The 111,670-nt window shown below is 38.9% G+C and overlaps 5 protein-coding genes across 6 annotated transcripts; 2 read left to right on the forward strand and 3 right to left on the reverse strand.

Moving 5' to 3' along the window:
• The first annotated feature begins 311 nt into the window (after window positions 1–311).
• Window positions 312–6,707, forward strand: fam78aa (family with sequence similarity 78 member Aa). The gene is made up of 2 exons (XM_007243881.4): window positions 312–1,502; window positions 3,710–6,707. Exons 1-2 carry the CDS (start codon window positions 1,243–1,245, stop codon window positions 4,236–4,238), a joined length of 789 nt encoding a protein of 262 aa, XP_007243943.2. The 5' UTR covers window positions 312–1,242; the 3' UTR covers window positions 4,239–6,707.
• Window positions 6,708–10,134: 3,427 nt separating this feature from the next.
• On the forward strand, window positions 10,135–27,821 carry LOC111191723 (xenotropic and polytropic retrovirus receptor 1 homolog). Its single transcript, XM_022667402.2, has 14 exons — window positions 10,135–10,218; window positions 15,373–15,445; window positions 15,560–15,765; window positions 15,869–16,021; window positions 16,109–16,189; window positions 17,579–17,660; window positions 17,764–17,951; window positions 18,078–18,257; window positions 20,191–20,359; window positions 21,934–22,125; window positions 23,892–24,052; window positions 25,119–25,255; window positions 25,494–25,667; window positions 27,755–27,821. The coding sequence occupies exons 1-14, from the start codon at window positions 10,135–10,137 to the stop codon at window positions 27,819–27,821; spliced, it is 1,947 nt and encodes a 648-aa protein (XP_022523123.2).
• Window positions 27,822–29,249: 1,428 nt separating this feature from the next.
• Window positions 29,250–33,525, reverse strand: LOC103022752 (nucleus accumbens-associated protein 2). Of its 2 annotated transcripts, none has more exons than XM_007243883.4 (6): window positions 33,177–33,525; window positions 31,889–32,721; window positions 31,586–31,762; window positions 31,349–31,454; window positions 31,003–31,100; window positions 29,250–30,691 (listed from the first exon to the last, which is right to left on the reverse strand). In XM_007243883.4, the coding sequence occupies exons 2-6, from the start codon at window positions 32,664–32,666 to the stop codon at window positions 30,147–30,149; spliced, it is 1,704 nt and encodes a 567-aa protein (XP_007243945.1). In that variant the 5' UTR covers window positions 32,667–32,721; window positions 33,177–33,525; the 3' UTR covers window positions 29,250–30,146. The 2 variants fall into 2 exon arrangements, with proteins under 2 accessions (XP_007243945.1, XP_007243944.1); XM_007243882.4 differs by having other exon boundaries at window positions 31,865–32,721; window positions 33,177–33,522.
• Window positions 33,526–37,985: 4,460 nt separating this feature from the next.
• qsox2 (quiescin Q6 sulfhydryl oxidase 2) lies at window positions 37,986–64,634 on the reverse strand. The gene is made up of 12 exons (XM_007243884.4): window positions 64,280–64,634; window positions 56,531–56,631; window positions 54,839–54,887; window positions 54,606–54,711; window positions 54,294–54,384; window positions 52,029–52,174; window positions 50,315–50,458; window positions 48,587–48,716; window positions 48,367–48,489; window positions 47,210–47,360; window positions 45,557–45,745; window positions 37,986–43,993 (listed from the first exon to the last, which is right to left on the reverse strand). The coding sequence occupies exons 1-12, from the start codon at window positions 64,560–64,562 to the stop codon at window positions 43,497–43,499; spliced, it is 2,010 nt and encodes a 669-aa protein (XP_007243946.3). The 5' UTR covers window positions 64,563–64,634; the 3' UTR covers window positions 37,986–43,496.
• A 1,989-nt stretch (window positions 64,635–66,623) lies between these two features.
• LOC103022542 (uncharacterized) lies at window positions 66,624–79,684 on the reverse strand. Its single transcript, XM_007243971.4, has 8 exons — window positions 79,334–79,684; window positions 78,673–78,956; window positions 74,253–76,081; window positions 72,899–73,078; window positions 72,542–72,787; window positions 68,306–68,446; window positions 67,019–67,144; window positions 66,624–66,906 (listed from the first exon to the last, which is right to left on the reverse strand). Exons 1-8 carry the CDS (start codon window positions 79,354–79,356, stop codon window positions 66,754–66,756), a joined length of 2,982 nt encoding a protein of 993 aa, XP_007244033.3. The 5' UTR covers window positions 79,357–79,684; the 3' UTR covers window positions 66,624–66,753.
• Between the last annotated feature and the right edge of the window lie 31,986 nt (window positions 79,685–111,670).

Here is a 111,670-nt window from a genome sequence, read left to right on the forward strand (position 1 = left end):
GCATTCCCTCACAAAGTTATTGCATTCCTTTTAAAAGGTAAAATATCCTCCCAGAAGTTTTGCATTCCCTCTAAAAAACTGTACTCCCTCAAAAAAGTGCATTTCTTACAAAAATAGCATCGCAAAGCTTTGCATTTCCTCTTACAAAAAACTGTCATTTTTTGACACTTTCTCATAGGTTTTGCATACAATATTTTCACCACCATACAAGCTTTGCACCTCCTGCAAAACTACGTTACCCAGAATGCCGCGCGGCGCGAGGAGGGGAAGGCTAATTGTAAGCGGCTTGGAGAGAGAAAATAAAACCCAGCAGCTGAAGTATTGCATTACACGCCTATAACAGGAGCCGCGAGCCCGAGCGGCGCGAGCTGCCCCGGATTTACCCTCTCAGACATGAAGAGAAAGAAGCAGAAAAGAGCGGGTTATTATTCACCCGCAGCCTTCTCTAATACCTGAGGAGAGAGCGCGGAGAGTGAGCTCGAGCGCACAGTGAGGGGCATGCAGGTGGGCTTCGGTCTGCAGGGGGTCTGCTCTCTGTTATAATGAGTATTTATGAAGCTGAGGAGCTGGAGAACTCAATTCATTGGTCCTTCGTGTTGAGTGGAGAATAGTCTTACTACACTGCCTGTGCTTCTGAGGTTATTAGTGGAACTGGACGTTTGTTATGCCTTACTACTGGAGTTACTGGAGTTACAGGTGTTACTGGGACATTTGCATATGTGATATATATTTTATTTGTAATTTATTAGAAGCTCAGATGAACTGACACTGTGTTTTTTACCATTGCTGTCTTATAATCACCAGAATTTATGATTATTTCTTTAAAAACACAAATTAAGTGCTGTTAAGTCATTGCACTTGTTTTCTATTGTATCTTTAGACTGGTTTTACAGGTCTTAGGGAAGGAAGGTCACTGGAGCTTGTTCTTGCTAGTGTAAATAGAGTAAAGGAGCACGTGTTGACCAGCTATGGAGTCCCAAACACAGCAAGTATGTCATTGTAGCTAACTTTAAATGCCACAATAATTTTTATAGCCATAATAATAAACTGAATTCTAAATTCTGAATCAAAGCCTTATCTTGGCAGCCCACGTTAAAACCCATTGATCTAAACATCTCACTTATTTGTTGAAGACTGGTGAAAAGAAGAAGTATTCTTCTGAACCAAAGATTTGTCTTATTACAAGGCTCTTCTGATCCTATGCATGCCACCCCATTGTAAGACTGATGGGTGCCCATCACCATGGGGTGCATCCAGAGTGTCCGACCCAAGCCCAATTTCCACGAAAACCTTACAGTCCTAGAACTGAACACCTCAATCGACTCCAACCCCACTGTCATCGACGAGTCGTCCAACGTGGTACTGCGATACCGCACTCCCTACTTCAGAGCTACCGCACAGGTGCAGGTGCCACCGGTGGTCCGCAAGGAGATCTGGACCGTGGGATGGATACAGGCTTGCAACCAGATGGATTTCTTCAATTACTATGGAGAGGAAGGAATGTAAGTATAAAAACCCTAACCCTCCTCTTTTACTGTATGCTATATGCTGTAGTAACACCTCTATTACTGTAGGCTTTATTGTAACACCTCTATAACTGTAGGCTTTATTGTAACACCTTTATTACTGCATATAATAACACTTATATTATTAAATACCATAACATCTCAATTACTGTAACACCTCTATAACTGTAGGTTTTATTGTAACACCTTTATTACTGCATATAATAACACTTATATTATTAAATACCATAACATCTCAATTACTGTAACACCTCTATAACTGTAGGTTTTATTGTAACTCCTCTATTATTGTAGGCTTTATTGTAACACCTTTTTTACTGCATATAATAACACCTCTATTATTTAATAGCATAACAGCTCAATTCCTGTAACACCTCTATAACTGTAGGTTTTATTGTAACACCTTTATCACTGCATATAATAACACTTATATTATTAAATACCATAACATCTCAATTACTGTAACACCTCTATAACTGTAGGATTTATTGTAACACCTCTATAACTGTAGACTTTATTGTAACACCTCTCTTATTGTCAGCTTTATTGTAACACTTCTTTTACTGTCGGCTTTATTTTAACACCTCTATTACTGTCGGCTTTATTGTAACACCTTTATACTGCATATAATACCCCTCTATTATTTAATACCATAACATCTCAATTCCTGTAACACCTCTATAACTGTAGGTTTTATTGTAACACCTCTGTTACTGCATATAATAACATCTCTATAACTGTAGGCTTTATTGTAACACAGTTACAAATAAGGTATTACAGAAAACTGAGGGATTAGAGAATACTGTAATACCTCAGTTATTCAGTACCATAACACCTCTTTTACTGAACAATGTGACACTTATATCACACACTACTGTAACACCTCTGTTACTGTAGGCTACAGTGGGTTTTCGTGCATGGTATAGTTTTCGTGCAGTGGGCTTTCGTGCAGGGTATAGCTTCAAGGGGCTTTCACAGGACTGGTTACTCAGGATGTTAGTGATGTTTATGCTCCAATTTCCTGGGATTGTTGCCTTAATGGCAGAGAAGTCGAGCACACCCCAAGTAGGACAAAAAAGTATGTCTTTTCTAGACATCAGAGCTGAGGGAAATATCCCTGTTTTTGTTTCAGCCGAATGTGTTCATTCATCTTTTCCTTGATGAGCAGATTGGCTTTCACAATAGATAACCTTTGTCCAAGTTGTAGGGTAGCTTGCATTGTATTTTTTTTACAAAAAAAGATATAAACCATAATCAAACATAGGACAGATAAAACTCAGTGTTTCTACACCCATAATCCATTTCTTCAGTTACACTAATCATATAGGAGCATTCCTAGTAGGTCTGTCACAATACCAATTTTTTGTGGTTAATATATTGTCCAAGAAATTATTGCGATAAACGATATTATTGTCATTCTAAGACATTATAAATGCCAAAATGTAATTATAGCACCTTCATTGAGGCCATTTTATTGTACGATAAGTTGATAATGTGATTGTCTTGTGTGGAGGAAATTGGAGTTGCAATGAAAATTACACGAGTCGATTAGGGGTGTCATGTCATGGTCTCGAGCATCGATGTCAAAAAGAGGATCGATTATCCCTCCCGCAAATGGCGCAGCGCTCTACGCAAATGGCGCAGCACACTGTAGCTCAAAGAGCAGCCCTTTCTCCAGAGAATGTGGACATTCTCATCTCCTTAAAGCAGCAGTGCTGCTGCAGTTTTTAAACACTGTGTTTACTCACTCTAATCTGATTGTCTGATCCATTCATACCAGCACAGCACACACTGCTAACTGCAGTGTTAAAAAAAAGAATGAAACACCCACCACCCAAATGACAGCTACCTACTCTCTGATAGTCCTGTGGGGTCCTGACCATTGAAGAACAGGCTGAAAGTACAAGTACAAAGAGTTCTATATTCGTAGTGAAGCTGAAAAAATGCATGCATAATAGCTGTAGAAACAAGGAGGTGGTCATAATGTAATGCCTGATCTGTGTATGTTTGACACAAGCCACTTCATATGACTTACTACAAGTAGCATTTATAGAGCTTGGGAAGCTATTCAGCAAAACGAATGTTCAGAACAATCCATGGAGGAAGTGCGTCCTTTAAGAAGAATGTTCCAGATTGTTTCCTTCTTGACGTTCCACTTACCTAAGTAAACTTTGCCTCTGCAGATCGAGCTGGGAGCTGCCTGAGCTGCGAGACGGACACATCCAAGCCATCAGCGACTCAGACGGTGTGAACTACCCGTGGTACGGCTGCACCACTGAGATGTACACCATCGTGGGGCCCACCAAGAGGAGCACCACCCTCACCGTCAGCATGAACGACAACTTCAGCCCCAGCGTGACCTGGAGCGTCCCCACTGGAACCACCAGCAGCCCACCGCTCCTCAGCTCCATCCAGAGGGACCAGCGCTTCACCACCTGGCTGGTGGCTATGAACGAGGCCACGGCCGAGATGGTGCTGCTCAGGACTGTCCGCTGGAGGATGCAGCTGGCTATCGAGGTGGACCCGGAGAAGCCCCTCGGCCAGAGAGCCCGTCTGCTGGAGCCTCTGCTTCAAGAGCAGCCAGAGATCTTGGCTAAGAACGAGCCCATTCCACCCAATGCCTTGGTCAAGCCTAACGCCAACGATGCTCAAGTGCTAATTTGGAGGCCTAGAAAGGGGGAGCCTATTGTGGTCATCCCCGCCAAGTACTGACCTACAAGGTTGTGGAAGGTTGTGTACAAAGAAGACAATGCACTGATTGAGGTAGAACATGAGGTATAAGGTTTAGAGCTAGAGATATACTTGCTGTTTGGCTGTACGTTCACGTAGACCATGTTGATGCTGCTGAGAACCTGCACCTTGCATATGTGTTGCATTCATTTTTAAAGGGTGCGCACAACCGACGCACCAAACGATGCACAAACAATACGTCAATAAGGCATCCGTATATGTGTTCACAAACTGTTACATTCTTGCAGCAAATATATCTTTATAGCTTTAGAATGTACTGTAGCATTTTAGAATTGAGCAAATCCTTTGATTTACACTGTAGCTCTTTGGATCGGATTCACAGACAGGGATTAAGCCTAGAAAAAGACTGTGCTTTCCTTTTAATCCTTTTTAATCGAAAATCTCCATTCATAATGCAGCATAGTCCAAGACTTAAAACTAGGCTTAATCCCTGTCTGTAAAACTGACTCTTTTTTTGTAACACTTTTTTTATTAAAAACAAGTTACAGGGTTTAGACAAATTCAAGTAAAAATGGAAAAAGCTATTCTAGCTATACTTTAACATCAAAGAAAGCACCAGTGACAAAACTGGTGAACATCTTAACAGATTTGTGTTGATTATTGGGGAAAAATAGTGCAACAATTTCTTTCTTTCTGAGTTAGTAGATGGCGCTAATTCCTCTCATCCCCATTGTGACACTGGTCAGTACAGGCGTCTGTTGGCTGATGTATCAGAGCTGGGGATTCGGCACTTTCCTCTAAATGTGTTGGCCACCCAGTGATGCTGCTGCATTGGTTGCAGTTGAAAAACATTTCTTTGTGGAAAACATAAAGAGCCCTATCGCACACGCTGCCCAAAATGTGTTGCGATGCTCGTTGCTATCTTACACCCCCTCAAAAGTCTATTTTTACGCCTTGCACCCATGCTGTTAAAATAGTGTCTGAGTTTAGGAATAAATCTACACTGATGGGTGTGGTGGTCTGGAAGTGATGTGTGTTAAGGTACATTTCTGGAAAATACAGGAGCGCCGCTGACTGATTAAAACCCTGTACTCAACTATGCAATGATACATACTCACATACAGTCCGTTTTGAGTGGTTATAATGGACAATGTATCCCATACTGCAATGCAAAACGGAACGGTAGCAATGGGAGTGGCTTATATCTCAACACAAACTGTAAAACAAGGTGCTAACCCTCATTTCTGGCTACTAATCTATTTTCTTTGAACAGGATTGTACGTAAATCTGATTTTAGCATTCTAGCCCAATTTAAAAGTGTTACACAACAGTGTTTAAAACCTGAACACTTGAATTTAAAGTGTGAAAGTAAGCAAGGAAACAGTATTATTAAGGATAATCTTCTTTATTCAGTCATCTTTTATTTATCTATTTATTTATTTCACAATAATGCTACGTTTTGTTTTCAAGTTGGATGTCTTTAGAGTTTATCACAACTGGCTTGATAATCATTTGATAATATCAGTGTTTTATGGTGAATTCAACCAAAATATGCTAATAGCAGTAAGTTTTTAACATTCAGTTTGCCAGGTTAGCATTGCTAGGAATACCGATTGATATCAATACATTATATGGTATTTTTCGCATTTGAACACCAATGAAAACATGTCCACAGGTAGAAGTTAGACAGTACTCTGTGTACGACTGATTTACTGAGACACAAACTGATAGAAACTGTATAAAACTGATGCTTTTACTACTGTTGATGTGCGGAGCAGCCATCTTTGATTGTGAACTCTGGGTTGATGAGGTTCTTCTGACTTTCTGAGCAGGAAATTCAACTTGTGCGGTGTTTCAGTTAAAATTTCCTTCTTGAAATCTTGATGGAACACAGCATTAATACGTGAAAAAGTGGCCTTAGATATACCTCACTGTGCACCGTTTTGCCTTAAGAATGTTTTTTGGATGCATGCGGTTTTGTGCATGCAGTACTAGACTCTTTTTAAGACTGTGTGTTAAGTTTACACTGGAGTGAGAAAAAGTGTGAAGTTAAAAAGAAGAGTTTTATTAATGTTTTGGTAGTTGGGAGTGGCCTAATTTTAAAGCTCAGAAAGTGAGGCCTTTTTATTGTATTTATTTATATGTATGTGGTGATATGAAGTATCTCTGTTTTGATGAGCATCTCATCTAAGAACATGCACAGGTTTGTACTGCATTACTCTGTTCACACCTGCTCACTTTATAGGTTTTGAGTATCAGGTTTATATCTGAATGAGGATAAACCACATACAAATACACACAAGTGTAAACACACCCAAGACCGTTTTAGACACAGATACAAATCTAATCACTCAAACAAATCTTTTTAGAAGGTGATCTGAGACTCTGTTCACACATTCCCACTTTAGTGGGTTTTCAATATTAGGATTATATCTGAATGAGGATATACCATATACAAATACACCCAAGTGTAAACACACCCAAGACACTTTTAGACACAGATGCAAATCTAAATTACTAAAACAAATCTGATGTGATCTAAGACTAGGTAAGAGTCTAAGATAATCTTTCATCTGAGACTAAGATCTAGATAAGGTAAAACCACGTAAATATATGTGTGTAAATGTAACGAAAATACATTTAAATCAGATACAAATCTGAATACTCAAACAGATTACTAAGTGACTACAGATGCACTAAAATTATTTGTCAGAAAATGAAAAAAAGTGAAGCTTTTACTGTAAGTCTAAGTGAATAAGTAAAAAGACTGGATAATTTATAATAAACCATGAGTTTTTTTTATTACACAATTGAATCACAACCCCCTTGGAGTGCTAAAAATGTTCAGTGTTAAATAATAAATATTTTATAAATTCTAATTTTCTAAATGTTTTAACTTTGAAAAGCAAGGTGCCAAAGCATTTGAGGCTGTTTTATTTATGCAATGTTGAAAAGTTGTCCAAATTAAAGAAAAAAAAAGACTGTTTTAAATTTGCTGTATGCAATGAAGACAAACTTAATGCCGAAATAATTAAAAACATGCAGAATTGTTTCTTTTATCAGTTAAATGTTTAATTAAATAAATGTTTGTTTGGTTTCGGTGCATCATGTGACCAGATATAAAATAATTGAAGTCTGTGTAATTTTTTATTTCTGATTAGATTCACAAGATTTGCAAGAACATATTTCAGGCACTTCACCAATCTTTATTTTTATTGTGTGGATCAGAGTTGTCATATGAGATGATGATGCCAATAAAAAAAGAATTAAACATTTTAAATGTGTTTTTTTTACTCTGTTTATTGGAAATTCTTATAATACCTTTTGTGTAAATCTGTCTGTGACTTAAAAGTTACACAAGATAAAAGCCTGTAGAGCATAAAGTTGCAAAAAGATGCATCTGAACATTATAAAATAATGTGACCTTGGTTTGTGGCTTATATACTGTATGTGGTTTTAAGCCATTTATTCAATACTTGTTTGGCACAAAATTGTATGTCAGTGTTTGCTGTTTTTCACTTCATATGAGATGAATTATTTATCTTTCAGCAGAGAAATGAAGCCTAGACAAAATTTCGTGATGAATGGACCAATAGAAATGTGCCATAATTCCTTGGATCAAAATCTATTCACTGTACTGTATATTGACTTACATTGAAACAAAAAAAGTTTTAGTTTTCTTTAATGTCATTTTCATTCATTGATATTTAACATTTACATTATGTGAAGGAATTAAACCATGTATTGAAAGTTCTCCTCGTGCACTTTTAGAAAGTCTAGCCCAAACATCTTCTAATCTTCTACATAAAGGGAAATCATCTTCAAAGTCCCTGTCCTGTGGAAGATCATGATTACTCCTGTGCTGGTGAATCTGCACTCATCATGATGGTCGCAGGGTGAGCATCATCTCAACGGGGACTGAGTGACCTGATTCCAAAATACTCACGGCTGCCCCATTTTTTGCTCTCAAGAATTTGTTCACATCAGGTTTGTATCTGCAGTGGTCATGTCCTCTGTTTTTTCATTGGTCCACAAGATCGTAGGACAACCAGGTCATCATATGAGAGGGAATGTTGAGAAGGTCTTTCTGTGTTTTTAAGCCCTATCTGGATAGTATTCGTTTTTTAGGGGGTCTTGGGGTTATTTTCTCTGCAATGGGGGGTCCTCTATGATTTATGACCATGTATGTGTTTTTATCAGACGTCCTCTGAGAAAATGACAGGCTGAATTACCTACTGTTTTTCGCTGAACTCTTTTCATGGTCCTCCAGAAATTTTATTCCCGTCCAGATGCACATCTCTTGAGTTTCGTCACCTCACGTTTAATAAAACAGCCATTTTTCCATTGACACGGCCTTTGGGTGCGCGTTTCCACAGAGATTCATGTTAAAAACACAACAGTGAGTGGAAATGGAGGAGCTACTGAACACAATGTCATGTGACCAAGAAAGCCTTAAAAAAACTCACTGGTCATCCTGTTTTTTTCAATTGCAGTCCGGATACTAGACTTTTATCACTGAGTAGAAGTGTGAAATATTTTTTTACCGACGTCCTCCTGAGAAACTAATCCCATCCAGATAGGGCTTTAGCCTTGCTGCCAGAACCAGTGTTTTAAAATGTCCCCTTTTCCACTGCAGGTTCTGAATGGTTCTGAATTAACTTTTCCATTGGGACACAGAATGGCATGAAATGCTTATCAAACCATTTATTTAACCATTATAGATTCATAGATGTAATGTATAGCTGCGAAGAATTAAAGCAGTATTATACAACAATTAGCTTTTTTTCAGATGGTATAGTTCGCTTTTTTAGCAACCACTAATGGAGACATGCATTTCTGGACAAGCTGAAAGATACAGAAGTGGCATTTGACTAAAATGAATCAAGTGGATTGAACCGGTAGGTTAATACTACAGGATTTTACACAAATTCTTACATAAAATGCATTGTTACACGTGAGCTTTGAGGGGTGAGATTAGCAGTGCTAGCTGTTTGGGCGCAAAAAGAGAGTTAGAGGTGCTCTCTGTAGCAAGGAATTTTCTGTATTTAGCTAGGCCAATGGTCCCAACCATCCATTTGCTACTACTACTAAGTGCTACTACACAGGGACGGTGAGGATTTGCACACGCATTTTATACATGTGAAATCAGCCACCACCTCTTTTCAAACTGCTGCTGATATCACAGACCAATTGTGCTCTCTCAGGGCTCCAGCAGCTGATGACAAGCTGCATGATCGGGATTTGAACCAATGCTCTTCAGATCATGGTGCAGCGCTTTAGACCGCTGGACCACTCGGTGCCCCTAGCATTTTTTTAATCTCTGTCCAGAAAACGAACACTATTGGGCGATTGAACACAGTCATCATCGATGTTAAGATCCGCTGGTTGGGTGGCTGGGTCTTGCTAAGCCATGGTAGGCTGGTAGCGATGCCCAGCAACTGTCGATTTTGACAATCTACGACTATCTAGGCTTAAACCAACACTATATGATTTCTTGCATCAGTTTTGTTGCAGACTCTGTTTACTGAATACTCAATTTAATTTAAAGCTTTACCTTTATTTTTAAAGTAAAAATTGACGTAGTTCTGCTTTGAATGTTTTCCCTAGAACCATATGTTCAAACCGAGAACCAGAAACCATAGAGGAACCATGGAGGAACCAATAGTGTTGCTATTTGGTTAGTGTTAGTTGAGTAAGGTTGTTTAAATGAAGAGACGACTGGATGAATTATAGATGAGAGTAGTAATTCTTTGTGCTCTCGCTCTGTAACAGCCTCTATTGGGTCTTTTGTACCTACCTACCTCCTTCTCTCTCTCTCTCTCTCTCTCTCTCTCTCTTTCTCTCTCTCTCTCTTTCTCTCCCTCTCTCTTTGCTGTTGAGAGTCAGACTAACTTTGTTGCTCTGGCTGTTTGCTAAAATGTCAGTAACTCATATAAGCTTCTCTGAGCATCTGACGGTGCAGATGATTCCAGAGTGGAGGAAGCAGTACGTTTCTTATGAGGTAGGCTGTAATTTATTATTTCATTTATCATTTTATTATATTTCATATTGTGTGTGTTTGTGTTTACATTCATGAATTAAATTTATTTAAATTTTATTTAAATTTATTTAACCCTTTCAGACCCTGCATCCATTACAATGGGCATCATGTATTTTCTTTATTTTTAAATGTTTTATTGGACTTGTTAACCAATTAGTAACAGTAACTTGGCTCCACCCACTGCACTGGAAAAACAGTAGTACTAGAACCATTGAGGCAAAGTAAAAGCACATTTTAGTAATATATTTACTGTAATATAGAATGCTCTTCATCATGTTTTCAGGTTTTCAATGCAATGGAAATAAAAATAAACTATTAAATTTTTGTAGTTAATTGGATTTACTTGCTAAATAGATTTTGCATTAGAATATTAGAGTTTTATTTTCTGTGCATTGCAGACAGAAACCAGCATTTTTTCCATCACTGGAAATAATTCAGGTCTGAAACGGTTAAGAAGCATGTTTTTGAACGAAAATGTTTTTGAATGTATGTTTTCTTTATAAGTATAAGCATATGGTACATTCGTTCTAATAACCTGTTTATTTCAGGCCTTAAATACCATGCTTAGCAAGGGAGACACATGGGACGTCTTATACAAACACTGTAAGTGATATTAATGAATGCATCATTGTTTTACACTATTTGATAAAATGTACTGCATGGAAAATTATACTTGCATTATGCACCAAATGTTTAAAACATAAACCATAATACATATTTAAATGGATCTAATAATGCAACTAGATATGCATTTTCTGAAGGAAATACCAGTGCTTTCTAAGCAAAACAATAGTGAAATAATAAAGAAACAATAGTTTTCTTACACAATTGCTGGATATGTAGAAAAGGATGCTTTTGCAGATAGATACAGTAGATACCAGATCAGGTAGGCCAGGTGGTTGCTAAGGTGTATAAAGTATTTAGAATCAGAGTGGTTGCTAAGGTAGAGATAGAGTGGTTGCTGTAGTATGGTTGTGATGGTATTCCAGGTGGCTCCTAAGGCGTTGCTAGTCGATTGCTAGGTAGTTGCAGTAGTATCTTAGATGATTGCTGTTGTTAAGTGGTTGCTATAACATAGGTTGGTTTTCTGTGTGGTTGCTATGGTGTTGCTAAGTAGTTATCCTATGGTATCCTACATATGATATCTCATGTGGTTGGTAAGATAAGTTGTTAAGTGGTTACAAGGTAGTATTCTAGGTGGTTGCTAAGGTGTTGCAAAAGGTTGCAATGGTATCCCATGTAATGGGTAAAATGGACTTGCTAAAGTGTTGCTAAGTAGTTACTAGGCAGTTGCTATGACATCTTAAATAAATGAGGTAGATAGATGCCATGCTACTTACAAGACCCACTCAAAAATATAATATACATTAAAGTTTTTTTTTTATTATTGATCCTGGAAGTATAATAATAATAAAAAAGAAGCAAAGGGATTAAGGCTAATGTATAAATTATAATAATGTAATGTAATAATGTATAATATTGAGCTGATGTTAAGCTCACTGCACCGTGTTTTGAAGTTGGAGGCTAAACCCCTCTCCTCTCAGGATCCACTAACAGCGCCCGTCACAGCACAATTTACGCTCCTTTAATAGACAATGCAATAATCTCATAAATTATTCTCAGTGTAACACAACACCTCCCACAACTTATCATTGCAGCACATATTCTCACAATACCACGGCTAATACAGCAGCAGTTAATCATTAATGAGATAAAGTGCGCCCCTATTACAGAGAGAATGGAACAGATCATATGGTTATGGGTTATATGTGAATAATTCTAATTATTTAAAGGCTAATTATTGTTATTGCCTTTACTGCATGAATTATTAAATGTAGAGTTATGTGTAAAATCTTGGCCACCCTTTCACGATTGTGAAAAGTGTTGAGACACTTGTGCAACTCGTTTTTTCGAAATCAAGAAAAAGACTTTCTACTAGATTTTGGAGCATTGCTGTGAGGATTTGATTGCAATCAACACAGATGGTAAGGTGCCAAGGATGAGGATGCTTGATGATCACCATTCTACCTCATCCCCAACTCCCCAACTCATCCCAAAAGTTGCTGAGTATAATATAGGAATCCCCCCGAGCCTAATGTATCAACACACTGGTTGCTGAGAAAAATGTGGAAATTGGCCTGAGCTTTATTTGTCAACACCCCCACTGCTAAGTATAATATGTGATTTGGCTTGAGCCACATGTGCCAACATCCTGGTTTCTGGGAAAAAAAAATAGGAATTGGCCTGAGCTGCATGTGCCAACACCCTGGTTATGGATTATAAAATTTAATTGACCTGAGCTACATGTGCCAACGCCCTGGTTACCGAGTATAATATTAAATCAACCTGACATAGATGTGCCAACACCCCCATTGCTAAGTATAATATAGGATTTGGCTTGAGCCTCATGTGCCAACATTCTGGTTTCTGGGAAAAAAATTGGGAATTGGCCTGAGCTGCATGTGCCAACACCCTGGTTACCGAGCATAATATTTAATTAACCTGAGCTACATGTGCCAACACCCCGGTTACCGAGTATAATATTGAATTGACCTGAGCTGCATGTGCCAACACCCCGGTTACTGAGTATAATATTGAATCAACCTAAGCTGCATGTGCCAATTCCCCGGTTACCAAGTATAATATTGAATTGACTTGATCTGCATGTACCAACGCCCCGGTTACCAAGTATAATATTGAATTGACTTGATCTGCATGTACCAACGCCCCGGTTACCAAGTATAATATTGAATTGACTTGATCTGCATGTACCAACGCCCCGGTTACAGAGTATAATATTGAATCGACTTGAGCTGCATGTGCCAACACCCCGGTTACCGAGTATAATATAGAATCAACCTGAGCTGCATGTGCCAACACCCCAGTTATTGAGTATAACATAGAATCGACCTGAGCTGCATGTGCCAACACCCCTGCTGGTAAATAAGTATAAAGTGGGAATTGGCTTGAGCCACCCTGGTTGCTAAGTATAAACCACATTTGGCCCATTATGCATGACTGATGCTGAGTTTCTTTGCATATTATAGTCTTAACTTACTGTAAAAATTGACAAAGGCGTATGGAGCCCATACCATAGTATCCATTACTGTGTTTAAGACAGTGATTTATGAGCCATCAGAGATCTCACACATTCAGACTATTTGAAGTAATTCTCGGCCGTGCCCTTTGTTCACAGGCGTCTGGCTGGGTTCCTTGAGTCTATTAATTGTATTGTTCACTGAAGATGGAACACTACTGATTTGTCTCAAGGGATCATTGTTCTCAAAGAGAGCTACAGCATATACAGTATATACAGTTTAAGGCAGGGCATTCTTACTCTCATGGTAAGATTATTTTTTTTCGCAGAATTGTAGAATTAATAAAATTTTGATTTAAATATTGATTTTATGCAGCACTTAAAGTGGTACTGGTACATACTGGCAGAGACATTTTATCAATTGGAGACCAGCTACTGGTTGAAATATGAATATTAAATTTCTTAAAAGGTTCAGTTCCAATCAGCTTTTTGGTTTTACTGCAAGCACAGCTTAAGTAGGGAAAGCCCTTATTGATTATTATACATTTTATGTTTCTACGCATCACACTATTTAAGAAATCAACTTTCCCATACATTTATAATATGGTTCAAACTGGCTTTAATCAGCCTGTACTTGTTCTGCACTGTCACTGTGCTAATGTTCAGCCTTCCTTTCTCTCTGTTCCTCTTATTACAGCTGTATGACTCTCCATAACCTCTCACTCTGTCTATACAAAAATGTTATATGATTGTAACAACAATAAGTAATTGTATTTTAATGACATGGTAACATAATAATGACACTGTAATAATAATGTAGTGATACAGTAATAAAATGATATTAACACCATTGTAATAACAATTTATTAACAGTAATAATGCAAGAAATATTGCATTGTAATAAGATAATAGTAATAACACAATAGTAACACCTTTGTAATGACACACAATAATGTTATAACACTGTGATATCACCATTGTAATAACATAGTAATTGCATAATATAACAACATTAACGACATTAACAGCAACATTAACATGGCAACACTTTTTTAATAACATAGTAATAACACAATAGTAATATCATCAGCATATCTATTGGATTCTTCTGCTTCTTGTTCTATCAGTTTGACCCTCCTCATTTTATTTTTTATATATTAAATTTCTGTATTAAATTTATTTCTGTTAGTTAGCTTATGAATAAAATTATCATTCGAAACATATATATGAGCCATTCCACTGAATGGGTGCCATTTCTGTCCCCAGGAAATTACATGTATAAATGTGCTCACAAAATAACTTTAAAATACATTTTATTATTATCATAATCCAATCATAAATTCATACTATTTAAGTTAAAATACACATTTTAGTTGTGTCCCTGAGTTTCACTCAGTCATGTTACCATAAAACATTACTCCATCTGAAACATCTGGAACATTCATACAAGCCACATCTACAACAGGAAGTGACATCAGCTGGTTCTTCTGAAGATCATGGGAAGACCAAAATTAAGTTTCCTCATTTGTTTTTCTGTATATTTGATCTTATTGTAACTCTAACTGAGGAGGACAATCTCAATGTTCATTTACCTTAATTAGTTCTTAGATCTTATTTGTTTATTTTTAAAATACAACTTTTGGGAAAATCACTAGAATGTTCTCAGTGTCCTCGTGCTATTAGCATAGCCACCATTTAGCTAATTTTTATGTTTTTGCTAATTCTATGCTAAAAAAAAATGCATTCCTGTTATGTTACTTAAACATAAAAAAGTAACAGGAGTGAGTTCTAGTAACAGTAATGAGTCCCATTAAAATGAGTGATTTTTTTTTTGTCATAAATATTCATTATTTGGACATGCAGTCAACCAGTTCTTTAAAATAAAGACTTTTTTGAGAGAAAATCAAAGTAATTAGTAGAGTTGCTTTAATGCTTTCTAAATAATTTTTAATTATCTAAATATTTTTTCAATGAATTGATTGGGAAGTGTTACAACAAGTTAATGGCACCTGTTTATATATAAATATTCGAATATTAATATAAATTAAATATTTGCAGACAGCAATCTTCAAAAGCAGGTAAAGCCAAAGTGGGAGGAGTTCTTTAAGACGTGTGATAAAGAGCTGATGAAAGTGAACAGCTTTTATTCAGGTAAACTGCTTCTACAGCTTAAATATTGGATTTTTTATAATTATTGGTATTGTAATTTTGTCATCAAACTCTAATGCAGTTTTTCTGTTTGTTCTGTTTCTAAATTTTACTCAGAAAAGTTAACAGAGGCGAATCGGAGGCTGGTCTTGTTTGGTATCATTGCTCTGGACAGTTCTGCTCAAGAGATGGGAGGAGATAATTATGCCAACCTTCACTTACATGCCTACAAACCAACACTCAGGAAAAAGTCTGAACTTCATAAGCTGAAAACAGCTGCTGGAGATGTCTATCTCAGTCTGGTCTTTCTTCAGAGCTATCAGGTGGACATCTCTAACGTCTAGAGTCTGATTAGAATCTGATAACAGGATGTTTTGCACATTGAAGTACAGGTATGTTAAATAATCATTATTTTTCTGACTACAGGAAATTAACTACAAAGCTCTTCATAAGATCATGAAGAAGTATGATGCAAAATTTGAATGTGAACATGGATTACAGTGGAAAACTGAAAGGCTGGACGCTTCTGTTTTACACACTGAGAGGAACCACTGTGGACAAATGATGTTTAGACTGGAGGTGAGAAGGTTACTGCCAGGCAAATTGATATTTTAATTGAAACCTTTACCTTTGAAATCGCATTGTTTTATGAATTGAACTCCATAGACGTTCATGCTTCAGCTTGAGGGAGGCAATAAACAGAAATCCATGAGAAGACTTAAAGTTCCACCAAGAGTAAAGGAGCAGGTAAGAACTAGAAGAAAAAGATACTTTGATCTTAATTGTGAATCTTCTTTTCCAGTGTGTCTTCACCTAATAATCAGGGAAACCAGGTTATGCTGTTAGCTGTTTAAGGTCTTAAGAGTTTATTTAAGGTGTCGGAAAAACGCAAAATAAACCGGAGATCCGATTCAAACCTACAGTTATTCACACGAGATAGCTAACGCTAACTAGCTCTGTAAACAGAGTAAACAGAGCTGTTAGGTCCTCCTTAGCTATAGCTCCTAATGCTGAAGCCTGGGTTCAGCGCCACCTATGGGCGGTCCTGAGCCAAGGTGGGCAAGGCCATGAAGTCACTGGTGGACATAGACCCTAACGTCTCTCTGATCAACTTGTATTTCTGAGGATTTTATTTTACTAGCTACTGCAGACAAGGGAGGCTGAAGAACAGTGTTATATGCATCATGCATATACAACTCAGAGACACCTATATTATTTCACAAATAACGAGAAAAAGATGATTTTTGAGGAATAAGAGCTTTAATTACCACTGTACGCTAGTTACAACGACTGTAGAAAAACATGGACAGCAAAATGTGTCTCTGGGTGGGATGATGTGTAGCTCCACCCATCCTCATATGATTAAATGACAGAAAAACCCATTTTCTATCTCTTTTTGTCCTCTAAATTGTCTTTCCATCTCTATTATTCCAAACTTTTCAACAGTTCTACACTGTAAGCCCAGATAAGTTGAATTTATTTTTAAAAAATTAGGAAACTGGTTGCCTTAAAAAAGTTAAGTAATGGAGAGTGAAAACTTAAGTTAGCTTAATTTAGAAAATCAAGTTATTACAACTAAAGGGGAATTTGATTTAATTATAAGGTAGCCCAGAGGGAATCACAACACACTGATGGTGAGGGTTAGTCAGAAACTGTTGGACACACACTATGCAAATAGATTGTGACAGAAGCCAATGGAAAAAGAAGCTGCTAATGGCAACAGACTAAACTCTTTATTATTATTATTAAGTTGGTTCAATTCAAAGATCTCAGTTTGAATGTTTATGTGCCCACAAATGTTCAACTAACTCAAAATAGTTGAGTATTGTTTAGACATTTTCAATTTTATGTAAAAGAGACTTCAGAAATCATTTGAGTTTAAACAATGTATGGGTTTACAGTGTAGTACTATTCACTGTTCTAGTACTTGCTTCTGTATTGTAAGCTCAATGAAAGCAGTCTGAGACACTCTCCATTTCTCCAATAGGATGGGGAAAAAAGGGGAACCAAAGTTTCCATGTTTTCTACAGTGATTTAGAATTGAAAAAATATTTGTCTAATGTTAAACATCTAATAGACTTCTAATAGAGTGAAACCTCCAGGGCTTTAAGATCTATTTTTTTTATTCCCGCAAAGACAGCCTGGCAGTGGATAACCTTTCGGATCGGAGTCACCTCTGGCCTTGTGATAGCTCTGCTTGCTTTAATTGTATTTAAAGGTACAGTACGTTTTAGTCATGCTACATTACATTGCTGGAGAATTTTTTTTTTAATTTGTAAATCTTGGAAATTCTAATTCTAATGCTTCTCTATGTGTGTAAGTGAGGTCTGAATCCCAAATGGAGCCACTGGTGCCGCTCCTCCAGCTGTACAGAGGAAGCTTTCTATTGGTGGAGTTCCTGTATCTGCTGGGATTAAGCATATGGTTCTGGAGAAGATCTGGCATCAATCACGTTCTTATATTCGAGCTGGATCCCCGACGTCACTTATCACATCAACATGTTTTAGAGGTGATGTGCTCAGGACTGCTGTATGTCCATCACATGTATCATCACATCAGCGTTTTTTTCTGTAGTGGTGAGGATACATGGTGATCCAGTAATGCTGATGTGATTGCTTTGTGTTTGTGATTGTAGGTGGCAGGCTTTCTGGCAGTGTGTTGGTGTGCCAGCATGCTGGCATGTCTACATCCTTCACTGCTGTCAGTTCCTCAGCAGCTCCACCCCCTGTTCTTGCACAGTCTGCTGCTGCTCCTGCTGTTAAACCCCACCCCAACCTGCCACTCTCGCTCTTGTCGCTGGCTCCTGGCTGTGATGGTGAGATGTGATGTTGTAGATATCGTGCTCGGGCTTTGTGATTACAGCAAAAGTGTTGAATTGACAAAAAATATATTTATACCCCATGAACTTTTCAACATTTCGTCACCTTACAACCACAAACTTAAATGTATTTTACATTTTTAGATTTTTAGATTTTAAGTGATAGGCAAACACAAAGTATTGCATAAGAGTGAAGTAGAATGAAAATGATGCTTTTCAAACCTTTTAACAAATAAAAAATAAAATAAAAAAGGGTGAAGTACAAAAGTATTTACTCTAAAACCCCCCTAAATAAAATCCAGTGCAATCAACTGCCTTCAGAAGTCACATAATTATAAACACCTGTTCTGTGAAGGCCTCAGTAGTTTGTTAGAGAACACTAGTGAACAAACAGCATCATTAAGACCAAGGAACTCAGAGATAAAGTTGTGGAGAAGAAGTTTAAAACATGGCGAGGTTATAAAAACATATCCCAAGCTTTAAGCTTCCCAAATAGCAGTGTTTAATCCATCATCCAAAAATAGAAAAAGTATTCTACAACTGCAAACCTACCAAGTCATGGCCGTTCACCAAAACAGACAGATCAAGCAAGGAGAGCACTGGTCAAAGAAGCAGCCAAGAGACCCATGGTCACTCTGGGGGAGCTGCAGAAATCCGCAACTCAGGTGGAAGAATCTGTCGACAGGACTATCAAACACAATCATAAGTCATGTGCTCCATAAGTGGAGTTTTATTACGTAAATTTGGGAGTTTGATCCACGCCTTTACTCCTCCCACTCTCCAACCTATATAACCGTCACTTCCTCTCTACCTGCATGTCGAACAACCTCGCACCCACGTCCTCCCCATCTTCCTCCTTCATTTATTTTCTTCCTTTCTCTTCCTGTTTCTCTTTGTGTGTGTGGGGGGGCTTCAGCTTCACGCTTTTCCAGCATAGCTGCCCAGAACTCCTGCCCAACCATTTGAGTTCACCCCCCCTCCCTTTTTTCTTCTCTTTCAGTCAAGGGCATGGGAAAATACTAGCAAAATATGGCCTTTATGGAAGAGTGTCAATAAGAAATCCATTGGTAAAAGAAACATATGAATTTCGGTTTGCAGTATCTGTGGTCAGATCAAAAGACCAATGTTGAACTTTCTGTCCTAAATGAAAAGTGCTATATGGGGAGGAACAGTAACACCGCTCATCACCCTGAACACACCATCCCCACAGTGAAACATGGTGGTGGTAGCATCAGCTACATGGGACAAACTGTTAGCTGATAGCACCCTGTCTTACAGGAACACTCATGGTTCCTTAGAGTAGTGCTATCGGGCGGCATTTACTTCCCGCTAGCACTGTGGTTAGCGGCTAATGCTAATGCTGCTGCACCCAGCCTTAGTGCTGGAGAAACTTCACTGAAAACTCTGAAAGCCCTTATACAAAATATTGGAAATCTAAGCTTACTGTAAATAAATGGAAGCGCTTTTTTCACCCAAATAAACAGTTTTCAGGAGGGAAATCTGAGCAGATTAACATACAGCACTCGTTTGACTTTGAAAGAAAAAATATATTTTTAAGAATTACAGTTATGTTTACTTAGGTGCTTTTCCTCCAGCTTCCCTATTAGAAGGGAAACATAGAGATACCCTTGCTCACTTCAATGTAGGCATCCTTACTTGTGTTGCTTAATGCGCCTTATAATAAAACAGACCAGAAAATCGATGTTTACTTATAGCGTGCCTTAAAATCTGGTGGGGGTAATTAATATTTTTAATCTTTCACTATTTCATATTTATTAACATTGTGTATAAAGGTTAAGCTATTATATGTTGGTTCATTGGTTGATCTGGAAACCAAATGAAATGTCTGCAATTAGAATGAAAATGTAATTCTATGTATAATGTTAACAGTATGTTCTTATAAAACAGTGCTACTCCTGTTCATCCACAGTGGAAAGTCCTGACAGCACCTTTCCGGCCTGTTGGGTTTGCAGAGTGCTGGTTAGCTGACCAGCTCAACAGTCTGAGCCCTCTTCTCCTGAGCCTGTGGGATATGCTCTGCTTCTACACCTCTCAAATAAATTGGCAAGATCTGCAGGCTGGTTACTTTCTCTACAGAGGTACGAGAAACCTCAGAACACCCAGTGTAACCGTACAGATATCTGTACCTTCTACAGCGACATATTTCTTGATTTTATCATATATATTTTTAATAAAAGTGTGCTGTGTTCTGCGTAAATATTGTTTAATTTTTTTAAACATACTTCTAGGATATTTAGTCTGTTTAGAAACTAATCTGTGAAGTAAATAGCCTGTTATATCACTCTGAAAAAAATAAGACACCACTTAAAATTGATGAGTTTCTTTGATTTTACCAAATTCGAAAACCTCTGGAATAAAATCAAGAGGAAGATGGATGATCACAAGCCATCAAAGCAAGCTGAACTGATACTCTTTGCACCAGAAGTGGCATAAAGTTATCCAAAAGCAGTGTGTAAGACTGGTGGAGGAGAACATGCCAAGATGCATGAAAACTGTGATTAAAAACCAGGGTTTTGATTTCTGAACTCTTAAAACTTTATTAATATGAACTTGTTTTCTTTGCATTATTTGAGGTCTGAAAGCTCTGCATCTTTTTTGTTAATTCAGCTTCATTTTCTGCAAATAAAAGACAACATCAGAGGAACAGCAGAAGATCTAAAGAAGTGATTGGAACACTATTTGACATGTCTTGGACACTGTACTCTTTGATCTTTAGGAAAAAGTGCTTTTTTTAGTGCTTTAACGTCAATCATTCAGACTCTTTAGAATCTCAAACTCTTTGTTGAACCTGGAAAAAGTGTTTTTTTCATCAGTAATTTTATTGGTGAAATTGTCCACCAGTGTGATTTCAAACTTCTACGTTCCCATTTAAAACAAAGTTAAATCCAAGATGGCAGCATTCAAGATGGCTTCAACATTATTTACATGGTTTAACAGGCTTCTTCCTTCAGTCACAACTGTTAAAAATTGACTTGCCATCTGCCAAATTGTAAAATCAGCTTAATGTTTTGGTTCACTGGAGCATAAAACCACACAAATGCTACAAGTTGGCTGCAAGACTTTAATTTGAAGACAATTTAATGTAGCATAAAGAAGAATAATATGGATGCAGAGTGGTCCAGCAGTCTAAAGCGCTGTCACTATGAGCGGGAGGTCGCAGGTTTGAACACCAGCTCAATAAGCTGCCGGCGCTCAGAGGGAACACAATTGGCCCTGCTCCCTCGGAATGGGTAGATGGAGCTCTTTCCCCACATCACTAAAAGGTGATGTCCACAGCACAGGGCATCTGTGAGCTGATGCATTGGAACCAAGTGGCTGCACTTTCCTCTGAGTGCGCTGTGATGCTATTTAGCAATGCTGCATCAGCAGCAGTTAGAAAAGAGGCGGAGTCTGACTTCACATGTATCGGAGTAAGCATGTGTTAGTCTTCACCCTCCTGGTGTGTTGAGGCATTACTAGTGATAGTGGGAGTCTTAATTAGTGGGTTGGGTAATTGGCCGAGTAAATTGGGAGAAAATGGGGAAAAAAACTTACTGCTAGCTGAAGTTCTAGGTCTAGTACAACATTTAAAGCAATTTTCAATCAATTTGAATTTACTATTTTTTTATCAATTTGAAATTACTGTTTTTTCTCTGTCTGTGTGTTTTTTTAGAGAACCTGGACTGGGAGAGACAGAGTAAAGTAGTTACATGTCTGATTCAGTGTTTTCCTCCATGGCTGAGGTTCACTCAGTGTCTGCGGCAGTACTGGGACAGCAATAACACCCTGCACCTCCTAAATGCTGGAAAATACTCCACTGTTTTACTCATGGTCACTTTCGCAAGCCTCTACAACGCAGCCAGAGGTAGTATGAGCTCACCTGCAATGCAGAATATTTCTGTGCATGCAACACATCTCTGAAAAACAACAGACAAAACTAAAACTTAGTTTTAAGCTTTAGTTTTAAGCTTTTTTTTAAAAGGTAGACTACTAAACTCCTTTCTTGTTCTGTAGTCCTTGTTATGCCTATATGTTTCATGCTGTATCTACACTTTACTGTATCTACATTTACAAAGACAACCATTGATTTTCTGTTAAAAGTTTCTCTAGACTAAAACAGCACAATTTGGTCCAGATAAAACAGACTCTGGTTCATTTGTACCCTTAGTGCGGTTCGATTGAGCAGGTATGAAAACAGTAATTTAAAACAAGGAGACTGAGGGCAGATAGAGGAGATAATTTTTATTTGGTCCCAAACAACTCTGGAGTGGTTTGCTTGTGGTGAAAACGTGATCCAATCTGGATCCAACCAAGCTATCATATACACCCCTGTTATTTATTTAAGATAAACTGCTAATAAGGTGCAGTTTAATCTGATGCATTAGCCAGATAAAGCTAATTACCAGAGCTATGAACAAACACAGTATGTGCACAGTATGTGCTGTATTCAAGAACACTTGCTGCCACAGTAAAATTCGCTGGCGGTTCTATCATGCTGTGTGATCTGGGAATCTTGTTAAACTTGAGGATTAATCGCATAGATTTCAATCAATATCAGCAGATTCTGGAGAACAATGTTGAAGAATCAGTGAGAAAGTTGAAGTTGCACCAGGTTGACTCTAAACTCAAAATTTACTAAAGCATTCATGCAGAGGAACAAGTACAGCGTTCTGGAATCATCATCTCAGTCCCCAGACCTGAATATTATTGTAAATCTGTTGTGAGATTTAAAGCGGGCTGTTCATGAAGCAACTTAGAGCTTCTTAAAGGTGTAAAAATAGTCATTTCTTTGCATCGGTAGTGCAATGCCCTAGTCGCTAGCATTGTAAATCTGTTGGGAGCATCAACTAAAAGTGCTGCTAAAAGGGCTATTTATCAAAAGTTCCTACTCGTTATCATGCTTCACTTCAACCCAAGTCAATTTCACACTGGATTTCTTCTTTAAAGGATATGCTGCAACTTCTTGGTATTAAAAACCAAAAGTAAAAATGTTGAAGAATCAGTGAGAAAGTTGAAGTTGTGTCTGGACTGGATACTTCAACAAGACAACGACCCTAAACTCTGCTCAAAATCTACTAAAGTATTCCTGCAGAGGAACAAGTACAACGTTCTGAAATGATCATCTCAGACCCCAGACTTATATTATTGAAAATCTGTGGTGTGATTTAAAGTGGGCTGTTCATGATCAGAAACCTGAATCAAACCTGACTGAACTGGAGGTGTTTTGAATGTTTTGTAAAGAAGAATGGTCCAAAATACCTTAAACCAGATGCCAGACTCTCATTGGAAACTACAGGAAGAGTTTAGAGGCTGTTGTTTCTGCAAAAGGAGGATCTACTAAATATGCCAAATTTTGTTTAACTCCTATAAACTTCATTTCACATCTCAAATATCACTGTGTTCATCAGCTATATGATATATTTAACTGAAATTGCTGATCCGGACAATCAATGATTTATAAAGAAAAATCATGAAAATGATCAGGGATGCCCAAACTTTCAGACCACTGTAGCTATGGAAGTTAAATTTTATGTTGTCTAGTTTAAAAGGAACTCAGTAAAACACATTATCAGCATATATAAACTGGGAAAGCACTGAGTATGATATCTGTGTACCTGTTTACCTGTTTAGCGAGAGCTGCTCAGGCTGTGGAGCTGAGTGTGTATCTGTACCTGTGGGCCATGGCTACCTGTATGAGTGTGTTGGTGACGGTCAGCTGGGATCTGAGGATGGACTGGGGACTGCTGCAGGGGAACGGCCTCCTTAAAGAGGAGCTGTTATTCTCAAGAGAGGTAAAGTAAAGTATTCTCAGAGTCTGTGTTACATTACATTACATTACATTACATTACATTACATTACATTTGGCAGACGCTTTTGTCCAAAGCGACTTACAATATTGAAGTGCAAATAATAGAAGAGGTTAAGTACAAAAATAATAGAAGTTAAAAATAAAGCATCTATAGATGCTTGTTGTATAGCATAGCAGCATGTGTCTGTATAGCAATTCAAAATCAAAGTTGTCAGCACAATAGCATCACACAAAATCCACAAGAAAATTGGAACATTTCAATTGGTCCATCCATTGTTAAAATTGAAAACATTTAAAATTGCCAGATTTTGTACACTGTCAGCATTTTCAAAGTTACTTGGCAACAATTGTTTGACATTGATTTTCAATAAATGTTAAGGATTTATAATGTCATATATTTTTTTACCTTGTGCAAAAAGGGTACAGTTACTGACGCAACTTAACCAATGTGTTACAATTCCACTTTATGTCTAGTAACTTTCCTCGACCCTCAATCCACAGAGTTGTATGAGGAATACCAGAAACACGCTGTAGAAGGCATTACCTCCCACAGTGGACAGTGCAGTGGGTGGAAATGATTGTGACTGGCTAGTAAAGGAGTGGCATAAAGTTATCCAAAAGCAGTGTGTAAGACTGGTGGAGTAGAACATGCCAAGATGCATGAAAACTGTGATTAAAAACAAGGTTTATGCCACAAAATATTGATTTCTGAACTCTTAAAACTTCATGAATATGAACTTGTTTTTTTTTGCATTATTTGAGGTCTGAAAGCTGAATCTTTTTTACTCTTTCAGCCATTTCTCATTTTCTGCAAATAAGTGCTCTAAATGAGAATATTTTTATTTGGAATTTGGGAGAAATGTTGTCCGTAGTTTACAGAATAAAACAACAATGTTCATTTGACATTAGAAACTGGAAAGTGGTCTCTTATTTTTTTCCAGAGCTGTGTGTATATATATGTATTCTAGTCCCTTTGTTTTTTATTCCTCATTTACTTTATGACCCTTTGCAGATTTGTTTCGCCCTAAACGCTGGAGTCTCTCTTTCAGGTGTATTACTATGCAGCCATGTTAGCAGATGTGCTACTGCGGATCTCTTGGGCTATAAATATCCTCCTGGCTCAGATGAAGGATTCAGCTGCTGCTGCTTCTGCTAGTGCTGTACTGGCTCCACTGGAGGTCCTCAGGTTAGATTCCTTTCTAAAGTGAAAAAAGTGCCAGGCGGCTGAGAACACATCGATTTTTAATAGAGACGCTCAGAACAAATCTGACAGCGCTCAGGGTTGGCCAGCGGAAGATTTTTAAAACTAGTATTGTGAGGATGAACACTTTTCTTGCACAGTTTACCTTCAATGCAGTGACCATGATGGATGTAGAGATGTTTTTAAGTTGTTTTTAAGATTTAAGTTTTACTCCATTCTGCAGGCGTTCTCTCTGGAACCTCTTTCGGTTAGAGAACGAGCAGCTGAAAAACTGCGAGCGGTGTCGAGCTGTTCGGGATTTTGATTTTCCTGTCAACCTGCCAGAGCAGTTCCTCCAGGAGAAGCTGATGGACCAGGATGAGAAGCAAAATGATCATCATGCTACCAGCACTTTAAAGCATAAATTAAAATGTCTACCTTTTAGATATTTAAGGTGATTTGTTCTTGTGTTCATGTGCATACTTTCATCATTAATAAAACAGTCGCAAAAATAGATGCAACGCTAATCAGAAGGAAGATACAGGGGTTGGACAATGAAACTGAAACACCTGGTTTTAGAGCACAATAATTTATTGTGGTGACGGACAGTTCTGGTGGAAACAGGAGAGTTGAGGCGCACATTGAATTCTGTCGTGATTTGATCAGCCGTGGTTTTATGTTATTTGGATACAATCCGGATTAGCACCCGAACATCCCTTTCAGACAGCTTCCTCTTACAGCGTCCACAGTTAATCCTGTTTGATGTGGTTCGTTCTTCTTGGTGTTATGCTGACATTACCCTGGATACCGTGGCTTTTTATACATCACAAAGACTCGCTGTCTTGGTCACAGATGCTCCAGCAAGACGTGCACCAACAATTTGTCCTCTTTTGAACTCTGGTATGTCACCCATAATATTGTGTGCATTGCAATATTTTGAGCAAAACTTTGCTCCTACCCTGCTAATTGAACCTTCACACTCTGCTCTTACTGGTGCAATGTGCAATGAAGATTGGCCACCAGGCTGCTCCAATTTAGCCATGAAACCTCCCACACTAAAATGACAGGTGTTTCAGTTTCATTGTCCAACCCCTGTAAAGGTTATCAGGAAAATAAATAATTTAAAAAAGTTCCTGCAGGTTTTGCTGTAGGTTTGGAGGGTCTAGCAATCGCAGAGTATCTACTGTCTAATCTAATGTCTTCAAAAGGCATGTCAACATGTTACAGGACCTCATGAATGTAACATTGGGCTGTTAGAGTGCCTTTAATTAGTAATTGGTCCTGAACACAGTGCCTCCACACATGGATTCATTGGTGATATCCTCAAGGGCAAAAGCAGGACTCAACATTAATATGGATGAGGCACTCTATTACAGTCTGGAATGATCACCCACCAAGTTTCATTCCTGTTGGTTAATTTCTTCTGGGTGCAGCTATTTTGTTTGACTATAAGTATTGTATGTGCAGTGGCGTGAAAAGGTATTTTGGCCCCTACAGATTTATTTTGTTTTTGCTTTTTTGTTATACTGATATTTTTCAGATGATCAAACTAACTTTAAAATAAGACAAAGATAACCTAAGTAATTAAAAACCTAAGTAAATAAAAAAGTAATTGTATTTATTAAAGGGAAAAAAACCTTCAAACCAATCTAACCCTGTGTGAAAAAAGTATTTGCTTCCTAAAACTAATAACCTAATAACTTGGTTGTGCCAATCTTGGCGGAAACACCTGCAATCAAGCTTTACTGATAACTGGCAGTGAGTCTTTCACATCTCTGTGGAGTAATTTTGGCCCATTCTTCTTTACAGAAATATCTTAATTTAGCCACATTAAAGGGGTTTCCAGAATGAACTGTCTGTTTAAGATCATCTAAAGCATCTCAATCAGACTTTGACTAGGCCACTCCAAATCCTTCATTGTGTTTTGTTTTTTTAAGCCGTTCAGAGGTGGACTTTGTGTTCATGTGCTTTGGATCATTGTCCTGCTGCAGAACCCAAGTTCGCCTGAGCTTGAGGTCACAACTGGATCTTTATTTTATCAGATTGAGGCATTAAATGTTGATTTTTTAGATCTTTTAGCTGCTTCATGTTGTCAGACAGGTTCAATTTAAGAGATTTCTTGATTGTACAGGTTATTGATTCTGGTAATAATCAGATCTGGTTGTGGTTAATAGTGAAATTGAATGCTTTCCAAAAAGTGTGATTGATCCCAGTTAATTTCTGGGTAGCAAACACTTTTTCACAAAGGGCGAGATTGGTTTGGATAGTTTTTCATTTAATAAATAAAATTATTATTTGAAAAAAGTGATTTTTATATCTACTCAAGTTATATTAATCTGATATTAAAGTTTGTTTGATGAAATGTAAAAGCAAAAGAAATCTGTAAGGAGCTAAATACTTTTTCACACCACTGTAAGTTGAGATAACTGCAAAAACAGCAAACAATTATTTGTGAACTATAGAATAGATAGACAATAGTCAATAATTATGTTTCTGGTTTTGCAGAACAAGAGTTCATCAGACAAACTTACCCACTGGAAGCTCAGAGATGGAGCCAGGCATGAGTCCATGAAGACGGCAACGTGGAGAGATGCATGTTGTTAAAGATGATATAAAATTTCGTTAGGTAGCCTATTTAATAATAAGCAGCCAAAACAAGAGGAAATGGAATAGAATGCTAATAAAAGTCTGACAATCTTATGATTAATGAATAAATACTTTTTGATTTTGCTGAGTTTAATCATTACCGGACCTTCACAAGGATTAGTTTTTCTTTTTGACAATACCTTGTTTCAGAAATAGATATTGCAATAATTGTTATTATTGGCATTAAAAACATTGTCTTAGAGATAGTTCCGATAGATTTGTGAATGCAGCTGAGCTCTCCTCACTAAGCAAACTCAATGGTTGCTATACAGATAACATTTTATAATAAGGGTCACAAATAACAGTACTTATAACAGTAATAAACATTGCTAAGTAGTTAGGTAATATTTCAACTAATTATTAATTGACAAATTAAGACACGATAAAACATTACTAAATTGTAATGGTGACTAATGTAATTTTAATTAGTTAATTAAATGTTTAACTAGTGTCAATTTAAATGTGTCGTCATAAGTACTGTTAACTAATGCACCTTTATTGTATTGAAGGCGTAACCAACATATACTACTGATAATGTCAAAATGTTTAGAACACCCATATTGTCCAGTAGTTGCAGTGCTGTGTGGCCAAGAAAAACTGCTTTTTTATTTTCTAATCTTAGCAATGACTTTATTACTGTTTATCACTTCACCTGTCAGACCTCTAATTCTTCTCTTCAGAGTCTTTTGAAGGTGTAGGAAACAAAACTCTCTGCCCTGCAGGAACATACCAGTATTAGAAGTTATCCTGACGCAAAAGTTTTGTCATCCGGCGTCATGACCAACATTCAACTTAAAATAAGTAATCTATTGACGTGGTGGTTAGCTGGGTGCTCTCGGGCTTTATCTGTAATTTCTCTAAAGAAATTAGAATGATATTTTTAATAGATACAGAGTTCTCTGTGTCTTTTTCTAGGTACTATGATGAAAGTGTAAATGCTGCAGTAGAGAGTGCAGTAATATAATCTAGCACTGCTTTACTACAGACAAAGGATTTGGAAATTGCCATATTTTAAAATCCATTTCCAAAGCTCAGATTATTTTCATTGCTACTTACCAGCTGTAAGCTGTTAACCAATGAATTGTTTGCTAAAAATCATTCCCTCTTTTTTTTAACATATGAGGTTTTTTTTTTAACAGCACTAAAATTACTTTTGCTCAGTTTTTAGTTTTATTTAAGGTCCTGGCAAATTTTGTACACTTTATTTTGTACCATTTCCCATTATTAACTGGACCTATAGATGCTTAAATGGCAAAAAAAACATATGATATATCCATAATAAGTAAGATAGCTCAGATCATTCCTGTGTAATTACTGTAACAACTTCAATCATACAAAGAGCAAGACCAGCATGTCCCTCAAAATAAGTCTGTCCTTTATTTCATTTCTAAAACCATCAGTGTTTCAATGTTTCCAGACCAGCTGATATGCAAAAATCAGGCAAGCATGTACTATACAGCAGCTTGAGCCCGAGCGAATAGAGAGGAGAAAAAAAAAAGAGCATGGGAGGAGAAAGTGAGAGTCCAGCATTTCTCTCTCCAGAGGACTGTTTTGTTCTCTGTTCTGCTTCCTACTCTGTGTTCACGTCAGCAGTCCCATAGTCAGCTCTTTTTCACTAAAGCAGCCCTCTGCTCTCCTCCTGTTATAGTCCAAACCCAGCATTTGGAGCTCTGATATTTTTGAAGCATGTATATTGTGTTAATGAACAGGAGCATTGGCATTGTCCTTTGCTTTTTGTTTCTTTCCTTTTCCATGCAGTGGTCCATGAACCATTTGTATGTGTGTGTATGTGTGTGTGTGTGTTTGTATGTTTGTGTATATGTTTGTGTGTGTGTGGAATTGTGTGGAAGAAGATTAGTCAGTAAAATGCTGAGCATCCACATCCATAACAACCCAGCCTGTAGGATGTTAGCATGTGTGAGTGTGTGTAGGTGTGTGTGTGTGTGTGTGTTTATAGTATATGTGTGTTTGTTTGTTTGTGTATATGGGTAATAGAAAGATTGATTGAGTATTACTTATGATAAAATGACTTTTCTGGCTTTATCTCTTAACAGCTCTATGCAGATTGGTGTATTTGGCGTTGATATTTAAAGTTCTTTTGATATATCCAGGGAAAGTATCGCATGTCCATATTTTTCCCCCATCGTGCAGCGTTTGGCATGGTATTGATATTTAAGTGGCATAATCCATGTAATTAGTGGTGGTAGTCCAGTTTGTAGACCAGATTAGAGTGGCTTAAAGAAACTGGGACTCACTGGTCATCTACCAGGGGTCTTTCTCCGCTGTGTTCTTCTGGCTGGCTTTTAGGACTACTTCCTGCTCCGTCCCCATCTGCTCTCTTGCTGGCCGGGTTGATAGTAAGCACAGTCCCGGCTCTCTCCGAGCCCTCCAGATGCCTTGCCGCCGCATCCTCCGGGTTATCCCCAGGTCGTGATCGCAGCGGGTCCGCTTTGCCGGACGGCTCTGCGCTGGCTCTTTCCTCAATCGAGGCTCCGGGAAAGTGACCATTTCTCAATGTCTCTCTGCAGTCCCCATAGAGGTGCTGCTCCAGTGTCAGGTTCGACTGGGCCAAGTGTTTGAAGTCAGACTCGAAGGGGAAGGAAGGGCTCGGCTGGGTCACACCGTCCACCTGGCCCAGGACCACGGAACCCCGGTATGCCTCAATAGCCTCCGGAAGCATGGACTTGATTTTGGGCAACCAGCGCTTACGTACCCTGCGGGCGTTTGTGCACATATCTGCTGCGATTACATTCATTTCACTCTCCTTGAAGTTGGGGGCAAAGTTCTGACAGTACACTTTGAGGGAGGAGGGGGTTGGAAGGGGGAGGGGAACAAGAAAAAAAAGAAATAGTAGCAAGGTGTTAATTACATTGTCAAGAAAGAATTCAAGCTGAGAAAACTGAGATGGCTTCAGTCCCCAGAACTTATATATGGGATATGGTATTGAACATGGAATCCCATTTGACTATTACCCCAGGATTTTGTTTTTCTTTATTATACTTAAACTTGTATTTCAGGTAACTAAAGCCTTAGAGTTGAGACAAGAATAAGAACAATAATTCCCAGCATGAGATTATGATGTTAACAGAAGGTCAAAGCTGACTCACGTTTGACTGTGTTTAGTATTCGGCTGTCCAGGGGTTTGCGATTTGGATCGCAGTTGGAGGAGCGAATGCCTGTCCCACAGCTGTCAGCCAGTGTGTTCCTGCAATTGTGATACCACAGTCAGCCACGGGAGGGCACAAGTACTAAACATTTCCACAACAGCAGCATTCATCACACACACCACTCTGATTCTTTGAAAGCCTAATTTGCAGAGACTGGCTGCACATGGGTCCACATCCTAAAATGTCCGACTTACACAAGTATTTTCACAGGTGTTTATCCAGAATATTCAAATAGCCACAGGCCCACATGCTTTATAGACAAAAGCTGTGCTTAAGCTGTACAGACCTGTCAAAAAATGCAGCAAGCAGGCGCCTGAGCAGGACTTTGTGCTTGACCCCGGCGCACAAGTGGCAATTCATCAGCTGCCCACGTGTCATAAACACACCGGACCCTTTCACAACACCAACAAGAGAGAAACAATGAGGCGCCAGCTTTCCAAATGTGTCGTAATGAAGTATGCGTGCCTACTCAGTCACTTGATCAGCTCTTTCTCAGATAACGTGCACACAAGAAAGGCCTTACCTGCAATCAGCTCGAGTCTCTCTCCCGGATCTCCCTCCGTGTAGAGGGCTGGGTGGCAGCGGTACCCGATCTGGCTGATAAGTCCGGCAGGCAAAGCTTCCCTGTCCCCTCCGAGCAGTACGCAGAAACGGCTCTCCAGGGAAGGAGGCAGTGAGGACACCTCCATCTTCTCGTGCACTAGGAGGAGAGGAGAGACACATACACAAAAAGTCAGGGGGGAGCTTAATCCCAAATGTTCAGACAAGTCTATATTAGAAATTGATCCATCTTGACATTTACTGCCATAGAGACTGGCTGAGACACCATAGATCTTCCCGCTGGTAAGGTTGTCGTATGAGTCATCTTCAAAGTCCTCCTCCTCGTTCTGATGGGACGTGGGGCTGTCAGTGGTGGGCAGGCTGGACGCCCCGGGACTGGAGTGATCTCTGGATGAGTGCTCGTATGGATGGACCACACTCAGGGTCCCGTTTCCCAGCCCACTGGTGTAGAAAAGTGTGCTACCCCTGGAAGACCTGCTCCTGAGTCCCTTGCCATCGTCATCGGCTTGCTTGAGCTCCCCGCTCTGAGCGCACACCGGGGTCTCCAGCTTCTCCTCCTTGATTTTGCAGACGGCCGTGGGCTGGTCGCCTAGCAACAGAGAAGAGTTGTTGTTGTTGTTCGGGCTGGGTGGATCGTCCACGGCAGACGTCTGCGAGTCACAGAACGGAGCGTTAGCCTTGAACATCAAGTCCATGCCGCGCTCTACGATGTTCTGGATCTGCAGGTATCCCGCCGTGTACATGACCATCAGCTGGTCGCTGGCTGTCACAGTCATCCTTCCTGTGTAGCAGAAGGACAGGATCTGCTGGAAGCAAGACGGTGCCACAGAAGAGGGCAACTCAAAGAGGGCCTGGCTGCTGTCACTGAAGAGGTCACGGAAGTAGAGGCTGCTGGCAGCCAGCACAGCCCGGTGGGCCTTGAAGGCCTGACCGTTGACCATGATTGCAACATCGCAGTGCTGGCCTAGCAACCGCTGCTCGTTCAGGCTGTCAAGCACTGCACTGCCAAAGTTGGGGATCTCCATGTGCAGGAGCTGAGACATCACGCCGGCTTCAGTTCTCCCCAGGATGTAGATAGAGGACTTCCCCAGTGGACATCTGCAAAGAGGAGGGTCCACATTGAAAGGGCATTAAGGCATTAAGAAGAGAGGCTTACAAAAAGCTTACAAAAGTTGCAGCTTACAGAAGTAGACAACCGGAATTGACCCCATTCCTAAAAGTAAGAAGGCACTTGAAGGCGTGACACTAAAGTATATCACTCTTCTCTGAATCACGACTGAAGGACGACTGACTGAACTAAGAGAAAAAAGCTAAAGCAACCTGAGAGAAGAGCAGCAGCTCCCCTACCAAATGCCTTCCTCTCTGCTTTCCCCCCCAACAAGCATTAGCACAGACTACAGTCTGCATGTTTGGTAACTCTGACTAAGCTTGGCAGGAGTACCCAGCACAAGAAGTAGAGAAGTAGAAGCTGCAAACTGACTGACCGACCCACCAACCCTGCCCTCCCCTCCCTCTTTTCCTCCCTCCCCTGTCCCACCACCCCACTACCTGACCTCTACAGCAGAATCCTCCGAGACGGGAGAGAAGGCAGACAGCTTCCTCCTCACATTAGCTTGGCAGGACGAAGGAGAACGAGGAAGGGAAAGAGAGAGAGAGGGTGAGAGAGCAAGCAGGAAAGCAAAACAGAGATAGAGAGAGAGAGAGAGAGAGAGAGAGAGAGCAAGAGTGTGTGTGAGAGAGAGAGATGTCTCTCAATCCGTCCTCTCCTCCCCTGCACAGGACTTCCTAGTGCGAGAGAAGAGGGAAAGCGAGCGTCTGTGTGCAATCGATGCACCATCTACTGTATGTCACAGAGAGGGAGAGAGAGGCTATAGGCACAGACACAGAGACGGGGGAGAGAGGGGGAGGGAGGGAGGGAGACTGAGAGAAAGTCATTTAAGGACACATGGAGTGAGAGAGGGGGAGAGAGAGTGAGGCAGTGCGAGAGAGAGAGAGAACAAGAAAGAACAGAGTGTGTGTGTGAGAGAGAGAAAGAGAGAGAGAGAAAGAGAGGGAGGCTGATGCGGATAATTGCCCTGCAGAGTTAAACGCATGCATGTGCGATAGAGACAAAAGACAGGCAGAGGCACGGCAATGGCTCACTTTTTTATTAGAGCATCTAACAAAAAAAAATAAAAGACGAGATAGGGGGGAAGGAGGGAATGAGGGAACGAGGGGGAGAAATGAGCAAATTCACCTCATGTCAACCTCCTCGGCGAGACTGAAACGCAACGAAGGTGCAGTCACATAATCCATCAGGAACTCTCTCTCTCTCTTTCTCTTTCCCTTTTACATTTCCCCCTTTTGTTCCCCCTTATTTCTCTCTCTTTCACTCTCTCTCTTTTTTACTCTCTGTCTCTCCCTCTGTTTCCCATGCTCTCCTTCCTTCTCTCTCTCTCTCGCTCGCTCTCTTCCTCTGCCATGCTCGGCAGGATTATTTACATTAAGGGCAGACAAATGGAGTGTGCCAGGAGAGAGCAACGCTGCAATGCAGTCCCTGTCACAGGCTGGCATGCTCAGTACAGAGTCTGCATACCCAATCAGATGTGCCAACACGGCATCAGACAGATAACAGCCAGACAGGAGAGGAGGGGAGGGGGGGATGAGGAAAAGAAAAAGAAAAAGAAAGAAAAACACAAGCACAAGAGGAGCAGACTCAGCCTTCCGACCTGCGTCTGCTGTCACGTCTTTATACGTATATTATCAGTAGGTCATCAACATATATCAGCAGCTTTAGCTTTTTGCCTTTTAAGCTTTTAACAAGGCAGTTGCGTGAGTTTGCCATGATTCGTGATTCAAGGTAGACGGGCAAAGGCAATGCACTGCAGTGTGAGAGAGAGAGAGAAAGAGAGAGAGGCTATATGGAGCACTAGGGTGGTAAAGCAGCATCACTCAGCACAGTAGATGAAGAGGAGGAGGGTGGAGGAGGAGGAGGGTGGAGGGTGATGGTGGTGTTGGGGTGGGAGGGGTGTGGGGGGGTTCGGTTTGTAGCAAGAGAAAGGCTCTGACTGGGGCTCTGCCTTTGACTCATTGCCTTTTAAGGCTAAGACGCCCATAGAAGAGCATGAGTCAGCACTATTTAAGAAGAAACGTAAAAACCGCCGGTAATCTCCAGCTCACGCGTCACCGATATTAAAGTGGGGGCGGAATTATATTATATAAATAATGTATGTCAGACATACGCCCTTGTAAATACTGCAGGAGTTGAGCTCGCCCGACTGTCTGGTCTTGGTCTTTTGAAAAGCGGTGAAACTGTGTCAGCTGGAAAAAAAAAGAGAAAAGAAGAAGAAAAAGAAGAAGCAGAAGAAAAAAGACAAATTGTTCTTCAACTAAAGCTCGACTCCAGAAACTTCTCCCATCCCCTAGATTCTCACTGCAGTCTGATCTTCACTTTATCTCATTCCTGAAACTTTTCTTCTCTTCTTTTTCCTTTCCTCCTCCCACCACAACACCCCCCCACCCCCCTCCCGACATCCAGAATCAATAATTCTAGCTTTGAGCCGATTCTTCCCCTGACAAGTGCGCGAGAGTGCGCAAATGTGCAAGTGCAGAACACAGCTTCAGCTTTATACACAGTACAGCTTTATTTCATATATATATATATATATATATATATATATATATATATATATATATATATATATATATATATATATATGTTGTCTGTAAAAATTGAGAACACTGTTCCACATCTGGGAGGCTGACAGCTGGGATGCGCGAGCGGTAGACGTGGAGAGAGATTGCATGGTCACATGTATGACGTCCCTGGAGAGGAGAGAGACTGCAGTCCAGGCTTTCTGTGTGTGTGTGTGAGAGAGAGAGAGAGAGAGAGAGAGAGAGAGAAAGAGAGAAAGAGAGAGAGAGGGAGGAGGCTCCACACTGCCCACTGGAGGACAGACGCAGCCATGCCGCAGTGAAACTTCCTGAGAAGAATATTTGGTGGGACGCTGTTGTTAGGTAGTGTTCACAGTAACAATTGAATAGACATATCTCAAGGTTCTTTAAGTGTGATACCTACAAAAATGTCTACTTTTGGTTCCCAAATAATACAAATAATTTTGAAAAAAGAGATGTGTGAGAATTTACCAGTGAGAAAAACCTTTTTATTAGAAAACATCTCCTTTTTTGGTCAGTTTTATGTATTAAGTTCTTCACATTTATTAAAGGATTGATGGATTCAACAAGACTATTGTCATTCACATCACATGTGGTACACGCCAGTACCACCTAAAAGAGAAATTGTTAAAATAAGATAAATATAAAGATGAAATTAAATAAAATATAATAAATATCAAGGTGAAGGAAGGACAGTAGGGAAGTAGCAGCAACATGGAGTCCAGAGTGCACGTTTTCCTATAGTAGCATAAATAAGTATGAATGAAGAGCAGCAATATGATAAAGTGTCTCAGTGCAGAAAAAAAGTGTCAGTGTCTTTTTAAATATACAGATAATTAAACATACAGATATGATGGCAAAAAATTGAAGGTCCCTTGGTTTGGTGTAGAATGTGTAAAATGATTTGATATTTGCTAATGTAAAGTTTTGTTTTGTAACACTTTGTAATAAGGGTATATTAAATGACCAGTACTTACCAGTACATAATGTCTTATCTTAATTATTAATTGGCAATAGTTAAAGTAGCAGTACTTTAGAAAGTAGTAGTGTTCCTCAGTAAACAGAGGGCATAATATTATAATATAACATCATCATCATGCTTCTGCTACCAGTCATATACAGCTCTGGAAAAAATTAAGAGACCACTTACGTTTCTGAATCAGTTTCTCTGATTTTGCTATTTATAGGTATATTTTTTAGTAAAATGAGCATTGTTGTTTTATTCTATAAACTACAGACAACATTTCTCCCAAATTCCAAATAAAATATTGTCATTTAGAGCATTTATTTGCAGAAAATGAAAGTGTCTAAAGTAACTAAAACGATGCAGAGATTTCAGACCCTAAATAAGGCAAAGAAAACAAATTCATATTTATAATATTTGGTGGATTAACCCTGGGTTTTAATCACAGTTTACATGCATTTCAGCATGTTCTCTTCCATCAGTCTTACACACTGCTTTTGGATAACTTTACGCCTTTACTCCTGGTGCAAAAATTCAAGCAGTTCAGTTTGGTTTGATGGCTTGTGATCATCCATCTTCCTCTTGATTATATTCCAGAGGTTTTAAATTTGGTAAAATCAAAGAAACTCATCGTTTTTAAGTGGCCTCTTATTTTGTTCCAAAGTTGTATATTCATTTAGAAACATGGGTATCTGGTAGGTCCCAGAGGCCTTTTATTTCTGTCTTTGACAGCATTTTTTGGTGACCTGAGCAACCATGCACTGCCTCTTTAAGACATTATTGAGCAGTTCCATTTTTGTAACTAATGCCTCAATTTTTTATTTACTTCAATATTTATTTATGTTTAATAATTTATGTCTTAACTAGTGTCAATTAATAATTAGTTTACCATCAAGTAATGTTATTTGTGACCCATGCTGTATTGTTTTACAATACAGCATGGGTCACAAATAACATTACCTGATGGTAAACTAATCAAGTAAATGTTATTTGTTAAGAACAAATAAGAACAAATTTGAACAAATAAAGAGTTAAGAACAAATTAAAAGTTCTTTAAATTGGTAAAGAATGAACATTCTTCACTCTTTCAGATCTCCATTACAAAACATGTTTTTTTGGGGAACCAAAAATTGTCACGGGAAGGTTCTTAAATATTGATAAATAAGACTTTACATAAAATTTAAATGTTATTTACCATTTAATAGCTTATCCCACTCTTTTAGAAATATGGTTCTTTTGGGAATCTAATTTGCAAATTATGTAGTAAACAAAAAAATTACAAAAATGGAGATACTTGTTTTAATTGGACACTGAGGATACATTTAATACAATAGCTCATTTAGGGAACCAAAGTGGCAAAGAACCTTTATCTCATGTAAAGTTTTTTTTTTTTATTACAAAGCGGTGATTACATAAAGTAAAAATGTTCTTTACCACTTCGAAGGTACTTTACACTCACTCAAGTGAAAATTCTATAACTGTGTAAAATGTTAAATGTTTTGTAAATGTTTTACCAAAAGTGTCTAGTAATAGTAGTTCTTTAAAGGTTCTTTAAAGAACTGACACATTCTCCACACACACACTCACTTTCACAAAATGTCTCAAAAAACTATTGCATCACTCAAAAAACCCTTTGAAGCACTTTTCCTTTAAAATTTGACTAAAACCAAAAAAAAAATCATTAAATATTTTTACATGAGAAATCCAAAACTCCACCGCAAATCAAAAGAGCTTCTAGACCAGGGCCAATGTACACATCTTTATTTTTAAAGACAGGTTACATTATTGAAAATACAAAATTCCACAGTTCCTCTCTGAGGACGAGACCGACTACATATATACACAACGAGCCCAAAAATACTCTTCACATAAAAATACTCTGTCCTTAATCCACAGAAGATTAAACACACAATGTTTAACGTTATTTCGCAGCAGCTGAAAAGGCCACTATTCTGTGCCGTTATTATTATATCATTTAAAATTAAAACCAGTTTTATCGACACAGAAGCAGGAATTAATAAGGCTTATCAATAAATCAAATACAGTTCATCACAGAGCTGCTTCAATGCAAACAATAATAATACAAAAACATAACCAAAACACATTTAGTTCACATTTAATGAAAAAATAAATTCATGAGAACGTGCTGCATGTCGAATGCTGCATACGGTATCAAAAATGAACTAATCGATCCCACTTTATATTAGGCGTGTCTAATAACTGTGTAATTACATATTAATAATGCAGACGACCCAAAAACAATGCAACTACGGGAGAAGTAGATGAATTACAGTAGTAGAAGCTTGTGTAATTACAATGTTCATTAACTCATGTAATTACAATTATGTAAAAACATCTGTAACAAGAGTTAATTATAAATATGTAATATGATGGAGTCAGGTTTTGACTCCTGTATCCACTTGGGCTGTGGCAAAAATTTATGATATGCATGTGTGTTACAATAAAGGGGTCACAATTCAATACAACACATTATTACTGCAATACTGTAAGCTACACAATGTACTGTAATTGTTTACAATTTTAACCTACATTTTAAGAAAACTGTGTGGGCGGAGTTTAAGCACAACCCAAAATGATGAAAATGTCAGACACCAATGTTTACATCTAAACTAATAATTAACTATCAATACGGTGTTTTTAAAAATCCAGTATTGCACAATAGAATACAAAATATTGATAGTTTAATATATAGTTTAATTAATATACACTTCTCCAGAAGTTACACAGTCGCTGTCTGTAATAACTGTTCAGTTACATGTTAATAATATAGATATAACAGACTGGTGATGTATTCACTTTTAGGGATAAATTACAGTACTACAACTTAACAGTATTAACTGGCATTAAGTTTTGACTTATATAATTGCACAAGTATATCTCATCCCCTATTGGAAAACATTATATAATATTATATATGGTTATAGACATAGTTATAAAATGAGGGTGGATGTATAAATTAAACCTTTTAACAACATTTTTGATAAAGGCTATTTAAATCTTAATAAAAGAATTGTATTATTGTGCCAATTGCTTAAAAATAGCTATTATTCACAAGAATATTCTGTGACTAATTCACTGATAAAATCATGATTATATTCTTTAAAATGCTTGTAGTGTAGACAGAGAGAGACAGAGAGAGAGATAAAGAAGAAAGAGGAGGAGAGAGAGACAGAGAGAGAGAGTGATAGAAAAAAGAAAAAGAAAGAGAGAAAGAAAGAGAAAGAGAGAGAGAGATAAAGAAGAAAGAGGGGGAGAGAGAGAAAGAGAGGGAAAAAAGAAAAAGAGAGAAAAAAAAAAGAGAGAGAAAGAGATAAAGAAGAAAGAGGGGGAGAGAGAGAGAGAGAGAGAAAAAGAAAGAGAGAAAGAAAGAGAGAAAGAAAGAGAGAGAAAGAGATAAAGAAGAAAGAGAAAGAGAGAGAAAGAGGGAGAGAGAGCACAAACTTCAGCATAAATAAAGTAAGTGTTGTATTGTTTTATCGCTAAATAAAACTGATAATGCCTTAATAATGATTAATTTGCCTTAAGAAAATTAACATGTTAAAGTGTCCCGATTAAATGCATGAGTTAACGTGTTAAAACTATATGTCTATTGTGCATTTGTAACAGTGACTACATATTAGTTACATTGTTATTACATGGTAGTTAATATGTAACTACACAGTTATTAGATTGACAATATAAAAAGTGGGACCAAAAAGTTTTCCAGTATCTTAATCATAATGTGAAATTCCCAACTCTCAAAAAAACACAAAAAAAAAAAAACAAAACAAAACAAAACATACACTGTTGGTAGTGATTATGGATGTTACATAACATGTTATGAACTTCAGGTATCAGGTAAAATGGCTTGAAATCCTGACCTCTGTTATCACAGTAAAATAAAAAGGTTATGATCTGGTATTAAAACAGTATTATCACACTGTGCATTATTAAAGTATTTGAACAAAAATCCCAGCTCAAATCTGGCTTCCTTTTCATTTCAACATAAAAAGATTCTCAATTCTCATCAGTCTTGCTCCTTACAAGACGCACTTAAAAAAAAAAAGAAGCTCTTTCCATTTCAATAATTTAAACTGTGCTCTCAGTGAAATATCACTTCAATAATACAATATATCAACATTTACAAGCTTATCTCTGCACTCAGCTGCACGGTCGCTGTGACAGGGCTCAAAATATGTTAAATGCCACAAGCAATGATGTCGCCGAGTGCCCTGGTGGGAAACATTAGGGCACAGAAATCCAAATCAATCACAGCGAGCTGTGCAACTATTCACAAAATGCTTTAAAGCACGAGAGCCTGAGGAAATAACGATTAGCGCAAGGACACAATGTGACTGAACCACATAAGCTGTAATAGTGATAAAAAATTGACTCCATTATGCTCAAACTACCGGAAGGTCGAGTGCTCCGACATGGATTTGAGAAGAGCACCACACATATCACCATGTAAACCCAATTACCTTTCACACCTGCAGTTTTAAACCAGTTAAATCAAGACTCTGGTTCACTTTCAATAGAAGCAACTAGTTTGGGCAGGTGTGAACACAGTAATCACACACTAATACGGATTAAAACAACAGCACTGACACCATTGAGAGGAGTCAGGTCCCAAATAAACTGTTGTGCAGTTTGTTTGTAGTGAAAACGAGAAGAGTTTTCATACCTGCACCTTTAATCTGGTTTAATTGAACATATTCATTGCATTCAGATGTGGATTAAAACAACAGCACTGAGACGCTTGAGACGAGGTGGTCTTGGTCTGGTCCCAAATAAACATAGAAGAAGTGGTGTGTTTGTGGGTCAATAGTTTGTTATTAAACTTGGGACATTTTCACACCTGCATTTTGACTTTAATCCAGTTTAATCAGACTACGGTTTGTTAATGTTTATGTCACTTGGTGTGATTTGAAAGGGCAGGTGTGAACACAGTAATCAAACTCGGACGCAGATTAAACAACTGCACAAAGTAAGACCCCAGAGAGGAGGTGGTCTTGGGCTAGTCTTAAACGAACTCTGAAGCGGTTTGTTTGTGATGAGAACATAATGGGTGTTTTTTAAACTTTGTGCTCTGGTAAATTTTTTGCGTTCACTCTTGAAACAATTTATTTGGGTGGGTGTGAACACAGTAATCGCAACTGGATATAGATTTAAACAACCGCATCAAGACACTTGAGAGGAGGTGGTCTTGGCCTAGCCCCAAAAGAACAACAAATCATAGGTGGAAAAACACCCCTAAGGTGGTCCAATGGTGCAAGCTGGTTACTCTAATGGCATTTTCACACCTGTGGTGGGTTTCTATGGTCCAAAGGTTCTTTGCACCAAGATGATCCTAAAACGGTCGAGGGAGCTTCACACTTAGCACTCTCTCTCTCACTCCGTGTAACAATGTTTTTCATGCTGAGATGCTTTTGAGAAACTGGCCCCAGGTGTTTGGTTTGGTTTCACACAGGTAAAAACCTAACCGCAGCAAAATGTGCACCAATAAACCACGCAAGCATATTGTCTCCTCTGATTGGTCAGAGCTGTCTGGCACGGGAGCAAGACAGTAAATATAGTGAGACCACAAGCAGGTCTCAGTCTGGTTATTTTGATCTGCATCGAAGTGCGATTACTGTATTCACACCTGCTCAATCAAACCACACCAAGGATATAAACGATCCAGAGTTCATTTGAACCAGATCAAATATTGCTGCTATAAAAAAAAAAGGTCATACATCTATTTCTGGTAAAGCTGCATTCACACTGACAGATGAAAAGCCACTAACATCTTCCCAAGTTTGTCTTGTGTGTGTGTGTTAAAGGTCCCTCGTGTTGAAGCAGTTACCATGTGAACGCAGGATTATAGATAGGGGATGCACCAAATATTTGAAAACAATTGGCTGAAAACGGCAAAAACAGATCTTTTAGGGTTCAGTCAAATAAGTGAAAAGACCAAACAAATTAGTCAAAATCAATTAGTTAAGAGAAATATGACTTAAAGTCATATTGCAGTGTTTCCTCTAGTTTTAGGATTTCCAGGCTGCTTTGCACCATTTTTAATCACTTATCACCTTTTGCTATCAGTTTACTCAGCTAATTAGTTAACTACCACTTCACAATCTGTCTGTTTCCCTTTCGAAAGATATAAACTGTACAGGACTTGGACAGTAGTGTCAGATTACACTTTCACTCACTCAGTCATGAGACTTGGACTGCACTACTGAGGTAAATTTCGGACTAAAATAGCACTGCTGTGGCAGCAAGCTAGATATAGCTATAAGTAAATATGTGACTAGGACAGCACTGCTAAATTAAATTCAGAGTAAGAATAGTTGCACTGCTGATGCAGACGTACTGTATTGTGCTTTGTTGCTATGCCTGCAGGGATATTAAAAATGCTTAATGTTAAATGTTTTTGTTAAATTACTTATGGAACTTATGGAATTAATTTATGTATTAAAAGTTGCAAATTTAATAAATCCCTACGGGAAACGGGTTTTTTAGTATTCAGCCTTCAGACAAATGTATTTGTTCAATTTCAGCCTAAAGATTTCATTTCGGTGCGTCCTTAGTTGTACAGTGTAATTGAAGGACAAAGGGCATTGAATGGCAGTGATTCAAGGGTTAACAGGTAAGCTGGCTCCCGTACGTTATGTGGAATAGTAATGGAATGAACTTGTAAACATGTTTGGAAATATATATATCTTACATCACATACAAATATGGGGTCAGTGTGACTTTTTGAGTGTGGTATAGTCAATCAAACCCATCCTCAAATATTGGGAAAACACTGCTTCGTTAAAAATGCTTTATAAACAACCTCATCATACATAATATGGTAATAAAAATAGAATTCTTTGACGTTAGTAGTCTGATTTTTGTTGTTGTTTTTTTCTCTTATTTTTCTATTAATGAAATGTTTTACTAATAGTTTTTTCCTTTCACACATATTTACCTTTCTACTTGTACAAAGTTGCACAAGTCCTTCAACTTACAGCTAGACGCTAGAAAGTGTTAAACTTAAAAATCATCAAGTTTAAAATCAGGAGTCTCTTCACAGCAAATATAACAAAATAGAACCAAAAACAGGACTTACGGTAAACAAATAAATAAAATAATGAATAAAGTTTCCTTCAAACTCTGGCAGGAGTTCCTATAATACAATCGCTCACATCTCTTTTAGAAGAGTTTCGTAAACCAGTAAATCATTAAAGCGTTAAATCAGAGAAACAGTGAAGCAGCGTCGGCTCGCCTGCTATACGTAGGGGCGATGGCTTTTGATCTTCCACCGTTTGGATCGGACGCGGAAGAAGAAGAACATGAGCATGAGGAACACGCAAGAAAAGGCGTAGAGCAGCACACACAGGCTCATATCCAGGCTGGAGAAGCCCAGGAACGAGACCCCGAGCCTGGGGTCCTTCTGGACTCCCGAGCCTCCGTCTCCAGCTCCGTCGAGGTCAGTCTGTTTCTGGTGTTTAGGAGCGCCGTCGGCAGATGGCTTGGGTCCCTGTATGTGAAGATTGGACGGGGTTGCAGCTATGGCTTCATTAGGAGCGGGAGGGCCTGGGCGGGGGCGGCTGTCGCTGATGTATTTGGGGGAGATGTTGGCGGCACCGTAGTGTTGTTTGAGGAAAACCAGCACCATGTCTTCGTTCCACACGTGAAGACCTTCCCGCTCTTCGTGGCATGTGGGGCAAAGGTCAGGGGTGGGCCACTGAGTTTTAGGAAACATGGGGTCTTCACTCATTGATCCTATAGAGAATTTAAAAAAACAACAATGATCACACTTAACCATGCATACACCAATAAGCCATAACATTAGTACCACCTGCCAGAGTAGGTTCACTTTAGCCCTATCTGGACGGGATTAGTTTCTCAGGGGGGACGTCTGTGAAAAATATTCCACACCTCTACTAGGGGTGTTCCATATTGTATCGTACGCCATAATATTTCCAACGTTTTTGAATATTGTGAATGATATTATACACTAAAATATCGTGCCATATCACGCACCCCTAATTATCACACAGGGTACCACTTTTTTTTTTTTTGCTGTTTTTAGCAAACGAAAATTCACACTGTTCTCATTTCCCATTATATATCTACTAGACAGAGGTTATATCTGTCCGGTATCATTTATTATACTCTAATCCTGGAGATTTGGAGATTTTTGGAGTTACAAATCTGATAAAATTTTTGTATTTTTTTTTTTATATCTCAGTTAGGGGTGTGCCATATCATATTGTATACAATAATAAAATTGAATTTTTATTTTGTTGCAGCAGTGTATTCTTGAAATAATGTTTTTAATCCAGTGTTTTATCATATCGCCAAAATTATCGTTATCGCGAAAATACCATGAAACATTGTGATATTATTTTAGGGCCATATCACCCACCCCTAACTTCTACTCAGTGATAAAACTCTTGCATCCAGATTGCAATTAAAAAAACAGGAGGAGTATTGATTTTTTTTTTTTTTTTTGTCTTTTTCGGTCACGTAAGATTGCATTCAGTAGCTCCTCCATTTCCACTTGCTGTTGTGTTTACATGGATCTCCGTGGAAACGCGCACCCAAAGTGTAATAACGTTGCATGACAGTAGACAAATAGCTATTTTATTAAACGTACACAGAGATGTGGATCCGGACGGACCACAGAGTTCAGAGAAAAACAGTAGGTTATTCAGCCTGTAATTTTCTCAGAGGTCATCTGAGATGAACACAAACATGGTCGTTCTAGACAGGAATAAAATCACAGAGGACCCCCCACCCCCATAAAAGAGAAAATAACCCCAGGACCCTCTGAGAAACTAATCTCGTCCGGATAGGAATTTATGACCACCACAAAACTTCTGAAAGAATTCTGTGTACCTGGTATCTGGTACAAGGAGTAACATACATTAGCAGCACTCATGGATTAAATCAATGAGGCTTAAGTGCCCATGACTCTCCAGATGCCAGCTGTCCTTTCTCTGACCATTCTCTGACCATTCTCCCACACGACCGGCATGAAGTTTTGGAGATATTTTGACACAGTTGTCCAACAATCACTGGGCCTGTCACAATAACTCTCTTTTTTGGCAATATGTTACCTCAAATATAATTGTGATAAGCAGCATGGCGATTACCGTTTAATGGTTATATTACAACACATTAATTTTTAAATAACAGCAATATAATCTGAACAAACATCCTTATCATAATATGCAGAGAATATATTTTTCATTATATATGTTTATACATATATATAATAAAATAGATTACAGCAAACAATTCCATAGTTACTTCAAACTCTGTTTCATTCTTTTATCTTACCTGCCAGCCTGGCATTAACCTGGTTATGCCTCCTCCACAGCCAGAGCACGGCCTCGTCCAAAGACTTCACCTGGCTTATGGACTCCTGTGCCATCTCCTCAAAGTGCTTGCCACATTCACGGCAGCCAAAGAAAGTCCCAATGTAGCGGCGCATTGTCTGAAGCACCGCCAGCGGATCATCCTCCAGCGCTGGGAAAGAGAAAGAGGGATGGGTCACCAGGAGGAAAATTAGAGCTTTGGCTTAACGCAATCAGAACACACAATCCCTTAAGTCCCCTTCAAACGAGCAGACTCGTTCCAGAAAACAGCTGAGGTGCTACATAACTGTGAATAACTGTGAGTGAGAAAGAAGCAGAATAGTGTTTCCACAAAAAAAAAAAAAAAAAATCACACAAAGCAATCCAGACTGTTCTCATACTACCTTCCATCTCTTACTACCTTTAAGAAACTCTAAAAACATGCTTTCCTTCCCTATCCCACTTTTACCCCTTTACACCTCCTAAAATATTTTTTTTGTTTTATTATTTGTAATACGCTCTGGATGAAAGTGTCCGCCGCACTGTAATGTAAAACAAGAGGAAAATCTTTGCCTTGGCACCGAATTAAGTCTGTTTTACATGAATTTGGATTTTTCTAAACACTACTCAACTATTTTAGTTAGGTGAACATTTGTGAGTATATTGGACTTTAGCCTGCATATATACACTGTTAAAACAGGCTATGTGGGTTAAACTGCTAGCTGACTGTGCCCTGACTTACTGGAGCACTCAGGGTTTCCTAAATGTAGCGCTGCTGCTAACCGTGCTAAAATACCAGAAACCTAAGCTTACTGTATATAAACAGAACCATTTACTATTCACCCAAATATACTGTTTTTAAGAGATAGATCGGTGTAGATTAACTTCCAGCACTTGTTTGACTTCTAAAGAAAAAGTATTTTTATTATTACAGTTTTGCTTGCACCAGAAGTGGCATAAAGTTATCCAAAAGCAGTGTGTAAGACTGGTGGAGGAGAACATGCCATGAAAATGTGATTAAAAACCAGGATTATTCCATTATTAATATTGATTTCTGAACTCTTAAAACTTGATGAATATGAACTTGTTTTCTTCGCATTATCTGAGGTCTGAAAGCTCTGCATCTTTTTTGTTATTTCTGTCATTTCTCATTTTCTGCAAATAAATGTCCTAAATGGTAATACTTTAATTTGGAATTTAAGAGAAATGTTGTCTGTGGTTTATAGAATAAAACAATAATGTTCATTTTACTTAAACATAAACCTATAAATAGAAAAAATAGAGAAACTGAAGTGGTCTCAATTTTTTACAGAGCTGTATATATTGTTTGTGTTATTTTTACTAAAACCAATGTAGTATGTTGTACTTGAGAAAAATAATTTGGTAAATAAAATAAATAAGTTCAGGTTAATGTTTATACTAAATATATATTTAAAAATAATAATATATTAACTTAAAATGTATTAGGTAATCGGTTACAAAAAAAAATGAGTTTAGTGAACTTATTGGGTTTTACAGTGCAAGCATTTCATCTAATACAGCACAGCAAAGTCTTCTGCTTAATACATAACGGAAAACCTGAGGCGTCTTAGTCACTTGTTGAGTAAAGAAGCTGAGAGCAGTTGGCTGTGGGTACCGGTGTTGGCGAGAGCGTCTGGCCGGCTGGCAGCCTGCACGGTGAGCACGTGGAACAGAGTCCAGAGGGAGCAAGGATATCCTCTCAGAGCCACGCTGCTGCCCTGGCAGCCCACCCACTGCACATGCTCACTCAGGTACAACCCAGAGATCTGGCACAAAACAGCACAGTTCAACAGTTACTAAACCACTGTCATATACAGCATCATTTAATACAGATATCTCCTAAAACCTGAGCACAATAGTCAAGCACACTATTATGAAGAACAAGAGTAAGACTAGGAGGAAGAAAAATAAGAATGATAAGCAGCAGGGGTGTGCCATATTATAGGGTATGCAATAATATCAATTAAACTTATTTAATATATTACAGTAGTGTATTTTTGAAATAATTCTTTTTATAATTTATTTAATGAAATGTTTTGCCACATTGCCGAGAATATTGTTATCGCAAAAATACATTTGAAAAATGCTATAAAATGGAAAGGGTAGGGGCAGCCGTTTGGGAGGGGCACTGGGTGATGTATGGGTTTAGAGGCAAGGAAAAAGGGAAAGGTGATTGGATGAGATGCAGCAGCGTGCCTCTGATAGCGGTGAGACCCAGATGCTTGGATGCCAGATGCACTGTTGGTGATATTATTGATTAAATCATTTGCATATAATGATGTATCTGCGTACCGAAGTACACGGACACATCATCAACGCCTATAGCACAGTTGAACTTGAGAGAGCGCTGCACAGTTGGAAATGACCAAAATAAGTGTTTTTTTTTTTTTAAGGTTAGAAAAGGTTTTTAAGCAGGACTGTATGTTTTATAACTTCAAAAGAAACACATTACTAAGTAAACACATATTTAAAAACAGGGATTTTTTTTACAATTGAACAATCCTGAGGTAGTTCATGTCTATAAATTAAACTCAAGGACTTCACAGATTATTGTGCTGCATTGGTTTTAAACTGGTTGATTAATTTCTGTGTGGGCTGCAGACAGTTGTGTGGTGGGTTTAGTGGGCCGAAGTTAGAAGGTTTTTTTGGAGGGTTGGGAACTCATTGTTTCCAGAATGAAATGAAACGAAACATGTCCTCAATTTTCTGATGGTTAAAACAAATAAATACAAGCAACAACAAAAGAAAAATGAACAGAAAAAAACATCTCACCCGCATTTTATTGTCAGCCAGGTCCAGGATGGCATCGTAAGGGATCTTCTCCAGCGGTAAACTGACCAGCCACTCCAGCAGAGTCTCCAAAAGCTTTACCACAGACTGGCGCCCAGGAAACAGCTGCAAGCAGAAAAGCAACACGGCGCGATAAGAGACGGCATGCCAGTAATTCACACAATAGAGAATGACATCGTGTCTCAGGATTTACAGCTCCTACCTTGGCCACCACTGTGACAAAGTCTTTGAAGGTTTTCAGCTCCTCTCCTTCCAAGGTCTTGTGAGTTGCCAGCTCCACTCTCAAAAGATAATGCAAGCCAGACTCCAGGTCCACCATGTACACTTTAGACCTAATAAGATTAAAAAATACAGTTTAGTTCATGACAATCAGGCTATCTGCACATTTTAATGCTAAAATGTAATGACTTTTAAGACCTGCGTAATACCTCTATCAAAAAATTACAAACTAGGTGATATTATACAAAAACGTTTTGCTGAATTGAAATAAAGAAATTCAGTCAATCTTAGGGAACATTACTGACACTATATTAGCAAAAATAATTTAGAATAACTATCAAATAAACATAAAAGTGCACTGTTAAGAGAACTTAACAAAACAGCCTTTTAATTACTCACTACTTTTCCAAAAGCACTGGCAGAATAATTGGCATGTTCTATTTGCTCTATTTGCATTTTAAGAACATGCTAATACTCAATGGTATATAAAAAATAATAAGCAAACAAAAACATGATTAAAATTATATTTTAATTATATTTTAACTGGCTTGAATGGCACATCAATTAATAAACCATTCACATGCCTATGTACAATATGATTAGCTTTAATTCAAATGAATATATTAAAATAAAAAATGAATAAGAAGAACAAAAAAGCCTTTGATTATATTTAAATGTTTTGCAGTCAATCTTGTTTTTATTTCATGGTTATTTAAACATGCAACTTGCTTACATTTTTCACATTCCTTACTTTTCCTCAGTTATAAGTTAATGCCTCCGCAACTAAAATTCCAAACATTTAAGACATTTTTAGACCTTGAATATGTACAAATTTAATTTATGACTTTTTAAGACTTTTCATGGGCCTGCAGGTACCTTGAAAAAATGTTTAAAATTATATTTAAAAAAGGTATCTAAAAAATTTGTTACATTGTATAAAGTAGTTTAATATGTTCTGTCATCATCATCTATGTAGGCTGTGCCTCCCTATCCTTGACACTGGTTGGTTTGTACAATGTTACGAATTTTGCCTCCCTGACAGATTCTGCAACCATTTGAGTGAAGGTGTGTCCTACAGCAGAATGAGCACAGCAGATTTCCCTCAGATTCCTTTTATTAGGGGGTTAATCTACAGTTACAGAAGACATGGACATCACCAGCATAATCTTGTATGCCTATACTGCTGCAGGACGCACATGCATGCAAAGGGGACATAACACTCGTTCTTTTTATTCTTATGCTGATGAAAGTATGATGAGCAATAGTCTCAACTTCCATTAATTTGTCCAAAAAAATCCAAACCAGGAAAAGCCAGGTTTGAAAACCAGGTTTTCACACTGCAGACAAACTGGATCATGCCTCAGTTGTTTCAGATCATTATTTTCATTCTACCCAACTGAAAATGGCAAAAAAGTCCAGACCAAACAAGGCAAGTGTAAAAATACTCTAAGTCTTTCAAGCCTCTTTCTAGCCTCCTTCAGGGTTGTGGTATCTTTCCTCTTGTAATTTTAAAGTGTAAAAGTTTTTCAGTTCAGTTCATCTGCATTTGTCAGCTCTGTGATTTCCGTCACCATACAAATATAGGTGTTATTTTGGCGGCTTACACTTACCTGGTTTACATGCAGCTGTGAGTTTGAAATAAATGTTTTTTTGTTATCACATAAAAAGCACTTTTCAATTCTATAAAACAATAAAACAGAATCTCACTTACTTATCAAACTCTTTCCACACTTCGTTGGAGCCCTGGCCTTTATTGGCTATCTGCGAAGGCTGCTGGACTGAAGTCGCCTGCTTCCTGTGCACTCCAGGAAGAAGTTTGAGGAAAGAGGAGTAGAAAAAGCGTAGCCTCTTCTGCCTGTGAGCACATCAGGAGACATTTGATAACCTTGTATCTGTCAACTCAAATCAACTAAACTCAAGTCAAGTAAGGTAAACTAAACTCGAGTCAGATAAAATAAAAAAACAACAACAAAAAAACAAATCTAAACTCAAGTCAAATAAACTAAAGTCAAGTCAAGTAAGGTAAACTAAACTCGAGTCAGATAAAATAAAAAAACAACAACAAAAAAACAAATCTAAACTCAAGTCAAATAAACTAAAGTCAAGTCAAGTCAGATCAGGTAAAGTCAAATCAACTAAACTCAATTAAACTAAATTTTAGTCTGATCAAGTCAAGTCAACTAAACTAAACTCGAGTCAAGTAAGATCATTTAAATCAAGTCAAGTAAAGTCAACTAAACTCAGTCAAATCTAGTCAACTCAAGGAAAGTCAAGTCAACTAAATGTAAGTCAGTCAATCTAAACTTAAGTAAGGTCAAGTTAGATAATCTAAACTCAAGTCAAGTCAAATCAAGTCAAGACAACTACACGCAAGTCAAGTAAACACTCAAGTAAACTGAACTAGACTAAACTCAGATCAATTTAACTAAATTAAACTCAAGTCAACTACACCCAAGTTGTCAAGTCGGGTTAATTCAACTGAACTCAAGTCAAGTCAAATCAACTAAACTCAAGTCAAGTTGAGTCAACCAAATGCATGTCACGAAACACTGTTGTCTCTGGTGCACTATTGGTAAAATATGGTACAACAGTGCAAGGACAATAAACAAGAAAGGGTTTATAGAAAAACGTGCCAAAATAAAATAAATACAAAAGATTCAAATATGCGCTTGTGCATTTGCACGTGTTAATGAAGTCTGGGTGATTAAGGTGCAAACAAAGTTTGCTCTTTCTTTGGTATAATTTGAATCTAGCAATTGTTTTTTTTATACTGTGTTTAAATATCATAATGAATGCACCAATTAAATGCCCAAACTTACTTTGAATAAGATGTCATGGGACATGAAATAGTATCACATCTTAAGACTTAATTATGCTGCACTGACCTGTGGGATATGCATGTATATGTATTGAATATAAAAATGATTTCTGCTGTGTTGAATGCTTATCTGTTTCTGCATGGACAGTTCTAGCCAGATGCCACAATTCACAATTTACAATCTTCACTGCACTGTCCACTGCTCAGTCACAAGATAACACCTCACAACTTACACAGGTGAGTGCAAGCCCAAGCTGCGCCCTGAGGTAAAACTTTTGGCGCTTTTGGCAACTGGTATGTTTGTCAATGTACAAATAAAAAATTTAATTGTGTATTAATATAAACAATTACTCTCTAAACCAAGTAATCAATTCTCAACATCCTATGTAAACACAATGCTGCAGTGCTACTGCATTAAAATATATAAATGTTTAATACATAATACACACACAGAAACAGACACACAGCAGCACAATGTAGATTTGAGTTGAGCTGCAAGCCCTACATACAACTGCAGCAGAGCACTATTTATACTGTTTGCACACTGGCATCACAGCCCCTCAAAATAAATCTGAATAGCCAGTCTGAAGGGAGCTGAATTACTTACACTTCCATGACTGCATGTGTTCCATTGGGGTGGAAGAGGTAGGCTGTGGGGACTGTAGAGATGCCCAGCTTCTCCATGAGGAGCTTTTCTGAGTTCAGGGCTCTCTTCACCACCACACCCTGATATGGCATTAGGTCCAGTATTACCTATTTAAAGGGAGAACATCAAAACATAAACAATAAATTGCTCTGATTATTAGTTTTTAAACACTAAACAACAGTTTTATATCTACATTTTTCACATCCACTACAGGCAAAAACATATTAGGGCTGCAACGATTAGTCGATTAAATCAACAATGTTGATTATTTAAATTACACTACTGACTACAAATTTCATTGTTGACCACTTGTTACTAACAGTACCGATGTTTTACCAAGTGCTGGGGACAGAAACACAATGGGAGATGGGTAAATGGTTCACTCACACAGTTTATACTCAACTTATTCTGTCTCTCTAAAAGTTGCCAAACACAACAGATTACATATTTACTCACTAAATTGCAGTATTTTCCACATTTAAACAACATCCAGACATTTAAATGCCTTCTAAAATCTAAAGTTAAGCTGTTTCTATCATTTTTAGAGGTGGAGTATAGGCATTAATAACTATTTACTAACTGAAAAAATGATCAGCAGATTAGTCATCCACCAAAATAAATCATTAGTTGTAGCCCTAGAACATATTGTGAGTTTTTCCTGCTTTTGTTGCTGGAGTAACTCTCTGTCCATAGAAGATTTTTAATATATTCAAAAAAAAAATTGTTGTGAATCTAACTGAATTAAAAAGAACAAACTGTAACAAATGTCAAAAAAAAAAATAATAATAATAATAAATCGCCACCCCACCGCATCATTCCGAACTTATTCCAAAAGTACTGGATGGAGCACCATCATTCCAGAGAACACAGATACACTGCTTCACAGCTCAATACTGGAGGCTTTATACTGTTCTAGTCCAGTCCTAGTACCTAGTCCTATTCTATTGGCAGTACTTCTCTGAAAGAACAAGAACAAGCTGTGAATACAGAGCTCCCCCAGCAGTCACAAATTGTCACTTTGAGCCACATCTAAAAAAGGACAGGCTTTACGCATGCATTTCTGGACAAGCTGTCAGATACAGAAACGTCACCAAAAAACGAACACCAAAACCATGTGGACTCAGTAAAGCAGTACAGCGTTATATACAATATGGCTTCTTCAACATGCTAAGGCCAGAGAAGCAAAAATACAGAGGCTATTGTTCCTATTACAGGTTGATGGAACAATGGCAATGCAACTTCAGCTTAAGCTTTTATTTTAAGATAATAATGATACATTGGGGCTGCACGATGAAAAAATGCAACAAAAAAAATGCTACTGCAATATTTTAAAATTGAAGTAAAATGAATTAAGAGACCACTTCAGTTTCTGAATCAGTTTCTCTGATTTTGCTATTTATAGGTATATGTTTGAGAAAAATGAACATTGTTGTTTTATTCCATAAACTACACTGTTCCCACATTCTAAATAAAAATATTGTAATTTAGAGCATTTATTTGCAGTAAATGAGAAATAGCTGAAACAACAAAAAGATGCAGAGCTTTCAGACCTCAAATAACGCAAAGAAAACAAGTTCATATTCATAAAGTTATGAGAGTTCAAAAGTCAGTATTTGGTGGAATAACCCTGGTTTTCAATCACAGTTTTTTATGCATCTTGGCATGTTCTCCTCCACCAGTCTTACACACTGCTTTTGGATAACTTTGTCACTCCTGACTGTAAGATTTGTATTTTGCCCACATTTTTTTTAAATGTCTAAACTGCTGAAAACAAAAGTGAGTATATACCCCTAAGTGAAAATGGCCAAATTGTTACCAAAGTGTCCATATTGTTTTGTGTGGCCAATATTATTTTTAAGAACTGCCTTATCTCTAGAGCTTTACAGGTTACCACTGGAATACGGGCATCTTAAAATCATAAAGCAAGTTGTAGCATGTCTTACTTTATTTGCCTTACGTGAGATTGCACAGCACATCGTGGGATATGACTATTACACATGCGCACAGATTTGTAATGTAATGAGGAGAATGCTGAAATATATAGAATATAGAATACAGAATGTGCCTGTTTGAATGCAGTGACACCTGAAATGCTTCACTGCATTTGTGCACCCCTAAACTACACAAACGTTGCTTTAATGTTAGACACAAAAAAAGGATTTCAGAATTGTTGTTTCTTTTTCGTCTGCTGTTACACAAAAAAACCTCCCAGTGTCATTGTCATACCTCTCTTCCTACGTAGGAGTCTCCGTCCTCTATGATTACGGCAGTATAGTGCTCTGATTTTTGGCCCATCAAGGACAGAATGTCCTCGGTCCTGTGAAAAGCCCACAGAGGAACAATAACGGATGACAGTCTCTCTTTGTTGCTGAAGTTTGAAGTAATGTGCTGAATGTTAAAACTGCAGCAAGAACAGAGGCAGACGAGGGGACCCAAAGATCCCCAGCTATCCAAGCGGAAGTTAGCAAAGTAGTGGGTAAAGCCATGCATAAATAATTCAGCCCTTCTGTGTTCTGCTCGATGTGCTTATGAACAAACCTGGCAGGTTCCAGGGGAGGGCAGCTGGCAGGCCAGTCTTGCCTGGTGTGGTTCTGGAGAAAGTTTACCATCAGCTGTCGGACTGTCTGCAGCTCTCGATCGGCACCTGTCAACCACAAACCAACAGAAATCTAAATTTAATAATAATAATAATAATAATATTAGTTAACCATTTTAAAAAATCTGAAACAAATAATCCAAAATTAAATTATAGATTAAATCATAAAATGTACCTCTGTATGTCTTTCCAATATCAGCCGTTGTGACGTGTGCTTTAAAGTACTGGAAAACAAGAACAAAATATATTAAAACAAATATTAAAAGCATTTACTTTCTTTATATGCAAGTAAAAGCAGTCTCAGTTTTCATAAAGCATTCTACAATTATGTAACAGACTTCTACTGGGTCTACAATAGAGAGCTTCAGATGCAATTTAGTATTTCTGGAAATTGATTGATCTGCATTAAATAAAATTATTATTCGTTTTAAACTCCACCAGAATAAACCCGTTACTGTTACATTTCTGAAAGGTCAAATTCCAGAATTCCTATGTGGTATCTACAGTATGCAAAGAGAGCCAATTGAGGTCTAAAACTGGTTAGGCCCTAAACGTTTTATGTCTTGAGGAGCTTAATTTTTAATTTTGGTGATTGGGTGAGAGCCAAAAAAATAAATTAATTAATTAATAATAAAAAAAAAAGTTCTAAAAATGAAAAAAAATTACAACACTTTACTTGGATGGTCCATTATAGATGCATCATACATGCTCAAATTACTTTCAACAAATATTCAAATAATATTAAACTAAATGTCTATTAAATAGAACTGAACTCTTAGCTGAATTTACATGATTCTCAATGCTTATGCTAACCTTAACCCTCACCTTAAATAAAACTTAAAACATAACCCTAAATACATACATTTAACCCTAAGCCAAAATCTTAATGAGTAAGGTTAGGGTATAGACACATATACAAAGCATCAACAAAGAACCATACAAATAAAATGCTACCAAAATTTTAAACAAGCTTTAGCCCAGAGAAGACAGCATTGTTTCTGAATTGTGTTTACATACAGCTTCTTCTTTGTGAGGTACAGCTCTAACCTGCATTAGTGGATAGCAACACAGTGAATGGTGTTCGTAAACAATGATTTCTGGAAGTGTTACTGAGCCCATGCAGTGATTTCCAGTACAGAATCAGTACAGCCTGTTGTTAATGCAGTGCAACCTGAGGGCCCGAAGATCCAGAGCACCAAAATTCAATACTAACTCAGTATTTGGTGTGGCCACCATTATTTCTCAGCACTGCCTTAACCTTCGTGGGCATGCAGTTTACTACTAGAGCTTCACCTTGCTGTCCTCCACATTCCATTTAAGGATGCCCCACAGATGCTCAATAGGGTTTATGATCATCTTGTAGGTGGGTTTGTGGTTGTTATGTTGCAATGCTGGACTGTGGCTTGAGTATGTCACAGTACACATTTTTGGCACATTACGGTTTCCTCAATAAACTATACCTCCCAATTATGACACTCCCACCACCATGCTTAACAGTAGAAAAGACACACCTTGCTGCCACCACACACGGTTGCCAATATGTACTCACATGTCAGATATTGTATATTATATACTGGGCAAGGGGTTTTTTAAAAAAAAAAAAAAAAAAAAAAAAAAAAAAAAAAAAAGGTAAATTATGTTCCCTTAAGGCGTCTTTAAATCTGATGTTCGCTGTTCAACACTTGTAAGTAGCCTAACACACATCCGTTTGAGACTTTGTGTTACACGGCTTCTGAGAAAAATGCCCCAGTTTTGTGGCTTCATTTTTCCTGATACTACACATGTTTAATATGGTGGAGTGAATTATTTAATTTAAGTCTGATTAAAACATGCCTTAAAACATCTATCATATAGTATAATATCATACCCGGAATGTGGGGTAGAAGTGGATGCTGAACTCTTTACATATGTCGAAGTTCTTCTCGTGTGCGCAATCCAGAACTCCGATACGGATGGCCTGAGACCAGTCTGTGGAAGGAAAGAAAGAAAAGAAAGAAAAGAAAGAGAGAGAGAGAGAGAGAGATTAGACTTGAGATAAATCATAAAACATGCTGCTTTCTTGACCTCCTTAAGACATTACTTATGGCTGCATGATATATCATTTAAGCATCGTCATCATGATGTGCGCATGTGCAATAGTCACATCACAGGAGGTGTGAGATCACCTATGGCAATTAAATCAAACACAAACTGTTGCAATATTTTGATTCTTGACACAAGAAGTAGATACACAGAGCTGTCTCTGCGTCTGTGTGAGTGACAGGCTGCTGCTGCCTGAGATGGCCAGCACAGTTTTGCGCAGACATTTCAAGTTACAGCTGAATTTACGATTTTAATCCCAGACAAAAAAACTGTTAAAACCTTTTGAAACGTCATTTAAATGCCTGATTAAAGGGACGATTACTGTTGTTTTGCTTTTTTCCGGGTTTTAAGGCGCTCGGCGCTGACTCAGCCCTTGATCGGTCCAGATGTGAGACAGCAGGTGAATGGAGCGGAGCTGGTGACCTGCACTGTTTAATATTGCGATATGTATCGTCGAAAACAATATCCCCAGACAAGTCCCCATGAAGGCAGTTTTGCCTGACAAAGTACATACCACTGCCGCTGTGCCCGTTTAAGAACAGGCCTGAGAAGAAACTGTGCTTGTGGTACTGTTTCTAAAGGGGTTGTGGTGTAATCCATAATGCTCTGCTTCAGTATGTCACAGTACATTTTGGCATTCATGGTTTTCTCAATGAACAGTATGGCCTCTCTATAGCTGGCAAATTGCAACTTACACAGTTCATCCAAACCATGACACTCCCACCACCATGCTTGACAGTAGGCAAGACAAATACTGTTGTCTGTACTCCTTACCTGTTGGCCGCCATACATGCTTGCCACCACAAACACACATTTGTGATTAAATACTGTATTTATTTTATTTATTTATTTATACTGTACAAAATGCTACATAACTTTTCTTTAAGACCTGAGCCCCATCTGTGAGGCTTAAGTTAAATCCTTAAACATGCTGCTTTTTGACCTCCTAAAGGCATCATTGAATTCAGGCGTTTCTCAAGTCCCCATAAAGGCAGTTTTGCATGACAAAGTACACGCCACCGCCTCTGTGCCTCTTTAAGAACAGGCCTGAGCAGAAACTGAAGACAATAATCATAGTGTTTAATGATAGTGCATCGGCTGTGTCATAATTACAGGTTGGGTCTATATGTTCAGCCTGGACTGTGTAATCTTTAAATATATAAAAGTAGAACTGAATCAACATGTGGTTTAACACACTAAAAAAACTATGCAATAAAAAAAAAACACAACACAAAAGTTAAAAAGAACAGATGGGGTGTGGAGAGATGAGAGAACCCCTGGGAATATCCTCTGAGGCAGTGGGTGGTTTGTGTGTGAAATCCTGTGAAATTTAGAAGAAGAAAAGGTGGGGGTAAAGAGAGAGAGAGACAAGATTGGCGATCATCCACCCCTCCCTGTCTCCTGGGTTTATTCTTCACCTGCTGGAGGGGTCTCACAGCGCTTCTGGTCTTGTGGGGGAATGCACGCCAGGGTCAGGGGGGGACAATAGGGCCACGCAACCCCTATTGTGAGAGTAACAGCTGGTAGGCGGCCACTCACGAGCCACCCAGCTGGCAGCTTGTTGAGGCTTAACGTATTCAACAGCACACGCGGTTGCACGCCATCAGTTACCGAAAGGCCAAATCCTGCTTTTCTTACTGTTTCCTCTTCTCAGAGAATTTAGCACAGGCTACATTCCAACACATTCAGTTTCAGATCCTTAAATAGTACATTAAAGTTGAAGGTACAGCCTTTATTAAGGAATAATGTGCATATTGCAGTAGGGGTGGACGACATGGGCCTTAAAAAATGATATTTTATTTAGGTTATTTTTATCATTATTATAATTATAATTATTATTATTATTAGTAGTAGTAGTAGTAGTATTATGTAATTATGATATTCTTGGTGATGTTGGGGGAAAACACTAAAAATTTTGTTAATATAAAAAAATATATACTGTTAATATATACATTAAATTACATGTTTATTTAAAAAAAAAACTTGCTCAAATTAGATTTTTTTGCTCACATTGGATTTAGCCATCTTGACAGTTCACATTCACAAATGTAAGTTACCTGTATCTGTGTGTAATGTGAATGAATCTGTCCCTGAAACGTCTCACATGCCTTCTTCACCAACAACAACAAAAAACTCATTTGAGAGATGACTCAGAGCTTTATAAAGGGAAATAGATGTGTTTGTTAGCAGCTCATATGAGGAGCATCTTTTGCTGGAGTGGAGAAACAGCAAACAGCTGGTCTGAAGTACATGCTCAGGTCAAGCAGGTGGAAAAAAGGCCAGGTGGTTTGCTTTTGCTGTTTTTGCACCAAGAGAGGTGTGTGTCTGAGAGAGAAGCATGTATCGCAGCATAAAAGCAAAAAGACGCATGATTTGACCGTTCACATTCATGTCGCATTTCCATTGATCGGATATGTATTTAGGACCACATATGAAAGTGACTCAAATCTGATTTAAAAAATCTGGATTTGGCATGTTCACACAGCCAAGAAAAGTGCTCCTTAAAAAATATCTGCTGATTAAAGCAACAATCTGTACATTTAGTGTATGTGGGGATTTAGAGACCCCTCTGGTAAGAAAGTGTAATTGCACAGAGGATGTCAGAGAGTACTTTTAATGCAGGTTAATGCTAATACTAATAACATACAACAAACCTACCAGACCACACTGTTTTTAGAGTGATAAACAGACAGGCATTGTGGTTGTGCCAGAACACTGATATCAATAATTAGAATATTTTGTCCCCTGCTAACTTAGAAACAATACAACTCTAAAAAAATTAAAAAATCAGCTGCTTTAAAAAGGACATAATTTCTTACTCAGTCACAGACACAGTGTATTTGTGTCACAGGGTCTTCTAATCAGACTTCTCTAAAGCACTTAATTTTTTATGTATAAAATGCTTTCCACTCAGGGAATAGAACCTGATGATTAAAGTGACAATCTGTAAATTTGGGGGATTTAGAGACCTCGCTGGTGAAAATGATTATTACACAGAACATGTGGAAGAGTACTTTAAATGCAGGTTACCAACAAACCTACCAAACTATAAACTGTATTTATAACATATTATTAGAGTATATTAGACATTGCAGAGCTGGCTGTGTCAGAACACTGATGCTAATAATTTGTATATTTTCCCCCTCCTCCTCCCGAAGACAAAATATTTTAGGAACTGCTGCTTTAAAAAGGACATAACTACCTACCCAGTCACAGACATGTATCTGTGAGTCATATGGCTGTTGACTTTTAATAAAGTGATTTCCCTAAAGCACTCTTTTTTTTATTTATGAATAATTCATAAAAAAAATATTTGGCATTAGTGATTTAGAGACACCTCTGGCAAGAATATGTAACTGCACATTCAGTATGTGAAAAGGTACTGTTATTGCAGGTTCCTGTAAATAAATTATTATATTGCTCATTTATGAAATTCTGTCAACAATGTAGAAAGCAATTATATCCAACAAACCTACCAGACCACTGTTCTTGTTTTTAGAATAAATATATTAGCTATAATAGGACACTGATAGCATTAATCAGAATATTATTTGGTCTTCTACCAACTCAAACAATACTGCTTTCCCTAACTAACCAAAGAGCTGCTGCTTAAAAGGCGTAATTTTTTATCCAGTCAAATGCACTTTGGATTTTATTAGACTTCCCTAAATACTTTTTTTTCTAAGGAAATCTGCCAAGAAGTTGGGAATCTCCCAGAAAAAGCAACAGAGAAGCATCCTAAATCCTAAAACATCAATTTCACATCCAGTCTTTAGCTTGCTTTAGCAACTCTGAGACACGTTGCTAATAGATTCATCCTTGTTTAGGCAGAATGTGTGAAACCGGAGACCTTTTCAGCATCATTACCCTCAGCTGCACCCAACACAAGCTGTTTACTGAGGGCAAGTCAGCCTGGCCGGTTCACACAGTGCTACACAGACACATGGCACTGTCTGACTCGACTGTAATCAGTAATACAGCAGTACAGTACTGGGCTTGCTCGAGGAGTCTAATAAGCGCAGAGGGGTGAGCCTCCTAATCCAATTACTCATCCAAGGGAGGGCATTCAGCAGACCTCAGCCTGTCCGAAGGTGGGCTTTCTCCTCTCTGCTTTCTCTCAGAGTGGCCATGGTCTCAGTAACCACTGGGTAAACTAGCAAACAAAGGGAGCGCTGAGCTTTCCACACATTTGTGTCTGGAGGGCGAGTCACAGTCACAGGTTTCACACTGGTTCCCTGGGAAACTGTGGTGTGATTCTGAAGAAGAGAGATCTGCAGTAGCTGGATACAGCCACACCTTTCAATTGGAGGAGGTTTGATTGATTACGGTAACTGCATTTAAAGCATTTAGAAGAGATTCTGCTAGAAAAATTCAGCTATTTCTATTTGACACCACAGTAACTTCCACCAAACATCTGAATGTCGAAAGCCGACTTTGAAACTTCTATACCAATTGATGAGGAAAGTAAGGGTGTAAAAGGTAGTATATGGAGTATAGGGCAGTATAGAGAGTGTAGGGGATATATAGTAATATAGGGTAGGATAGTGAGTATGTTAGTATAGGGGAATATATGGTAGTATAGACTTGTAAAAGGAATAGAGGTAGAATATGAAATATATAGACTAATATAGGGCACTTTAGGTTAGTATAGGGCACTATATGCATGTATAGGGCACTACAGGCAACTATAAAGCAAAGTATGTGTATTGGTAGTATAGGGCAGTAAAGAGATGTATAGGGCAGTAAAGAGATGTATAGGGCAGTTTAGGGTAGTATAGGACAGCATAAGGTGTGTATATATATATATATATATATATATATATATATATATATATATATATATATATATATATATATATATATATATATATATATATATATATATATATATATATTATGTATTCGGGAGTATAGGGACTATAGGGAGTATATGGTGTATTGGGGGAGCATAGGGCAGTATACAGTGTACAGGAAAGTATAGGGAGTGTAGGGAAATATATACTAGTATATGGTACTGTGGGAAGTATTGGGCAGTGTATGGAGGATAAAACTTGATTTCAGGTGAAACAACAAATAGGCAAGTGTCTGGATACTTTTATCCAATTTGTACTAATATTTTACTGATAATTACTGATAAACAAAGATGGAAAACAATAGCCATGACATGAGGTCAGCACATATTAGCAATTTGTGCCTGTCTGCCATCTGCAATCTACTAAAATAAAATGATGTATTTAGATTTAAGGACATTGACAAAACAAGATATATATTGTGAAAAAATGAAATAAATGATGCCAAAACTTACTAACTGTTAGCTAGAATAGACAATGTTGTACCAGCTTTGATATATACTGCATATAATGTGGAAAAAACATGCTGAAAGGACATTTGAATAATCTCAGCAGCCCATCGGAACCATCATGGAAAGCAACCTTAGCTAAGCAGCTGTTTAAACAAACCAGGTCTTATCACTTAAATGTGGAAAGTATTCAAGATCACAGGTGCTGGACAGAAACAGTTGAAGGACAACTGCAACTAAAAATACTGCTTAACACACAATAAATAAAACATGGGCTGTGTTCAAAACCACATAATTACACTGCACTATACATACCAGCAGGTGACTAGCTCAAGCTATGGGAAAACATATTTCTCCTAATATTCCAGGAGTGTTCCAATTTCTAACTCACTTATTACCAGTAAACAGTCAAATAACATATTTGTAATGCAGTTTTTCATATTTCTCTTAATTCAGAGATATTCTAGCAATAATAGCAATAGATCTACAGCTCTATAAAGTCTATAAAGCTCTATAAAGTCATTCTGACTAGTCATATAGGTAAGTTTACTAATTTTAGTCATGTTACCATTGATTTACTTGGTGCTTCACTGTTTCTTATCTATAATTACTTTAACAGAAATGTACAATTCCTTTCTTAAAAGTAGAAACAATAAATCCAGATATCTACACTGTAATTTGAGTCTTCTCCAGTAAAAACTGAGTAAAAACGAGGCTGAAAGAGCTTTTCATATTGAAATGCTGTCTAACACGTCAGACAACACATGGGCTGCGTTCAAAACCACAAAACACTACACTGCCCTAAACCCTCAAGGTATAATTAGCTAGGTTACTACTGCCACTGACTGCTGAGTTGGAAGGTACTGTATAGGTGCTGCACAAAAACTATATCTTTGAAAGTGAAATTAACTACTTTCAAGGCAATAAATCTTATTTTTATATGTGATATTTTTGGTTTTTTTTTTAAACTGTACTTAGCATTATGTTCATGTACGGTTATTTTGCTTACTTTAGTAATAATGATCTTAAATCAGTCTTATAATTGCAAAGCAAAATAAGCACAAATAGTCACCGGTCAAGTTATTCTGATTGTTGTGTCTTTTTTAAATCAAATTTTGCTTGATTGAAATTTGCTTAGCCAAGCTTAGCTGTAAAGTTGAACATAAATTATAGACTAGTATAGAGCACTACATGTTGTATTGGGTATTAGAGTGTATTCAGTAGTATAGAGCAGCATATGGTTGATTCGGTAGTGGAGGGAGTATATAGGAGTATTCGGTGCTATAGGGTAGTATATAGAGCAGTATATGGTGTATTGGGTAGTAGAGGGAGTATATAGTGTATTCAGTAGTATAGGGTATTATAGAGCAGTATATGGTGTATTGAGTGGTATAGGGAGTATATAGTGCATTCGGCAGTATAGGCAAGTATAGAGCAGTATATGGTGTATTGGATAGTACAGGAAACGTAAAGTAGTATAAGGCCCTATTGGCTAGCATGTGGCCCTATAGATTAATATAGGGCACTACTAATTAATATATGGCACTACGAGGTAATCTAGGGAACTATATATGTTAGTATAGGTCACAAAAGACTATTGTAGAACACTATAGGCTAGTGTAAGGCACTATATGTTAATATAGGGCACTATATAGGACATTATAGGCTAGTATAGGACAGTATATGGTGACTGGGTATAATTGAGAAGTATAGGCAGCATCAGAAGTTATTAGGATTCTTGCGTCCAAATTTACTCAAAAAAAAAAAAAAACATAGCATACTTTGTATATACCATTACGTAACCATACTTTATGATTGACTTAAGTTTTACTTACTACAAACATTATATACACTACCTAGTGTGGAAATGTGCGGTTTGGGACACAGCCAGGAACTTCAGTTTAAATCCCAGCTAACGCTAGGCTAGCTAACTTAGCTAACGCTAATTAACGTATGTAGCTAGTTGTAGAAACAGGTTTAATTATCCTAAAACTGATGTTTATTTTGTTCACAGCTGTAGAAAGCACACAGTTGACTTAAGTTTCTGGATAGGTAATAGTAACTAGCTAAGCTCACGAGCCCTAGCTTGCTTGCTCACTACATAGTCTATACTCAATCTAGGGCTACGTGCTTACTAGCTAGGAAGACATGTCTCACTGTTTAGTGCTCACTATAAATAAAGGCTAGCGAGTCAGAAAAGGAGAAACGCACAGAGTAACGGACCCCAGCTCCTACCTTTAACATCTCCAGCCAGCGCTTTCCAGGTGGGGGAGTACTGGATACAGTGTCCGCACCAGGAGGAGTAGAACTGGAGCAGCCAGGCTGTGGAGGAGTTCAGCAGGGTCTGCTTCAGGTTTTCGCTGGTTAAAATCACCACCGGGTCCTCCTCCGTGTACAGCCGGGTAGCCTGGCCGCACCGGAACGCGGCCGTTAAAATAGCGAGTTTCAGGTAGAGCAGGGCTGCCATTCGGACTGGGTTATAGCGGGAGCAGCCGGAGGAACGCAGCTCCAGCTCCATTAGCTACTAAAAGCTCCTACAGCTGCTACAGCTAACAGCGGCTCTGCGCTCACACTCCGCTCCGCTGCGCGTATGCAAACAACCAGGCTTTCTTCGAGGACCTCCTATCGGCGCAGGGTCAGCGCAGACTGGCTCTCCTCACCTCTGACCTGCGCTAAATTGTTGCAGCTTTGATAATTGCATTATCTTTGATAATATGTGCCTTTTTTAAATAAATTGACATAGAAATTTGTCAGAGTTACAATCGAATACTTTTTTCAAATAACTGCAAATGATAATAAATTAACCGAGTATATTCGAAAATATTTTTTATTATTTATTTATTACCTAATTAATTAATTTCCTCTTTTTTTTATCCCCATTTTATCTAGGTCCTAGACCGGAAACAGGCAGTGTCGTCTCATGCAACTAGCCTATTGTCCAACTCATTAATTTGCTACTCAGCTGGACAGCTCTGAAAAAAAAAAAAATCAGACTACTTTAGTTTCTGAATCAGTTTCTCTGATTTTGCTATTTATTTGTATATTTTTGTGTAAAAAAAACACTGTTGTGCAAATATTTCTCACAAAATCCCAATAAAAAGTATTGTTATTTAGAGCATTTATTTGCAGAAAATGAGAAATGGCTGAAATAATAAAAAAGATGCAGAGTTTTCAGACCTCAAACAATGCAAAGAAAACTTCATACTTGTGAAGTTTTAAGAGTTTTAGAGGTTAAAGAGCCCTGTTTTTTAATCACAGTTTTCATGCATGTTGGCACGTCCTTCTCCTCCAATCTTACACACTGCTTTTGGATAGCTTTATGCCACTCCTGGTGCAAAAATTCAATCAGTTTTGATTAGATGGGTTGTGTTCATCCTTTTTCCCCTTGATTATATTCCAGTGTTTTTTAATTCAAGTAAAATAAAAAAAAACTCATAATTTTTTAAGTGGTCTCTATTTTTTTCCAGAGTTATATATTCCCTAATCACAAGTAATGCCACAACACAAGGAGGGTGAACACTAGCACATGCCTCATCTAACACATTTAAGTTAGCCATCGCCTCTCTGATGCAGCATTGCTGAGTAGCATCACAGCATGTTCGGAGAAAAAGCAGTGACTAGGTACCGATACATCAGCTCACAGATGCCCTTTGGAGTGATGAGGGGAAAGAGTTCCATCTACGCACCCAGAGAGAGCAAGGCCAATTTTGCTCTCTCAGGGCTCCAGCAAGCTACATGACTGGTATTCGAACCAGCGCTTCTTAAAAGTTTTAGTGCAGATTAATTTATTTTGGTTAAAACCTTTGGCACAAAATTAACTCCATAGATTTTACTGTGTACGATTATAAAAATTGCATTCAATATGTGACTTGGGATATAATACTTGGCACCTCTATGAATATTGATGACCCCTGCACTGCAAAAAAACCCTCATTGTTTACCACTTAAACTTATTAGTTAAGCTTAATTTGTAGGCATTTCATCTTAATAAAATCTAATGATAATAATGTTCCTGGTATTAATGTCCAGCTATAAACCAGAAAAAAAAAACTAAATACACTCTCATGGGAGGCTAGCTTGTTAACTAGTTCTTCATCAGCATAGGGTTTGTTTTTTCTGGGTGACCAAATAAATGTTTTATCAGGTTTACAATTTTAAAATAATAAAACAGTCTGACATGCCTTTTTCCTCTGGAAAAAATGCTGTTTTCATAGTTCATACACATGTTTATCATAATTGTTTTTGTCTATTTATTCTATATCTATTCCACCTAAAATTCAGTTAGTCCAAGTGAAATTTCATTAAGTAAGCCATTAGAGCCAATAGTTCTATTCTATAGTTCCAATAAGGGAGAGAAATAATGGGGATAAAACCATGCAATGCCTTGAAATGTTTAAGACAAAATATATAGTTATCTATATCTATAAACATCACAACGTTTTGATAGACCTGCTGAAAATCTGCAATTATACCCCAATTAAAATGTACAGTGCTGCAGAAAATTATAAAAACTCTACATTGAAATTTAAAACTAAATGACTAGATCACTTTTATACAAACAGTCGTTTATTGAATTCAGATCCTAGTGAAAATTTATACACGCAAATAGCTAATAAAAATCAATGAGAAATTGTCAAAACAGGTTTTCTTAAAAACAGACTTATTATTATTGTTTATCAAGATGGCATGATAAAAGTGCAGAATCTGTATCATTCGCTGTCTGATAAATATATGTGGTTAAGGACTGATATAGTGTCATCCAGAAGCAGCTCGAAGATCTCCTCAGACAGTCGTATTTTCACAGTGATCTGGTCGGCGCTGTAATCTGTCCACTGCCTCTCCTCGCTGTGAAGCTCCTGAATCTACAAATAGAAAATTATAAATATAAATGACAACGGTTAATAACCTCTGATAGATAAATGTAATGAACTATTAGTAATTTAAATACTTTAGCATGAAGATCTTTATACAAACCAAAATGTAGTCCACTCTGTCCCTCTTAGCATACCAGTATTTACACAGTGTTTGAAGCATCTCGGTCATGTGCTGATCAGTGCGCTCCAGATTTAACACTTTCTGGGTTTCCCTTCTCACTGCAGCCTGGAGGGGTAAAACAATGCTCATATATTTTACTTTATATTTTACTTTTATTTCTTATAAATCTACTGTAATAACATTTTAAATAGATAATCTGCATTCATATATAAATGGGAGATAATTTTGTCACTGTCTAATCTCCAAAACAGCAATAAATGTAATTAATTTTTTTATTTAGTTCATTTTAAAGTATTTCTATTGGTCCATTCATCAAGAAATTTTGGCACAGTGTAAGGGACAGTTTGTTTGGGTGTTCAAATTATTAAGTAAACTAAAAATTGTCAAAAATGGAGATACTTGTTTTTCATTGGACAGCGACTATATATACTATGGTATTGTAAAAAAATGTAAATATATATATTTAAATATTACCCATTTTATCATATAAAGACTTTTGATTGCTTTCCATTGATTTTGTTACTGTTCCTTTAAGACCGGTGTAGAGCTTTGTTCTGATTGGCTGCCCTCTACTGTCTAATTTGATCTGAAACACTCTTTATAACTTCAGGGTGCATATTATAATGATAAATATTGATAATATGCTTTTGTGAGCATTTCATGGACATATTCATGAATAATCTCTTTTAATGTGATATTTTCACATTTTAAATTAAGAATGTATCATGCAAATATTAATTCATAATTTCATTAGGTATGCACTAAACATATTTAATTTCTGCGTAGCATTTTATTTTTTATCACAATGATACTGTAGATATTATTTACTTTCTAAGTAGAATTTAATTTAAATTATTATAAGTAATCCACTATGACATATAGCATTTCGATTCTAAATACTTATACCATTTAATATCTTCATAGCATGTAATTAACTATTTTTTATTTATTTATTATTATATTATTATTAAATAAAATATAAATTGATATCATAATTATATCAGAATTATAAACAATTTATTTTGCTCTGGAAAATATAGAGATGCAATATGAAAAAATATGGAATAATGATAGTTTGATAAAGCTACATATCATGATAATTACTACAATAAATACTATATCAAGATTAACAATAACTTAGGTTCACACACTGTATTACAGTATACCAAATTAACCAGTACTGATTATGCTCTTTGTAGTGAAACATCACAACATGCACACATAATAATATTGGATATTGGTCCAAAATTGCCAGAAATTTCTTACCTTTAAATAGGAGACTGAAATTTGCCCCTTCTGTAATGCTGATAACATTGACGTTTCGTCTGTTTTCTGGTCAGAGCTACTCGTTTCCAAAATATCAGTACAAACTTCATGTAATATATCAGATACTAACTGAAACAGGACCTGAGAAGAAAGAGTTATGTTTAGTTTTCATTTAAAGAAATATATGTTATAATATACATCAGGGGTTCTCAACTGGTCTCAGCCCGGGACCCACATTTTCTCATGGTCATTAAGTCGCGACCCACTTTTGTATAATGCAAACTAACAAATTTATTTTTGAAAAGTGAACTTCAAAAATATGTAAACATACATATGCATTCAAAGTGAATTTAAAAGTAATAAAAACGTGCGGTACCATGCAAACTGTATGTATACAAGTAACTACAATAAAATTAAACATCAAAACTGCATAAAATAAATAAGGCCACAAAATTAGATATATCACTTCTCTGCATTCATCATCCTTTAGTAAAAAAATAGAAGGACCATGCCAACTGCATGTGTAAAAGTTACTGCAAAAAAATAAATATTAAAACTGCATAAAATAAATAAGGCGACAAAATTAGATATATCACTTCACTGCATTCAGCATTCTTTAGTAAAAAAAATAGAAGGACCATGCCAACTGCATGTGTAAAAGTTACTGCAAAAAAATAAATATCAAAACTGCATAAAATAAATAAATCTACAAAACCAGATGTTTTCACCCAACCTGTCTTTTGTGAAAATCAGTGAGACAATTGGGCATGTACTTTACTTTTGATCAGAGTTTCAAAGTCTGGGGTGACAGTAGACAGAGTTACTCTCAGATCATGCTCAGTGTTCAACCTGTTTCTCTGCTTTGATTTTAGCTGGACCAAGGTGGAAAAGCCACTTTCACAAAGGTAGGTTGTGCTGAATGGTAGGATCGTTTTGATTGCAAGAGAGGCGAGAGATGAATACTCAGACATCACATCGCTGCACCAGAATTGGGAAAGACTTACGTCGCCGAATCTCTTTTTCAGTGTCTGGTCACATGACAGCTCCACCAGCTGATGCTCTTCGTTGCTTGGTAACATGACGCTTTCCATGTTGACGCTGAAAGGGTCGCGTATCCAGGCATTACTATTATCTCCGTGCCTCTCAGGGAAGTAGTCGTCAAACCGAGCTTGAAGTTTACTGAGATGCTCCTTGATCGTTTTTTTCAGGTAATTTTTGGCCGTGGTGTCCAGCTGCTGTACTTCCTGGCGAACGTTTGGAAACATGTCCAGTCTGTCTTTGGATAAATGATTTACCCACAGTGTGATCTTTTTCTTGAACGCAACAACTTTGTCTGACTGTTCAAAAATGTTGTGTCCTTTTCCCTGCATAGACACGTTTAACGCGTTGAGGTGCTCAAAAATATCAGCAAGATATGCAACAAGTGCGAGCCAGGTGTTATTGTCAAACAGTTCAGCATATACGGAGTTGTTCTCTGAGAGGAAGGTGGCGATTTCTGTTTTTAGTTCGTAAAAGCGTGACAAGACCTTACCCCTCGACAGCCAGCGCACTTCGGAGTGATACAACACCTGCATGTGCTCAGAGCCCAAATCTTTGCATAGATTTGAAAAGCAGCGGCTGCTCTTAGCACTCCGTTTTATGTGGTTCACCACTTTGATGACATCTTGCAAAGCTTCATTAAGATCAGGAACCATATTCTTAGCCGCCAGTGCCTCTCGGTGCAAAAAGCAGTGGTTCCAAGTCGCATTAGGTGCCCTCGTCAGAATTTGTTTCACCACACCTGAGTGTTTCCCGGTCATGGAGGCAGCGCCGTCAGTTGTGACTCCAACGCAGTATTCCCAGCTTAAACCCACTGAGCTCAAGTACAAGTCCACGGAGTTGAAAATGTCCTCTGCTTTGGTAGTGGTGGGGAGTTCTCTGCTGCAGAGAAATTGCTCCTGCAAATCACCATCCCACACATGTCTCACATAAACCAGTAAAATAGCATGGTTAGCTATGTCCGTGGATTCATCCATCTGTAATGCGAAGTATGGGCTTGTCTGGACGCGAGCTGTAGTCTGCTGTTTTATGTTATCAGACATGTCTTTAATACGCCGCGCTATAGTATCGTTGGACAGGGGTATTGTTTTAAGTTTGTCTGCCGCTGCACCATCCAGCACCTCTCTTACCATGTCCATTGCAGCAGGTAAAATCAGCTCTTCGGCTATTGTGTGGGGTTTCTTTGCCTTCGCAATACGGAAAGCTACGTGGTAAGACGCCCGGAGCGCTTGCTCTTGTTTGGAGCACGATGCTGTCAGACACTTCTTTGATGCCTTTAGCTCATGAAGTCGTCTTTGAAAAAACTCCACCGGCTTGTCCTTATATGCGGGATGTTTCGTTTGTAGATGTCTCATTAGTTTGGAGGGTTTCATGCTCGCATGTGCCAGCACTTCATTGCAAATGACACACTGGGGTTTCTGACCCTGTTTGTCCTCAATGAACGAAAACCCACATTTCAGATACTCCGGGCTGTATTTGCGTTTCGCCATCTTCTCACCGAACGTCATCACAAACTAACGGGTGTCTCTCTGTCTCATTTCAAGATTTTCAAGATAAAAGACCGTTAAAAAATCAGACGAGCATAATCTTTTTTTTTTTGCAAAGCTGTCCGCGACCCACCCAGAACGTGTCCGCGACCCACTTTTGGGTCGCGACCCACCAGTTGAGAAACGCTGATATACATCATATCATCATCCAAGAAATAGTTGCCAAAATGTTAGAAAGTTGCAAACAGTAGGAAGTATTGGATTGCTATTATATTCAGAAGGATAAAAGATAAAGGTTGCCAGAAACAGTGAATAATAAAGCATTAAGGCCCCTCGCACTCGTGCTTGCATCATTTAAACAGCAACATCACTTCTGAATATATGCTGATGAGCGTGGTGGTCTGGAAGTGAGCTGTGTTCGGGTATTTTCTGGTCTATTGCTATCTTGGCAACAGATAACAGAAAACACGTGTGCCACTGACTGAAATGAATCTAGGCAGACAGACGTCATCAGTCAGAAGTTCATTGCTATCTTGGCAGTAAATTGGCAGTGCACAAACCCGTAGCATGTGCCTATTGGCAGCTATGCAAACTTATACATCGACAATAAACAGAATGATCCAGCGAGAACAAGCAGGCCAGTTTTCTCTGCTGAGAAGCTTTGGACACATCCAGGTAGCTGCGCCCCTAAAATAGCAATCTGCCAAAGTCGGAGCGCACCTGACTCTTAACCCTTAGAACCCCATTGACGCAAATTGCGTCAAAAATCTTGCAGTGTTTATACAGCTTAAAAGCTTAATTACGCTGCTCATGTATTGTTACAGTAAGAAGCCATGTAATGAACTGTCATCAAAATCCCTATACTTTCAACAAATATACACAATAACTATTACTGAAAAGAAAACTTTGAAGTCGGTACACACAAAAATAACTAAAAAAAGAAGCTGAAACAAAATTTTGATCAAAACATGATCAATTCCATGATATTTACACATTTTGGAAGCCTTTACATCTCAAAATATTATTATTTATGAGCAGCTCAATATCTTTTGGTATAAAAAAAAATAACAGCATGTGGCTGTCTCCTAACATAGCTGTGTTATAACAAGTAAAAGGGGACTGACAAAATCGGAGAGAAAAAACACAACAAAATTGGCTGGGGTTCAAAGGGTTAAAGGGAATGGCAAGTGACACACTGATTGGTTTATTGCATGTTATGCCAAAACGCACCCATGATTAATCAGGAGAATTAATACATGCCTTTGCACGTTTTGAGAAGTGCAAGATGTACTTTACCCATGGTTATGATAGCGAAGACACAGTGGCACAACCTAAATCAAGCTGCGCTTTAAAATAGGGCACATAGACTGATATGAGCAACTCTTTGTTTTTTATTAAAATATCTCTGGGCTGTGAAAGTGCCTGAAATTAATATCAAAGCTGATCTGGCATTGTAAATAAAAAAATGCAACCCAAACCACGACACCAGGCCTTCTGGACATGTGACACAAGACACAAGAAGGTTGGTCTTGGTGCTGACCATGTTGCCTCCATACACAGATTTGTTGGTTGTCTCCATCAAGACAAAAGCAAGACTTGTTACTGAAGTCACATTCTGAGTCACTTCATGACAATATGGCACAACTTCCCACCAAGTTTAAATTTAGATGAGTGTTAAAATGTTAAAACTACTATAGTAGAAGGTACTCACCTGCCTGTAGTCTTTACGGCTTTTCTCGTCTACTAAGTAGCTCGGCGTTTCACAAGCATCCAGTGCACCTTCACCCGCCTGGCCACAGAGCGCCTCAACTGTGGCATCGACCAATCTGTACACTACGCTGTGATCATGAGGCTGAATCTGGATTTGTGGAGGAATTTCTGGATGCACCTGATGCCACTGATCCATCAGACATGGTTTGCTAGTAGCGAAGGTGCTGTTTTCTCTTTTCCTAAAACTCTGAGGCGCAAAGAAGAAAGAGTTCAATACTTGAGGCGAGTGCAGTCGGCAATTCAGACAAATGCATTGCTAATGCAATATTCTCTGGAACCGTTGCACTGGGTTACTTACAGAATCAATAGATTTACTGTCATGCTTTGATCCGATTATCTGTCTGTGTCTCTTCCGGGTCTCCTGTACGCTCTTCAAAGCATCAGAGAAAATCTCGTCAGTTAACCTCTCAATCAGAGCAGCAGACTCATCCGCATGATGCTTGCTGTCCTCGTTGTAACAGAAAAGATTGTGATCAACCTGGAACAGAATAAATTCAATTTTTAAAAAAGAGTACATGACAGTTTTGTACATTAAAAAAAGCATTTTTTAAAAAACAAAAAAAATACTTTTGAGGGTTGAACATTTTTAATGTTCAAAAGACAGGACCAAAAACATATTGGACACTAAGTATTTAAAGAGTTTCATTCCAGATTTTGTACAAAATATTAATTTAAACAATTTCTAACATTAGACAAGTACTTTAAAACTGTATATAACTGATATAAAAAAAAATAATATCTGCACTGGTTAAGTGGTTTCCACTTCATAGCCATTATTAGACTGTTGCTATGTGGACACCCCCAGGTGGTTATTATGGACCCGCTAGGTACTTACTTTGGGATTACTGTGGTGTTGCTAGGTGGTTGCTGTGATATCTCAAGCTGTAATTGCGGTGTTACTGGTGGTACTTAGTAGCTGTTAGGGTGTTCTGTAATTTCTATGGTATCCCAGGTAGTTTCTGTGGTATTGATAGTTTGTTACTCTTCCAGATTGTATGAAGAATCGGCCCGAGCTGTTTTGGTTTACCAGCTAGTTACTATGATATTGCATGGTGGCTGCTATGGTACTGCTAGATGAAACAGTATCTCGTAAAAGAGTTGCTTAGTGGTTGCTTGGGTGCTTCTAAATGGTTATTACTAGGCAGTTGCTAGTGTATCACATATGAGTGACATAATGTTGTTTAGTAACTTCCTGGTATAGTATACTGAGTGTTAGTTGTGGTGTTTTTTTAGGTGGTTGCTATGGTTGGGTGTTACCAGTGTGTTTGTACCATTGTGACGTAAGAAGGATGCATCCCTTTCATTTCATTTTGGACAAAATCTGCAAAAAAATCTGTTGCTAAGAAGAAACTGTGCCTCTGATCAAAACATTGTATATAAGCCTGAATTGCACAGTCAGACAGAACCTGGATTTGGAGTCACATTAGTCAGCAAAAATCCAGCAAACAATATTAAAACAAGAAGAAGCTATACTTCACAATAAGCAACCTTAATAACATCTGCCATATAATGCATATAATTTTTTTATTTCTCTGTCAATAAATGTAGTATTGACTATAAAAGCTTACTCCCAGTGAATCTCATAAAAAAACTGGTGTTTAATGAGTTTTGGAATGAAACCCTTCTATTGCTGAATTAAAAACATGGCTCACTTTTAATGGAGACTTTTCACTGGATCTGGAACAGCTTGATAACTCGTTGGATGAGTCTCTGGTGGCATCGTTTTCACATGGCTCCTGGTGGCATATCTGTTTTCGAGCTGATGGATCGTGTGCCGGATTGGTTTGGCTGTCCTTCTTTATCCCTTGTCTATTCCCAGATGGTCTAGATGGTCTGTTGCCATTTGTTCCATTTTGGCCATTCGGGGGATCCTCATCTGAAAAGCTCTCTTGATGCGCACCCGTATTCAAATAACTGCACCACTCTCTGGACGGATGAGTAACATCTTCTGCTCTGACCAGGACCCCGTGGTTCTTTTTACATGTAAAGTACTTCACACCTCTGAAGGTGCCATTGTGGTTCCCTCTGGGGGTATCTAGTTCCACGCCAGCCCAGAAGCCCCCTGCAAATGTAGTGGGTCCCTTGTACTTGAGCACTCCTGGTCTCGAGTTGCAGACAAGAACCCTGTCTCCAATGTGAAAGAAAGATAAAGGATCTTCACTCTCGTTACTTTCATACGTTGGAAGGGAGCTGGTGTAGTCGGAACACTCATCCTCTTCATCCTGTCCGAGGGTCTGTCCAGGCGTCTGCCCAGTGGTCTGTCCAGAAGGCAGGGTTTTGCAATCATCTCCTATAAGAGCTTCATTGATAATGTCACTTGCCCCTAGACTTCCTGAGCCTATACTTGCTAATCCTTCTCTTCTTCCTAGGGACAAGTCCACAGGAAGGTTAGGGAAGTTCTCACTGTTGATGGAAACGTCTTCAAGGAAGTCAGCTGGAGCTGCTGGAAGGTCCTCCTCACTGGTCCATGTGATGATCTCGAAGGCAGGTGGAGGAAGTGGTAGACTGTTGCTGTTAGGGGCAGAACAACCGCCTCCATTGAGCGAAGGTGGCAACTCAGCACTTCCGTAAGATAAAACCTCATCTACAGGGGAAAGAATCTCTGAGAGGGTGCACTCTGCGGTCATTTCCCGCTCATAATGGTGAGGAACATCATGGAAACCCACTTCATTGTGTTCAGGATTGGATTGATGGCAATGTTGCGAAGGTTCTGGGGCCACTACAAACTTTTCTGCGAAGACTAGAGAAGAGCAGGTACTTGCTTCGGTTTTCTCATCATTGACAAAGTCTCTCTCTTCTTCAGACCAGGCCAGTGCTTCACTCTGGAGGGAGAAAGGTTCTGATTTGTCTTCAGTCTCTGAAAGGCTATCGTCGCAGGATGGGCTCTCCTCGCCTCTTTTCAAGTCGCAACTTGCCAGAGCTTGGACCAAATTTGCGATGATTGGCTTGTCTGCAATAGCCTCTTTAGTACCCTGCCATATCCTTGCGAAGGATGGATTAGATTCGGTCTTCCTTGGCGCACCACAGATCTCATGGTTGTTGTTCAACAACAGGACAGTCTGCGACCGTTGGTTGTTCTCAACGTTAAAAGTGGCATTATCGGTCAATGCCTGACCACGATCTAGAGTCATATCTTCAGTGGCGGAATAAGTCTTCAGCACCTCTTGAAGCTTTGCTTCTCGCTCTTCTCTTGGTGTTTGATGGCTGTCTTCATAATCATAGGGAAGATCCTCCTCAATGTCAGATGACAGGCTGGACACAATAGGAGGCCTGTCAGTGATCCCACAACTTGTTTGATTGTGGTGTTGCCCTGATTTGAAATTCTGCACATTCTTGACCGGCGTCCAAGTGACATCAGTTGGGTATTGTATTTGTTCCCCTGAGAATACTTCGCTGTTTTTGGGCGTGGTCACTCTCTCATGCCTCTCACGATGCTGACCTTTACGCAGAGGGCTTTGGATGCTCTTATCAGCCTCGTGCTCTGAAAGGACAAGCCCAAATAAGTTAAAATAGCAGGCGTATCATTATGAAAATGCCTCATTTCTATTAAATCAGTGGAAGATTAATAAGAGCAGATTATGCTCTGCTCTGCTTTGTGCAGATATGTTTACTAAGCTCCACAGCTTGTTTGTCCGTTACAGTGAGAGGACTGAATCACTCAGCTAATGGCATGAGTCAGCAGAAATGCTGGGTGTAAGCTGTAAATCAGCACTGACAAAAAATTACAGCTCCATCCACAGTGACTGGGGGAAAGTCTTCTCAGATTCACAGATGACATGAAAGCCAACAGTTTAATTATTCTTTCTTTTTAGGGTATAAGTAGGTCTGTCACGATAGCATTTTTTTGTGGACGATTTATCATTTTAGAAATTATTGAGATAAACGATATTATTGTCATTTTAAGACAATTTAAATTTAAATGTCACTGACTTAATGATAATAGTATAGCATAACAAAGCATTTATACCCTTTTAAATAAAACAACATTTTAAATAATCATAGATTTCTTTACCTTCTGCAGGCCACACTGAGTGTATGAAGTTGCAGTTCGTTTTTTTACAGCATGACTGGCTAAAAAGCTGTTTTTTGTTATATATGTGAACAAACATTTAATAAATAAACACAATAGACGATATCACGATTATAAAATATTATTGAGGTAGTGTCCATTTATTTGTTCGATAAGTCGATGATGTAATTATTGTGACAGGCCTAGGTATAAGTAAAAAATAGATAATATGTAAATAATTAATACACAGTAAATTATATAATTCCACTGATTTAGCCGTTTCACTGGTAAAATGTAAATGGAGCCATTTAGAGTGGTTTAGAGTGAAATCATTAAAAGGTTCACTGTAAAGAAACAGTGGCAATAAAAACAGAAGTTTTATCTTCTGCCTTTTTATTTGTAAAATTTCCTTTCACTTTTGTATTAATCTATTTATTAAGTTAATGGTTGTATTGTATTCAAAGTAAATACAATCTGAAGTAGCTACTTCTCTGGACATTGATCATAAAGTAGCAGCTATGCCAACCCAACAGGTCACAACAGGCAATTTAATGTTATTTAGAGCAAATTAGAGAATGGCTACACATAGCACAAAATATCATATAAAAGTGTTGTAGAACATAATATAGCAACTTACTGTTTTCTAAAGAAGAGGAAGGAAGTAGAAAGTAAAGGCAGCTTATGAGGGAGCTTGCTAGATTAGCCAGCATGCTACCTGGCCATACTGATACACCCAAAAGACACAAACTTGGGATGACGGTTAAATGCTAACCTAGGATTGTCTGCTTCACTGGAGCTTCATTATCATGCCATTTCTCTGGGTAATGATGTTCAGTGTTTGTTTTCCCTCTACAAACTGGTAGGAACATATAAATGGATGTTTGGGTGGATGTTTTAGATCTATCTGCACAGTATAAACAAAGATGACCCCCTTGATATCCACCATGAATATACACTATAAAGACAAATTTAGGTATTGAGACACACCTCATAGTCACTATATCCAGGTGTTTCATTCAGTCCAGATGCCACAGGCATATAAATCAATCACCTTGTCATGCACCTTGCATATAGTCTGCCTTTACAAATATCTTTAAAAGAATTGCTGGTTCTAAAGAGGACATGGTACTTTCATAGGTACTGTAAGGTTCCACTTTTCCAACAGTTTTATCCCTCCTAGACATTCTATAATCAACTGTCTATCAAACATCTTTGGCAAACCAGGCCTGGCTGTAAGTCCAAAATCAGTATCTGGCCTGGATACAAATCTTCTAGAAAATATTCGTAGAAGAGTCAAAGTTATTAGAGCTGTGTAATGTGTAGGTGTTCCAATACTTTTGTCCATATAGCATATGCTGTAATAAAAAAACTCTACAGTGACCGGTTGGATAGGTGTGTGGGGTCTCCTGCATTGAATGTGGATTTGATTTCATGTGTCTTGTGTCTGTTTGCCAGAAGCTGCTGGTCAAGATTATTACCAACTCTAATAATTCACGTCACCTTGCCATGAGCACACTGAACATTGTTTTACCTTATTCAAAAGATAACAACTCACAAGAGGGGTAACAATTCTTGATCCTGTTCAATCTGTCAATAAATCTGTTATCCCATAACCCTGGGTTTATAAAATAATGCGTTATGTATCAGGTTTCAGATTCATTACCATTTCATGTCTTTCACACCAAACCACACTTATTTATAGTAAAAGTTCCCCTATAACAGGCGTGTCCAGTATTACCTGCAAAAGGCCAATGTGGCTGAACTGCAAGGTGTTTTATTTCTAAAGACCCAGTAGCCCACCTGATTCCACTTGTTTAATCAATTGGTTAAAACCTGAAGCCATACCAACCCTTGGCGGATAAATTCGGACACTCCAGTTCTAAAAGAGCGTGTGCTGGTGAACCTGAAGCTACATCAACCCTTCACAGGTAAGCCTGGACACCCTTCCCTCTGTAACCACTGTGTAATTGTAGCATTCATTTGACTGCAGAAGTAACAGTAACTGTTGAATAGTTGAACTAGTGAAAAAGTGGGCCCCTTCAGGCTTAAACTACTTTACCCACCATAACCATTGGCTTTCAAGTCTTTCTTCAATGGTTCACGCTCAAGTGGAGACTTCCCATCCTCTCTCTTCGCCTTCCTCTCAGCGCTGGAATGACGGCAAGGCTGGCTTTGATGGCTGTACGCCAGGAAACGCTTGGGGTCACACAAGTCTTTGGACCCTGGCGGCGTCTGCTGCAGAGACTCTTGCTCGGTTTGGATCTGTTCTCCAGAACTCCTCTTCCTTCCGAAGCTCCATACCTCGTCCGACGTCAGGAGCCTCCTCAGACCTGCTTTCGTCAAGAATCTGTGGAAACAACACAAAAGTTAGAGCTGGTGCTGTTAACTCGGGGTCAGCCTGGGCCTTATCCTGGCGGTTCTAGTTGTGGCGGGGCTGGATCGGATTATCGAGACGAGTGCCACTTAGGACGGCTTCATCATCCCACATGAAAGACGGCATTGATCTCCAGAAATGCACTGTGCTCTGGTGGAATCCCTGGGGTCTTTTCTTGCCTGCTAAGTCCTCATTATGTAGCATAGACACACTCTCGGTAAGAAGGCCTTGCATGCAAAGTATAGAGAGTTAGCTGGAAAGAAAGTGAGAAAGAGAAAGAGAGAGAGCGAGAGCAATACATCAATATGTTTAGAGAGATAGAGAAGTAGAGAAGAATGTCATCCACCTACCCTGGCCTGTTCATGGCTGGCATAGTGGCATCACAGTGCCAGCCGAGCCACAGACGCAAACAGGCGGAGGTATAGTACAGTAGCCTGTCCTCCTTTAGGTCCTTGAGAAACTGCAGCCACTCCCCACCAAATCTCCACTCGCAGTCCCATCAGAGAGATGTGATGTGCGATCAGAGAAAGCAAGATAGAAGAGAGAGGGAGAGAGAGATTGAGAGCGAGAGAGCAAGCAAAACAGCCCACATCCATCCCTCTCTCTCTCTCTCTCTCTACAGCTGTGCCCTCTTTTCCCTTTCAATATCCTCTCCTCTGGCTCACTCCCCCCTGCTCTCTCTGCATGTCTCTCGCTCTCTCTCGCTCTCAGTCTCTCTCCCTGTGTCCAATCGCTCTGCCTCCCTTTCCCATCCAGCCCCCCTCCGTCCTCTCTCTCTGTGAGCTTCCCTCCATCTCTTTCTCTTTCACTCTCTCTCTCTCTCTCTCTCTCTCTCTCTCCATCTCTCAGGGTAATTACTCTGAGTGCTGCATGCATTGTAACAATGATAGAGAGTACAGTGCACGCCAAAGACCCTATCGCAGGCAACAACCCTGCGATATCCCGCTGCTCCCCCTCGTCGTACTGTACCGCAACCTCATGGCTCGGAAGGAAACATGCTACGGCGTGTGTCACACACTGCAGCCCTGGCATACTCTAACTACTGCAGTGCAGCATTTCCTAAATCCCTAAGCCGGTGCACACAAAAATACACCACAGCTCACATCAATAGCTCCTGTAGCACAGCGATAAATGGGCGAATAATCAACCCTCGTGTCTTTGAGCCAGGATTTAAGCCAACGGAAAGAAGTGAATCGGCACAGTTGGTTGTGGTTGTGATTCGGCGCACTCGACTTGCCTCGACTCCAAACCACTGTAAGACTTATCTCTGCTTTCGGCAGCTGGTATAATCCCAGGCTCTGCGATCAAACTCTTCCCGTCCTGCAGAAAAGAAGAAGCAATAACACGGCTAACATGGGTCTGTAAGCCCCAATCCTAAAGCCTAAATGCCACCAATCCAGCTGTCCTGCCCCAGCCCTTCAACACCAGTGCAGTGACCCCCAGTGACAGCACTTAAGGCCTTGCGCAAGGTGACCTTCATTAAGACAGGCACTGGCTGCAGGGCAGGATGTCAGTGGATGGTAGTAGAGAGATGGCAGTTGGTGAAGAGGAGATACCGGAGCTGGAGTCCTGTCTCCGGGCCTGGTGGCTGTCTCGGCCGTGGCCGAGTCGTCAACCTCTCGATGGCAAGGATGTCCTTATGATGGCAGAGCAGGAGCCGACGCTGCTGCCGTCCGCATATCGTCGCTGTCCAATGAAAAGCACTTATCTCCAAAACAGCAACTTTACAGGAGAGGGAAAAAACCTTCTTCAATTTCAATGGAAGTCAATGTAAAAAAAGTTTATTTCAGGTCATTTTGAAGAGCTTCTATTGGTCCGTTCATCAAGAAATTTTGGCACAGTGTAAGGGACAGTTTGTCTGTTCAAATTATGTAGTAAACTAAAAATCGATAAAAATGGAGATAAGTGTTTTTCATAGGACAGCGACGATATGTAGACGTTGCGCCAGTGGCGGATCTCAGCCTGGTGAAACGTTTAAATATTTCATAAGACATGGATCAATAGAACTAAACTTACCGAAAGTTACTTTTAAAGAGCCACTAAACCCTAAACCATATTTTCCATTAGTAACTAAAATGTGTTCCTATTAAGTAATTTCCTTATCTTTAAAAAATGCTTTTATTGTGGTAATTTCCACCTCTAAAGCGACCTCTCGGGTTCAACTGTGCTAAAGGCATGGATGATGTGTCCGTGTCTATCAATAAGACCACCCCCCTGCTGACGTCTGCATCCATTATCTTACAGATATCAGAGGCCTACTGCTGCTGCTCCAGCTCAGCCAATCATCTCTCCCTCCTGCCCCACCTCTAAATCCATGCATCACTCAGTTCCCCTTCTGAAACTTCCCCTCCCATTTTTTTAGGCTTTTTTTTTTTATTTGACCTAAGGGGGGAGTCAGCTAAACTCAGGCAGTTTAATGCCACTTTAAGGCAGAACTTAGGGTTTACGTATAAAGTAGGCTACATACAAATTCAACAAACAACAAAAATACATTACTATCTATCTATCTATCTATCTATCTATCTATCTATCTATCTATCTATCTATCTATCTATCTATCTATCTATCTATCTATCTATCTATCTATCTATCTATGTTTTCTGATATTTTATTTTTTATGGCTGATTAGAGTTTAGATTGTATGCCCAACCCAAACTTCCCACCACTTTCCTCAATCCCTGTCAGATCAGGCTCAAGAAAATGGTCTCTGTCTAGAATGTAAGGTTCTGAACAGATTTTGCTTGTTTAAACAACTTGGAATTGTAGTGAAAGGGTCAGTTTTAACACTCTACTTACAAAAATAAGGTTTAAATCAGGCTCAGGCGTATAAAAAAAATTTATTGGCTGGGTAAAATTTACACACTAACATGCACAGGGTCAGGAAGGAATTTTTGGGGCCCAATCTAAGCTTTATGGCTAATTCCACGGCTGGTAAATAAAGAGAACCCTGATTGTTAAACCATATAAGCCACAGTATGCCTACAACATATTCCCAAAAAAAGTTGGGATGGGTTTAGTGCTAGTACTCTGAATCAAAACACAAAATATTGATGTGCAGCCTTCTCCCACTGTAAATACCATTAAATGGTTCAATTAGTTCAGAAGGAACTGAGAATTTAAAAAGCAAGAATACGCTTAAAACCTGAGATCTTTACTCCCTTAGTTGATACTGCATTAAAAACCGTCATTCAACAATAGCTGACAGAACCACATGGGCAAAAGATCAGCAAATCCTCACTATGTTGTGTGAACCATCACTAAGCCTTATGTTAACCATGCCCAGAAGCGGCATCAGCTTCCGGACTCAGAGACATCTGAGATGGATCATCAAACAGTGCTAACATGTATTGTGGCCAAACAAAACTTTTTTATTCAAGAGAAGCCAGGGCTATCATGGTATAGGGCTTTGTCAGTAGACTTCTGTTATGGCAGCATGAATTGCCTTTGAGATATAAAAATCACTTCCAAGGACGTCCATGCTGCACACATAACAAAAGAAAGTATTGGACTTACATACGTAAACTTACATTCACTATATTCACCCTGTTCTTCTCTAAGCTTTATAAAGCCGTTCCCTCCCCCTGTAAAGCTCCAATGATAACACTACATGTAACATTGCATAGTTTTATGTTAGGTAAGATATTATAACAAAACTAAATGCCAAAATCTATAATGCATAACATTATTTTATTGAGTTTTGTTTTCACCTGCTCTCGTCTCAGCCTGCTCATTACATCCTCCTGCTTCCTGTTGATTTCAGCCAGAGCCTGGTCCTGTGATGTAACCTGTCTGATAGAGGCGCAATAGACCGTATTATGCAATAATCACATTGTGAACATGTCTCAAGTAGTTGGTCAGCTGCACTTTATGCAGCCTCGGTGCACATTAGTGCTTGGAAAGAGGGGTGTCCTTCTGATCTGATTTGAGATTGAATTCTTGTTGTTTAAGTATTCAATCTGAAAAAAACCCTCCTGTAATGTTCTAGGACAAATTTACCCAAATTATAGTTTAAAGATCTAGGAAAAATATAGTTCAAAGTATTTTTTTAATGAAACTTCTTCTGCTTGCCTTAAAGCTCCACTAGGTAGGATTGAGATTTTGTGCTCGTGGGCTCCCCCTACAGTGGTAGAGTGTAATAAATGTTTCAGGCCGATTAGTTTCTCTTTCTCGTTTTCTGGCTTTCACAGACATATTCAGTCTCTTTCCAGCTTCTGCCAGAGTGTATGTATGTTAGTTTGTAAAGAATGAACCAGTAGTCCTTGTAGAACTGTTAGAACTAAAGGTCGGAAAGCAGGTCGCAGTTCTCGCGAGCGTTGGTCGCGGCCGCCTCGGAAAACTTACAGACTTACAAACTTACTCTGGTTTGAGCTCAGAGGAGCTCCGGCACAGACACAAGATCACAGCTATTCCTCCTATTACAACTCAATGCAGCGCTGCAGTGAGTTTCAAGCTGTAATTTTACTTCTTTAAAAAGACCAAAAATCAGGGAAATCCTACCTAGTGGGGCTTTAATTAGTGTAATCAACATGAATATGGTTCACATATTTGCAACCACCCCCTACAAAAACGTTGTAAATCAGTAAAAAAAAAGGTTTGAATATGTATTTATTTTATGTAAAAACACTGAATTATCCTAACTGAACCATTACCTGTTAGAGGTAAGGAACACCTTTGCAATAAATATTGATAGAATTGATGTAATTAGCAGTGGACTTAGTAATTAAATATTTACCACGCTTGTTATAATTTTTTGGGTTCCGACATCTTTTGGATAATTAAATATGCACCAGGTCAAACTGACCCAGGTACATTAATGCTGTTGCTGACCAATGAACATAACAGGAGGGTTAGGAGACCACTTCAGTTTCTGAATCAGTTTCTCTGATTTTGCTATTTATAGGTATATGTTTGAGTAAAACGAACATTGTGGTTTTATTCTATAAACTACAGACAACATTTCTCCCAAATTCCAAATAAAAATATTGTCATTTAGAGCATTTATTTGCAGAAAATAAGAAATAGCTTAAATGGCTCAAATAATGCAAAGAAAACACGTTGACCTTTATAAAGTTTTAAGACTTTTTTATTCACATTTTCATGCATCTTGGTATGTTCTCCTCCACCAGTCTTACACACTGCTTTTGGATAACTGTATGCCACTCCTGTTGGTGCAAAAAAATAAGCAGTTCAGCTTGGTTTGATGGCTTGTTTGATCATCCATCTTCCTCTTGATTATATTCCAGAGGTTTTTAATTTGGTTAAAATCAAGGAAACGTATCATTTGTAGGTGGTCTCTTATTTTTAATAGAAAAGTGACCCACATCTGTAGATAACAGCATCTGTAGACTATCAAGTGTTAAGTGAATGACTGTATTCATGCTCTCATCATTTTTTAAAGCATCTTCTTGTATAAGACACTCACTTCCCACAGTGTTCCAGCCACGCCAGCTAAGCCCGAGTCCTCTCCAGCAGTGCTTTCTCCCGCAGCCTGAGGAGGGCGCCGTACTGACGGGCTCTGCTAGAGGGAGAGGTGGCACTGGAGCTGACTCCGACTGCACACCTCGCTCAGTTCACTCCACTGCACACGGCCGGTAATGCAGAAAGGAGACAGTGAGGTGCGTCACACACACTCAAGCACACTTGACTCTCCCGACCGCTGATGCTCATCCGCAATTTTTATCTACTCATACTATAAACAGAGCAACCGTGAGCGATCTGACGTACACTCATCCTGCGTAAACTCGCTCATGGGTTTGATGCCTGCTCTACTTTCTACACAGTCTGCAGTGAACACCCTGCATGCTTTATCATTCTCCTTTCAACCTTTTCTTTGAGTAGATTTAAATTTTAAAGCAGGGTTATAAAAACATATCCCCAGCTTTGAGCATCCCAAGCAGCACTGTTTAATCCATCATCCAAAAATGTAAAAAAATATCTATTCTACACCTGCAAACCTACAAAGACCAAAGACATGGCCACGGTCCACACAAACTGACAGATTGAGGAAGAAAATCACTGAGAAGAGAAGAAGAAGAAGCCAAGAGGCCAATTGTCACTCTGGATGAGCTGCAGAGATCCACAGCTCAGGTGGGAGAATTTGCCATAGGCCAATTATAAGTTGTGCACTCTACAAAGCTGGAAAAGAAAGACATGTCAAGCCATGTAGGGGACTCAACATGTGGAAGAAGGTTCTGTGGTCAGATAAGACCAAAGTTGAACTTTCAGCCTTAATGCAAAGTGCTATATGGTCAAAAGTGTGAAATACAAATAGGAAAAAAATAAGAGAACACTTCAGTTTCTGAATTAGTTTCTCTGATTTTGCTTTTTATAGGTATATGTTTGAGTAAAATTAACATTGTTGTTTTATTCAATAAACTACAGACAACATTTCTCCCAAATCCCCCCCAAAAATATTGTCATTTAGAGCATTTATTTGTAGAAAATGAGAAATGGCTGAAATAACAAAAAGTTGCAGAGCTTTCAGACCTCAAATAATGCAAAGAAAACAAGTTCATATTCATAAAGTTTTAGGAGTTCAGAAATCAATATGTGGTGGAATAACTTTTTAATCACAGTTTTCATGCATCTTGGCATGTTCTCCTCCACCAGTCCTACACACTGCTTTTGGATAACTTTATGCCTTTACTCCTGGTGCCAAAATGCAAGCAGTTCAGCATTATTTGATGGCTTTGTGATCATCCATGTTCCTCTTGATTATATTCCAAAGGTTTTCAATTTGGTAAAATAAATAAATATAAAAAATAAATAATTTTTAAATTGTAAAGTAACGAAATGTGAAAAATTTGAAGGGGTATGAATGCTTTTGCAAGCCATTCTAGCTGATCTGTGGTGGTCTCTCCTGTGGGGTCCTCCCCACTGAAGAACAGGTTGATAATAAAGTATGCAGAGAAACAGATACAGGACCAGGGCCGCCGCTCTGCATACGCAGACAACGCAGCCAGCGTTAGGCCTCAACCATTTTGCAGTTGCAGGGAGCCAAATTGACTGAGAATGAAATGTGTTGAAATTATGACATTATTAAATTTAAAACCCAATGTGAATTATTTATGATACGCTCATCTTTTTTTTCTTTAAACATTGCATGGGGCACCTACTCTACTACTTAAAAGCGGCACGTTATTATTTTTGTGCATAATATAATGCCCCCACCCCTATTGCCTGAAATGGCACGGCTCGGTTTGCTCTGTTGGTTGTTGCCAGATGTGACATTTTCCAGTCAAATAAATAATCAAAAAATGCATGGAGGCGCTAAATCTTGCGCATGTTTAACCATTTTTTAAGTGTATGTGGCCATTCTATACAAAAACTTGTCCAGTGCAATATTTGTGTAAGTTGTGTAAGTAAAATAAAATAAACAAATAGGATGAAAAATCGTAACTTATCTGGCAACCTTAGTCCTAACTAAAGTAGCAACGCTACTTGAGTTTGGCAGGAGACAAGTTCACCGCGCAAAGTTGCTACTAAATGGTAATTCAACTATGAAGCGACGGTTTGAGTCTGGAGCTGAGAAGAAGAAAAAGAAGCAGAAAGATGAGGCCCATTCATCCCTTTCTGGTGAGTAACTTCGATGATAAAGGTTTAAATAGTTTTGATTACTTCATGTTCAGTGGTGTTGCCTGAGCTAGTTACGTTGGCTCCCTGACCAGTTATGCTTAGGGCCTCCAAAACCTTAGCAGCGGCCCTGTACAGGACTACAGTACAGTCTGTAATATAGAACTACTCCTATATATGCCTCCTATATGATCAGTGGAGCTAAAAAATGAATAACGCTTGTAGAAACAATGAGATCTTAATATTAATCATAATATTATTATGCATTTAGGTGCGCCTACTAATTCCTGCTATTGCAGAACAGCTCAGAGTAAATAATACGTATAATATCCAGGTCTGACATCTTCTATTACAGCCTAATGATAGTGTTACCTTACTGCTGGAGTCAGAGCTCTCGCTGTAGTCCCTCTGCTCTGATGTGACCTGAATTACGGCCTGTTTATTCTGTGATGAACACGTCTCTACAGCTGGACCAGCCCACTGACCTACAACACACATTTTCAAATTTACACGCCATTAGAAAAGACAAGGTCTATTTTACTTCAGTGTAATACTGTCTTCACTTTAATTATTCAGTTATATTGTGCTGATGTGCAATAAACTCTTCACCAAAAAAATAATAAATAATAATCCAAAAATAGTTCCACCCAGAAGGAAGTGTCAGATTGCATGCAAAACCTAGTGATTGATGTAAAAATAACCACTACTATAAATGATAAAAGATTTATGGCTCAATTTTAGCAATCTATAGGCTATTTAGCAATCAATATTGCTTACCGTAGGGCTGGATTTAGGGCTTGTCTTTGATTTTTTGGTATTGTGAGGCGCTAAAAATAAAACACCTTGAGCAGCTTGAAACGTGCAAAAGACATGTACTAATTATCTTAAACCTCCTGTTATGTTTCAGGTCAATTTGACCCGTTTTAAAGTTTGAAGATCTAGGAAAAATAGTTAAAAGTATTTTTTTTCAGTATGAAACTTCTTCTTCTTGCCTTAATTAGTGTTATCTACATATAATATGAAAATGGTTCATCTCACATATTTGCAACACAACACCCTGCAAAAACAACTAAACTAAAACTAAAACAAAATTGCAATGTTCTGTTTCAATGTTATGTAAAACTATTGTTTTATATGTTGGTCTTTTAAAAATAATTTAAGTAGTAAAACATTAAAAAAGTTTGAACATGTATTTTTTAATTAAACAACAAGTGAATTATCCTAATTGAACCATTATCTGTTAGAGGTAAAGAACACCATTGCACTAAATATTGATAGAATAATTAGCAATGGAATTAGTAAAAACTATTGTTGTTTCAGACAGATGAACATAATAGAAGGGGTTAATTAATTATGGGTGTTTTGAGTTTAACAGGAAATAAACCAATCAGTGTGTTAAATGCCATTTCCTTTAAGAGTCAGGTGTGCTCTGACTTTGGCGCGTTGGTATAATAACAGCACAGCGCTTTGTGCATTTTGAAGTTTTAAAGTTTGAAGATCTAGGAAAAGTAGTTAAAAGTATTTTATTTTTAGTATGGAATTTCTTCTGTTTGCCTTAATTAGTGTAATCAACATATAATATGAAAATGGTTCATCTCACATATTTGCAACCAAAACTAAAACTAAAACTCAAACTAAAACAAAATGGCAATGTTCTGTTCCAATGTTATGTAAAACTATTGTTTTATATGTTGGTCTTTTAAAAATAATTTAAGTAGTGAAACAATAAAAAGTTTGAACATGTATTTTTTAATAAAAAAAACGAGTGAATTATCCTAATTGAACCATTACCTGTTAGAGGTAAGGAACACCATTGCACTAAATATTGATAGAATAATTAGCAATGGAATTAGTAAAAACAAATAAAAACACTATTGTTGTTCCAGACAGATTAACATAAAAGGAGGGTTAATTAATTATGGGTGTGTTTTGGGCATAACAGGAAATAAACCAATCAGTGTGTCACTTTTCATTTCCTTTAAGAGTCAGGTGTGCTCTGACTTTGGCGCGTTGGTATCTTAACAGCGCAGCGCTTTGTGCATGCCGTCATACATGTTCTGTTATTTGTTTGTTGTTTGTTATTTGTTTGTACTGAGCAGGTTGACCCGAGTAGGATGGGTTCCTCGGACTGAGTCTTGGTTCCTTCCAAGGTTTCTTCCTCTTAAAGGGAGTTTTTCCTTGCCACTGTGTCACCATAAAATTGGCATCTCTGTGGTGCTGCTCATAAGAGGCGTGGACCTGTTTTTCCTGTAAAGCGGCTTTGTGACAACCTTTGTTGTAAAAAGCGCTATATAAATAAAATTGAATTGAATTGAAATAAAATTGAATGAATACACCTCGGCATAAAGTTGTAGAGGTTCTTAATGGTGTTCAGCGATAATGCATAACATACTTGAGCTTGAGATTTTGCGATATAGGGTGGAGTGTTGATAGTGCGTCTAATAGCATCCAACACATTTTTAATCAGGGATTGATCTAGAGATGCCACTGGTGATGTCATAGCATCTTTGTCTTCAAAGCAAGCTTGTAAGAAGGCAGCAGTACATGGACGAGCATTGTCCTGTTGGATTAGTGTATCAGAGTGTGCATTTAATAAAAGTAGGGCCACTTTGGGCAATGAAAGCCCCTGTAATGAAGACCAAAGTTATTGTTATATTTTTTATCTTTCTTTCTTTTGTTTCTTTCTTTTCTTTTATTGTTTTAAGTTATTGCTCATTTGTATTTTACTCTTTTGTGTTTAGTTTTATTTATTCATCTGTACACAATTGTAGTCTTTGGCAATGTTGATGTGGTGTTAAGGCTAGTTATTGTAAAGGCCTGTGTGCATGTAGTCCTGCTTCATGCAGCCGTCTGCCAATGGTTCTGGCACCACTGGTATGATTGGTATGGAACACAATACATCGATAAGACTCTTCCAGAAGCTTTCGGACTTGTACACTACACTAGCAAAGGAAGCTACAAACACACAACAAAATAAGTCAGAACAAAAAAGCATACAATGGAACAACCTTTTATTTTCAGATTTACATCACATGCACGATTGGGGGTTAACACTTGTATGATTTATACTGTATATCTCACAATTTTAAAACTACCCACCAAGTTTCATTTCCTTTCGGTTGCTTCCTTCTGGCTTTGACATTTTTTTTTGTTAATGTGTGCAAAAGGGCTGTTTGATTAGTGTAGCAGTGTATGATGCACGCTTCCTACTCTCTCAGCACTTAATCCACATACCCACACTGATTTTGATCTCTTTCTTCTCGGATACGTTTCCAGCAGTGAACACAGGCTCAGCCCCCTCGTTTCTGTCTGTAGATTCATGCTGTTTATCAGTCTTTATCGTCAGGCCTCTTTTCCGTCCTGTGATGCCCAGCTGGATGGCCTGGTGCTCCACACACACATCCAGAGCAGCCATCGTTCTGAGAGCTTCCAGTCTGTGTCTTTGGGCCTCTGCCAGGCTCCAGCTCAGCCTGATCTGGGATCTGCTCACATCAGCCAGATGTACTGGGCTTCGGTCTTTAGAGAAACTCTCTGAAGTTCTGTTGAACAATAAAAAAAACTGTGGGATTAGCTTAGCTTAGTGGCTATTTAATTATGTAACATACTTTTTGGACTATAAGGCGTACTTAAATTTTTTAAATTTTCCTGAAAATCAACAGTGTGCCTTATAATCCGGTGCATCTTATTTATGAATTCTACCAGTCAGGTATTAAGGAGCAGTAAAGCCACTCTGCTTTATTACAGCATTATAAGGGTGAGTTTTCAGTGAAGTTTTTCCAGCACTAAGGCTGGGCGCAGCAGCATTAGCATTAGCCGCTAACCGTCGCACTAGCTCTTTTGCCGCATGGGACAAAGCGCTAGCCGAGTTACCGCTAGCACTAGGTTACCAGAACTCTCAGGGTTCCTCAATGTAGCACTGTCGGTCAGCAATTTATGTCCCACTAGAGCTGTGGTTAGCGGCTAATGCTAATGCTGCTGCACCCAGCCTTAGTGCTGGAGAAACTAAAACCAAAAACTCAACCTTAGACAAAATATCTAAGCAAATCTAAGCTTTGAAATTTTAAATTGAAGTCATACAGAGAATGGCCTAGGAATATTTTATACTTCTACTCAGTGATAAAACTCTTGCATCCAGACAGCAGTGAGTTTTTTGGCTTTCTCGGTCACATGGCATCATGTTCAGTAGCTCCTCCATTTCCACTCGCTGTAGTGTTTATGTGGATCTCCGTGGAAAGGCGCACCCAAAGTGTAACTACAGTGCGTGGCAGTGGACAAATAGCTATTTTATTAAACGTGAGGTAACAAAACTCAGAGATGTCGGTCTGGACGGGACTAAAATTATCGGAGTTCAGTGAAAAACAGTAGGTAATCCAGTCTGTATTTATATCACAAAGCTAGATTTTAAATTAAAACAAGCAAATTAATTTATTTTTGTGTTTTTTTTTATTCAATCATATATTAATAACCAGGATGCTACTTGTGAGTCTGCTTGGCTAAAAGTTCAGGCATAATATTTTGAAGCCACCAGAGGACGTCTGAGAAAAACACGTACACGTTCATTCTAGACGGGAATAAAATCACAGAGGACCCCCTATAAAAGAGAAAACTACCCCAGTACCCCCTAATAAACTTATCCCGTCCAGATAGGGCTTTAGTTTACAGAAATCCTAGAACTTGATACGATTTTTAACCTTCCTTTTGACCTTCCTTTAACCATATATGGTTTACCATATACTGTACTTGGTAAAATAGTAATTATTGGCCATATGGTGGTGGAATGCAGGGTGTCATGCATCAATAATAGTAAAACTGGTTCACATAAAAAAGAATGACTTTTAAATAGCTGTCCATTTCAGTGAACACTTTGCATGAAACGGATAAAAATGTATAGATGTACTAAATTTCCATTTCAGCTGAAAATCTCTATTTAAAATGCTGTGAAGTTCAGAACTACGCTTAAATATGATTGCAAAACCAGCCCAGTCTGCAGATATGTCAGTGTATTATTGCATTGTCAGAGTATTAAAAAAAAGAAAAACACTCTGACATGGAATCTAATGCTGGTAAATGCTGCCCTCCTCTGGAAATACTCATAAAAACATGATGCCCACTGAGCTCATCCTGCAGAGAGCTGGTGCTGTCCAAAGTTCTTGCTGCTGCTGCTGCCATCCAGCTCCATCTCCAGTAGAACACATCCGCTCTTTCTTACAGCATTTTTAATTTTCTGAGAAATCAAATATGTGTTGTGTTAAATACAGGAATCTAGATGTTCCTTTATAGTAAAAGAACATATCGACTCTTGCATGATTTTATTGCAAATAAATGTGAGAAAATTCTATATACTGAACAGTCATCATCAAAACATTTTTTGACCCAGATGTAAGATTGCAGTGATATTCAGAAGAGAAAGAAAGATAAAAATGACCGTAAACAATAAATGATTAAGGGTGGTTGACATGTCGTGGCCTTTTTTTGGTCCAGTGTGTCAAATATATGTAAATTATAGAAGAATATGTCAAAAACTGTGATGATATTTTGTTTAGAAAGTGCTGTTTTATATGAACTTACAGAGCATTTGTGGGATTAAAATTTAATTTTTTCACAATTTTCAGTCAAACCAGAAAAAGCGCATATGGCGTGACTGTCCCACAGACATTCCACAAAGTTAGATTTGGAATAAAAACAAGCAAATTTATTTATTTATTTATTTATTTTTCGATCATATATTAATAAACAGGATATCTACTTGTGAGTCTGCTTGGCTAAAAGTTCATAATATTTTGAAGCCACCATTAACTAAAACATGTTGGCCCAAAAATGAATGTCATATGGTGTGACGCCATACTCCTTTTCTTAAACGGGCAATTGTTTGGAGACCTTTGGGGAGTAGGGGTCCTCCTTCATTCAGGAGGAAGAAGAACACCTCAGAAAGACCCTGACAGTTACAGGGTGTGATATCGCTCTTTATGCTGTCAGAAAAATCAAGTATATCTAGTACTTCCTCTTATGGTGTGACAAAAAAAAAACATTTTACACAAAAACGCCCAAATGAATTTACTTTTTAGTCAACATTACCTTTAAAACTATACTGTCACATTGTAGTTAGCATGGTTTTATGATGCTAGCATAAAGCCACATTGCTTAACTTCATGCTAACGTGAAAGCCTTAAAAACCAAGTTCTTCAACAAAACACAATTCACACTTCTTGTGCTCATGAATAATTAGAAAGCTGCGACAGGTGCTGAATCAGTGCAGTTCACAACTCTGCCTGCTGCACTGTGCTCTCTCTCTCTCTCTCTCTCAGTAAGAAAACTGGAAAACTGCCAGTCTGTCTTTGGCATTCTTGGATCATGCTGAGAGTTTTTGACATGTTTGGGTCATACTGTGAGATGATGCTCAAATCTCATGTCAGAGGAGTGTCTGTTTGATCTCTGATTAATCTGGCAGTTGGATTAGTTGTGTAAACAACAGGAATTTGGTTAAAACTCCAATACACACCATTTACTGCACTCCCTGTTCTCTGTGGTCTATATAGAGATACACTTCCTGGCCAAAAAAAAAAAGACTCCACCTGGATTTAAGTAAGTATTGAGGTGGGGTTGATGCTGCAGGTCTAGGTTCAGCAACAGTATGTGCTGAAAGAATGAGGTCAGCTGACTACCTGAATATACTGAATATAGAGCAGGTTATTCCATCAATGGATTTTTTCTTCCCTTTTGGGCATAGACAGGCATAATCCAAGATAACAGTGTCAGGATTCATGGTGCTGGAATTGTGAAAGAGTGATTCAGGGAGCATGAGATCATCATTTTCACACATGGATTGTTCACCACAGAGTCCAGACCTTGACGTCATTGAGAATCTTTGGGATGTGCTGGATGGAGAAGGCTTTGTGCAGCGGTTGGTGAATGCATGCCGCAATCAAAGCTAAAGACAGTCCAACCATTTTTTGTTGTTTTTATTGCCTTAAAATTGATAATTAAGCATAGTGGATAACAACACTTACTTTTCTTCGGTGTGATAGGCTAGGTTTGATTCCTTGGACAAGACTGCTAATGATACTGATTCTTATACCAATCTCCAAGTAATCACCAATAACCATTTGTTTTACACAATTTCCCCCCAAATTTAGCAGCATCCCACTCACTGACTTCTATCACTGCAATTCTCCCAAAACTATGGGGGTAACAACAAGCGTATGCCACCTCCCAATACAGGTGAAGTCAGTAATAGTAACAGTTCCAACTGCCACCAATGCAACATCACCAGATATCTAGCTAATGCACCAGATTTGATCAGACCAGTATACAGGTGCCTGTGCTGGACAAAATCCCACTGGGAAGTATGAATGCCATCTACTCACCAGGAGAGAGCATGGTCAATTGTATACCATTACAATTATTGTCTTGCATTGCAATGACCGAGCCAATATATAATATATAATATTGGGCTCACATGGATGGAACATGGTTTAGGTGGGTTCTATGGGCTCTGAGTGGGTTTGAACATGTAATGTAAGTGGGAAACAGTTGGGCTTCTCCAATGGGTTTAGCCATTGTTACAGGTCACTATGGTCCCATATTAATCCCTTCTGGTCCCACTGCTGATCTTGGTGGGGATCCTGCCCAACAACTATATGTGGGGGCAACATGGAACCCATTAACAAGCCCATTCAGACCCTACATAGGCAATTTAGTTATCTGGGGAACATCTGGGGACTATTCTCCTCTTGCTCTTGTATCTCCTGTTGTTTTCTGATGCGCTGGAGGGCTTTCTTCTGCTTTTCCAACACTTCCTGCACACTCATTCTTTTCCTCTCCTCCTCAAGTGCTGCTTTACTCTTCATCCACCGCTCCGTCCTCCTCCTCTCGAGGGCCTGGCGATGCATATACTCATGCAGCTCTTGTGCATTTTGCCTCTGTGTTGAATTTCGTTTGGCAGCATCTTCATTCCCTTTCCCTTTTAGTAACACTGGATGAGCTGCGCCGCTGTTAGCATAGCTAGCGGAGGGGTCTGTTGAGGCCTGGCTGGATGAAGTGTGCTTGGAGGGTCTTTGGTTTATGTTGGCCAGAATAGAAGGTCTGCAGGCAGGAAAGGACTTTATACTCTGGATTATGTTTTTTTTTTCTGGTGGGCCGAGGTGTTGAAATCTCAGTCACTTTAAGCCGGTCAGATTTTTGGTTTACACAGTTCTGAACATTTAAAGCTCCGATCTGTTGAGGAGTGTTTTTTCAGACCTGTAAATTAAAGACATTTGTTTAAGAAACAGTTTTAGCTTTAATTAAGTTATAAGTTCTTGACCAGCGGTCAATTATGACCAGCATGACCAAAATCAAATGCAATATACACATGCTGGTCAAGAGCTGGTTAACCAACTAGCTGGTAACCTCAGGGAAAGGCTTGGGATTGTCCATATCTGTATAGAGTGTGAGGTGTTATCTTGTGGGTAAGATTAACACTGGCCAGCATGGTTGTGGCAAGGCGACTTGAAAAACTGAAAAAAGTAATTTTACCAACACCAGCAGATGACATGTCTCTCCACTCTTCCTCCAGACTCTGCTCCCTTGATTTACAAATAAAATGTAAAATTTACTGATGATCAGTGATGGTTTGGAGAGTCATGTGATCTGCTGGTGTTGATCCACTGTGTTTTATTATCAAGTCTTAAGTCAATGTATTTTTTCCTGGAAAATCTTACAGCACTTCATGCTTCCCTCTACTGACAACTTTTATGGGGATACAGATTTTATTTTCCAGCAGGACTTGGCAAACTGCCCAAAAAGCCAAACGGACCAATTGGTCTTATATATTATTACATTTTTTTGAGATAATTATTTTTGGGTTTTCGTTGGCTGTAAGCCATAATCATGTGGGTAATTACTAAATTACTGAAATAAAGTAACTTTTCAATGACATTTTACTTTTTTGAGATGCACTAGAATATAAACGCTTTTTATTTGGACAATACAGTACTAACACTGGACTACAAAACAATAGGGGTGTTCTAAAACTTTTAATAGGTAATAGTTAATGGTGAATATTTTTTTTATTATTCAGCATTATGTACAAATTTATTTTGCCAAGAACTAAATTGGTAATAAAATACATATCATGTGGTACACGTGTTGCAATTCAATATACTGTTAGCAAGGTGATACATTGATTAATCTATAGTAGAAAAAAATCTACTATAATACCTCTAAAGTTCTAAGTAAATGAAAAAATAACTTTAATTGTATGCCATCAGTAAAGTGGGTACTTATCTAAAGACTAAGTCATAACACTAGTTGTTATCTAGTGGGTGGGGTTTTCACACAACACAAAATTAACCACTTCTGACACCAATCTTTACATGTAAACTAATAATTCGGTACTGACAAATCAGAAAAATGTGTTTTTCGAAATGCATGTTTAAAAAGAAGTATTGCAAAACACAAAATATTGAGATACTTTGATATGTTGCTATAATAATACGTGCATTGTCATATCGCCCACCCTCAGTTGACTTAATATAAGGGTGCTTAATATAATCATAAGGTAATCATAACTGTAAAAGCTTGTAAAACTACTGTACCCTTGGTGTCGTCCTTCGCAGTCACTGAGACTCTGACAGATTGGGGTTTCAGAACTTCTTTCACGAGCTTCTGGGCGTCTCTCCAAGCGGATATATAAGTGGAGTGCTCTTCTGTTTCATTGGGAAGGAAATGTTCAGAAAGTATTGGGGGGGGGGGGGGGGGGTAAGTTATACTTACATAAGCTGTCAAGTAGAGCAGGCCTGGTTGCGAAGCAGCGAGATACACCTTTTATTACATTTCTGAGACAGGAAACATCCAATTAAGCCGTTTCTTACTGTTCCTGAGAGCAGCACCTTTGGAGTCTGGTTTCGAGTGGCTGGCTGTGGGTGCGGAAGAGCTTAGATAGGCTCGCCTAGCGCTCAATCCCATTACTCCAGCTGCACCTGGTACTATTCCTGCCCCTGGCCAAAGAAATGTTATTACACTGTAACTTAATATAACAGAGTCTCACACGCTTCAATCTCCTCTCTGTGTCATCCCACTGCCTCCATATCTATTTTATAGGAGTCTGGACAGTGTCATCGCTCATTTACAATAATGCACAGAGACAATGCAGACCTTTGCTGGGCACCCTGCAGACCTTCCTGGTGACGTGGCCTTGACGCAACAGCTCTACGACTGGCTTTCCAGATGCTCTCTTGAGCTTCCGTTGTTGGATTTTTACCCTCAAGCTTTCGAGGGCCTTGGAGTTTAGGGGGCATAACATATTCTTTTTCAGAAGTTCCATATAGTGCAGGGGTGTCCAAATTTTTGTTGGGGGCCAGAAGGAGAAATATATTTGAAGTCACGGGCCACAGACTCTGTAATAAAACAAATAATGAAATATACCACTTTAAATAATACAGTTTCCTGGTTACTTTTATTTAAACACCGTTTTACTTGACTTACTATCTTTATCTTTGACAGTGTTGTGTAAACTAAGATTTTTCAAATTGATGTTTCATTTCATGATGTCTCTTAATATTAAACTCCTTCATTACGGCAACTTTTAGACTCTTTGGCCCGTTTTTCTGCGCTAGAAATGCGCACACTTCGCTTTTAGACTCTTTGGCCCGTTTTTCTGAGCTAGAAATGCGCACTCTCTTTGCTTTTAGACTCTATGGCACGTTTTTCTGCACTAGAAATGCGCACTCTCTCCACTTTTAGACTCTTTGCCCAGTTTTTCTGCGCTAGGAATGTGCACCCTCTCCGCTTTTAGACTCTTTGGCCAGTTTTTCTGCGCTAGAAATGCGCACCCTCTCCGCTTTTAGACTCTTTGGCCCATTTCTGACACCTAGCGTTCAAACTTTGAATCTCACATTATAAAAACCTGTTTAACAGCGGGCCAACTTTTATTCTATTTCTAAAATACCTCGCGGGCCGCTCCAAAAAAGGAAACGGGCCGCAGTTTGGACACCCCTGATATAGTGGTTCCTTGTGGGTGAAATGGTAGACAAGGTGCCATCTTGTGGAGAAGCTTGGAAGAAGTGGAGTAGAGCATCTGAGCTCAAGACATTTAATTAACGTTTTAAACTGGGATCCTGAGCTATATTTTCTGTAGGATTTGGATTTGGAAGATGGGAGGTGTCCACTAGGAAGGTCCTGGATGGATGGTGCTTAAAATGTTCCTCATTATATAACCTATGCCTGGGTTTGGGGAATAATCCAATGGTTATTAATGGTTAACTTTAGACTCCAAATGATATGTTTCCTGGACAGATTTTGAGCAATATCAGTCTAATACTATATTTCCCTATATTTACATTTGCAATGGAAAAAATGCTGTGTGGCCCAAGACTAAGCTTAATCCCAGTCTAGGAAACCAGCACCAAAATGTATTTTGTTGGAGCACAGCTTATTATATTAGATTTTCCAGGATCTGTTCAAGGAAATAATCTAAAGGCTCACCTGTAACATGACTCTGAATCATCCATGTTGACACTGTGACTCTTCAGGTTGGTTTGTTTGCTGATCGCCTCATGATAACCTAAGAACACTTGGGGAGTTAGGATAATATCTTATTGTATTTTAATTTAATAAATAAACAGAATCAAATTTCAAATTATTTATGAATTCTACCAGTCAGGTATTAAGAAGCAGTAAAGCCACTCTGTTGAAGTACACCGTTATAAGGGTACGTTTTCAGTAAAGTTTCTCCAGCACTAAGGCTGGGTGCAGCAGCATTAGCATTAGCTGCTAACCGGAGCACTAGCTCTTTCGCAGTTCAGAGGTGAGTATATTGGACTGTAGTCTGCATGTTTGCCATGTTAAAATAAGTGACATGGGACGAACTGCTAGCGGATAACGTCTTGGTTTACCGGAACACTCAGAGTTCCTCAGGCTAGTGCTTTTAGGCTGCATTTAGCACTGTGGTTAGCGGCTAATGCTAATGCTAATGCTGCTGCACCCAGCCTTAGTGCTGGAGAAACTTCACTGAAAATTCACCCTTAGATGAAATACTGGAACTCCAAGAGCTTTACTCACCCAAAAAAACAGGATTCAGGAGAGAAATCTGTGAAGATTACTATCCAGGACTTGTTTAAATTTGAAAGAAACGTGTTTTTTTAAGAATTACAGTTTTGTTTACTTAGGCTCTTCTCTATTACAAAAAAAAAACATGATGACACTTAGATGTAGGCATTCTAAATAGTGTCGCTTAATGCACCTTATAATCCAGTGTGCCTTAAAATCCCCAAAATATACTTTTGCACATATTTGAATTAAGTTTATTACATTACTTGCATTTGTTTTAAAGGTGGTCTAGTTAAAAAAAATAAAGACCTGTTCATTGTAACATATAGCAGTACCACAAGCAATGATATACAGTAAATATGGCCTAGGTTCAGGTAACTTAACCCAACCACAAGGTTCCACTGCAGTCTCTGAAACGGAGAGATTATATAAAATAACTACAGTAAAGAAAAAGGTGGATTAAAACTGTATATATTTATATACACAAGCTTATGCTCATGAGCTGTGACCCAGAGAAAAATAAATCCTCTAAATCCCTCTGCTGTGTGGCCGTGTGATACAGGTCTCCGGTCTAAACCTATGATAAGTGTGTGCTTTACGGCTGTGCGTTTTCTCAGCTGGGAAGTTACGCCAGTTTTCCCAGTTTCCTTTCATTTGCCTATCAGGTGTCGTCACAGACAACTGGTTTTTCAACCTCAGAGGGTTTTGTCATCTATGCTACTCTCTGATATGGATACACACACATACATTACCATTTGTAGATTCTGTGATTTACTGTAGACTAGTGAATTCTTAAAGTCTTTGAAATCACTCTGTAACCATTTTCAGCTTCATGTGAATTGACAAAGACTCCAGATATGCTAACACTTGACTTGATTAGCTTTTTTGACCTCACTAACACAAGGGATCACATACTTTTTCCACTAGCACTATGAGGTCTTTATGGTTGTTCTCAATGAAGACATGAATTTGAGTAATGAATTTAAAATAATTTCCTCCCACTCAGCCCTATATAAACCCTCACTTCCTCTCTACCTACGTGTTGAACAACTTTGCACTTCTCTCCATATTCCTCCTTTTTTTCTTGTATATCTTTTTTTGGGTTGGGGGGGGGGGGGGATGTGTGGTTCAGCTCCACCTCTGAGTCTGCCCCCATTTCATTCCAGTTCAAGGGCGTGGTAAATATATTAGCAAATGATCATAACTTTTTGGGGTGTTATTACTTTAGACACAATATATTTATCAGTAAATGTTACACTTGAGCACTAGCGTCTCAGACAGATCGACAGACCAACAGACAGGCAAAACAAGAACAGACAGAAAAGACAGACAAACAGAAAGACAGAGAGACAAGATAAAACAAGACCAGAGAGAAAATACAGAGACAAGAAGACAGAGAGACAAGACAAGACCAGACAGAAAGACAAGACTTGACCTGACAGACAGAAAGACAAAGAAGACAAGACAAGGCAAGACAAGAAAAGACAAGACCAGACAGACACAAAGACAGAGATGAAAGGCATGACAAGAGAAGACAAGACCAGACAGAGAGACAGACAAGACAGAAAGGACAGATAGACAGAAATACAAAAAGACAAGAAAGACATGACAAGAGAGACAGACAGAAAGACAAAGAGACAATACAAGATGGACAAATAGACAGACAAGACAGTTCAAGAGAAGACATGAGAAGAAAAGACAAGACAGACAAAGAGAAAGACAGAGAGACAAGAGAAAACAAGACCAGACAGAAAATACAGATAAACAAGAAGACAGACAGAAAGACAAACAAGACAAGACAAGACCATACAGAAAGACAAAACATGACATGACCTGACAGACAGAAAGACAAACAAGACAAGAAAAGACAAGACCTGACGGACACACAGACAGAGATGAAAGGCATGACAAGTGAAGACAAGACAAGACCAGACAGCGAGACAGACAAGACAGAAAGGACAGACAGACAGACAGAAATACAAAAAGACAAGACATGACAAGAGAGACAGAGAGACAAGAACAGAGAGACAGACAGAAAGACAAAGAGACAAGACAAGACTGACAAACAGACAGACAAGAAAGTTCAAGAGAAGACATGAGAAGAAAAGACAAGACAGACAAGAGAAGACAGACAGATCAGTTGATTAAGATAAATGGGATGATCAACAGTCACAATACTAATAAACACAGGTAGAACAACAGGCTTTTATAAGCTGTTATAAAATTCAAATGTAAATGTGTAAATGTTTAGATGAAGTAAATAATCTCTACAGTCTATTAATGTTGTTTTCCTACCTCGTTACAGTAAATATCAGTGTGCTCAGTCCTCACACTGTCTCTAACTGACTGTTGACTCACTGACTCTCCTAGTAACAGTGAAGACTCAGCAACCGTCTCACACACACCCTGCAGTCAGTTCAGACCAGCGCAGATCAACCCAGAGCTCCAGAGCTTCACACACAGCTCTTCTTACTACACACAGCAGCTCCTCCACACACTGAGGACAGATACACGTCAATCATTAACCAGACACGGGTACAGATCTATAAAATCTCTCAGTAATTAAGTTCAGTATATTTAGACAGTGCTCTTAACAACGGGCGTTGTCACACAAAGCGGTTTTACAGGGATCCGGGTCCGAGCTTTAGAGGAGACAGTGACAAACTCCCAAACTCCAGTGAGAAGATGAAAGCTCGAGAAGAACCAAGACCCAAAGGGAGAGTTGTTAGACAGCTTCTTTGTGGTCAATTCACTATTGTAGGATTCATAATAAAAGTCCTCGTCAGATTGTATTAATAAAAAATTATATACAAAAAAATGATACAGGGCAAAACCATGAAGTGTGAAATAAACCTTTGGTCAAAATGTGGTAAAATATCTCAATTTAGTTATTATATGGACCTTATTTGGAATTAAGACATATTTCAGTATTCAGTAGCCTAGGATCTCCTGGAAATAACATCTGTACCTGACTTATACTGTCCTATTAAATAACATCATTGTCATTTTTAGGCAAATAAAGGAACTTTAAACTACTAAAAATGACCAAGGGTTGAAAGAGATATACAGTTTACAATTTACAGCATCGGAGCAGAAATGGCACAACACCTTATTTGTGATGTGTAATAAAGTACATAACAGGTGGTGGCTTTTTTTACATGGCTTTATATATATATATATTGTTACGGAGGGAGATGTTTATATTTTTCTTTGTTGCCTTCCCTTTTCTAAGCTACCTCATTCTTGCGCTCTCCTTCACTCTTTCTATCAGTCCTGCAGGTTACCTGTGAGAGGGAGGAGCTGATTAATTGATCCTGGTCCTGCGTCACTATAAAGCGCTGGCCGATGTGGAGTGCAGCGCGACACCCGACCCATTCAACCACCACGCCGCCCAGACCAAACCACCTGTCGTACTATTCTGATTGTTTGTGCTGTCGTGAGTCAAAACGGAGCTGTTTAGATAACTAAAATATGTTACTTAACTTTGTTATACTACTTCTGTAAATACACTTCAAATAATACTAAAAGCCAAGGTAGCACTGTAGGGGATAAGGCCTGTTTCTTTGGGAGGGGGTTTCTTTTCTCCTGTGTTTTGTTAGTTAGGGAGGGAGGGAAGATTTATGTATTTTTATTTCCTTTTTTTTGTTAGGTAAGTGAGCTCTAAATTTCTAAGTTAGTTTTGTTTGTTTGTTATTTTAGGCATTTCTTATCCCTGACGTAAATGCTACTGATTATTATAAATAAATCATTTTGGCTTGTATTTCTGTGGCTGGTATCATCTTTGGTCTGGGCTAAAAATGCGTGAGCGGGTGTCGTCCTAGCATATGTTACTGGTCTGGCTTTCCAGGCCGTAACATAATTGGGGGCTCGTCTAAACGCCTTTTTGAGCCTGTTGTATGGGCGTTTTTATTTGGTTGGCAGTTTTTTTTTGGTGTGGGGCGGTAGAGGTAAGTGTTAATTATGGCTTCTGGTACCTTTAATTTGACCACTTTCACTCTCTGTCCTTCTATAGAGGAGTTCCAACGGTGCCGTAAGGTGGATTTGTTGCGGATTGCTGACTTCTTTGAAGTTTCTGTACCTGGTGGAGCGTCAAAGCACGTGATCCAAGCTGTGCTTTATACTAAGCTGGTGGAGCTGCAGGTATTGCCAGAATCTGCAGAGCTTGAATCAGTTGCACGTGCGGTCCTTGGGGTGGGCGGGTCAGAAGCGTCTGCGGCGGTGTCGGATCCAAGTCCTGGCCTGGATCAAGCCGCTTCTCCGGAACAGGTAATCCCTCCGGGGGAAGACGTACCGGCTGTAGGGCCATCTCAACTTTTTGCTGCTGCTCCTGTAACATCTCAGGCTGATGCTGTTTTAGCTATACAGCTTAAAGAGCTCGATCTTAAAGTTAAAAGGCAGGAGTATGAGACACAGTTAGTTCGGCTCCGGGCTATTGAACTTGAAACTGATCGTATGCTGCAGTTGAAAAGGCTTGAGTTAGAGGTGGCGTCATCTGTTAAACCCGTCCCAAAACCGAGGCTTTTAATTTCTCCTGCACCTGCTGCATCTAGCTCCCCAAGTTCTGTAAACGCTTCTGCTATGGATCCTGGAACGCCAACAGGTATTGCAACCCCTGCTGTTTTTGATGTTAGCAAGTACATTAACTTGGTGCCCCCGTTTAGAGAGACTGAAGTAGATGCTTATTTCTCTTCATTTGAGCGCATTGCTGCTGCGTTAAAGTGGCCAAAAGAAGTTTGGTCTCTGTTGCTCCAGAGCAAATTTGTTGGGAAAGCGCAAGAGGTGTGCTCTACTCTCTCAGTTGAACAAAGTTTAAATTATGATCTTGTGAAGGTTACGGTCTTACGAGCTTACGAGTTGGTACCAGAAGCCTATAGACAAAAATTTAGAGCCCATGTAAAAACTGCCAACCAAACGTATGTGGAGTTCGCTCATGAAAAGAGAGCCCTTTTTGAAAAATGGTTGTATGCAAGTAAAATCAGTGACATGGAACAGCTAAAGGAGCTGATTTTATTAGAGTCTTTTAAGGAGTGTATTTCGGATAATATTGTTGTATACTTAAATGAGCGAAAAGTTACTTCAGTTGCTAATGCTGCTGTATTTTCTGATGAATTTGTTTTGACTCACAAAACCGAGTTTTCTCCTTCGTTAGGAAGGGAAACGAAAGCGCGCCGTGTTGCTGAAAAGAGTAGTGTTCCAGTCGAGACTTTTCGTAGCGCGTCTACTAAAATAAATACAGCATGAAAAAGTGATAGTTCAGGTGATTCTCGAGTGTGTTTTTATTGTTTGGATCCTGGTCATCTTATTGCAGACTGCAAGGCTTGGCAAAGTAAGAAAACTCCCAAGAGAGGTGGTAGTGGTGCTAAAAATGTTGGCTTTGTGCAGAAAGCAGCTGGTCCTCAAGCCGATTTTGGTAAAGCGGATCCTAGTTACGCACCTTTTTTATTAAATGGTTTCGTCTCCTTTGATTGTGACAGTAGTGAGTGGACGTCTGTTACTATTCTTAGAGACACTGGGGCCGCTCAATCCTTTATACTGGATAGTGTGTTGAATTTTTCTGATTCCTCGTCATGTGGGGTAAGCGTGCTGGTACGCGGCATGGAGCTGGGCTGCATGAAGGTCCCGTTACATACCGTGTACCTTCGATCAGGGCTCGTAACAGGACGGGTAGAATTAGGTGTGTGCTCCAAATTGCCAGTGGATGGTGTAACCCTGTTGTTGGGTAATGATTTGGCTGGGGGAAAAGTGTTCCCTTTACCTGTTGTGGTTGACTCGCCGGAAGGAAATGTGAGTGAATCCTCTGAATTGTTTCAGAAATTTCCCACGGTGTTTCCTGCATGTGCTGTGACGCGCGCACAGTCTCGTAAGCTGGATAATGATTTTAATTTGGCCGATACGTTCATGCTTTCACCACAGGAGACTGTGGAATGTGAAATTAAATTGCCATCACACAAAGTTGAACCTTCTTTGAATTCTGAAGGGCACGGTACTTCTAATGCTTATTTTGGCAAAGAAAAACTGGCTCAAGCTCAGAAATTAGACCCTTCTTTAACTAAGTGTATTGACTCTGTGGTAGAGAGAGAAAATATCGATTGCTGTAATTTGGCTTATTATTGGGATGATGGGGTGTTAATGCGAAAATGGTCACCAACCGAAAGTAATGCACGTCAGTGGAATACAACTCACCAACTTGTTGTCCCTGCTTCTTACCGTTCGCACATCCTGGCTCTTGCCCATGATCATGTTCTATCCGGTCATTTGGGTATTAATAAAACGTACGAGCGCATACTTCGTTATTTCTTTTGGCCGGGGCTAAAATCCGACGTTCGGGAGTACTGTCGGTCTTGTTCAGTTTGTCAGGTTGCAGGCAAGCCGAATCAAAACATAGCTCCTGCTCCATTACATCCTATTCCCACCATAGGTGAGCCTTTTGAGCGTATAATATTGGACTGTGTCGGGCCATTGCCAAAATCTAAGTCGGGCCATCAGTATCTTTTAACTATAATGTGTGCGGCCACGCGATTCCCCGAGGCTATACCATTACGCACAATTAATGCCAAAGCTGTGACCAAAGCTCTTGTAAAATTCTTTTCCACTTTCGGTTTGCCGAGAGTTATTCAGACTGACCAGGGGACAAATTTTATGTCCAAGGTGTTCTCGCAGATTCGAAAACAGCTCGGCATTGAGCATAAGTTCTCTAGCGCATGGCATCCTGAATCCCAGGGCGCTTTGGAAAGATTCCATCAGACATTAAAATCCATGCTGCGCACTTTCTGTTTAGATACAGGTAAGGAATGGGATGAGGGTATTCCCTTGTTGCTGTTCGCGATCCGGGAGACCGTGCAAGAGTCGTTAGGGTTTAGTCCTGCGGACTTAATTTTTGCGCACACGGTTAGAGGTCCACTTCGGCTTCTTCGCGAAGAGTTGTTGTCTGAAAGATATGTGCCGACAAACGTGCTGGATTACGTTAGTGAGTTTCGTGACCGTCTTCAGCATGCTTGTAAATTTGTTCAGACACAGCTGGGTTCAGCTCAGGAGAAAATGAAGAAGAGGTTCGATAAAAAGTCTGTACCCCGCACGTTCAGTGAGGGTGATAAGGTACTTGTGTTGCTACCAGTTGTGGGTTCTGCTTTACAGGCTCGGTTTACCGGTCCTTATGTTGTTGATTCAAAATTGAGTGAAACCAACTATGTCATTTGTACACCTGATCGGCGCAAGAAAACTCGTGTCTGTCATGTTAATATGCTTAAACGGTATGTATCTAGAGAGAGCAATAGCGCGGTGGCAAGTGCTAAAGATAACATGCCTGACTGTGATTTGAAGGTAACTCCAGCTGCGACTGTTACTTTTAATCCTGATTATAATTGTAAAGATGACGACATTGTGATGCGTGATGTTCCAGTCTCTTGCGCACGGTTGGAAAACTCAGTTATTTTATCTGATCTTGATTCGTACTTGTCTTATTTGTCCGAGGCTGAGAAAACGGATGTCACTGACATTTTAAAAGATCATGTGGATCTTTTTGCTGACATTCCTACTAGAACCACTGTGACGCAACATGATATTGATGTTGGTGATTCCCGTCCAATTAAACAGCATGCATATCGTGTTAACCCACATAAAAGAAACCTTATGAAAGGGGAAGTTGATTACTTACTCCAACACGGTTTGGCTGTACCTAGTACTAGTCCGTGGAGCTCTCCGTGTTTGTTAGTGCCTAAACCCGACGGTACATCCCGATTCTGTACAGATTTTCGTCGGGTGAACTCAGTAACAAAGACAGACTCATATCCTCTTCCTAGGATGGATGACTGTGTCGATAGGATTGGGGGTGCTCGTTTTGTAACCAAGTTAGATCTGCTAAAGGGGTATTGGCAGGTACCCTTGACGCCCCGAGCTTCCGAAGTATCTGCTTTTGTGACCCCCGATAATTTCCTCCAGTACACCGTTCTTGCGTTTGGTTTAAAAAATGCCCCTGCCACCTTTCAACGCTTAATGCATTCTGTCTTAGCTGGTGTTGACCACTGTGAGGCGTATTTGGATGATGTTATTTTGTTCTCCTCGTCATGGGGTGAACATCTTCAGCTGCTTAGAACAGTGCTCGGCCGGTTACGTAAGGCATCACTAACTCTAAATTTGGCTAAGTGCGAATTTGGGAAAGCTTCTGTAGTTTATTTGGGAAAACGGGTTGGACAGGGACAAGTGTGTCCTGTGAATGCGAAGGTGGAAAGCATCGCTGATTTTCCCACGCCCACCACCAAACGAGAGCTGCGCCGCTTCCTGGGTATGGTGGGGTATTACAGGGGGTTTTGCAAAAACTTTGCTAGTGTGGTATCCCCGTTAACAGATCTGCTGAGTACAAAAAGGGAGTTTGTGTGGTCTGTAGAGTGTACTACTGCATTTAATTCGATTAAAGCGCTATTGTGTACTGCGCCCGTGTTGGCAGCCCCTGATTTCACACGCCCGTTCAAATTAGAAGTGGATGCTAGCGCTATAGGTGCTGGGGCGGTGTTGCTTCAGGAGCATGCGGATGGTATTGATCATCCTGTTTCTTTTTATTCCAAGAAGTTTAATAAACACCAGGTGAAATACAGCACTATTGAGAAAGAAGCATTGGCACTGTTGCTTGCACTGCAAAACTTTGAGGTATATGTTGGGTCTAGTAGTTTGCCTGTTATTGTATATACGGATCACAACCCGCTGGTATTTTTGAACCGTATGCGTAATTCCAGTCATCGCTTAATGCGCTGGTCTCTTCTGGTCCAGGGATTTAATTTGGAAATCCGGTATAAAAAGGGTTCTGAGAATGTCATTGCTGACGCGCTCTCTCGCGCTTATAGAGAGGTTTAGTCTCAAACATAGTTTGCTCTAAAGGGTGGGGGTGTTACGGAGGGAGATGTTTATATTTTTCTTTGTTGCCTTCCCTTTTCTAAGCTACCTCATTCTTGCGCTCTCCTTCACTCTTTCTATCAGTCCTGCAGGTTACCTGTGAGAGGGAGGAGCTGATTAATTGATCCTGGTCCTGCGTCACTATAAAGCGCTGGCCGATGTGGAGTGCAGCGCGACACCCGACCCATTCAACCACCACGCCGCCCAGACCAAACCACCTGTCGTACTATTCTGATTGTTTGTGCTGTCGTGAGTCAAAACGGAGCTGTTTAGATAACTAAAATATGTTACTTAACTTTGTTATACTACTTCTGTAAATACACTTCAAATAATACTAAAAGCCAAGGTAGCACTGTAGGGGATAAGGCCTGTTTCTTTGGGAGGGGGTTTCTTTTCTCCTGTGTTTTGTTAGTTAGGGAGGGAGGGAAGATTTATGTATTTTTATTTCCTTTTTTTTGTTAGGTAAGTGAGCTCTAAATTTCTAAGTTAGTTTTGTTTGTTTGTTATTTTAGGCATTTCTTATCCCTGACGTAAATGCTACTGATTATTATAAATAAATCATTTTGGCTTGTATTTCTGTGGCTGGTATCATCTTTGGTCTGGGCTAAAAATGCGTGAGCGGGTGTCGTCCTAGCATATGTTACTGGTCTGGCTTTCCAGGCCGTAACATAATATAAATAGATATTTGAATTACAATATATTGTATCAAGCTCAATTAAGAAATATACTGTGATATACATTTTTGCCAGCCATAGTATGAATAGGGGCCCTCTCAATAGTCTGTTTTAGATAGAAGCAGATAGAGGTACATTTCTTTTTTTATTTAATTCATTAAAAAATTCCCACCATTTTCTCCCAATTTAGCTGGGCCACTTTTCTCTCCCATTTAACTGCTGCTTGGCTGTATATTCCCCAAAACTAGTGATGACACAACACACGCCTCCACCAATACATCAATACATCAGCTCACAGACACCTTTTGCTGATCGACATCACCCTTTGCAGTTATGAGGGGAAAGAGCACCATCTATCCACCAAAAGAGAGCCAAGCCAATTGTGCTCTCTCAGGGCTCCGGCAGTTGATGGCAAGCTACATGATTCGGGATTCGAACCAGTGATCTCCCAATCATAGTGGCATTTCTGGCGTACTGCTATCTTGGCAACGGAAACAACAGGTGCACCACAGACTAAAAACAACCTAGACATTTATCAACAGTAAGACGTTTATAGATATCTTGCTATGCATTAAATTGTCAACACAGGTGCATCCCTAACAAGCATGCGCCAGCAGTGCACAAACCTATAACGGGTGTCTGTTGCCAGATATGTAAACTTTCACACCTTGAGGACCTTTGGTGAATTTCTGCTGGTCAGTTTTCTCTGCAGAGAAACATTGGAGACGTCCAGGTAGCTGCACCATTGAAATAGCAATCAGAGCGCCAAAAGTTAGAGTGCATGTGACTTTTAAAGGGAATGGAATTGACACGCTGATTGGTTTATTGCACAGCCAAAACATACCTGTGATAAAATAAGAGAATTAGTACATTTAAGCCACACATTGTGTGCTTATTGTCAACACATTGTGTTGACCGCTCAGCTAAAGATTGATAAAATAGGGCCCTGGTGCCTTAACATTACATTTTTCATTGGTATTGCCACAGTCTTGACCTCAACTCAACTTAAAATATAATATACTTGGATATACATGGGTTGGACAATGAAACTGAAACACCTGTCATTTTAGTGTGGGAGGTTTCATGGTTAAATTGGACCAGCCTGGGGGCCAATCTTCATTAATTGTACATTGCACCAGTAAGAGCAGAGTGTGAAGGTTCTATTATCAGGGTAAGAGCACAGTTTTGCTCAAAATATTGCAATGCACACAACATTATGTGTGACATACCAGAGTTCAAAAGAGGACAAATTGTTGGTGCACGTCTTGCTGGCGCATCTCTGACCAAGACAGCAAGTCTTTGTGATGTATCAAGAGCCACGGTATCCAGGGTAATGTCAGCACACAACCAAGAAGGACCAACCACATCCAACAGGATTAACTGTGGACTCTGTAAGAGGAAGCTGTCTGAAAGGGATGTTCGGGTGCTAACCCGGATTGTATCCAAAAAACATAAATCCACGGCTGCCCAAATAACGGCAGAATACAATGTGCACCTCAACTCTCCTGTTTCCACCAGAACTGTCCGTCACCACAATAAATTATTGTGGTCTAAAACCAGGTGTTTTAGTTTCCTTGTCCAACCCCTGTATATTTATATTATTTATAGTTTTGACCCTGTGTCTTGAGCATCTTTTAAATGAATAAACAAGTGATACATTGGTTTTAGCTATAGCAGATTCCCTACACAAACGCTGCATGGGCGTCCAAGATCCAACGGTCGCTCAAAGCTGCTGAATCTCTGGAAAGTCTGCAAGTGCGTCCAGGTGCAGACGCCCTGCTTGCTGCCATGCTATGTGCTTCAACAAGTGCGGCTGTGTTCTGGCAGCAGCAGGGTTTCCCCCTGTCTCACAGACCGCCCATTGAGTGTGTGAGTAAGCAGAGAATCCAGCAGTGTACAGCAGTAAAGAGAGCTGCATTCATTAACGACAGCATCACAATGGACTATACACTTAGCTTACACTTTGTTAATGCACTGTATGTGTGTTACTGGTAGATGCACGCTTTAAAGGGACAGTTCATCAAAGAATCAGTTTAAACTTCAGTCAAAAAACAACCATAGAGCACTTTATTGGCAACACAGTACACAGAAATGCTGCATATCATTCAACAAGAACCAGTGTACTGTACCATGAATTTTGCCATGTGCAACAGAAGCTGAAGAACACAATGCTAAAGTGGGGCCTCCACATTGCACTAAATGTGAGTGCCTTGTCTGATTGCATGGACAATTCTAGCCAGATGCTGCCGGACAGCATCCAAAAACATCCAAAAAAACTTGACTGAAATGATTGAAACATTGTAAGAATGTTAACTGTAATGTTCAGAAAACGTTCTACTGACCAAAAGTTGTTAGCTAGGCACCTTAATTTTGACTATTAATGATTTTGTTTCTACTGCATCCTCAGCTTTAGGGTCTTGGTTGAAAGGAACCGGAGCCAAAATTTAACCTGACATAATCTTCTGTTGTTGTAGCCCATTGGACTTTGGGAGGAAACCTAGAGGAAGTCCCAAGAGGAAACCCATGCAGACTCTCGGAGAACCCAGATAGGGACTTGAACCATTTATAAATCTTTATAAATTATAAATCTTTAATAAATGTCTTTTTTTTGCAAAACCCTCTCCACTCTGCGATTGTCCACCATGTCGTACAGCCTGCTATAACAGGATGGAAAATTAATCAGTTATAAACATTTGCAGCTCTAGGTAAACCACATTTTTAATAAATGCCATTTTTTTCTACCCTGTTTTTTTCCAGCATGTTATTGTCCTCCCTGTAACTGTCCACCCTTTTATGCTGCTTAATATGACAGGGTGGAAAATCAAACTATATCTTTGAAACAGGACAAGGTCACCATAATCAATTATAAATCTCTAATAAACGCCCTTTCTACAAAACATTCTACAACCTGTGATTGTCCGCCATGTCGTGCAGCTTGACAGGGCTATGACAGGGTGGAAAATCAAACCATATCTTTAAAACAGAACATGTTCATCATGAACATTTTTAAACGTTTGTAACTGTAGGTCAACCACATTTTTAATAAATGAAAATTTTTGCAAACATTCTACAGCCTTTTATTGTCGGCCCTGTCATACGGCTTGCTGTTACAGCGTGGACAAGTGAAAATATAAAGTGATTTAGCTGGGAAATATGACTTCTATGTAGTCTGTAGTCGAGGTCCAAAGACACCTAAAGGCATGGCATTCTTATAATGACCCATATATATATATATATATATATATATATATATATACACACACATATATACACACACACACACACACACACACACATAATCCAGTGCATGTAAGTGCTCTTCTGCCCCAGCGAGCTCACAGCAGCAGCACATGCCCCTGCATCAATGGCCCTGCGGCCATTAAATCTGGTCACAGGCGCACGGATACAAGCACACGAGTGCAGCTGGTTCACAGTGCAAAGGTGTGTGACGGTCGCCAGAGCCCGAGCCGTGAGAAACAGCTGTAGTGGGAGGGAGCGCTCGTGGTGGAGCTGGACTGGACACATGAA

The sequence above is a fragment of the Astyanax mexicanus genome, chromosome 22 (assembly GCF_023375975.1).
Source record: "Astyanax mexicanus isolate ESR-SI-001 chromosome 22, AstMex3_surface, whole genome shotgun sequence".
Classification (NCBI taxonomy): domain Eukaryota; kingdom Metazoa; phylum Chordata; class Actinopteri; order Characiformes; family Acestrorhamphidae; genus Astyanax; species Astyanax mexicanus.

What these genes read in the sequence shown, in the direction of transcription:
- fam78aa (XM_007243881.4), top strand. Translation starts at nt 1,243, where the DNA reads ATGGGGTGCATCCAGAGTGTCCGACCCAAGCCCAATTTCCACGAAAAC. An exon ending in TACTATGGAGAGGAAGGAAT is followed by an intron (nt 1,503 to 3,709) that starts GTAAGTATAAAA and finishes TTGCCTCTGCAG; the next exon opens with ATCGAGCTGGGAGCTGCCTG.
- LOC111191723 (XM_022667402.2), top strand. Translation starts at nt 10,135, where the DNA reads ATGTCAGTAACTCATATAAGCTTCTCTGAGCATCTGACGGTGCAGATG. An exon ending in CACCAAGAGTAAAGGAGCAG is followed by an intron (nt 16,190 to 17,578) that starts GTAAGAACTAGA and finishes ATTCCCGCAAAG; the next exon opens with ACAGCCTGGCAGTGGATAAC. An exon ending in GCTCCACTGGAGGTCCTCAG is followed by an intron (nt 25,256 to 25,493) that starts GTTAGATTCCTT and finishes TCCATTCTGCAG; the next exon opens with GCGTTCTCTCTGGAACCTCT.
- LOC103022752 (XM_007243882.4), bottom strand. Translation starts at nt 32,666, where the DNA reads ATGTCTCAGCTCCTGCACATGGAGATCCCCAACTTTGGCAGTGCAGTG. An exon ending in GAGACTCGAGCTGATTGCAG is followed by an intron (nt 31,455 to 31,585) that starts GTAAGGCCTTTC and finishes GTGTTGTGAAAG; the next exon opens with GGTCCGGTGTGTTTATGACA. An exon ending in AATACTAAACACAGTCAAAC is followed by an intron (nt 30,692 to 31,002) that starts GTGAGTCAGCTT and finishes CCTCCCTCAAAG; the next exon opens with TGTACTGTCAGAACTTTGCC.
- qsox2 (XM_007243884.4), bottom strand. Translation starts at nt 64,562, where the DNA reads ATGGAGCTGGAGCTGCGTTCCTCCGGCTGCTCCCGCTATAACCCAGTC. An exon ending in CCTCCCCTGGAACCTGCCAG is followed by an intron (nt 54,385 to 54,605) that starts GTTTGTTCATAA and finishes GGCTTTTCACAG; the next exon opens with GACCGAGGACATTCTGTCCT. An exon ending in GTGTGGAAAGAGTTTGATAA is followed by an intron (nt 48,717 to 50,314) that starts GTAAGTGAGATT and finishes TAATCTTATTAG; the next exon opens with GTCTAAAGTGTACATGGTGG.
- LOC103022542 (XM_007243971.4), bottom strand. Translation starts at nt 79,356, where the DNA reads ATGCCAGCCATGAACAGGCCAGG. An exon ending in CTTGAAAGCCAATGGTTATG is followed by an intron (nt 76,082 to 78,672) that starts GTGGGTAAAGTA and finishes TTGTCCTTTCAG; the next exon opens with AGCACGAGGCTGATAAGAGC. An exon ending in ACAGTAAATCTATTGATTCT is followed by an intron (nt 72,788 to 72,898) that starts GTAAGTAACCCA and finishes TTTGCGCCTCAG; the next exon opens with AGTTTTAGGAAAAGAGAAAA.